The following is a 144179-nucleotide window of genomic DNA, read 5'->3' as shown; positions in this document are numbered from 1 at the left end:
GAGACCACAAATCGTGGGAGGAGGAAAGGGGATAAAAAGAAGTTCAGGAAAAAAAGTTAAAAAAAGAAAATGAAAAAAGAAAAATATTAAAAATAGTACTAGAGGAGGGGAGTCAAGACGGCGGGGAAGTAGGAGGAGGCACCATTTCAACCTGTACCCTCAAGTGAGCTGATTACCTACCAAAGAATTCCGACCACCCATGAAATCAGCCTGAGATCAGAATTATACACGCCTGGATCTCTACAGGAGCAGAAGACGCCAGTGGCAGGTAAAGCAGACTGGGAGCGTCGGACTGATATCGGAAGATAAACAAAAGGGGGAGGGAGCCACCAGAGGTGACCGATTGGAAAGTAATACCCCAACACGAGAGTGCTCTGCGACTGGGGACCAGCATTAACTTGGAGTCTGGTTGAAAGCACTCAAAAAACAAACAGCAAAGGATCGCGGGGGGTAATAATGGGAACCTGGGCAGTTAGGGTCAGGGACCTAAATCCCCGGACCCAGGACAGCCTCCCCTGGCGCTGAGCCAGAGAGAGTGCGGCAGAGAAATCAGGTCTCCGTCCCTGAGCCGCCAGTGCGCCTGAACACCAGCGCGCCCGAGAACGAGTGGGGTCTGGCTCCGTGAAGGGCTGGGAGCCTGGCCAGACGGCAATCCTGAAACACGCGTGTCCCACACCCTCCCTTGGGATACGTGCTCATAGGCGCTAACCTGGAGCTCTGGTATCCGGAAAAACCAGACATTCCCAGCCCGGGACAGCAGGAAAATCTCAGTGTGCGATCTCTGCTCTGAACCTCTCTGGCGGTCTGGAGCTGCCTAGACAGCCACCGCTGCCCTGGTTTTGGGCACAAAGAGGAGCTCCTGCATCCCCAGGGACAGTGACTCAGAACCGACTCAGCCAGCAGCTTTTCCAAAACATTCCGGGGCTTCTCTCTGAGAGGGAGGTCGGGGTGCAGTTTGCTCTCCTTTAAACCTCCAAAAACCATCAAAAGCTGTCAAGGCGAGAGAAAGCAGATGAAAGAACATAAAAACCCCCAGAGAACAAAAGGTTGAAAAAAAAAACAGTTTCCTCAGAGCTCACCCCCTTGAGGGGAGTGGGAGGACCTAACTCAGGGAACATCATTGTCTGAAAACCCACGTGGCAGGCCCCTCCCCCAGAATACCAACCAGGAAGAAAGAAAAAAAAAAAGACTACAAGAGAATAACCACCACTACTTCATAAATACAACTTTTATTTTTAACTCTTTACCAATATTCTGGTTCTTTTTTTTATACATACAGATAATTTTTTAACCTATTTACCACTACACTGAGATGTCCAGTACATCAAATTCTTTAATAACCTTCTAACCTGAACTTTTTGATACATACACCCGTGTTTTTCTTTTGCTTGTCTAATTTTTTAATACTTTTTAAATTTTAACTTAGTTTAGTCTAGTTTATTCTTTCTAATTTCTATTTTCTACTATACATATAGAGTTAAACTTCAAGGTAATCCCCTTTCCCCAATCAATGCTACCCCTATAGGCAAACCAGTTTCTAATCCCCCTGTAACTTAGGAAAGTTGAGTCCCTTAACAAAAACATCAAGATACCTTCAGGAAGAATCAAAATATCCTTCCTCACCCACACTGAGAATTTATAACCACTCTCCCAATTTTTCCTTCTGTCAGTGTTTCTGTGAATTTGTGTTTGTCCTGATAATATATAAATCTTATAATTGGGGTTCTTTCTGATGAGGTTCTTCCCTTTTTTTTGCTTATATATATATATATTTTTATCTCTTGTCATATACTTTTATCAGTCTTTTTGTTTGTCTGTTTTTGTTTGTATGCTTCATAAATCTTACCTTGTGGCCCATTTGCGCTGAGCCTTCTCTTTTATCTTCCCTTTTTTCCCTATCTCTCTCTCTCTCTCTTTTTTTTTTCCTTTTTCCCCCTTTTTTTTCTCTCTTCCTCTCTATTTCTTTTTCTTTTCTTTTTTCCTCTCATTTGGGTGGGGAATCCTGATTGCACAGAAGCGTTCCAGGGTGCACATTGACTGCACCACAATCGATAAGTCCAGCTGCATCTGTTCAGTCATCTCTTTCCAAAATGACTAGGAGGAGGAATACCCAACAGAAGAAAAATACAGAGGATGGGCCTTCTGCAACAGAGCTAATGGCTATCGACATAGACAATATGTCAGAAAAGGAATTCAGACTAACAATTATCCAGGCAATAGCTAGGTTGGAGAAAGCCATGGATGACCAAACAGAATTGATTAGGGCAGAACTGAAAGCCACCAGGGATGATGTTCACAATGTTAGGGCAGAACTGAAAGCCACCAGGATGATGTTCAAAATGCTCTCAATGAGTTACAATCTAATCTAAATTCTCTAAAAGCTAAGGTAACGGAGACAGAAGGTAGAATTAGTGATCTGGAGAACAAACAGATAGAGAGAAAGGATCAGGAGGAAGCCTGGAACAAACAGCTCAGAAGCCACGAAAACAGAATCAGGTAAATAAACGATGCCATGAAACGTTCCAATGTCAGAATTATTGGAATCCCTGAAGGGGAGGAAAAAGAAAGAAGTCTAGAAGATATAGTGGAAGAAGTTGTCTATGAAAATTTTCCCAATCTCACGAATGGAAACAACGTTCATGTACTAGAGACAGAGAGATTTCCTCCCAAGATTTTAGATTCTCGAAAGTCCTCACGACTCCTTATAGTTAGAATGAGGAATTATGTTTCAAGAGAGGCCCTCTTCAAAGCAGCTAGGACAAAAAAGCTCCTTACATACAGAGGAAAGCCCATTAGAATAACGTCAGACCTTACTACAGAGACCTGGCAAGCCAGGAAGGGCTGGCAAAATATATTCAGAGTACTAAATGAGAAGAACATGCAACCAAGAATACTCTATCCAGCAAGACTGACATTTAAAATGGATGGAGAGATAACGAGTTTCCAAGACTGGCAAGGCTGAAAAGACTAAGCAACCACCAAGCCGACACTGCAGGAAATATTAAGGGGGGGTCCTATAAAAGAGAAAAAAATCCTAAGAATATCATTGAACAGAAACATAGAAACAATCTACAGACAGAAAGACTTCAAAGGCAACACGATGTCAATAAAAACCTATCTCTCAATAATCACTCTCAATGTGAATGGCCTAAATGCGCCCATAAAACGACACAGGGTTGCAGATTGGATAAAACGACAGGACCCATCCATATGTTGTCCACAAGAGACCCATTTTGAACCTAAGGATACACCCAAACTGAAAGTGGAGGGATGGAGAAACATCTTTCATGCCAGTGGGCCTCAAAAGAAGGCCGGGGTACCGATTCTCATATCAGATAAATTAGATTTTAAACTAAAGACTGTAGTCAGAGATACAGAAGGTCACTACATAATTCTTAAAGGGACTATCCGCCAAGATGATCCAACAATTGTGAATATCTATGCCCCCAATATGGGAGCACCCAATTACATAAGAAAACTATTAATCAAGATAAAGAGTCATACTGATATGAAGACAATAATAGTAGGAGATCTTAATACGCCTCTCTCAGAAATACACAGATCATCGAAGCGAAAATTAATAAAGAAATAAGAGCATTGAATGAAACATTGGACCAGATGCACCTCATCGACGTATACAGAACATTCCACCCTAAAACAACAGAATACTCATTCTTCTCAAGTGCACATGGAACCTTCTCCAGAATAGAACACATACTGGGCCACAAAGCAGGACTCAACCGATGCCAAAAGACTGACATTATTCCCTGCATATTCTCAGATCACAATGCTTTGAAACTGGAGCTCAATCACAAGGAAAAGTTCGGAAGGAACTCAAACACCTGGAAGCTAAAGAGCACCTTGCTTAAGAATGCTTGGATCAACCAGGAGATCAAAGATGAACGTAAACAATTCATGCAAACCAATGAGAATGAAGACACTTCGGTCCAAAACCTATGGGATACAGCAAAGGCGGTTCTAAGGGGGAAATCCATAGCCATCCAAGCCACCCTCAAAAACATTGAAAAATCCAGAATACACCAGCTGTCTCTACACCTTCAAGAAATGGAGAATCAACAACAGATCAAACCAACTCCACATGCAAGAAGGGAAATAATCAAGATTAGAGCAGAGATCAATGAGGTAGAAACGAGAGATACAGTAGAACGTATCAATGAAACTAGAAGCTGGTTTTTTGAAAGAATCAATAAGATCGATAAACCATTGGCCACACTAATCCAAAAGAAAAGAGAGAAAGCCCAAATTAATAAAATTATGAATGAAAAGGGAGAGGTCACAACTAACACCAAGGAAATAGAAACAATCATCAGAAAGTATTACCAACAGTTATATGCCAATAAGCTAAGCAACCTAGATGAAATGGATGCATTCCTGGAAAACTACAAAATCCCAAAATTGAACCAGGAAGAAATTGACAATCTGAATAGACCGATATCTAGTAATGAGATTGAAGCAGTGATCAAAAACCTCCCAAAAAACAAGAGCCCAGGACCTGACGGATTCCCTGGGGAATTCTACCAAACTTTCAAAGAAGAAATAACTCCAATTCTCCTGAAGCTGTTCCAAAAAATTGAACCAGAAGGAAAACTTCCAGACACTTTTTATGAAGCCAGCATTACCCTGATCCCCAAACCAGGCAAAGACCCTACCAAAAAGGAGAATTTCAGATCAATATCACTGATGAATATGGATGCAAAGATTCTCAACAAGATCCTAGCAAACAGGATCCAGCAGCACATTAAAAAGTTTATCCACCATGACCGGGTGGGATTCATCCCTGGGTTGCAAGGTTGCTTCAACATTCGCAAATCAATCAATGTGATAGAACAAATCAATAAGAGAAGAGAGAAGAACCACATTGTCCTCTCAATTGATGCAAAAAAGCATTTGACAAAATCCAGCATCCGTTCCTGATGAAAACGCTTCAAAGTATAGGGATAGAAGGAACATTCCTGAACTTCATAAAATCTACCTATGAAAGACCCACAGCAAATATCACCCTCAATGGGAAAAAGCTTGCAGCCTTCCCGTTGAGATCAGGAACACGACAAGGATGCCCACTCTCACCACTCTTGTTCAACATAGTATTAGAAGTTCTAGCAACGGCAATCAGACAACAAAGAGGAATAAAAGGTATCCAAATTGGCAAGGAAGAAGTCAAACTCTCTCTCTTTGCAGATGACATGATTCTTTATATGGAAAACCCCAAGGACTCCACCCCCAAACTACTGGAAGTCATACAGCAATTCAGTAACGTGGCAGGATACAAAGTCAATGTACAGAAATCAGTGGCTCTCTTATACACTAACAATGAAAATACAGAAAGGGAAATTAGAGAATCCATTCCATTTACTAGAGCACCAAGAACCATAAGATACCTGGGAAGAAACGTAAGCAAAGTGATAAAGGACCTGTACTCGAGGAACTACAGAACACTCATGAAAGAAATTGAAGAAGACACAAAAAGATGGAAGACTGTTCCATGCTCTTGGATTGGAAGAATAAACATTGTCAAAATGTCTATACTGCCTAGAGCAGTCTATACTTTTAATGCCATTCTGATCAAAATTCCACCGATATTTTTCAAAGAGCTGGAGCAAATCATCCTAAAATTTGTATGGAATCAGAAGAGACCCCGAATTGCTAAGGAAATGTTGAAAAACAAAAACAAAACTGGCGGCATCACGTTACCCGATTTCAAGCTTTACTACAAAGCTGTGATCACCAAGACAGCGTGGTACTGGCATAATAACAGACGCATAGACCAGTGGAGTAGAGTGGAGACCCCAGATATGGACTCTCAACTCTATGGTGAAATAATCTTCGACAAAACAGGAAAAAATATTCAATGGAAAAAAGACAGTCTCTTCCATAATAACAGACGCATAGACCAGTGGAGTAGAGTGGAGACCCCAGATATGGACTCTCAACTCTATGGTGAAATAATCTTCGACAAAACAGGAAAAAATATTCAATGGAAAAAAGACAGTCTCTTCAATAAATGGTGCTGGGAAACCTGGATAGCGATATGTAGAAGAATGAAACTTGACCATTCTCTTACACCGTACACAAAGATAAAATCTAAATGGATAAAAGACCTCAACGTGAGACAGGAATCTAACAGAATCCTAGAGGAGAACATAGGCAGTAACCTCTTCGATATCAGCCACAGCAACTTCTTTCAAGATATGTCTCCAAAGGCAAAGGAAACAAAAGCAAAAATGAACTTTTGCGACTTCATCAAGATCAAAAGTTTCTGCACAGCAAAGGAAACATCAACAAAACAAAAAGGCAACCCACGGAATGGGAGAAGATATTTGCAAATGACAGTACAGACAAAAGGTTGATATCCAGGATCTATAAAGAACTTCTCAAAGTCAACACACACAAAACAGATAATCATATCGAAAAATGGGCAGAAGATATGAACAGACACTTTTCCAATGAAGACATACAAATGGCTATCAGACACATGAAAAAATGTTCATCATCACTAGCCATCAGGGAGATTCAAATTAAAACAACATTGAGATACCACCTGACACCAGTTAGAATGGCCAAAATTAGCAAGACCGGAAACAACGTCTGTTGGAGAGGATGTGGAGAAAGGGGAACCCTCTTACACTGTTGGTGGGAATGCAAGTTAGTGCAGCCACTTTGGAGAACAGTGTGGAGACTCCTGAAGAAATTAAGAATAGAGCTTCCCTATGGCCCTGCAATTGCACTTCTGGGTATTTACCCCAAAGATACAGATGTAGTGAAAAGAAGGGCCATCTCTACCCCAATATTTATTGCAGCAATGGCTACAGTCGCCAAACTGTGGAAAGAACCAAGATGCCCTTCAACGGATGAATGGATAAGGAAGATGTGGTCCATATACACAATGGAATATTATGCCTCCATCAGAAAGGATGAATACCCAACTTTTGTAGCAACATGGACGGGACTGGAAGAGATTATGCCACGTGAAATAAGTCAAGCAGAGAGAGTCAAGTATCAGATGGTCTCACTTATTTGTGGAGCATAACAAATAGCATGGAGGACATGGGGAGATGGAGAGGAGAGGGAGTTGAGGGAAACTGGAAGGGGAGATGAACCATGAGAGACTATGGACTCTGAAAAACAACCAGAGTGTTTTGAAGGGGCGGGGGTGGAGGGTGGGAGGTTGACCAACCAGGTGGTGGGTAATAGGGAGGGCACGTACGGCATGGAGCACTGGGTGTGATGCCAAAACAATGAACACTGTTATGCTGTAAATAAACAAATAAACGAATAAAAAAAATAGTACTAGGATCACTAGCAACAGTAGTCACACAACAAAGAGAAATAAAAGGTATCCAAATTGGCAAGGAAGAAGTCAAACTCTCTCTCTTCTCAGATGACATGATTCTTTATATGGAAAACCCCAAGGACTCCACCCCCAAACTACTAGAACTCATACAGCAATTCAGTAACGTGGCAGGATACAAAGTCAATGTACAGAAATCAGTGGCTTTCTTATACACTAACAATGAAAATACAGAAAGGGAAATTAGAGAATCCATTCCATTTACTAGAGCACCAAGAACCATAAGATACCTGGGAAGAAACGTAAGCAAAGTGATAAAGGATCTGTACTCAAGGAACTACAGAACACTCATGAAAGAAATTGAAGAAGACACAAAAAGATGGAAGACCATTCCATTCTCTTGGATCGGAAGAATAAACATTTTTAAAATGTCTATACTGCCTAGAGCAATCTATACTTTTAATGTCATTCCAATCAAAATTCCACCGGTATTTTTCAGAGAGCTGGATCAAATAATCCCAAAATTTGTATGGAATCAGAAGAGACCCCGAATTGCTAAGGAAATGTTGAAAAACAAAAATAAAGCTGGTGGCGTCATATTACCTGATTTTGAGCTTTACTACAAAGCTCTGATCACCAAGAGAGCATGGTACTAGCATAGAAACAGACACGTAGACCAGTGGAACAGAGTGGAGAGACCAAATATGAACCCTGAGCTCTATGGTCAAATACTCTTCGACAAAACAGGAAAAACTATTCAATGGATAAAAGACAGTTTCTTCAATAAATGGTGCCGGGAAAACTGGACAGCTATATGTAGAAGAACAAAACTCGACCATTCTCTTACACCATACACAAAGATAAACTTGAAATGGATAAAAGACCTCAACATGAGACAGGAATCCATCAGAATACTAGAGGAGAACATGGGCAGTAACCTCTTCGATATCAGCCACAGCAACTTCTTTCAAGATATGTCTCCAAAGGCAAAGGAAACAAAAGCGAAATGAACTTTTGGGACTTCATCAAGATCAAAAGCTTCTGCACAGCAAGGGAAACATCAACAAAACAAAAAGGCAACCCACGGAACGGGAGAAGATATTTGCAAATGACAGTACAGACAAAAGGTTGATATCCAAGAGCTATAAGGAACTTCTCAAACTCAACACACACAAAACTGATAATCATATCAAAAAATGGGCAGAAGATATGAACAGATACTTCTCCAATGAAGACATACAAATGGCTATCAGACACATAAAAAAATGTTCATCATCATTAGCCATCAGGGAGATTCAAATTAAAACCGCATTAAGATATCACCGTACACCAGTTAGAATGGCCGAAATTAGCAAGAGAGGAAACAACGTGTGTTGGAGAGGATGTGGAGAAAGGGGAACCCTCTTCCACTTTTGGTGGGAATGCAAGTTGTTGCAGCCACTTTGGAGAACAGTTTGTAGAATCCTCAAGAAATCAAAAATAGTTTCCTATGACCCTGCAATTGCCCTGCTGGGTATTTACCCCAAAGATACAGATGTAGTGAAAAGAAGAGCCATCTGTACCCCAATGTTCATAGCAGCAATGGCCACGGTCGCCAAACTGTGGAAAGAACCAAGATGCCCTTCAACGGACGAATGGATAAGGAAGATGTGGTTCATATACATGATGGAGTTTTATGCCTCCACCAGAAAGTTTGAATACCCAACATTTGTAGCAACATGGACGGGACTGGAAGAGATTATGCTGCGTGAAATAAGTCAAGCAGAGAGAGTCAAGTATCATATGGTCTCACTTATTTGTGGAGCATGACAAAGAACATCGAGGACATGGCGAGATGGAGAGGAGAGGGAGTTGAGGGAAATTGGAAGGGGAGATGAACCATGAGAGACTGTGGACTCTGAAAAACAACCTGAGGGTTTTGAAGGGGCGGGGGGTAGGAGGTTGGGGAACCAGGTGGTGGGTAATAGGAAGGGCAGGTATTGCATGGAGCATGGGTGTGGTGCAAAAACAATGAATAGTGTTACACTGAAAAGAAATTTTCAAAAATGAAAAAAAAAAAAAAAAACACTCCCAGCAGGGCATAGTGGGCAGCCCAAATCGCTGCCCAGTGCCAGCCAATTCTCCCCAGCTTTCTGCCCAAATCAATGTCCATTTGGGCAGAAAGCTCGTGAGAACTGGACGTAAGCCCCCAGCAAACTCTCTTATGGTGGCAGAGGCCTTCTGGGGAACCGCCTCAGCCAGGCCCAGGGTACCGCATGGTATCACCTGAAGCTGGCAAGAAAGCACTCTGAAAGCCATGTGCACAAGCAGCCTGGGTCTTCTCAAAATGCCAGCCAAATCCTCTCTCTCCTCAGCCCCGCAGAGAGCCCGCCTCATCACAGACAGGTAGGGCCTGACTTCCCCATGCCTGAACTCTAACCCGGGGTTGGGTTCACAAGTTTCCATTCCCAGAGGCCTGACCCTCAAAACATCCAGACTGGGGACCCCTGAACTATACGGCATGATTTTGCCTGCCACCCAGTAGGAAACCGTGCCCTTGGCAGCTGGGGCAAACACTCAGAGCGGGAGAAACCTGCATGCCCACCTCAGGCCACCCTCACCTTCAGCACCCCCTTCTGCCAAAAAGGCCGGAGACTGACGCTAATGTGCACCCCCTCCTCAAATCTGCCCCCAGGGAGCTTGATTCTGCAGGGACCCACAGGGAGCTAGGAGGGCCTGACTCACAGTCCCACACACACCCAAAATGAACCTAGTGAAAAAACACTCCCAGCAGGGTACAAGCATGTGGCCTGAGTCACTGCCCAGTGCCAGCCAATTCTCACAAGATTTCTGCCCAAATCGATGTTGATTTGGGCAGAAAGCTCATGACAATTGGCCGGAAAGCCCCTGTGAACACCTCCAGTGGCGGGGACCTTCCGGGGAGCTGCCTGGTCCAGCCCGTGGTCCCGCATGGTATTGTCTGAAGCCTGGGAGAAAACACTCTAAACGTGGTGTACACACACAGCCTAGGTCTTGGAATGCCCTCCACACCCATCCTCTACTCATCCCCCGAGATGTCCCATCTCTGGCAGGCAGGTAGGGCCTGACTTTCCCCAGGTCTGAACTGAAACCCTGGGTTGGGTTCACAAGCTTCATCCCCAGAGGCCTGGCCCTCACTCCTTCCAGTTTGGGGACCCCTGAGCCATATGGCACAGCTCTTCCTGCCACCCAGGAGGAAACCATGCCCTTGGGAGCTGCGGGCAACACTCAGAGTGGGAGAAACCTGCATGCCCATCTCAGGCCACCCTCACCTTCGGCGCCCACTTCTGCCAAAAAAAAACAAAACAAAACAAAAAAAAAACCCGGAGCCTGAAGCTAATATACACGCCCCTGCCTCACATCTACCTCAGGGAGCTTTCTTCTGCAGGTGCCCCCAAGGAGTCACGTGGGCTCAGCTCCATGTCCCTCACACCCCCAAAGTGAACTGAGGGAAAAAGCGCTCCCAGCAGGGCACAAGCGCGTGTCCTGAATCGCCACCCAGCGCTGGCCAATTCTCACGAGGTTTCTGCCCAAATCTATATGGATTTGGGCAGAACTCTTGTGAGAATTGGCCGGAAATCCCCACAAAACTGTCTTCCAATGGCGGGGTCCTTCCAGGGAGTGCCTGGGCCTGGCCTGGGGTCCCACATAGTACCACCTGAAGCCTGGGATAAAGCACTGTTGTCCCTGTCACCTCCGAATGTTGGTAAAACCCACCCTTTACTCAGCACCCAGGGAATCCACGTCAGCAACAGCTGGTAGGGCCTGCCATGCCACCAAGCAGAACCCTAACCCTGGTTAGGTTCCTCGGGCTTCTGATCCTAGAGGACTAGCCCTCAAGCTCTGAGATTAGAGACACCTGAGCCATACATCAGGACTCCACCTGCCATCCAGGAGGAAACTGGGCCCTTGGGAGCTGCAGGAAAACTCAGAACGGGAGAAACTGCATGCCTCCCTAAGGCCACCACCAATGTCGGTAGCCCTCCTGGTCACGAACCCAGATTCTGATGCCCCATCCGATCACAGCGCTCCTTTACCACCCTGGCAATCCTGCCTCAGTCCCTGAACATCTTTCCTGTACTCCCAGACTCTCATGGGACTCTTCACAGGGCATATTCTGGGAACGAGGGTCATGTCAGGGCCACAGAAACCTCAGGCACTGATTATAACAAGACTCTGTATGTCAATGGAGTCCCAAGCCATAAACCATCTCAGAATTTGTCTGCAAAGACACAGTTGGTGGGAAACCCACATGCTGACAGGGTAGAGGATGATGGAAAAAGCTAGGCTTTCTCATAGTGACAGCACAAGTGGCCTAGGCCAGGCCCATGCCAGTGCCACAGAGGGCCCAGGAAGCCAGGTGCTCCATACCATTGCTGTGGGCCCAACCAGACTCGTCCTGAAGCCCACACATGCTAGATCTTCTGCTAACTCAGGAGGCCTGAAATGTGCTCATGGTCTTAGCCTGAACAAGATGACGTCAGTGTGATATCTAACCCACAAGATATACACAGGGTAGTGGGGACTGATTCAGCTAAACAATATTTATGTTGAATTCAACCACAGACAAACGTGTTGTGGGAAGCTCAAGGTCAAAAAAGAATTGGCGGGGGGGATTCCTGAGGCCTTCACTGTTGTGCAATGTCACTATCATCTTTTTTTCCTTTGACATGCTGGGGCCGGGGCCAGGCAGGATAGACCTCAGTGTCTTCCCACTCTGCCACTGGAGAAGAAGAGCACTCTCCCCCATCACCATCATCTTGCAGATCTAGGGTATGGGAAACTACCACCCATGGGCCAAATGGACCTCCCCCCGTATTCTCACAGTCAAGTGTGTCTGGAACATTAGTTGTGGATGGTCTGTGGCTGCTTTCAAGCCACAATGCAAGAGTGGAGTCATCATCAGAGACACCACATGGACTGCAACACTGAACAGAAAATCTTTACAGAAGACTTTCCAGGAAAGTCTGAGCAGATCCCTGGTCTCAAAGATCCTAGGATCATGTCCTTTCTTTGAGTTGAACATAACACCTTCTGGGTCAATTTTAATATCTTCATGCCCAGAGGCAAGGACTTCCATCCTTTGAGCTACAACACCATCTCCATCCTCCTCTATTAACACCTTGAATAGCACATCTACAGGTCTGCAGCCTAATGGGAATTCATTGTTGTTTCCACGGTACTGATATTCAGAAACAGAGATGTAAGTGTGAACTTGTGAGGCTGAGCGTGTTTTCTTTTGGTGGCCACAGTGTGCAAGGAGAATACAGTACAGTAGCATGCTTTCTGTCCCACAGGAATGGCCACACAATGTGGTTGCATAGTGATCTCAGAAGGAAGCCACGTTCATAGAACAAACCTCATCTGGGAGGACTCCCAAGTCCCTTGTTCAAAACACAAGGTTCCACCGAGGCTGGGGGCACACAGAGGACAGAGACTCCCGCTGCCCATCAGGGTTCTGAAGGGCACCAGCTGTTCCAGGACAATAATCCCGAAACCATTCATCCACCTGTCACACAGCCAGGCATCTCTGAGAGAGATCAACTCCAAGTAAAAAATAACAGATAAAAAGACAACAAATGGCAGCCTTGTGTGACAAGTGCCAATACAGGGGACACTCAGGAGAACTGGGGGTGTGCTATGGGAACCGGGAATCCTCCAGGATTGCCTTTGAATGCCGACCAAGTCTTTCTTCTACTCAGTCTTCCATGGAGCCCATGTCAGCACTGGGAGATGAGCTATCATGCCCCTAGGCTCTAACCCTATGACCTGGTTGGGTTCTCAGGCTTCAGTCCCCAGAGGCTGGGACTCAAGGCCTTCTGATAGGGGACCCCCGAGCCACAACCCAGGATTTTGCCTGTGACCCATGAGGAAACTGTGCCGTTCGGAGCTGCAGAAAACCCTCAGAGTGGGAGAAACCTGCATGTACCCCTGAGGCCACCCCCGTATTCGGCGGCCCCCTGGGCCACAAACCCGGACTTGACAGCCCATCTGAACTACACCCTCCACTCAGCCCCCAGTGATCTAGCCTCAGCACTGGCAGATAGACTTGCCATGCACTGAGGTCTGAACCCTGACTCTAGTTTGGGTTGTCAGTGTTCCACCCCCAGAGGCCTGGCCCCCATGCCCTCCAGATTCGGGACCCCAGAGCCACATCCCAGGCATCTGCTTGCCACCCAGATGGAAACTGTGCCATTTGGAGCTGTGCAGAACCTTTCAGAGCTGGAGAAACCTGCATGCCTCCCTGAGGACACTCCCACCTTCTGCAGCCCCCTGGCTACAAACCCACAGCCTGACATGCCACCTCACTCGCCCTCAACTCAGCACCCCAAGGAACCCCCTCAGCACTGGCAGATCGGGCCTGCCATAACCTTCACTCAGCTCACCTCAGGAACCCCTGTCAGCTCTAGGCAGACCTGGAACTCCCATCTGCCACCAAGCTCTGGGATCCCCCCCTCCTTCTTCTAAAATTACACGGGCTCAAGTCTTTCATGAGAACAAGAAAAGGCTACTTCCTCCTGAATGCTTAACATCTCCTTTCCTCTTCTGTCCTATTTCTCTCCATTTACCTTTGCACCTGGGCAAACAGGAAGGAACGTATCAGTGGAACATGGACATGCTCTGACATCTGAATCTTTCATGGCAGCTTTCTGAGGACTCCTTATGCAAAAAGAAACTAGCATATCCTACCACAGTGTGTTTGAAAATGATCATCTACAGAAGAAGAGAGCAAAAATCATGCCATTTTTACCTCATTCTTCATGAGGCAGAACAGGGTCCTCTTCTTTTCTTCATTGACTTCAATTCCAATTCGTTTCCATGCAGTGTTCATTCCTTTGCTTCGGGGATAGGATTTCATGATTACTCACCTGCAGAGAACACCCAGAGCTCATCACATCAAGTGCCCTCCCTAATAGCCATCACCCATTGAACCCTTCCCCCACAAAACTGCCCACAAGATATACCTGACAAGCAATGGGGACTGACTCAACCAAGAAATACCTACATGGAAGTCAACCACAGACAAACGTGTTGGGGGAATCGTGAGACCTACAGAGAAATGAGGGGGGGGGAATTTCTGAGACCTTCATTTTTGAACAGTGTCACTGTCTTTTTTTCCTTTCACGTGCAGGGGCCAGGGCCAGGCAGAATAGACCCCAGGGTCTTCCCACTCTGCCACTGGAAAAGAAGAGCCCTCTCCCCCATCATCCATCATGTTGCAGACCTGGGATGTGGGAAACTACCGCCCATGGGCCAAATGGGACCTCCCATTCTCTCAATCCAGTGTGTCTGGAACATTAGTTGTGCATGGTCTGTGGCTGCTTTCAAGCCACAATGCAAGAGTGGAGTCATCATCAGAGACACCACATGGACTGCAACGCTGAACAGGAAATCTTTACAGAAGACTTTCCAGAAAATCTGTACTAATCCCTTGTCTCAAAGATCCTAGGATCATGTCCCTTCTTTAAGTAGAACGTAGCACCTTCTGGGTCAAATCTAATGTCCTCACCCCCAGAGGCAAGACTTCCATCCTTTGAGCCATATGCCATCTCCATCCTCCTCTACTGATACTTAGAATGGCCCGGCTACAAGTCTGCAGGCCAAAGGGAACTCACTGTCATTTCCATGGTAGTGATGCTCAGAAATGGAGGTGTAAGTGTGAACTTGTGAGGGTGAGTGTGTGTCTAAACACAAGGTTCCACCGAGGCTGGGGGCACACAGAGGGACAGAGACTCCCCTTGCCAATGAGGGTTTTGAAGGATTCCTGCTGTTCTAGGACCAAAGATCCCCAAACCATTCACCCACCTGTTACCCAGCTAAGCATCTGCGAGAGAGATCTACTCCACGCAAAAAGGAGAGACAGAGAGACGTTGAATGACAGCCTTGTGTGACAAGTGCCATGACAGGGGATGATCGGGACTGGGGGTGTGCAGTGTCGGCCAGAGCGGGTGGCAGAGGAACGAGGGATGATCCAGGAGGATGTCTCAGCTGTGCCCTTGTGTGGCTGCATGTGTCAGTGTGACTGGGCCTTGGCCAGACCAGAAATGACAGGGTGGTCGAGGGGCAGTGTCCCTAAACTGTCTTCTGCAAGGCAAAAGTTCAGTAACGAGATTTCTTTCAGTGCACTTTCATGTCACATGCATCTGTTAGTCCCTAAATCTGATTGTGTAGAACATAAAGTACATAGGTGGCCATGGCTTTCAAATCTGAGGTACCAGGGGCAGAACACTCTTGATATTTCTTTTCGCTGCTTTCAGAGTAGAATGACTTCTCCTGCCTTCATCTCCAGCCCCAGGACAGGAAACAAAGGCAACACAGATCTGCACATAGGAATATCCACAGAAATCTGCAAAGCCAAGTTCTCACAGGAGCTAAATGTTCAGGACCAGGGTGACAGGAAGGGGAGGCTGATAGCAGGGAACACATCATGTGCCTGTGAGCTGGCCCACTTCTCTACCTGTCAGAAGCAAGGCATGCCTGACAGGAGGGAGTCCCACCTGCACCTGGTCCATCTGTTTGCTGCCCTTGAGCAGAGCAGAGGATGTGCTTAGCTTGGTGTGGCTGTATAGGGGAGATGGCCAGCTGGCCGCATATGCTACCTGCCAAGTACCTATAGGACCAGCTCCTGGTCCTCAGCTAAGATGAAACGATCATTATGTTTAGTGACCTATTTCCAGGAAGAGGTCATGTGCTCGGTGCTTTGGTGACTATATCCTCTCCCCTTATATCTTTTTGTTTTTAAAAACCCCTTAGGCAGATAATATTGACCTACAAAAAGCTGTCCCTAGTTAATGTATATAACGTGACCCTGACCCTAAACCCAATATCTAGTTAAGAGATACTCGATTTAGAATACTGCTCATAAATTAGAGGATGGTTTTGGGGAGCTAAGGAATTCAGGGACCAACCTTCTTCCATCTTATTCTCCCTTGAGTCCGGTAAATCAGAACCTACTCGGCCACGTGCTGTCGGTAGATTGGCCACATGGTGGCAACAGTGAGTAAACATTGCCCCAAACCCCACTGCAAAGCCCATTCTTTCTTCATCCTGTCAAACCTTGTTCATTCAATGTTTACAGATCAAGGTAGAGGTGACGAAAAGTGTGACTTTGTTGAATTTTTTAACAATAAAACTAATCTATTAACCTGTTAAGAATAGAAGATGTTTTGTAAAATTTTGGACTTGGAGAGCATGTGAAGGCCCAGGGGCCTGGAAAAGGGCTATGATTATGGAATCCATTCAGGTCTACTTAGGAAACAAGGATGGCTTCTATTCCACTTCCTTGCATGAAGAATTTGTGTCAACTACCAGCACTGAATCCACACCAAATAGTGCCACTCAGAGGAAAACAAAGGAGAATCAACTGCTTCCAGAAGCAGAGAAAGAGCCACCCCCAGGAACAAAGAAGACATACCAGGAAGGCTCTGCCTAGGACAGTTTGCATTTCTGTAGATCCTCTGGAGCTAAAATGCCCCCAGTGCCCCTGGGGGTCATGGGTCAGGTCAAGCACACACCCTGATACTGTCCTGTTGGAACCTGTGATAACCCTCCTTGTCCCTTCATCCCCGAGACACTCCTGACCCCCTGACGACTCCAGCCTGCCTCTTGGAACTCCTGTTCCCCTTCCTGACCCCATCCTTCACTTTTCCCATCACTGCCATCATATAGAGTATGTTGAACTTCTTACTGTTCTGTCATTTAAATGTTTTTTGTCATGTTTGCTGGGAAAGGGTGCCTTACATCATCTACCCTGATATAGAATCCCTTGTTGTATTGCCTGACTTCACTGTGGACTCTGAGTGCCCTCACAGTGTCATGGGACTAGTGCCCTGGGCAAGGTCCTCACTGAGCCAGCTTAGCTGTTGCCATGAAGGCCTGACCCAGGCACTGCTATTTGGGTGCAAGTAAGGCAGCACAGCTGAAACTTTGGGTTCAGAATTGCTCATGGACCATCTGCCGCATCATATGGCATGGGGGCACACCCTGAAGACACTGACTAGTCCAGTGTTGCCCTGGGGAATCTCCATGGAAGAGCCATTGTGTCCAATGGGGGAACTCCATAGGAGCGGGGACGATGGGAGTCCGAACTCCTGAGATAGAATCCATCTTGCAGACTGCCCAGAACTTAAAAAATTTAAAAATAGAGCTACCTTACAACCCAGCAATCACACTACTATGTATTAACCCCAAAGTTACAGATCTAGTGAAAAGTAGTGGCACCTGCCCCCCCCCCCCCCCAGTGTTCATTGCAGCATTATCCACTCTAGCCAAACTATGAAAAGAGCCCAGATGTTCATGGACAGATGAATGGACAAAGTAGATGTGGTTCATATCTACAATGGAATATTATTTAGCCATCAGAGAGGATGAAGACTTACCATCACATCCACCTGGAGGTAGAGGGTGGAACTGGAGGGTATTATGCTCAGCGAAATAAACCTATCATAGAAAGACAATGAGCCTATGGGTTCACTCATATGTGAAATAGGAGAAACACCACAGAGCATCAGAGAGTAAGGGAGGGAAAACGGAATGGGAATTTGTCAGAGAGGGAGAAAAACCATGAGAGTTCCAGAAACAAACTGAGAGTTGCTGGAGGGGAGGTGGATGGGGGATGGGGTAACTGGTTAATGGGCATTAAGGAGGGCACATGATGCAATGAGAACTGGGGGTTATGCACACGTGATCTAGTACTGAACACTACCTCTGAAACTAATGATGTACTATAAGTTGGCTCACTGACATTCAGTTAAACAAAAAGAACTCAAGCAAACACACCTAAAAGTCTGTATGGAACCACCAAAGATACTGAACAGCCAACACAATGTTGAGGAAGAAAAACAAAGCTGGTGGAGTCACAATTCCAGATTTCAGTTATACTACAAAGCTGTAGTCATCCTAATAGTCTGGCACCAGCGCAAAAATACACAGTGACCTAGGGAACAGGAGAGAAGCTCAGATATAAACCCGCAATTGTGTGGCCAATTAGTCTTCCACAAAGCAGGAAAGAATATTGAAAAGGAAAAGGACAGTCTCTATAGCAAACAGTGCTGGAAAAACTGGACATCTACTCACAGAAGAATGCAATTACTCTGCTTCCTTACACCATACAGACCCATAAGCTCAAAACAGTTTCAAGACCTCAGTGGAAGACCTGAAACCATAAAAATCCTAGAAGAGGGCACAGATAGGAACTTCTTGACATGGACCAAGCAACATTTTTCTAGACTGTCTCCTGAGGCAAAGGAAATAATAGCAAAAATAAAAAACTGGGGCTATATCAAAATAAAAATTTCTGCACAACAGAAGAGCTAGGAAGAAGTAATAATAATAAGACAACCTACTAAAAGGGAGAAGATATTTGCAAATATCCTATGTAGTAAAGGGATAGTGTCTAAAATATGTGGAGTGGATACAACTCAACACCCAAAAACAAACAATCCAGTTAAAATATAGTCCAGGGTCGCCTGGGTGGCTCAGTGGGTTAAAGCCTCTGCCTTCAGCTCAGGTCATGATTCCAGGGTCCTGGGATCGAACTCCACATTGGGGTCTCTGCTTGGTGGGGAGTCTGCTTCCCTTTCTCTCTCTCTCCCTGCCTCTCTGCCTATTTGTGAGCTCTGTCTCTCAAATAAACAAGTAAAATCTTTAAAAAAAATAGTCCAAAGACATGAACAGACATTTCTCCAAAGAAGAAATACAGATAGCCAATGGTCCCATGAAAAGGTGTTCACCATCACCCAGGCTCAGGGAAATGCAAATCAAAAGTATAATGAGATATTACCACATACTGTCAGAATGGCTCCCATCAACTGCACAAGCAACAACAGGTGCTGGGAGGATGCCAGAAAAAGGGAAACCCCCGTGCCCTGTTGGTGGAAAAGCAACCTGCTGTAGCCACTCTGGAAAACAGTATGGAGGGTCCTCAAAACATTACAAAGAGAGCTACCCTAGGATCTAGCAACCGCACTACTGGGTCTTTACCCAAAGCATACGAAAACAACCCAAAAGGATACATGCACCCCTATGTTTCTTGCAGCATTATTTAAAAGATCACAATATAGAAGCAACCCAAGTGTCCATTGATAAAGTGCTAAATGAGATCAAAGATGTGTACACACACACACACACACACACACACACACACACATACACTGGAATACTACTCAACCATAAAAAGAATGATTTCTTGCCACTTGCAACCACATGGATGGATCTATAGAGGATTATCTTAAGTGGAATCAGTCAGACAGAGAAGACAATACCATATGATGTCACTCTTGTGTAGAACTGAAGAAACAACATACATAAATAAAGGAGAAAAAAGAGACTAACCAAAATACAGATTCTTTTTTTTAAAAGATTTTATTTATTTATTTATTTGAGATAGAGAGATCACAAGTAGGCAGAGAGGCAGGCAGAGAGAGAGGGGGAACAGGCTCCCCGCTGAGCAGAGAGCCCGATGCAGGGCTCGATCCCAGGACCCTGGAATCATGACCTGAGCTGAAGGCAGAGACTTAACCCACTGAGCCACCCAGGTGCCAACAAAATACAGATTCTTAACAATAGAAAACAAACTGATGGATACTAAAGGGGAGGTGAATGGAGGGATGAGTAAAATAGATGAAGAGGACTAAGAGCACACTTGTCTTGATGAGCAGTGAGTAATATAAAAAATTATGACTCACACTATTGTACACCTGAAACTAATTTAACACTGTATACTAACTCGACTGAGTAAACAATAAAAAATATTTTTCTTTCAGTAACCTATTTGAAAAAGCTTTGATACACAATGTTCATATGCCCTACTTTGGAGTATTTTCTCATCAGTATTTATCCATTCTATGCCTCGAATTCAAATTTCACTAAATTCTTATATTTAACCTGTCAAATCCTAGCCCACAGGAGCCCTGGTCCCTTTTCATACAGGATCAGCACCTATGCATTCCAGAGAGTGTAAGTAGAGAAAGATGCCATGTCATAATCCAGAAAGTTATTACTGTGTCTGTTTAAGTATGAGATGGTCACAGAGTGTGGAACAGGTTTCAGAGCTGGTTTGTTCTCTATCCTGGATCACTAATTCAGTGGTTGTTACTTGGATCCATTGGGCTACTAGATTTCCTGTGGATGAGCTTGCTTCCAAGTACATTCATGGAAGACACAAAGGTGGGTGGGCGCAGTGCGGGAAAGGAAGAGGGTCAAGTACAGACAAGCGTATGATCCCTCCCCTGATCCAGGAACTGCCATGGGTACAGGTACAGGAGACAGAAGCAACGGGAAGCCACCAAGTTCCCCAGCTGAATGCTGGAGGCACAGGTCAAGGGATCTTGTGATGTGGGGTGTGGAGGCTGCTCTGAGCTACCTCTGGCAGGGAGAAAGGGGAAGGAATAGAAAGAGAAACTGCCTGCACCTGGCCCGTGCCACCTGTCCACCGCTCTTGGCACACATCAGTCTACAGTGCTGACACAACCTGGGCTCAGAGTGGGCTGGCTTGGGTCCCTCAGCACTCAGTGGGGCAGCTGGCTCCAGGGCTCAGGGACATGCAGAGGGTGGTGGCAGGGAAGGCTGGCCCTCCAACATCATCCTGTCTTTGAGCAGACATCCCTGAAGGACTGCTGAAAACCCTCTGAGAGGTTTGAAAGACGTGCCATGGATGAACTAAGGCATGGAGAAACAGAAAACAATATTCGTTTTTAAGGTCAGAGCTGTTATCTGAGGAATGACGACAGCTTCCCTTAGGATGACGGAGGGGAGGACAGGCCAGTCTGAAAAGGAAGATGTGGCTCTCCAGATTGGGAACCTGCAGCCTCCTTCCAGGGCAGCACATCGTCCTCACCTCACAGAGGATGGATGGAAGTGTTCCATCAGGGGACTGACAGAGCTGCCTCTTGAGAAGTCTACCCTGGCATCGGCTTGCACAGAGGATGAGGGCCAGCTGGAGGGGGGATCAATACCCTGGGGGGCATGGGGGAAGAGCAGAGGCTCACGACCATGATAATGATGAAAAGTAAAAAAAAAAAAAAAAAATGATAAAAAGTAGGAGGCGGCAGCATGGGAGCTCCTGGCATGAAAGTGCCATGGGCACAGGGCCCACAGCTATAGTGACTGGGCACCTTCTGTGCCAGGCACTGTTCACTTCAGTGGACTCCAGTTTAGTGCTGACCACAACCTTAGGAAGTGTGCACCACTGCCCTCCTCTCCCCATGCTGCTGCTAGGAATCAGTCACCAGATCCCGATTGCTTTTCATGGAAATTGTGCACTGGCTCCCACCACACACTGCCCCTCTGGTGGCAGTCTAGTGTGACCCTCATGCCTGGCCAGAGACTGCTGTCTGTCTCCACACAACTCAGCAGACAGGAGTGTCCCTGAATTCCACAGGTTCTGATAAGACAGACCACAGGCTCCACTTCCCCACCCACCACCAACACCCAGTTGGTCACTCTGGACCTTGGCTATTGTCATGAAACTCACCATGCCCTGTTCCTGTCACTTCCAAAAGAAAGTCGGATTCTGATGCCCCAATTTACCATACATCCTGGTTTATGAGTTGGGGCCATGCCATGAACCCGCATGGCACCTTTCTGTTAAAGAAGGCCAACCTGCACCTCCTGGAAAATATTTCTAAGGAAGTACATGTCCATCAGGGCTACAGTGTGAACAGTGGTACACAGCTGGCATGGTAGTAATCAATCATTCTAATAAAGGTTGACCCCCCCCCCCCCAGTCTCACAAAACCTTCCTCCGTCCCCATGAAATTCATGGTCTGCCCTCAGATAATACCCCAGGAAACTAACCTTTAAACTGAATGCTCCCTTCACACTCTGGTTCAAATGTTGTCCAACTACAATAGTATGAGAGTAGAAATCAGTCGCAAGAAGAAAATGGGACAGTCACAAATATGGGGAAATTCAACAACATACTAGTAAACAACCAATAGTCAAATAAGAAATCAAAAGAAAATTTATAAGTGCCTTGAAAGAAATGAAAAATAGAACCTATGAAAAGTTATGGGATGCAGCCAAAGTAGCGCTAAGGAGGAAGTTCATAGAAATTCAGGTCCTCATCTGAAAGCTCTCCAATAATCAACCTAATATACATGGGAAAGAAGTAGAGGGGGAAAAAAGTAAACCCCCAAAACAGTAGATAGAAGGAAATAACAAAAAGGAAACTGGAAATAAATCCAATGGAGACTAAAAAGACAAAATATCAATGAAAATATGAGGGGCCTTTTTTGGAAAGATAAACCAAACTGACAAATTTTAGGCTAGACTCACCAAGAATAAGAGAGGGCTCAAATACAATGAGGCAAGAAAGATAATTGATTCCTGTCTCACATCAAAATCCTAGAGGAGAACACAGACAACAACCTCTTCAACTTTGGGCACTGCAACTTCTTGCAAGACATGTCTCTAAAGGCCAGGGAAACAAAAGCAAAAATGAACTATTGGGACTTCATCAAGGTAAAAAGCTTCTGCACAGCAAAGGAAACAATTAACAAAACTAAAAGGCAACCTGCAGAATGGGAAAAGATATTTGCAAATGGCATGACAGATAAAGGTCTGGTATCCAAGATATATAAAGAACTCCTCAAACTCAACACCCAAGAAACGATGAAACCACTCAAGAAATGGGCAGAAGACAAAAAGAGACACTTCTCCAAAGAAGACACACAAATGGCCAACAGTCCATGAAAAAATGTTCCACATCAATTCTCATCAGGGAATTCAAAACCACAATGAGATACCACCTTCCAGCAGTTAGAAGGGCTAAAATTAACAGGACAGGAAACAACTGTTGGCAAGGATATGGAGAAAGGGGAACCCTCTTACACTATTGGTGGGAATGCAAGCTCGTGCATTCACTCTGGAAAACAGCATGGAGGTTCCCCAAAAAGTTAAAAGTAGGGCTGACCTACAACTCAGCAATTGCACTCCTGGGTATTTACCCCAAAGATACAGATGCAGTGAAACAAAGGGACACATGCTCCCAATGTTCATAGCAGCAATGTCCACAAGAGCCAAACTGTGGAAGGACCTGAGATGTCCTTCAACAGAGGAATGGATAAAGAAGATGTGGTACATCATACCATAGTATATATGTACCATGAATGGTTATGCATCCCATAACTTTTCATAGGTTCTATTTTTCATTTGTTTCAAGGTACTTACAAATTTTCTTTTGCTTTCTTATTTGACTTAGTCAAATAAGAGTCAGCCATCAGAAGGGATGAATGCTCACCATTTGCATCAACATGGATAGAACTGGAGGGGATTATGCTAAATGAAATCAATCAAGCAGAGAACAACAATAGTCATATGGTATCACTCATACGTGGAACACAAGGAATAGTGTTGAGGACTACAGGGGAAGGGAGGGAAAACTGAATTTGAAGAAATAAGAGAGGGAGACAAACCATGAGAGACTCTTAATCATAGGAAACAAACTGGAGGAGAGGTAAGTTGGGGGGTGGGGTAGTTTGGTGATGGATATTAAGGAGGGGACATGTGGTGATGAGCCCTGGATGTTACATGCAACTAATGAATCATTGACCATTACATCAAAAATTATACCTCAGCTAACTGAATTTAAATTAAAAATGTGAAAAACTTTTAAAAAAGAAAGAAACTTGAGCTATTACAAGGAATATCACAAAAATACAAAGGATCATTACAGAGTACTATAAGTAAGTAGAGGCCAACACCTTGTACAACCTAGAAGAAATGGATAAGTTCCTAAAAACTAACTAGAATGAACTGTGAAGAGAGAAAGAAATATGAACAGACTGATCACTAGTAAAAAGATTGATTTGATAATCAAATCCTCCCAGAAAACAAATGCCGAAGACCAGACAGTTTCACTGAGGAGTTCAACCAGATAGTAGAAGAAGAATTAATATCAACCTTCCCAAACTGTTTTTAGAAAAGGAGAGAAAGGCATATGTCCAAATTCATTTCATGAAGGCAGTAGTACTCTGCTACCAAAAGAAGACAAGGATGCTACAAGAAAAGGAGAGGCCAATATCCCTCACGAACAGAGATACAAAAAAATCCTCAACAAATTATCAGCAACATTAATTCAACAATCCATCAAGAGACTCACACAACATGATCCAGTGGGATTTATTCTAGGGATGCAAGGATGATTCCATATCTGCAAATCCACCAATAGCATACACCACCTTAACAAAATAAAAGACAGAAATCCTAGGATTGTTACAATAGATGCAGAAAGAACACTTGACAAGATCAATATGCATTTATAATAAAGACCTTAAACCATCTGGGTACTGAGGGAACATACCTCAACCAAACAATGGCCCTATTTGAAAAACCCACAGCTGACATTATACTTGAGGGTGAAATGCTGGAGACTTTCCCTCTACCAACAAAAACAAGATAAAGATGCCCACTCTTACCACTTTCATTCATCATTGCATTGAAAGCCCTCATCAAACCATTTACACACACACACACACACACAAAAGATATGAAATCTAAATAGGAAAAGAAAATGGTCACTACTTGCAGATGACATGATACTATATGTAGAAATCCCTAAGGAGTCCACCTAATAATAATAATAATAATAATAATAACAATAACAATAGGGGGAGGAGTCAAGATGGCAGAGAAGTAGCAGGCTGAGACTACATCAGGTAGCAGGACATCAGCTCGATAGCTTATCTAAACATTGCAAACACCTACAAATCCAATGGGAGATCGAAGAGAAGAACAGCAATTCTAGAAACAGAAAATCAACCACTTTCTGAAAGGTAGGACTGGCGGAGAAGTGAATCTAAAACAACAGGAAGATAGACCGTGGGGGGAGGGGCTGGCTCCCGGCAAGCGGCGGAGCAACAGAGCACAAAATCAGGACTTTTAAAATTCTGTTCCGCTGAAGGACATTGCTCCAGAGGCTAAACCAGGGTGAAGCCCACGTGAGGTCAGCATGGCCCCAGCTCCCACAGAAGGATCGGGGATATTGGAGTGTCACAGAGCTCGCAGGTGTTAGAACAGAGAAGCCGGCTACAGAGACAGAGCCAAAGACTGAACTCTCAGCTCGGGGTTACCTTGAACTGGTCGCGGGCTGGGTGAGCTCGGAGCGCGGCTGGAGGCTGAGGATACGGGAGTGATTGGGTGCTGTCCTCTGGGGGCGCACTGAGGAGTGGGGCCCCGGGCTCTCGGCTCCTCCGGGCTGGAGACTAGGAGGCCGCCATTTTCATTCCCGTCCTCCGGAGCTCTACGGAAAGCGTTCAGGGAACAGAAGCTCCCAAAAGTGAACCCGAGCAGATTACTTAGTCTGGCCCCCGGTAAGGGCGGTGCAATTCCGCCTGGGGCAAAGACAATTGAGAGTCACTACAACAGGCCCCTCCCCCAGAAGATCAACAAAATATCCAGCCAGGACGAAGTTCATCTCTCAAGGAAAGCAGGTTCAATACCTGGGACAGCAGCGGAATTCCAGAGGAGGAGAAAGCAAAGCACAGAACTAATGGCTTTCTCCCCATGATTCTTTAGTCTTGTGGTTAATTCAATTTTTTTTCAATTTTTTTTCTTTCTTTTTTCTTCTTCTGCTAAATTTTTTAAAACTTTTACCCTTTTCTATTTTAACGTTTTTTGACTAGTTTACCTAAAATATATATATCTTTTCTTTTTTATATTTTTTCTTTATTTGTTTTATTTTTTAAAATTTTTTTTCCTGAACCTCTTTTTATCCCCTTTCTCCCCCCCACAATTTGGGGTCTCTTCCGATTTGGTTACAGCGCATTTTTCTGAGGTTTTTGCCACCCTTTTAGCATTTTATTTGATCCTTCATATCCTCTTATCTGGACAAAATGACAAGGCTGAAAAAATCACCACAAAAAAAAGAACAAGAGGCAGTACCAAAGGCTAGGGACCTAATCAACACAGACATTGGTAATATGTCAGATCAAGAGTTCAGAATGACGATTCTGAACATTCTAGCCGGGCTCGAAAAAGGCATGGAAGATATTAGAGAAACCCTCTCTGGAGATATAAAAGCCCTATCTGGAGAAATTAAAGAACTAAAATCTAACCAAGTTGAAATCAAAAAAGCTATTAATGAGGTGCAATCAAAAATGGAGGCTCTCACGGCTAGGATAAATGAGGCAGAAGAAAGAATTAGTGATATAGAAGACCAAATGACAGAGAATAAAGAAGCTGAGCAAAAGAGGGACAAACAGCTACTGGACCACGAGGGGAGAATTCGAGAGATAAGTGACACCATAAGACAAAACAACATTAGAATAATTGGGATTCCAGAAGAAGAAGAAAGAGAGAGGGGAGCAGAAGGTCTATTGAAGAAAATTATTGGAGAGAATTTCCCTAATATGGCCAAGGGAACAAGCATCAAAATCCAGGAGGTGCAGAGAACCCCCCTCAACGTCAACAAGAATAGGTCCACACCCCGTCACCTAATAGTAAAATTTACAAGTCTTAGTGACAAAGAGAAAATCCTGAAAGCAGCCCAGGAAAAGAAGTCTGTAACATACAATGGTAAAAATATTAGATTGGCAGCAGACTTATCCACAGAGACCTGGCAGGCCAGGAAGAGCTGGCATGATATATTCAGAGCACTCAACGAGAAAAACATGCAGCCAAGAATACTCTATCCAGCTAGGCTATCACTGAAAATAGAAGGAGAGATAAAAAGCTTCCAGGACAAACAAAAACTGAAAGAATTGGCAAACACCAAACCAGCTCTACAGGAAATATTGAAAGGGGTCCTCTAAGCAAAGAGAGAGCCTAAAAATAGTAGATCAGAAAGGTACAGAGACAATATACAGTAACAGTCACCTTACAGTCTAATAATGGCACTAAATTCATATCTCTCAATAGTTACCCTGAATGTTAATGGGCTAAATGCCCCAATCAAAAGACACAGGGTATCAGAATGGATAAAAAAAAAAAACCCATCTATATGTTGCCTTCAAGAAACTCATTTTAGAGAATAGAGAATAGAGAATAGAGAAGAAACTCCGCCTCCAGATTTAAAGTGAGGGGGTGGAAACAATTTACCATGCTAATGGGCATCAGAAGAAAGCTGGGGTGGCAATGCTTATATCAGATCAATTAGAGATTTTTATTCGTTTATTTGTTTATTTACAGCATAACAGTGTTCATTGTTTTGGCATCACACCCAGTGCTCCATGCAGTACGTGCCCTCCCTATTACCCACCACCTGGTTCCTCAAACTCCCCCCCGGCCCCTTCAAAACGCTCTGGTGTTTTTCAGAGTCCATAGTCTCTCATGGTTCATCTCCCTTTCCAGTTTCCCTCAACTCCCTCTCCTCTCCATCTCCCCATGTCCTCCATGTTCTTTGTTATGCTCCACAAATAGTGAGACCATATGATACTGGACTCTCTCTACTTGACTTATTTCGCTCAGCATAATTTCTTCCAGTCCCGTCCATGTTGCTACAAAAGTTGGGTATTCGTCCTTTCTGATGGAGGCATAATACTCCATTGTGTATATGGACCACATCTTCCTTATCCATTCATCCGTTGAAGGGCATCTTGGTTCTTTCCACAGTTTGGCGACTGTAGCCATTGCTGCAATAAACATTGGGGTAGAGATGGCCCTTCTTTTCACTACATCTGTATCTTTGGGGTAAATACCCAGAAGTGCAATTGCAGGGCCATAGGGAAGCTCTATTCTTAATTTCTTCAGGAGTCTCCACACTGTTCTCCAAAGTGGCTGCACTAACTTGCATTCCCACCAACAGTGTAAGAGGGTTCCCCTTTCTCCACATCCTCTCCAACAGACGTTGTTTCCTGTCTTGCTAACTTTGGCCATTCTAACTGGTGTCAGGTGGTATCTCAATGTGGTTTTAATTTGAATCTCCCTGATGGCTAGTGATGATGAACATTTTTTCATGTGTCTGATAGCCATTTGTATGTCTTCATTGGAAAAGTGTCTGTTCATATCTTCTGCCCATTTTTCGATATGATTATCTGTTTTGTGTGTGTTGACTTTGAGAAGTTCTTTATAGATCCTGGATATCAACCTTTTGTCTGTACTGTCATTTGCAAATATCTTCTCCCATTCTGTGGGTTGCCTTTTTGTTTTGTTGACTGTTTCCCTTGCTGTGCAGAAACTTTTGATCTTGATGAAGTCCCAAAAGTTCATTTTTGCTTTTGTTTCCTTTGCCTTTGGAGACATATCTTGAAAGAAGTTGCTGTGGCTGATATCGAAGAGGTTACTGCCCATGTTCTCCTCTAGGATTCTGATAGATTCCTGTCTCATGTTGAGGTCTTTTATCCATTTAGAGTTTATCTTTGTGTACGGTGTAAGAGAATGGTCAAGTTTCATTCTTCTGCATATCACTGTCCAGTTTTCCCAGCACCATTTATTGCAGAGACTGTCTTTTTTCTATTGAATATTTTTTCCTGTATTGTCGAAGATTATTTCACCATAGAGTTGAGGGTCCACATATGGGCTCTCCACTCTATTGCACTGGTCTATGTGTCCGTCTTTATGCCAGTACCACGCTGTCTTGGTGATCACAGCTTTGTAGTAAAGCTTGAAATCGGGTAACGTGATGCCGCCAGTTTTGTTTTTGTTTTTCAACATTTCCTTAGCAATTCGGGGTCTCTTCTGATTCCATACAAATTTTAGGATTATTTGCTCCAGCTCTTTGAAAAATATCGGTGGAATTTTGATCAGAATGGCATTAAAAGTATAGACTGCTCTAGGTAGTATAGACATTTTGACAATGTTTATTCTTCCAATCCAAGAGCATGGAACAGTCTTCCATCTTTTTGTGTCTTCTTCAATTTCTTTCATGAGTGTTCTGTAGTTCCTTGAGTACAGGTCCTTTACCTCTTTGGTTAGGTTTATTCCCAGGTATCTTATGGTTCTTGGTGCTCTAGTAAATGGAATCAATTCTCTAATTTCCCTTTCTGTATTTTCATTGTTAGTGTATAAGAAAGCCACTGATTTCTGTACATTGACTTTGTATCCTGCCACGTTACTGAATTGCTGTATGAGTTCTAGTAGTTTGGGGGTGGAGTCTTTGGGGTTTTCCATATAAAGAATCATGTCATCTGTGAAGAGAGAGAGTTTGACTTCTTCCTTGCCAATGTGGATACCTTTTATTTCTCTTTGTTTTCTGATTGCCATTGCTAGAACTTCTAATACTATGTTGAACAAGAGTGGTGAGAGTGGGCATCCTTGTCGTATTCCTGATCTCAACAGGAAGAGTGCAAGCTTTTTCCCATTGAGGATGATATTTGCTGTGGGTCTTTCATAGATATATTTTATGAAGTTCAGGAATGTTCCCTCTATCCCTATACATTGAAGCATTTTCCTCAGGAATGGATGCTGGATTTTGTCAAATGCTTTTTCTGCATCAATTGAGAGGACCATGGGCTTCTTCTCTCTTCTCTTATTGATTTGTTCCATCACATTGATTGATTTGCGAATGTTGAACCAACCTTGCAACCCAGGGATGAATCCCACCTGGTCATGGTGGATAATTTTTTTAATGTGCTGCTGGATCCTGTTTGCTAGGATCTTGTTGAGAATCTTTGCATCCATATTCATCAGTGATACTGGTCTGAACTTCTCCTTTTTGGTAGGGTCTTTGCCTGGTTTGGGGATCAGGGTAATGCTGGCTTCAAAAAAGAATCTGGAAGTTTTCCTTCCTCTTCAATTTTTTGGAACAGCTTCAGGAGAATTGGAGTTATTTCTTCTTTGAAAGTTTGGTAGAATTCCCCAGGGAATCCGTCAGGTCCTGGGCTCTTGTTTTTGGGGAGGTTTTTGATCACTGCTTCAATCTCGTTACTAGATATCGGTCTATTCAGGTTGTCAATTTCTTCCTGGTTCAATTTTGGGAATTTGTAGCTTTCCAGGAATGCATCCATTTCATCTAGGTTGCTTAGCTTATTGGCATATAACTGTTGGTAATACTTTCTGATGATTGTTTCTATTTCCTTGGTGTTAGTTGTGACCTCTCCCTTTTCATTCATAATTTTATTAATTTGGGCTTTCTCTCTTTTCTTTTGGATTAGTGTGGCCAATGGTTTATCGATCTTATTGATTCTTTCAAAAAACCAGCTTCTAGTTTCATTGATACGTTCTACTGTATCTCTCGTTTCTACCTCATTGATCTCTGCTCTAATCTTGATTATTTCCCTTCTTGCATGTGGAGTTGGTTTGATCTGTTGTTGATTCTCCATTTCTTGAAGGTGTAGAGAAAGCTGGTGTATTCTGGATTTTTCAATGTTTTTGAGGGTGGCTTGGATGGCTATGGATTTCCCCCTTAGAACCGCCTTTGCTGTATCCCATAGGTTTTGGACCGAAGTGTCTTCATTCTCATTGGTTTGCATGAATTGTTTAAGTTCATCTTTGATCTCCTGGTTGATCCAAGCATTCTTAAGCAAGGTGCTCTTTAGCTTCCAGGTGTTTGAGTTCCTTCCGAACTTTTCCTTGTGATTGAGCTCCAGTTTCAAAGCATTGTGATCTGAGAATATGCAGGGAATAATGTCAGTCTTTTGGCATCGGTTGAGTCCTGCTTTGTGGCCCAGTATGTGTTCTATTCTGGAGAAGGTTCCATGTGCACTTGAGAAGAATGAGTATTCTGTTGTTTTAGGGTGGAATGTTCTGTATACGTCGATGAGGTGCATCTGGTCCAATGTTTCATTCAATGCTCTTATTTCTTTATTAATTTTCGCTTCGATGATCTGTGTATTTCTGAGAGAGGCGTATTAAGATCTCCTACTATTATTGTCTTCATATCAGTATGACTCTTTATCTTGATTAATAGTTTTCTTATGTAATTGGGTGCTCCCATATTGGGGGCATAGATATTCACAATTGTTGGATCATCTTGGCGGATAGTCCCTTTAAGAATTATGTAGTGACCTTCTGTATCTCTGACTACAGTCTTTAGTTTAAAATCTAATTTATCTGATATGAGAATCGGTACCCCGGCCTTCTTTTGAGGCCCACTGGCATGAAAGATGTTTCTCCATCCCTTCACTTTCAGTTTGGGTGTATCCTTAGGTTCAAAATGGGTCTCTTGTGGACAACATATGGATGGGTCCTGTCGTTTTATCCAATCTGCAACCCTGTGTCGTTTTATGGGCGCATTTAGGCCATTCACATTGAGAGTGATTATTGAGAGATAGGTTTTTATTGACATCGTGTTGCCTTTGAAGTCTTTCTGTCTGTAGATTGTTTCTATGTTTCTGTTCAATGATATTCTTAGGATTTTTTTCTCTTTTATAGGACCCCCCCTTAATATTTCCTGCAGTGTCGGCTTGGTGGTTGCTTAGTCTTTTCAGCCTTGCCAGTCTTGGAAACTCGTTATCTCTCCATCCATTTTAAATGTCAGTCTTGCTGGATAGAGTATTCTTGGTTGCATGTTCTTCTCATTTAGTACTCTGAATATATTTTGCCAGCCCTTCCTGGCTTGCCAGGTCTCTGTAGTAAGGTCTGACGTTATTCTAATGGGCTTTCCTCTGTATGTAAGGAGCTTTTTTGTCCTAGCTGCTTTGAAGAGGGCCTCTCTTGAAACATAATTCCTCATTCTAACTATAAGGAGTCGTGAGGACTTTCGAGAATCTAAAATCTTGGGAGGAAATCTCTCTGTCTCTAGTACATGAACGTTGTTTCCATTCGAGAGATTGGGAAAATTTTCATAGACAACTTCTTCCACTATATCTTCTAGACTTCTTTCTTTTTCCTCCCCTTCAGGGATTCCAATAATTCTGACATTGGAACGTTTCATGGCATCGTTTATTTACCTGATTCTGTTTTCGTGGCTTCTGAGCTGTTTGTTCCAGGCTTCCTCCTGATCCTTTCTCTCTATCTGTTTGTTCTCCAGATCACTAATTCTACCTTCTGTCTCCGTTACCTTAGCTTTTAGAGAATTTAGATTAGATTGTAACTCATTGAGAGCATTTTGAACATCATCCTGGTGGCTTTCAGTTCTGCCCTAACATTGTGAACATCATCCCTGGTGGCTTTCAGTTCTGCCCTAATCAATTCTGTTTGGTCATCCATGGCTTTCTCCAACCTAGCTATTGCCTGGATAATTGTTAGTCTGAATTCCTTTTCTGACATATTGTCTATGTCGATAGCCATTAGCTCTGTTGCAGAAGGCCCATCCTCTGTATTTTTCTTCTGTTGGGTATTCCTCCTCCTAGTCATTTTGGAAAGAGATGACTGAACAGATGCAGCTGGACTTATCGATTGTGGTGCAGTCAATGTGCACCCTGGAACGCTTCTGTGCAATCAGGATTCCCCACCCAAATGAGAGGAAAAAAGAAAAGAAAAAGAAATAGAGAGGAAGAGAGAAAAAAAAGGGGGAAAAAGGAAAAAAAAAAGAGAGAGAGAGAGAGAGATAGGGAAAAAAGGGAAGATAAAAGAGAAGGCTCAGCGCAAATGGGCCACAAGGTAAGATTTATGAAGCATACAAACAAAAACAGACAAACAAAAAGACTGATAAAAGTATATGACAAGAGATAAAAATATATATATATATAAGCAAAAAAAAGGGAAGAACCTCATCAGAAAGAACCCCAATTATAAGATTTATATATTATCAGGACAAACACAAATTCACAGAAACACTGACAGAAGGAAAAATTGGGAGAGTGGTTATAAATTCTCAGTGTGGGTGAGGAAGGATATTTTGATTCTTCCTGAAGGTATCTTGATGTTTTTGTTAAGGGACTCAACTTTCCTAAGTTACAGGGGGATTAGAAACTGGTTTGCCTATAGGGGTAGCATTGATTGGGGAAAGGGGATTACCTTGAAGTTTAACTCTATATGTATAGTAGAAAATAGAAATTAGAAAGAATAAACTAGACTAAACTAAGTTAAAATTTAAAAAGTATTAAAAAATTAGACAAGCAAAAGAAAAACACGGGTGTATGTATCAAAAAGTTCAGGTTAGAAGGTTATTAAAGAATTTGATGTACTGGACATCTCAGTGTAGTGGTAAATAGGTTAAAAAATTATCTGTATGTATAAAAAAAAGAACCAGAATATTGGTAAAGAGTTAAAAATAAAAGTTGTATTTATGAAGTAGTGGTGGTTATTCTCTTGTAGTCTTTTTTTTTTTCTTTCTTCCTGGTTGGTATTCTGGGGGAGGGGCCTGCCACGTGGGTTTTCAGACAATGATGTTCCCTGAGTTAGGTCCTCCCACTCCCCTCAAGGGGGTGAGCTCTGAGGAAACTGTTTTTTTTTCAACCTTTTGTTCTCTGGGGGTTTTTATGTTCTTTCATCTGCTTTCTCTCGCCTTGACAGCTTTTGATGGTTTTTGGAGGTTTAAAGGAGAGCAAACTGCACCCCGACCTCCCTCTCAGAGAGAAGCCCCGGAATGTTTTGGAAAAGCTGCTGGCTGAGTCGGTTCTGAGTCACTGTCCCTGGGGATGCAGGAGCTCCTCTTTGTGCCCAAAACCAGGGCAGCGGTGGCTGTCTAGGCAGCTCCAGACCGCCAGAGAGGTTCAGAGCAGAGATCGCACACTGAGATTTTCCTGCTGTCCCGGGCTGGGAATGTCTGGTTTTTCCGGATACCAGAGCTCCAGGTTAGCGCCTATGAGCACGTATCCCAAGGGAGGGTGTGGGACATGCGTGTTTCAGGATTGCCGTCTGGCCAGGCTCCCAGCCCTTCACGGAGCCAGACCCCACTCGTTCTCGGGCGCGCTGGTGTTCAGGCGCACTGGCGGCTCAGGGACGGAGACCTGATTTCTCTGCCGCACTCTCTCTGGCTCAGCGCCAGGGGAGGCTGTCCTGGGTCCGGGGATTTAGGTCCCTGACCCTAACTGCCCAGGTTCCCATTATTACCCCCCGCGATCCTTTGCTGTTTGTTTTTTGAGTGCTTTCAACCAGACTCCAAGTTAATGCTGGTCCCCAGTCGCAGAGCACTCTCGTGTTGGGGTATTACTTTCCAATCGGTCACCTCTGGTGGCTCCCTCCCCCTTTTGTTTATCTTCCGATATCAGTCCGACGCTCCCAGTCTGCTTTACCTGCCACTGGCGTCTTCTGCTCCTGTAGAGATCCAGGCGTGTATAATTCTGATCTCAGGCTGATTTCATGGGTGGTCAGAATTCTTTGGTAGGTAATCAGCTCACTTGAGGGTACAGGTTGAAATGGTGCCTCCTCCTACTTCCCCGCCGTCTTGACTCCCCTCCTCTAGTACTATTTTTAATATTTTTCTTTTTTCATTTTCTTTTTTTAACTTTTTTTCCTGAACTTCTTTTTATCCCCTTTCCTCCTCCCACGATTTGTGGTCTCTTCTGATTTCATTAAAGCACATTTCCCTGGGGTCTCTGCCACCCTTTTAGTATTTTATTTGCTCCTGCATATATTCTTATCTGGACAAAATGACAAGGTGGAAAAAAATCACCACAAAAAAAAAAAAAAAAAGAACAAGAGGAAGTACCAAGGGCTAGGGACCTAATCAATACGGACATTGGAAATATGTCAGATAGAATTCAGAATGATGATTCTCAAGGTTCTAGCTGGGCTTGAATAAGGCATGGAAGATATTAGAGAAACCCTGCCTGGAGAGATAAAAGCCATTTCTGGAGAAATTAAAGAACTAAAATCTAACCAGGCTGAAATCAAAAAAGCTATTAATGCAGTGCAATAAAAAATGGAGGCTCTTACTGCCAGGACAAATGAGGCAGAAGAAAGAATTAGTGATATAGAAGACCAAATGACAGAGAATAAAGAAGCTGAGCAAAAGAGAGACAAACAAATACTGGAACATGAGGAGAGAATTCAAGAGATAAGTGACACCATAAGATGAAACAACATTAGAATAATTGGGATTCCAGAAGAAGAAGAAAGAGAGAGAGGAGCAGAAGATACACTGGTGAGAATTATTGTTAAGAATTTCCCTAATATGGCCAAGGGAACAAACATCAAAATCCAGGAGATGCAGAGAACCCCCCTCAAAATCAATAAGAATAGTTCCACACCCCGTCATCTAATAGTAAAATTTACAAGTCTTAGTGACAAAGAGAAAATCCTAAAAACAGCCTGGGAAAAGAAGTCTGTAACATACAATGGTAAAAACATGAGATTGGCAACGCACTGATCAACAGAGACCTGGCAGGCCAGAAAGAACTGGCATGATATATTCAGAGCACCAAACGAGAAGAACATGCAGCCAAGAATACTATATCCAGCTAGGCTATCATTGAAAATAGGAGGAGAGATAAAAAGCTTCCAGGACAAACAAAAACTGAAAGAATTGGCAAACACCAAACCAGCTCTACAGGAAATATTGAATGGGGTCCTCTAAGCAAAGAGAAACCCTAAAAGTAGTAGATCAGAAAGGAACAGAGACAATATACAGTAACAGTCACCTTACAGGCAATACAATGGCACTAAATTAATATTTCTCAATAGTTACCCTGAATGTAAATGGGCTAAATGCCCCAATCAAAAGACACAGGTATCAGAATGGATAAGAAAACAGAACCCATCAATATACTGCCTACAAGAAACTCATTTTAGACCCGAGGACACCTCCAGATTTAAAGTGGTAGAAAACAATTTACCATGCTAATGGACATCAAAAGAAAGCTGGGTGGCAATCCTTATATCAGATCCATTTGATTTTAAGCCAAAGACTATAATAAGAGTTGAGAAAGGACAGTATATCATACTCAAAGGGTCTGCCCAACAAGAAGATCTAACAATTTAAAAAATCTATGCCCCTAACATGGAAGCAGCCAACTATATAATAACAAAATCAATTATTAATCAATTATTAAAAATCAATTATTAATCAATTATAATTATATTAATTATAATTATAATTAATTATAATTAATCAATTGATTAATCAATTATTAATCAATTATTAATAACAAAATCAAAGAAACGCATTGACAATAATACACTAATAGTAGGGGACTTTAACACTCCCCTCACTGAAATGGATAGATCATCCAAGCAAAAGATCAACAAGGAAATAAAGGCCTTAAACAACACTCCGGAACAGATGGACATCACAGATATATTCAGAACATTCCATCCCAAAGCAACAGAATACACATTCTTCTCTGGTGCGCATGGAACATTCTCCAGAATAGATCACATCCTGGGTCATAAATCAGGTTTCAACCAGTATCAAAAGATTGGGATCATTCCGTGCGTATTTTCAGACCACAATGCCCTGAAGCTAGAACTCAATCACAAGAGGAAATTTGGAAAGAACCCAAATACATGGAGACTAAACAGTATCCTTCTAAAGAATGAATGGGTCAACCAGGAAATTAAAGAAGAATTGAAAAAATTCATGGGCACAAATGATAATGAAAACACAATGGTTCTAAATCTGTGGGACAGAGCAAAGGCAGTCCTGAGAGGAAAATATACAGCGATACATGCCTTTCTGAAGAAACAAGAAAGGTCTCAAATATACAGCCTAACCCTACACCTAAAGGAGCTGGAGAAAGAACAACAAAGAAAGCCTAAACCCAGCAGAGAAGAGAAATCATGAAGATCAGAGCAGAAATCAATGAAATAGAAACTAAAAAAACAATAGAACAAATCAAGGAAACTAAGAGCTGGTTCTTCGAAGGAATTAATAAGATTGATAAGCCCCTGGCCAGACTTATCAAAAAGAAAAGAGAAAGGACCCAAATAAATAAAATCAGGAATGAATGAGGAGAGATCACAACCAACACCAAAGAAATACAAACAATTATAAGAATATAGTATGAGCAACTCTATGCCAACAAATTCGACATTCTAGAAGAAATGGATACATTCCTAGAGACATATAAACTACCACAACTGAATCAGGAAGAAATAGAAAACCTGAACAGACGCATAACCAGTAAGGAGATTAAAAGAGTCATCAAGGGGCGCCTGGGTGGCTCAGTGGGTTAAAGCCTCTGCCTTCGGCTCAGGTCATGATACCAGGGTCCTGGGATCGAGCCCCGCAGGGAGCCTGCTTCCTCTTCTCTCTCTGCCTGCCTCTCTGCCTAGTTGTAATTTCTCTCTGTCAAATAAATAAAATATTTAAAAAAAAAAAACAGTCATCAAAAATCTCCAAACAAACAAAAGCCCAGGACCAGACGGCTTCCCAGGGGAATTCTACCCAACATTTAAAGAAGAATTAATTCTTATTCTCCTGAAACTGTTCCAAAAAATAGAAATGGAAGGAAAAATTCCAAACTCATTTTATGAGGCCAGCATTACTTTGATCCCAAAACCAGACAAAGATCCCATCAAAAAAAGAGAATTACAGACCAATATCCTTGATGAACACAGATGGGAAAATTCTCACCAAAATACTAGCCAATAGGATCCAATAGTATATTAAAAGGATTACTCACCATGACCACATGGGATTTGTTCTAGGGCTGCAAGGTTGCTTCAACATCTGCAAATCAATGTGATACACTACATTAATAAAAGAAAGAACAAGAACCATATGACACTCTCAATAGATGCTGAAAAAGCATTTCACAAAGTACAGCATCACTTCCTGATCAAAACTCTTCAAAGTGTAGAGATAGAGGGCACATACCTCAATATTATCAAAGCCATCTATGAAAAACCCACTGCAAATATCATTCTCAATGGAGAAAAACTGAAAGCTTTTCTGCTAAGGTCAGGAACACAGCAGGGATGTCCTTTATCACCACTGCTATTCAACACAGTACTAGAAGTCTTAGCCTCAGCAATCAGACAACAAAAGAAATTAAAGGCATCCAAATCGGCAAAGAAGAAGTCAAACTATCACTCTGTGCAGATGATATGATACTATATGTGGAAAACCCAAGAGGCTCCACTCCAGAACTGCTAGAACTTGAACAGGAATTCAATAAAGTGTCAGGATATAACATCAATGCACAGAAATCAGTTGAATTTCTATACAGCAACAGCAAGACAGAAGAAAGAGAAATTAAGGAGTCAATCTCATTTACAGTTGCACCCCAAACCATACGATACCTAGGAGTAAACCTAACCAATGAGGCAAAGTATCTATACTCAGAAAACTATAAAGTACTCATGAAAGAAATTGAGGAAGACAGAAAGAAATGGAAAAATGTTCCATGCTCCTGGATTGGAAGAACAAATATTGTGAAAATGTCTGTGCTACCTATAGCAATCTACACATTTAATGCAATCCCTATCAAAATACCATCCATTTTTTTTTCAAAGAAATGGAACAAATAATCCTAAAATTTATATGGAACCAGAAAAGACCTCAAATAGCCAGAAGAATATTGACAAAGAAAGCCAAAGTTGGTGGCATCACAATTCCGGACTTCAAGCTGTATTACAAAGCTGTCATCATCAAGACAGTATGGTACTGGCACAAAAACAGACACATAGATCAATGGAACAGAATAGAGATCCCATAAATAGACCCTCAACTCTGTGGTCAAGTAATGTTTGACAAAGCAGGGAAGAATGTCCAGTGGAAAAAAGACAGTCTCTTCAACAAATGGTGTTGGGAAAATTGGACAGCCACATACAGAAAAATGAAGTTGGACCATTTCCTTACACCACAGATGAAAATAGACTCAAAATGGATGAAGGACCTCAATGTGAGAAAAGAATCCATCAAAATCCTTTAGGAGAATGCAGGCAGCAACCTCTTCAACCTCAGCCGCAGCAACTTCTTGCTAGGAGCATCACCAAAGGCAAGGGAAACAAGGGCAAAAATGAACTATTGGGATTTCATCAAGATCAAAAGCTTTTGCACAGCCAAGTAAACAGTTAACAAAACAAAAAGGCAACTGGCAGAATGGGAAAAATATTTGCAAACATCATATCAGACAAAGGGCTAGTATCCAAAATCTATAAAGGGCTCAGCAAACGGAACACCCAAAGAACAAATAATCCAGTCAAGAAATGGGCAGAGGACATGACCAGACATTTCTGCAAAGAAGACATCCAGATGGGTAACAGACACATGAAAAATTGCTCCACATCACTCGACATCAGGGAATTACAAATCAAAACCACAATTAGATACCCCCTCACAACAGTCAGAATGGCTAAAATTAACAAGTTAGGAAATGACAGATGATGGCAAGGATGCAGAGAAAGGGGAACCCTCCTACACTGTTGGTGGGAATGCAAGCTGGTGCAGCCACTCTGGAAAACAGCATGGAGGTTCCTCAAAAAGCTGAAAATAGAGCTACCCTATGACCCAACAATTGCACTACTGATATATACCCTAAAGATACAAACATAGTGATCCAAAGGGGCACGTGCACCTGAATGTTTATAGCAGCAATGTCCACAATAGCCAAACTATGGAAAGAACATAGATGTTCATCGATAGATGAATTGATAAATAAATAAATATGTATATAAAATCTATAATGGAATACTCTGCAGCCATCAAAAGAAGTGAAATCTTGCCATTTGTGATGATGTGGATGAAACTAGAGGGTATTATGCTTAGTGAAATAAGTCAATCTGAGAAGGACAACTATCATATGATCTCCCTGATATGAGGAAGTGGAGATGCAACATGGGGGGTTTGGGGGGTAGGAAAAGAATAAATGAAACAAGATGGGATAGGGAGGGAGACAAACCATAAGAGACCCTTAATCTCACAAAACAAACTGCCGGTTGCTGGGGGGGAGGGGGGTTGGGAGAGGATGGTGGGGTTATGGACATTGGGGACGGTATGTGCTATGGTGAGTGCTGTGAAATGTATAAACCTGGCGATTTACAGACCTTAACCCCTGGGGATAAAAATAGAGTATATGGGGGTGCCTGAGTGGCTCAGTGGGTGAAAGCCTCTGCCTTTGGCTCAGGTCATGATCTCAGGGTCCTGGGATCAAGTCTCACATCAGGCTCTCTGCTCCATGCTGAGCCTGCTTCCTCCTCTCTCTCTGCCTGCGTCTCTGCCTACTTGTGATCTTTGTCAAATAAATAAATAAAATTTTTAAAAATACAGTATATGTTTATAAAAAAGTTAAAAAAATTAAAAAAGAAACTACAAAAAAATAGAAATGCAAAAAAAAATAGAAAAAAAGAAAGAAAATTTAGTTGAGGTTGCTGTTTGTTCATAGAAAAGGCAGTCATTGATTGATAAAACTTAAAAACACCCATTAGTCACTACGTTATTATCCCTGAACTCAATGTGAGGAAACCAAATTATTGGCCAGATGGAACTGAAAGGATTTATTAGTTTAGGCAAAGACAAAAACTGTAGGTTTCAAAGCATTTACCGTTCAAGTGCAGGTACCCTTCTATAGCAGTAGCTTTTGGCATGAGATCCCGCAGAGGGCTACTCCTTTCATAAATAAAACCAACCAGCCCACCAGTGAAGAAAAAAGTCCACAATTGTTCTCTCGGATGCCAGATCCAGAATTAGAGGTCAGACTGCCTCTAAAGAGATGTCCAGGTCAGTCTATAGTATTTATTTAAAAGTTAAGTACCTTAGTTGAGTTATTTTAGAACTTCAATGGTGTGTGATGCATGAACAAGGCTTATAATAGATCACTAGTGATTCCAGACCTAGGATTTGAGAATCAGTGCTCTATACCAGATTTTAGAGGGGAACATGTCTTTTTTGACACTACCAATTTGACTGCAGCAGAAACATAGTCTCTGCTGGAGGGGTAGCACTTACCAATGAGTTTTTGTCTTACCTGTTAAAGACTATAGATTATACGACAATATCAATTCTTTCTTCCTTTTTGTTGCAGAAATGGGAGCAAAATTATTTTCTTTGCTTTGCATGAATTATTCAAAATAGTTTATGTTCTTACCCTAAGATGTCCTTCCACTTAAATTTTCTTATACCTGGCTATACATTAAACCCCCAAATCTCATTCTTTCCTCTGAAGGACACCTGTTTAAGGGAAGAAGGCATTCTGGGAAGTATACCCGAAATGCTCAAAATAATACTCAAGGATATCTAAGATAATGCAGGTCCACATAAGATCTTGCAACCACTAATTGTTGAACACATATATGTGGAAAAGAAAATTACTCTTTTATCCCTGGCCAGCAAGAATCGTGTCTTCTATAAACATCTTCTAGTAATGTGGGTCCTCTGGACCCTCCTTCTCTCCTCCAACCTCCAAAGAACCCTCTCTGAAGGGCACTGCTATTCATAATGCTGGCCCTTATTGAGCGTTGTTGAATGTGATTAGGAACTAACTGTTAGCGCCTTAAAACAAGCCACCTAACTAGAGGTCAAATGACTCACCACAACTGATCTGGGCCCATATCCAGCACCTTTCTGTGGGTCACATCACTGTCACCAAAGTACAACAGACTGCCATAGGTTAAATGAAAGTATAAGTGTTATGATGCAATGTCTGGCAACTAATAAGATGTGTGAGTCATATGGAGGGAGGAACGACTGTTCTGTGCTTTATAAGCAGAGAAGAGTTCCTAATACATCAATTATACAATTCATCTTAATTTTAAGTCTGAACAAAAAGCTACCATCAGCACACTGCATGTAGCCATTGATCTTAATAAATATTTATGGAGGATTTCTGCCAGTACACGTTGTTCCAGCTTATAGCCTCCAAGTTCCTCTGAGAATGCCTCCTGGTGCTCTCACATTGTCACAGTAATGCTATGGAGTCAAATGATTGCTCTTAGGAGTCCCCTGTGTCATCGAGCCCACACAGAGAAGTCTAGCTTTGTGTCAAATATGGTCATTAAAGGCTGCTGACCTGTTGGCACTGGGGCATTTATGCCAGTTCATATACAATGAAAACAGACCTTGCAAACCAAATTCCATAGTACATCAGGAATCTTGGCATGATGTGAAAGAACAAAATATAAGGCGAATATGAATGTATTTATTTTTATTAAAAAGCAGGAATTAGAAAGGTTAGCATGCTAATGAGAGACCTTTTTTAAGATTTTTTATTTATTTCACACACAGAAAGAGATCACAAGTAGGCAGAGAGGCAGGCAGAGAGAGACAGAGGAGGAAGCAGGCTCCCCGCTGAGCAGAGAGCCTGACGGGGCTGGATCCCAGGACACCGGGACCATGACCTGAGCTGAAGGCAGAGGCTTTAACCCACTGAGCCACCCAGGCATCCCACGAGAGGCTTTTTTATTACAATGTACAATGGAGGTCATTCAGTTTTGATTCATTTTCTGGAAAAGCTAACTAGCTGTCACTCAATTCATACATCTTCAGAAATTTTCCCTAAATGGTGCCTTCCACATTTACAAGTTCGTAGTTTTACTTCTCCCCAGAGTTCTCAGTTTGCGTTTTCAACAGCATTGTTGAGTGTTACCTGGCCTGTGCTTCCCAGTCAGAGGGGCTGGAAAGTCAGGTCAAAAGAGTTGGAGAGTACAGCATCAATGAGCCTGGGCAGCTCCCCCTGGACCACACTCACTAGAGCACTCCATGGACTGTCAGACTTCCTAAGGTCCCTCAAACTGGCTGAGGCCAGTAGCACTTACCACACAGCCCTCAGACAGTCCCAGGTGAATGAAGAGAAGACCCCAGGAGCAGCAATTCAAATTGTGCAGATGTCTTTCAGTACTAGCCCCAAGTGTCTGGATGCCAGTGTAACAGAAGTCAAAAGAGGGGCAAACTGGATAATTCCAGGTCCCTGATAGACACTGTTCCCTGACCCCAACACACAAGACCCTGAGTGCTTTCACGATGATGAGGAAAATCAGTTTGTATTAAAATAGAAACAGCACATTTGACCGCAAATCTTATCTCCAAAGGAAATTTGGGCTGCAAGCATGATCGCTAGGTTTTCTAAAATTTCACAGGAGTAAAAACAAAAACAAAAACAAAAACAAAACAAACTGTAACAAAAACAAAGTTACAGTTTGGAGAGTGGCATTTTGCTTACATCTTGAAAATATAAATGATCCTTATATCGTTTTAAAAAGCCCAATACAATTACTTCTTAAATTAAATGCAAATGAACCATTGTGTTCACCTTGTGGAACAGAGGCAGGTTCAATTCAATGATGCATTGCACTCCCCAGTCTGATCTTAGAACCTCTACAGAAAAGCTGCTGTAAGAAATTGAAATGTGGGTCCTTGCAATGAAACCCTTTCTCAGTCATGAGTCAGCCCTGGAGGCTTATGGGCTCAGACAAATACCATTAGTTACTCACTCTTTCCTCTCTGATCTAAATCTGGTTCCAAGATCTCTGGAAGGAAGCTTTAAATGGATTGTGGGAAATACAGAATGCAATGCTTCTACTGAGGTGTATATGCACTGGTGGTCTACTCGCTTTTACTTTGAAAATCATGGGTAATTTTACCAATGAGAGGTATCTATACATAATGGCTTCACACGATGTTGGCAGTGTACTTATTTTGACTACCACTAACTATCCTTGTGATCTTGAGCAAATATAACCTGAGTGTCAAGGCTTCTACCTGAAAAATTAGAGGCTGACCCACATGACCTCTGGAATTTTGTACAGCTCTAATATGCCATGGTTTATGACTTGTTTTTATTTTTCTTTCTTTCCTTATTATTTATTTAAATATTTAACTTATTGATTTGAGAGAGAGAGCATGAATATGAAAGGGGTGAGGGCCAGAGGGAGAAGCAGACTCCCTGCTGAGCAGGAAGGCTGATGTGGGACTCGATTCCTGGACTCTGGGATCATGACCTGAGCTGAAGGCAGTCACTTAACCAACTGAGCCACCCAGACACCCCTGGATTGTGTTTTAGATCAATAGGAAGAACTACATTCTCCATGGCCTACTTTCTACCTGCCTATAGCAGCTGGCTCACAAATGCAGGGCTTTGGGCACTTAAACCATTTTTGTAGGACTTGGATCGTCCACAGGCATTTTTAAATTTTTACTCACAAATCCAACTACATGATATGCTGAGATCATTGGCATATAAGGCTTTTAATTTTTGTCTTGTCTAAATAGTATCTTTTATAAGGCATTAAGAAAAATCCATTCAAATCCAATTCAGAAGAGCACATTACCATACAGTCAAATGGACTGGTTTCTTCAGAGGCACACATGCAAACATAACTATAGATTGAGTTGTATCATACATGTCCATGATGACATGGTCATACAGCTTTGGGGATTGGAGGACTTCTTCCTTTATTTTATTGAAGTATAATTACATAGAGTAGTAAGTATAGACTTTGAATGCACAGATGAGTGACTTTTTTTTTTAAGATTTTATTTATTTGATATAGAGAGAGATCACAAGTAGATAGAGAGGCAAGTAGAGAGCCCGAGCAGAGGGCTGAGCAGAGAGCCCGATGCGGGGCTTGATCCCAGGACCCTGAGATCGTGACCTGAGCCGAAGGCAGAGGCTTAACCCACTGAGCCACCAGGCGCCCCCAGATGAGTGACTTTTAACCAATGCCTATGTTCATGTTATCAGTGTCCCAAGAAAGCTATGAAACAGTGCCTTTGAAATTTTCCTTACCTCTTTCCCAATTTCTCTTCTGAAAGGAACAGGTAAGCTCTTTATTTTATCCCCATAGGTTAGTTTTGCCTGTTCCTGAATGTTGTGTATTGTTTAGTATAATGTTGTTCAGATTGATCTATGTGATTGCCTGTGTTTGCAATTTGTTCCGTTTTCTTGCTGCACGGTATTCCATTGTGTGAATTTACCAATTTATCTATGTTTCTGTTAATAGACAAATTGGCTTGATTCCAATTTTTTGCTCTAATAAATAAAGTTACAGTGAATATTCCTTTCCATGGCTTCTTGGGGACTTTTGTTATCTTTGGCAGGGGAGGGGTGGGTGTATATTAGTACCTAGGAGGGAATTGCTGGGTCAAATGTTAAATAGATATTTAACTTAATGAGAAATTGCCAAACAGCTTTCCATTACTGATAGACTCTTTTACTATCCCATCAGCAATGTGTGAGTAATTCCACTGCCCTTCATTTCTCCTGACATTTGGTACTTTTACTTTTAGTCATCCTAATGGATGTATAATGATATCTTTTTGTGGTTTTAATTTGCATTTCCTTTATGTGATTCCCATATTTTCATATGCCTATTGGGAATTTATATATTCTCTTCTAGGAAGTATCTGTGCAAAACTTTTGCCCGTTTTTATTGGGTATTATCATTTTACTATAGATTTGTAGTTTTAAAAAATACTCTCCTATTTAAGTTGTCAGGTGTATGCACTGAGAAAATCGTATCCCAAGCTTGTGGCTTACTTTTTCATTTCTGTGACAGTATCTTTTGAATTTTGGTAAGTTTTTTCAATCAGTTTCTTTTCCCATTTTGCCTTGTACTTATAAATAATTTTTTATTTTTTATTTTTTTAAACATATATCACTTTTTTTTCTTTTCATCATAACAGTGTTCATTGTTTTTGCACCACACCCAGTGCTCCATGCAACACGTGCCCTCAGTAATACCCACCACCTTGTTCCCCCAACTTCCCACCCCCCACCCCTTCAAAACCCTCAGGTTGTTTTTCAGAGTCCATGGTCTCACATGGTTCACCTCCTCTTCCAATTTCCCTCAACTCCCTTCTCCTCTCCATCTCCCCATGTCCTCCATGTTCTTTGTTATGCTCCACAAATAAGTGAGACCATATGATACTTGACTCTCTCTGCTTGACTTATTTCGCTCAGCATAATCTCTTCCAGTCTCATCCATGTTGCTACAAAAGATGGGTATTCATCTTTTCTGATGGAGGCATAATACTCCATCGTGTATATGGACCACATCTTCCTTACCCATTCGTCCGTTGAAGGGCATCTTGGTTCTTTCCACAGTTTGGTGACCGTGACCATTGCTCCTATGAAAGTTGGGGTACAGATGGCCCTTCTTTTCACTACATCTGTATCTTTGGGGTAAATACCCAGGAGCGCAATTGCAGGGTCATAGGGGAGCTCTATTTTTAATTTCTTGAGGACTCTCCACACTGTTCTCCAAAGAGGCTGCACTAACTTGCATTCCCACCAACAGTGGAAGAGGGTTCCCCTTTCTTCACATCCTCTCCAACACAGGTTGTTTCCTATCTTGCTAATTTGGGCCATTCTAACTGGTGTCAGGTGGTATCTCGATGTAGTTTTAATTTGAGTCTCCCTGATGGCTAGTGATGATGAGCATTTTTTCATGTGTCTGATAGCCATTTGTATGTCTTCATTGGAGAAGTGTCTGTTCATGTCTTCTGCCCAATTTTTGATATGATTCTCTGTTTTGTGTGTGTTGAGTTTGAGAAGTTCTTTATAGCTCCTGGATATCAACCTTTTGTCTGTACTGTCATTTGCAAATATCTTCTCCCATTCCGTGGGTTGCCTCTTTGTTTTGTTAAGTGTTTCCTTTGCTGTGCAGAAGCTTTTGATCTTGATGAAGTCCCAAAAGTTCATTTTCACTTTTGTTTCCTTGGCCTTTGGAGACATATCTTGAAAGAAGTTGCTGTGGCTGATATCGAAGAGGTTACTGTCTATGTTCTCCTCTAGGATTCTGATGGATTGCTGTCTCACGTTGAGGTCTTTTATCCATTTCGCGTTTATCTTTGTGTATGGTGTAAGAGAATGGTCGAGTTTCATTCTTCTACATATAGCTGTCCAGTTTTCCCAGCACCATTTATTGAAGAGACTGTCTTTATTCCACTGTATATTTTTTCCTGTTTTGTCGAAGATTATTTGACCATAGAGCTCAGGGTCCATATCTGGGCTCTCTACTCTGTTCCACTGGTCTGTGTGTCTATTTTTATGCCAGTACCATGATGTCTTGGTGATCACAGCTGTGTAGTAAAGCTTGAAATCAGGTAACGTGATGCCGCCAGTTTTGTTTTTGTTTTTCACCATTTCCTTGGCAATTCAGGGTTTATTCAGATTCCATACAAAGTTTAGGATTATTTGCTCCAGCTCTTTGAAAAATATCGGTGGAATTTTGATCAGAATGGCATTAAAAGTATAGATTGCCCTAGGCAGTATAGACATTTTAACAATGTTTATTCTTCCGATCCAAGAGCATGGAATGGTCTTCCATCTTTTTGTGTCTTCTTCAATTTCTTTCATGAGTGTTCTGTAGTTCCTCGAGTACAGGTCCTTTACCTCTTTGGTTAGGTTTCTTCCCAGGTGTCTTATGGTTCTTGGTGCTCTAGTAAATGGAATGGATTCTCTAATTTCCCTTTCTGTATTTTCATTGTTAGTGTATAAGAAAGCCACTGATTTCTGTACATTGACTTTGTATCCTGCCACGTTACTGAATTGCTGTATGAGTTCTAGTAGTTTGGGGGTGGAGTCTTTGGGGTTTTCCATATAAAGAATCATGTCATCTGCGAAGAGAGAGAGTTTGACTTCTTCCTTGCCAATTTGGATACCTTTTATTTCTCTTTATTTTCTGATTGCCATTGCTAGGACTTCTAATACTATGTTGAACAAGAGTGGTGAGAGTGGGCATCCTTGTCTTGTTCCTGATTTCAACGGGAAGGCTGCAAGCTTTTTCCCATTGAGGATGACATTTGCTGTGGGTCTTTCATAGATAGATTTTATGAAGTTCAGGAATGTTCCCTCTATCCCTATACTTTGAACCATTTTAATCAGGAACGGATGCTGGATTTTGTCAAATGCTTTTTCTGCATCCATTGAGAGGACCATGGGCTTCTTCTCTCTTCTCTTATTGATTTGTTTTATCACATTGAATGATGTGTGAATGTTGAACCATCCTTGTAACCCAGGGATGAATCCCACCTGGTCATGGTGGATAATCTTTTTAATGTGCTGTTGGATCCTGTTTGCTAGGATCTTGTTGAGAATCTTTGCATCCATATTCATCAGTGATACTGGTCTGAAATTCTCCTTTTTGGTAGGGTCTTTGCCTGGTTTGGAGATCAGGGTAATGCTGGCTTCATAAAAAGAGTCTGGAAATTTTCCTTCTGCTTTAATTTTTTGAAACAGCATCAGGAGAATAGGTGTTATTTCTTCTTTGAAAGTTTGGTAGAATTCCCCAGGGAATCCATCAGGTCCTGGGCTCTTCTTTTTTTGGGAAGTTTTTGATTACTGCTTCAATCTTGTTACTAGATGTTGGTCTATTCACGTTGTCAGTTTCTTCCTGGTTCAATTTTGGGCGTTTATAGTTTTCCAGGAATGCATCCGTTTCATCTTTTCTACTTCCTTGGTGTTAGTTGTGATCTCTCCCTTTTCATTCATAATTTTATTAATTTGGACTTTCTCTCTTTTCTTTTGGATTAGTGTGGCCAATGGTTTATCGATCTTATTGATTCTTTCAAAAAACCAGCTTCTAGTTTCATTGATACGTTCTACTGTATCTCTCGTTTCTACCTCATTGATCTCTGCTCTAATCTTGATTATTTCCCTTCTTGCGTGTGGAGTTGGTTTGATTTGTTGTTGGTTCTCCATTTCTTGAAGGTGTAGAGACAGCTGGTGTATTCTGGATTTTTCAATGTTTTTGAGGGAGGCTTGGATGGCTATGGATTTCCCCCTTAGAACTGCCTTTGCTGTATCCCATAGGTTTTGGACCGAAGTGTCTTCATTCTCATTGGTTTCCATGAATTGCTTAAGTTCTTCTTTGATCTCCTGGTTGATCCAAGCATTCTTAAGCAAGGTGGTCTTTAGCTTCCAGGTGTTTGAGTTCCGTCCGAACTTTTCCTTGTGATTGAGCTCCAGTTTCAAAGCACTGTGATCTGAGAATATGCAGGGGATAATGTCAGTCTTTTGGTATCGGTTGAGTCCTGATTTGTGGCCCAGTATGTGGTCTATTCTGGAGAAGGTTCCATGTGCACTTGAGAAGAATGAGTATTCTGTTGTTTTAGGGTGGAATGTTTTGTATATATATATATGAGGTCCATTTGGTCCAATGTGTCATTCAATGCTTTTGTTTATTGATTTTCTGTTTGGATGATCTATTACTGAGAGAGGTGTGTTAAGATCTCCTGCTATTAATGTATTCATATCAATATGACTCTTTATTTGATTAATAGTTTTCTTATGTAATTGGCTGCTCCCATATTGGGGCCATAGATATTTACAATATTTACAATTGTTAGATTGTATCTATTGGGCCTATCTTGGTGGATAGTCCCTTTTTGCAAACGACATATCAGATAAAAGTCTAGTATCCAAAATCTATAAGGAACTTAGCAAACTCAACACCCAAAGAACAAACAATCCAATCAAGAAATGGGCAGAGGACATGAACAGACATTTCTGCAAAGAAGACATCCAGATGGCCAACAGACACATGAAAAAGTGCTCCACGTCACTCGGCATCAGGGAAATACAAATCAAAACCACAATGAGATATCACCTCACACCAGTCAGAATGGCTAAAATTAACAAGTCAGGAAATGACAGATGCTGGCGAGGATGTGGAGAAAGGGGAGCCCTCCTCCACTGTTGGTGGGAATGCAAGCTGGTGCAACCACTCTGGAGAACAGCATGGAGGTTCCTCAAAATGTTGAAAATAGAACTAGCCTATGACCCAGCAATTGCACTACTGGGTATTTACCCTAAAGAAACAAACATAGTGATCTGAAGGGGCACGTGTACCCGAATGTTTATAGCAGCAATGTCTACAATAGCCAGACTATGGAAAGAACCTAGATGTCCATCAACAGATGAATGGATAAAGAAGAGGTGGTATATATACACAATGGAATACTATGCAGCCATCAAAAGAAATGAAATCATGCCATTTGCGATGACATGGATGGAACTAGAGCGTATCATGCTTAGTGAAATAAGTCAATCAGAGAAAGACAACTATCATATGATCTCCCTGATATGAGGACATGGAGAAGCAACATGGGGGGGTAGGGGGATAGGAGAAGAGTAAATGAAACAAGATGGGATTGGGAGGGAGACAAACCATAAATGACTCTTAATCTCACAAAACAAACTGGGGGTTGCTGGGGGGAGGTGGGATTGGGAGAGGGGGAGCGGGCTATGGACATTGGGGAGGGGAGGCGAACCATAAGAGACTATGGACTCTGAAAAACAACCTGAGGGTTTTGAAGGGTCAGGGGTGGGAGGTTGGGGCAACCTGAGGGTTTTGAAGGGTCAGGGGTGGGAGGTTGGGGGAACAGGTGGTGGGAATTGGGGAGGGCACGTTTTGCATGGAGCACTGGGTGTTGTGCAAAAAGAATGAATACTGTTACACTGAAAAAATAAATAAAATGAAAAAAAAAAAGTTAAACATTAAAAAAAAAGGTGCTAAAAAAAAAAGAATTACGTAGTGTCCTTCTGTATCTCTGACTACAGTCTGTAGTTTAAAATTTATCTGATATGAGAATTGCTAACCCAGCCTTCTTTTGAGGCCCACTGGCATGAAAGATGCTTCTCCATCCCTTCACTTTCAGTCTGGGTGTATCTTTAGGTTCAAAATGGGTCTCTTGTAGACAACATGTGGATGGGTCCTGTCGTTTTATCTAGTCTGCAACCCTGTGTCATTTTATGGGCGCATTTAGGCCATTCACATTGAGAGTGATTATTGATAGATACGTTTTTATTGACATCGTGTTACCTTTGAAGCCTTTCTTTCTGTAGATTGTCTCTATATTTCTGTTAAATGATATTTTTAGGGTTTTTTCTCTTTTATAGAACCCCCCTTAAAATTTCTTGCTGTGTCAGCTTGGTGGTTGCATAGTCTTTTAAGCCTTGCCGATCTTGGAAACTCTGTATCTCTCCATCCTTTTTGAATATCAGTCTTGCTGGATAAAGTATTCTTGGCTCTATGTTCTTCTCTTTTAGTGCCCTGAATATATTTTGCCAGCCCTTTCTGTCTTTCCAGGTCTCTATGGACAGGTCTGACGTTATTCTGATGGGCTTTCCTCTGTAGGTCAGGAGCCTCTTTGTCCTAGTGGCTTTCAAGAGATTGTATCTACAATTATGATTTTTCCATTTTACTATCAGGTGCCTAGATGTTTTTTTTAGAATCTGTAATCTTGGGGGGAGACCTTTCTGCCTCTAGTACATGAACACTGGTTCCATTCGCGTGATTGGGAAAATATTCATGTAGAACTTGTTCCACTATATCTTCTAGACTTCTTTCTTTCTCCTCTCCTTCAGGGATTCCAATAATTATGATGTTGGAATGTTTCATGGCATCATTTATTTCCCTGATTCTGTTTTAGTGACTTCTAAGCTGTTTGTTCCAGGCTTCCTCCTGATCCTTTCTCTCTGTTTGTCCTTCAGATCACTAATTCTATCTTCTGTCTCAGTTACCCTAGCTTTTAGAGAATTTAGATTAGATTGGAACTCATTGAGAGCATTGTGAACATCATCACTGGTCGGGGATGGCTTTCAGTTCTGCCCTAATCAATTCTGTTTGGTCATCCCTGGCTTTCTCCAACCTAGCTATTGCCTGCCCAATTGTTAGCCTGAATTCCTTTTCTGACATATTGTCTATGTCGATAGCCATTAACTCTGTTGCAGAAGGCCATCCTCTGTATTTTTCTTCTGTTGGGCATTCCTCCTCATTGTCATTTTGGTGAGAGATGACTGAATGGATGTAGCTGGGTGTATCAACTGTGGGGCAGTCAAGGTGTACCCTGGAATGCTTCTGAGCAATCAGGATTCCCCACCGAAATGAGAGAAAAAGGGAAAGAAAAAGAAAAGAGAGAGAGACAGGAAAAAAAGGGAAGATAAAAGAGAAGGCTCAGTCCAAATCGGCTCCAAAGTAAGATTTATGAAGTATACAAAGAAAAACAGACAAACAAAAAGACTGATAAAAGTATATGAGAAGAGAAAATATATATAATATAAAAGCAAAAAAAGGAAGAACCTCCTCAAAAAGAACCCCAAGTTTAAGATTTATATACTATCAGGACAAACACAGATGCACAGAAACACTGGCGGAAGAAAAAGATGGGAGAGTGGCTGTAAATTCTCAGTGCGGGCGGGGAAGGTTATTTTGATTCTTCCTGGATGTATCTTGATATCTTTGTTAAAGGACTCAACTTTCCCAAGATAAAGAGGGATTAAAAATTAGTTTACCTATTAGCATTCATTGGGAAAGGGGGTTACCTTGAAGTTTAACTCTATGTGAATATTAGAAAATAAAAATATAAAAAAGAATAAACTAAACTAAAATTTAAAAAAATTAAAAAATAGAAAAGGAAAAGAAAAACACAGGTGTATGTATCAAAAAGTTCAGGTTAGAAGGTTATTATGGAAGTTGATGCACTGGACATCTCACTGTGATGGTAAAAAGTTTAAAAAATTTATATATAAATATATATATATATATACATATATATATATATATATATATATAAATGAACCAGAATAGTGGGAACGAATTAAAAATAAAAGTTGTCTAACAATTTTAAATATCTATGCCCCTAACGTGGGAGCAGCCAACTATATCAACCAATTAATAACAAAATCAAAGAAACACATCAATAATAATACAATAATAGTAGGGGACTTTAACACTCCCCTCACTGAAATGGACAGATCATCCAAGCAAAAGATCAACAAGGAAATAAAGGCCTTAAATGACACACTGGACCAGATAGACTCACAGATATATTCAGAACATTTCATCCCAAAACAACAGAATACACATTCTTCTCTAGTGCACATGGAACCTTCTCCAGAATAGATCACATCCTGGGTCACAAATCAGGTCTCAACCGGTATCAAAAGATTAGGATCATCCCTGCATATTTTCAGACCACAATGCTCTGAAGCTAGAACTCAATCACAAGAGGAAAGCTGGAAAGAACCCAAATACATGGAGACTAAACAGCATCCTTCTAAAGAATGAATTGGTTAACCAGGAAATTAGAGAAGAATTGAAAAATTTCATGGAAACAAATGATAATGAACACACAACAGTTCAAAATCTGTGGGACACAGCAAAGGCAGTCCTGAGAGGAAAATATATAGCAGTACAAGCCTTTCTCAAGAAACAAGAAAGGTCTCAAGTACACAACCTAACCCTAAACCTAAAGGAGCTGGAGAAAGAACAAGAAAGAAACCCTAAACCTAGCAGGAGAAGGGAAATCATAAAGATCAGAGCAGAAATCAATGAAATAGAAACCAAAAAAACAATAGAAAAAATCAATGAAACTGGGAGCTGGTTCTTTGAAAGAATCAATAAGATTGATAAGCACCTGGCCAGACTTATCAAAAAGAAAAGAGAAAGGACCCAAATCAATAAAATCAGGAATGAAAGAGGAGAGATCACAACTAACACCAAAGAAATACAGACAATTATAAGAACATACTATGAGCAACTCTACGCCAACAAATTGGACAATCTGGAAGAAATGGATGCATTCCTAGAGACATATAAACTACCACAACTGAACCAGGAAGAAATAGAAAACCTGAACAGGCCCATAACCAGTAAGGAGATTGAAACAGTCATCAAAAATCTCCAAACAAACAAAAGCCCAGGGCCAGACGGCTTCCCAGGGGAATTCTACCCAACATTTAAAGAAGAACTCATTCCTATTCTCCTGAAACTGTTCCAAAAAATAGAAATGGAAGGAAAACTTCCAAACTCATTTTATGAGGCCAGCATCACCTTGATCCCAAAACCAGACAAGGATCCCACCAAAAAGAGAACTACAGACCAAATATCCTTGATGAACACAGACGCAAAAATTCTCGCCAAAATACTAGCCAATAGGATTCAACAGTACATTACAAGGATTATTCACCACGATCAAGTGGGATTTATTCCAGGGCTGCAGGGTTGGTTCAACATCCGCAAATCAATCAATGTGATAGAACACATTAATAAAAGAAAGAACAAGAACCATATGATACTCTCAATAGATGCTGAAAAAGCATTTGACAAAGTACAGCATCCCTTCCTGATCAAAACTCTTCAAAGTGTAGGGATAGAGGGCACATACCTCAATATTATCAAAGCCATCTATGAAAAACCCACCGCAAATATCATTCTCAATGGAGAAAAACTGAAAGCTTTTACGCTAAGGTCAGGAACACGGCAGGGATGTCCATTATCACCACTGCTATTCAACATAGTACTAGAAATCCTAGCCTCAGCAATCAGACAACAAAAAGAAATTAAAGGCATCCAAATTGGTAAAGAAGAAGTCAAACTATCACTCTTCGCAGATGATATGATACCATATGTGGAAAACCCAAAAGACTCCACTCCAAAACTGCTAGAACTTGTACAGGAATTCAGTAAAGTGTCAGGATATAAAATCAATGCACAGAAATCAGTTGCATTTCTCTACACCAACAACAAGACAGAAGAAAGAGAAATTAAGGAGGCAATCCCATTTACAATTGTACCCAAGACTATAAGATACCTAGGAATAAACCTAACCAAAGAGGCTAAGAATCTATACACAGAAAATTATAAAGTACTCATGAAAGAAATTGAGGAAGACACAAAGAAATGGAAAAATATTCCATGCTCCTGGATTGGAAGAATAAATATTGTGAAAATGTCCATGCTACCTAAAGCAATCTACACATTTAATGCAATCCCTATCAAAATACCATCCATTTTTTTAAAAGAAATGGAACAAATAATCCTCAAATTTATATGGAACCAGAAAAGACCTTGAATAGCCAAAGGAATATTGAAAAAGAAAGGCAACGTTGGTGGCATCACAATTCCGGACTTCAAGCTCTATTACAAAGCCGTCATCATCAAGACAGCATGGTACTGGCACAAAAACAGACACATAGATCAGTGGAACAGAATAGAAAGCCCACAAATCGACCCTCAACTCTATGGTCAACTCATCTTTGACAAAGCAGGAAAGAATGTCCAATGGAAAAAAGACCGCCTCTTCAATAAATGGTGCTGGGAAAATTGGACAGCCACATGCAGAAAAATGAAATTGGACCACTTCCTTACACCACACGCGAAAATAGACTCAAAATGGATGAAGGACCTCAATGTGAGAAAGGAATCCATCCAAATCCTTGAGGAGAACGCAGTCAGCAACCTCTTCGACCTCAGCCGCAGCAACATCTTCCTAGGAACAACGGCAAAGGCAAGGGAAACAAGGGCAAAAATGAACTATTGGCTCAAACACCTGGAAGCTAAAGACCACCTTGCTTAAGAATGCTTGGATCAACCAGGAGATCAAAGACGAACTTAAACAATTCATGCAAACCAATGAGAATGAAGACACCTCAGTCCAAAACCTATGGGATACAGCAAAGGCAGTTCTAAGGGGGAAATACATAGCCATCCAAGCCTCCCTCAAAAACATTGAAAAATCCAGAATACACCAGCTGTCTCTACACCTTAAAGAACTGGAGAATCAACAACAAATCAAACCAACTCCACATGCAAGAAAGGAAATAATCAAGATTAGAGCAGAGATCAATGAGGTGGAAACGAGAGATACAGTAGAACGTATCAATGAAACTAGAAGCTGGTTTTTTGAAAGAATCAATAAGATCAATAAACCATTGGCCACACTAATCCAAAAGAAAGGAGAGAAAGCCCAAATTAATAAAATTATGAATGAAAAGGGAGAGATCACAACTAACACCAAGGAAATAGAAACAATCATCAGAAATTATTACCAACAGTTATATGCCAATAAGCTAAGCAACCTAGATGAAATGGATGCATTCCTGGAAAACTACAAACTCCCAAAATTGAACCAGGAAGAACTTGACAACCTGAATAGACCGATATCTAGTAACGAGATTGAAGCAGTGATCAAAAACCTCCCAAAAAACAAGAGCCCAGGACCTGACGGACTCCCTGGGGAATTCTACCAAACTTTCAAAGAAGAAATAACACCAATTCTCTTGAAGCTGTTCCAAACAATTGAAGCAGAAGGAAAACTTCCAGACTCTTTGTATGAAGCCAGCGTCACCCTGATTCCCAAACCAGGCAAAGACCCTACCAAAAAGGAGAATTTCAGACCAATATCACTGATGAATATGGATGCAAAGATCTCAACAAGATCCTAGCAAACAGGATCCAGCAGCACGCTAAAAAGATTATCCACCATGACCAGGTGGGATTCATCCCTGGGTTGCAAGTTTGGTTCAACATCTGCAAATCAATCAGTGTGATAGAACACATCAATAAGAGAAGAGAGAAGAACCACATGGTCCTCTCAATTGATGCAGAAAAAGCATTTGACAAAATCCAGCATCCGTTCCTGATGAAAACGCTTCAAAATGTAGGGATAGAGGGAACATTCCTGAACTTCATAAAGTCTATCTATGAAAGACCCACAGCAAATATCATCTTCAATGGGAAAAAGCTTTCAGCCTTCCCGTTGAGATCACAAACACGACAAGGATGCCCACTCTCACCACTCTTGTTCAACATAGTATTAGAAGTTCTAGCAACGGCAATCAGACAACAAAGAGAAATAAAAGGTATCCAAATTGGCAAGGAAGAAGTCAAACTCTCTTCGCAGATGACATGATTCTTTATATGGAAAACCCCAAAGACTCCACCCCCAAACTACTAGAACTCATACAGCAATTCAGTAACGTGGCAGGATACAAAGTGGCTTTCTTATACACTGACAATGAAAATACAGAAAGGGAAATTAGAGAATCGATTCCATTTACTAGAGCACCAAGAACCATAAGATAATAATAATCCTAAAATTTGTATGGAGCCAGAAGAGAACCCGAATTGCTAAGGAAATGTTGAAAAACAAAAACAAAACTGGCGGCATCACGTTACCCGATTTCAAACTTTACTACAAAGCTGTGATCACCAAGACAGCGTGGTACTGGCAAAAAATAGACACACAGACCAGTGGAACAGAGTGCAGAGCCCAGATATGGACCCTCAACTCTATGGTCAAATAATCTTCGACAAAACAGGAAAAAATATTCAATGGAAAAAAGACAGTCTCTTCAATAAATGGTGCTGGGAAAACTGGACAGCGATATGTAGAAGAATGAAACTCGACCATTCTCTTACACCGTACACAAAGATAAACTCGAAATGGATAAAAGACCTCAATGTGAGACAGGAATCTATCAGAATCCTAGAGGAGAACAGAGGCAGTAACCTCTTCGATATCAGCCACAGCAACTTCTTTCAAGATATGTCTCCAAAGGCCAAGGAAACAAAAGTGAAAATGAACTTTTGGGACTTCATCAAGATCAAAAGCTTCTGCACAGCAAAGGAAACAGTCAACAAAACAAAAAGGCAACCCACGGAATGGGAGAAGATATTTGCAAATGACAGTACAGACAAAAGGTTGATATCCAGGATCTATAAAGAACTTCTCAAACTCAACACACACAAAACAGATAATCATATCAAAAAATGGGCAGAAGATATGAACAGACACTTCTCCAATGAAGACATACAAATGGCTGTCAGACACATGAAAAAATGTTCATCATCACTAGCCATCAGGGAGATTCAAATTAAAACAACATTGAGATACCACCTGACACCAGTTAGAATGGCCAAAATTAGCAAGACAGGAAACAACGTCTGTTGGAGAGGATGTGGAGAAAGGGGAACCCTCTTACACTGTTGGTGGGAATGCAATTTAGTGCAGCCACTTTGCAGAACAGTGTGGAGATTCCTGAAGAAATTAAAAATAGAGCTTCCCTATGACCCTGCAATTGCACTGCTGGGTATTTACCCCAAAGATACAGATGTAGTGAAAAGAAGGGCCATCTGTACCCCAATGTTTATTGCAGCAATGGCTACGGTCGCCAAACTGTGGAAAGAACCAAGATGCCCTTCAACGGATGAATGGATAAGGAAGATGTGGTCCATATACACAATGGAGTATTATGCCTCCATCAGAAAGGACGAATACCCAACTTTTGTAGCAACATGGACGGGACTGGAAGAAATTATGCTGAGCGAAATAAGTCAAGCAGAGAGAGTCAAGTATCATATGGTCTCACTTATTTGTGGAGCATAACAAAGAACATGGAGGACATGGGGAGATGGAGAGGAGAGGGAGTTGAGGGAAACTGGAAGGGGAGATGAACCATGAGAGACTATGGACTCTGAAAAACAACCAGAGGGTTATGAAGGGGCGGCAGGGGGGTGGGGGGTGGTGGGAGGTTGAGGAACCAGGTGGTGGGTAATAGGGAGGGCACGTACGGCATGGAGCACTGGGTGTGATACCAAAACAATGAACACTGTTATGCTGTAAATAAACAAATAAAAATAAATATAAAAAATGAACTATTGGGATTTCATCAAGATCAAAAGCTTTTGCACAGCAAAGGAAAAAGTTAACAAAACCAAAAGACAACTGACAGAATGGGAGAAGATATTTGCAAACGACATATCAGATAAAGGGCTAGTATCCAAAATCTATAAGGAACTTAGCAAACTCAACACCCAAAGAACAAACAATCCAATCAAGAAATGGGCAGAGGACATGAACAGACATTTCTGCAAAGAAGACATCCAGATGGCCAACAGACACATGTAAAAGTGCTCCACGTCACTCGGCATCAGGGAAATACAAATCAAAACCACAATGAGATATCACCTCACACCAGTCAGAATGGCTAAAATTAACAAGTCAGGAAATGACAGATGCTGGCGAGGATGTGGAGAAAGGGGTGCCCTCCTCCACTGTTGGTGGGAATGCAAGCTGGTGCAACCACTCTGGAAAACAGCATGGAGGTTCCTCAAAATGTTGAAAATAGAACTACCCTATGACCCAGCAATTGCACTACTGGGTATTTACCCTAAAGATACAAACATAGTGATCCGAAGGGGCACGTGTACCCAAATGTTTCTAGCAGCAATGTCTACAATAGCCAAACTATGGAAAGAACCTAGATGTCCATCAACAGATGAATGGATAAAGAAGAGGTGGTATATATACACAATGGAATACTATGCAGCCATCAAAAGAAATGAAATCTTGCCATTTGCGACGACGTGGATGGAACTAGAGCGTATCATGCTTCGTGAAATAAGTCAATCGGAGAAAGACAACTATCATATGATCTCCCTGATATGAGGACATGGAGAAGCAACATGGGGGGTTAGGGGGATAGGAGAAGAATAAATGAAACAAGATGGGATTGGGAGGGAGACAAACCATAAATGACTCTTAATCTCACAAAACAAACTGGGGGTTGCTGGGGGGAGGTGGGATCGGGAGAGGGGGAGGGGGCTATGGACATTGGGGAGGGTATGTGCTATCGTGAGTGCTGTGAAGTGTGTAAACCTGGCGATTCACAGACCTGTACCCCTGGGGATAAAAATACATTATATGTTTATTTAAAAAAAAAAAATTTGGAAGGGGAGGCGAACCATAAGAGACAATGGACTCTGAAAAACAACCTGAGGGTTTTGAAGGGTCAGGGGTGGGAGGTTGGGGGAACAGGTGGTGGGTAATGGGGAGTGCACGTTTTGCATGGAGCACTGGGTGTTGTGCAAAAACAATGAATACTGTTACGCTGAAAAAATAAATAAAATGGAAAAAAAAGAAAGAAATAGACACACACACAAAAAAAGTTGTATCTATGAGGTAGTGGTAGTTGTTCTCTTGTTGTCTTTTGTTTTTTTCTTCCTTCCTGTTTGGTTTTCTGGGGTAGGGGCCTGCCACGTGGGTTTTCAGTCAATGATGTTCCATGAGTTAAGTCCTCCCTCCCCCCTCAAGGGGGTGGGCTCTGAGGAAACTGGTTTTTTAGGCTTTTGTTCTCTGGATGTTTTTATGTTTTTTTGTTCGTGTTTTTTTTTTCTCTCACCTTGACAGTTTTTGATGGTTTTTGGAGGTTTAGAGGAGAGCAAACTGCACCCAGACCTCCCTCTCAGAGAGAAGCCTCAGAATGCTCTGCAGAGGTTCAGACAGAATAGGTTCCGAGTCACGGTCCCTGGGGATGCAGGATCTCCTCCTTGTACCCAAAACCACAGCAGTGGTAGCTGTCTGGGCAGCTCCAGACCACCAGAGAGGTTCCAAGCAGTGATCGCACACAGAGATTTTCCCACTGGTCCGGCTGGGAGTGCCTGGTCTTTTCGGTCTGAGAGTGCCACGCTGGACCTGGTCCTTCCGGGTCCAAGAGCGCTGGGTGGCATGCACTGGGTCTAAGAGCTCCGGGCTGGCACGCACCTCTCTTGGGGGTGGGTGTGGGGCACGCGTCTCAAGTTCTGCCATCTGGCTAGGCTCTCAGCCCCTCACAGGAGCTGGACCCCATGCATTCTCAGGTGCGCTGGCAGCTCAGGGACCAAGACCTTGTTTCTCCACCGCACTCTCTCTGGCTCAGTGTCAGGGGAGGCTCTCCTGGGTCCAGGGACTAAGCCCCATCCCTAACCGCCCCGATTCCCACAATTTCCCTCCACGATCCTTTGCTCTTTTTTTTTTTTTTTTTTGAGTGCTTTCAACCAGACTCCAAGTTAATGCTGGTCCCCAGACACAGGGCACTCTCATATTGGGGAATTACTTTCCAATTGGTTGCCACTGGTGGCTCCCTCCCCCTTTTGTTTATCTTCCGGTATCAGTCCGAAGTTCCCACTCTGCTTTACCTGCCCACTGGTGTCTTCTGCTCCTGTAGAGATCCAGACGTGTGTAATTCTGATCTCAGGCTGATTTCATGGGTGATCAGAGTTCTTTGGTAGGTTATCAGCTTACTTTAGGGTACAGCTTGAAAAGGCGCCTCCTCCTACTTCCCTGCCATATTTTTCTAGAAGAGCACATCTTCACAGCTTTGAACAGGATATTTATATCCCTTCAAAAAGGGCAAAATGTCTCCCTTGTCTCTGCTCCAGCAGGAAAATGCCGCCACCGAGTCAGGCGGCCCCTCTAGTGCTTATAAATGTTTTTGTTCCCTAAGTTCACAAAGATATTCTCCAGCTGTTTCTTTTATAGGCTTTGATTTTAGCCTCTTCCTTAGGTCTGTAATCCTTTTCCAGTTAATTTTGTGTATAGTTTTATATATATATGTGTGTGTGTACACACACACACACACACACACACACACACACACACACACATATGTGAGTATCTAATGTATCTAGCATCTTCCATTGGGGAAAATTATTTTTCTATTAAATTTCATTGACATCTTTGAAAAAAAATATTGACCATAAATGTACAATCTATTTCTGTACTCTCTGTATCATTCCATAATCTGTTATCTATCCTTACATGGAAACCACATTTTCTCAAGTATAACTTTATATGAACTCTTGACCATATAGTGAAAATCCTCCAATTTTATTCTTTCGGAATGTTGTTTTCGTTATTGAAGGCCATTTACATTTTCAATATCAATTTTAGTTTCACCTTGTCCAAAAAACCTCCCAAAAAAATCAAAACAAAAGCTGCCTTGCTGGGTATGTGGTTGGAACTGCATTGAATCTATAGATGAATATGGAAGAATTGGGATCTTAGCAATATTCAGTCTTTGGACACAGGAATCTGGTTCATATCTCATTCTTCTTCTTTTTTTTTCTTTATTGGTATTTGTCTTTCTCATTAGTATTTTGTATTTTTCACAGTACGGGTCTTGCAGATATTATATTAAATGTATTCCTAAGTATATCACATATTTTTGCCATCATTTTGAAATGTTTATTTCTGGCTATTTATCACTAGTATATAGAAACAGAATTGATTTTTTTCTTTTTTTGTATATTGATCTTACATCTTGTGACCTTGTTGAATTCACATAATTATTTATTACATTTAGTAGATATTTGGTTTGGGTTTGGGGGGTTGTTTCTGCTTTTTTTCTCCCCTAAATTCCTTAGGATTCTCCTCATACAAAATCCTGTTGTCTGAAATAAGGACAGTTTAAATTTTTCTTAGAATCAATACAATATTGGCTAGGATTGGTGAAAAAAAACATCCTTGGCTTGATGTTTTCCTTGGTGGAAGTATTCCATATTTCTCCATTAAGTGTGATGTTAGCTACAGGTTTTTCATAAATGTCCTTTATCATATTAAGGAGTTTCCTACTGTTTCTGGTTTGCTGAGTTTGTTGGGTTTTGTCAAGTGCTTTTTCTATACTTCTTGAAATTATTGGGTGAGTTTCTCATTTAGTTTAATACAGTGATTTCAGTTGATAGATGTGTAAGTATTAAACCAATATTACATTCTTCAGGTGAATGCTATTTGCTTATAATGTATTATCTTTTGAATATATTGCTGGATTTTGTTAAGGTTTTGTGTGGGTATGTGTGTTCATGAGGAATATTGATCTATAATTTCTTTTCTTATAGTGTCATTTTCAAATTTCAGTTAGAAGATTATTCTGGCCTTAATTAAAAATAGAGCTTCCCTATGACCCTGAAATTGCACTACTGGGTATTTACCACAAAGATACAGATGTAGTGAAAAGAAGGGCCATCTGTACCCCAATGTTCATAGCAGCAATGGTTATGGTCGTCAAACTGTAGAAGGAACCAAGATGCCCTTCAATGGATGAATGGATAAGGAAGATGTGGTCCATATACACAACGGAGTATTATGCCTCCATCAGAAAAGATGAATACCCAACTTTTGTAGCAACATGGACAGGACTGGAAGAGATTATGGTGAGTGAAATAAGTCAAGCAGAGGGAGTCAAGTATCATATGGTTTCACTTATTTGTGGAGCATAACAAATAACATGGAGGACATGGAGAGATGGAGAAGAGAAGGGAGTTGAGGGAAATTGGAAGGTGAACCATGAGAGACTATGGACTCTGAAGAACAACCTGAGGGTCTTGAAGGGGTGGGAGGGGGGAGGTTGGGAGAACAAGGTGGTGGGTATTAGTGAGGGCACATGTTGCATGGAGCACTGGGTGTGGTGCAAAAACAATGAACACTGTTATGCTGAAAAGAAATAAAAAAAAGATTATTCTGGCCATATAAAACACATTGATATGCATCCCTTCCCCCTTATTTTCCAAAAAGTTTTGTGTGATATATATTTTTTTGTTTTAAATGTTGGATAGAATTTACCCTGAGCCAGGTGTCTGAGTAAGGAATTTTCTTTGAGAAAATTTTGAATTACAAATTCAATTTCTTTAACCTAGATACTTTTCTTCAGATTATATATCTTCTTGTATCCACTTCGGAAACAATATTTCTCAAAGAATTTTTCCACTTCATCTATGTTATCAAAATTGTTGGCATAGAGCTTTTGATAGCTTATTTTCTTATTTTCTTTCTAAGGATCTGTGGTGATAGTCCTGCTTTCATTCTTGATTTTGGCATTTACAAAAATTATTAGTTTTTTTTTTTTTTTGGAGGCACAGAGGCTTTAATGATACTGTGAAAACTAAATGATAAGTGATAAAACAAGGCAACAGTAATAACAGGCTTTTTTTCTTTTTATTTTTTTGCTTGATTGTAATTTTTTTTTCGATTTTATTTATTTTTTTCAGCATAACAGTATTCATTGTTTTTGCACAACACCCAGTGCTCCATGCAAAACGTGCCCTCCCTATTACCCACCACCTGTTTCCCCAAGCTCCCACCCCTGACCCTTCAAAACCCTCAGGCTGTTTTTCAGAGTCCATAGTCTCTTATGGTTCGCCTCCCCTCCCCAATGTCCATAGCCCCCTCCCCCTCTCCCAATCCCACCTCCCCCCAGTTTTGTGGGATTAAGAGTCATTTATGGTTTGTCTCCCTCCCAATCCCATCTTGTTTCATTTATTCTTCTCCTATCCCCCTAACCCCCCATGTTGCTTCTCCATGTCCTCATATCAGGGAGATCATATGATAGTTGTCTTTCTCCGATTGACTTATTTCACGAAGCATGATACGCTCTAGTTCCATCCACGTTGCCGCAAATGGCAAGATTTCATAAAAATTATTAGTTTTGATAGAAGTTTATCAATCTTGTTAATATTTTAGAAAAACCAACTTTTGATTCTTTCAAAGTTGTTAATTTTCTTATTATAAGTGTGTAATATTGGTAACATACATTTTGGTCTTATATTATTATTCATTCTGATAATCTTTGTTTTTTATTGTCAATTTTAATCCGATCATATTTAGTATAGTAATTAATATAGTTCAATTAGGTGCATTTCTGGTTTTTTTTCCTTTATCCTTCCATGCTAAGTTTTCTTTTGTCATATATAGTCTAAATAGGTTCCTAGGTGTCACCTTCTTGGCTTAGGCTGCTTCTCTATCTCTCAAGAATAGTAGATCAATACAACATGTATGTCTTAAATATAATCAAATAAGTAGGTAAATGAAAAATAAGTCTATTGGGAACGTAGTCTAGGGTGGATCACGTAACTCATGGTCATTTTGCGGAGAGGACTTATCAGAGGATCAGTGTCAACATTGGTGGTACTACTCTGAGGCCAACACCAGCCCTGACACTGCTAAATATGTTCCTTGTTGATTTGTGAGAATAATAATTATGGCAGTAAATGACTGCTGCCAGGTGGAAAGGTTTGTTAGTCTATGGCTGCCCAGACTATCAAAATAAAATAGTATGTTTGGGAAATAATATGTAGCAAACAAAATGAATGTTAATTAGATATGTCTTTAGCTGATACACATAAAAACAAAGTTGAAAAAATTTAAAGTTAGTAAGGCTGAGGGAGATTTGTTGGAAAAGCCCCACATGGATATTAATAATTCTTTCACCCCTTACATCCAATAATTTAAAATATTATGAGGCCAGGATTCAGAGATAGTAATACAGCATGCCACAGTGATGAACTAATTTCTGTACTCAGCACCAGCGTGCTGTGTCCAGTTGTAGCTTCCCTAACTAAAAGGGACGAACTAGACAGATTTCAGGGAGACATCAGAAATTTGGTTTTATAGATGGATGAATAGTTAGAGATAATTGTGTCCAAACTCCACATTTCATTAATGACAAAGCTCAGAAAGTGGAAGTATATTATCCAAGGGCATACAGTTAATTTGTGGAGAACCATGACTACAGCCTTACCCTTCAATTCCTTATCTGTTGTTCCTTCCAATTCTCAGAGTGAACTAAGGGATTCTGAAACAAGAGTAGATGAGGAAAGATGCAGGGAAGTGAGATTATTCATTGTGGAGAATAAAATGTTTAGATTATATACAATACCTATCATCAAGCCTATGAAAATTTCTTATTTAAAGGTTGGTGACTAACACTCTTCATCTCCTCTAATGAGGAACTTCATTTGTTACTGAGGACTAAATGGGAGGAAATGCACAATAAAGTGCAACTGCAGGAATTTAGAAAACACATAAGGGAACTATTTCATGCAGCAAGAATCATTACTTATTAGTGTGGTAACTTAGAAAATCTGTTACAGTCCAACATCATTCCCAGAGTGAACGGACTCCCTTTTGAGCCTTTATTTTATGATTTCAGCTTTCATCTTCTACTATGAACTACAGGGCTGTGGTGTTAGGTGAGACAATTTACCTAAGTGCTCCCTTGGCTGCCCAAGATTTGTTGGAGAATATGATACTCCCTGTGAGCAGCCAGTGGAATTATTGATGGATTCTGTAGCAAAATTTTAAATTGCCAAGATGTGAATTGTTCAAAATAACCATTTGTTGCCAGTTTACTGAGGAAATGGAAAAACAAACAAAAAAACCTAGATACTACAAACTACATGAAAAAGTACAATTAGAAAGTCATTACCTGTGGTGGATTTTGCTTCGAGACAAAGAGTTTTTAAATGGAAAGCAGGTTCAATTAACATTAAAATCTGTATTATTAAATTCAGACTATAAATTTGGAGCAATCTTAAGTATCTTAGAAATTCAGAGAATGATTTATTTATTTAGTAATTTATTTTAAGGTAACAGTGTTCATTGTTTTTGCACCACACCCAGTGCTCCATGCAATACATGCCCTCTCTATTACCCACCACCTAGTTCCCCAACTTCCCACCCCCCCCGCCCCTTCAAAACCCTCAGGTTGTTTTTCAGAGTCCATAGTCTCTCATGGTTTATCTCCTCTTCCACTTTCCCTCAACTCCCTTCTCCTCTCCATCTCCCCATGTCCTCCATGTTCTTTGTTATGCTCCACAAATAAGTGAAACCATATGATACTTGACCAGAGAATGTTTTTTGTTGTTATTTATTTTCTTCCCCAAAGATCCTATGCTACAAATAAAATAAATTTCCCTCTTTTCCCCTTTCTTTTCTTTTTATTGTATTTATAGGAGATGATGGACATTAGCTGAACCTATTGTGGTTATCATTTCATGGTACGTGTAAGTCAAACCATCATATTGTAGGTCTTAAACTTATACAGTAATGTATGTCAATTATTTCTCAATAAAACTGAAAAAATATAGCATCCTTAATAGTTGAAAGTGAATTGAAATTCTTTTTTAGGCACATATTTTCAGTCAAGAAAAATAACTGTGTTTTAGTTTATTTCAAGGTTGCTTCTTTTCCATTATGGAAGAGTGTTTACAAATGATTTTAATAAAGATCGCACAACCAAATCATTCTATTTCCTTCAAGAATGTACCTCTATTAAGAGATAACAAAATAAGAACCAGCCAAGGAAAGTAAATACGTTTGTTGACTTCTCCTGAATATACATGAGGACCATTCGACTGGTCCACCTCCCAGATAATTTATAAAGGAAGGAAAACAGTTCCACTCTAATATGCAGCTGTTTGAAATGGCTTCAGTGTTAAAAATTATCTCATATTTCAGGTTGTTTTCCATTGAGTAACACGCACACATTATATGATATCACAAAGCATTTTGTTAGGCCATGTAATCTGTGACATACATTTTTGTATGATCAGTCATAGTCTTCATGTAGGGAGAGGAGTTATGTGCAGTGGATGGGTAAGAGCATGGATGATGGAAGTCAAGAGACTTGGTTTCAGATTTTGAATATTTCCGGGGGCGTAGCTCAGTGGCAGAGCATTTGACTGCAGATTTTGACTATTTCCTGTGAATGAGCACTGTGGGCAAGTCACTTAAGCTTTAGCTTCTCTGTGCTTGTGGATGATGACTCAGTTACATTATTTTTTTTTTCTTTTCAGTGTAACAGTATTCATTGTTTTTGCACCACACCCAGTGCTCCATGCAATACATTCTTTTGTTTCTAGTAATCATCTCTGACTTCTGTAAATGTTTTCTGTTTGTCTCTATGCTTACTTGTGTGGAAGAAGGCAGAACAACTTCTGCAAATCCAGGAAAGTTGGTCCTGACAATGTTACAGCTGCACAGTTCTCCTACAGTGTTCTCCAGGCTCTCTCCAGGGAGCAGCTCTCTCCACCTTGGGCAAAATGAATCCTAAGGAATCCTCTTTCATTGGTGGTGAATAGACAGACTCGGCCATTGTTTAGTTTAAAATAATGCATTTGGTTTACATTCCTGGAATATTAATCTCACAATGTTTTATGCTAATTAGAGCTATACCATGGTTAGAACTTCCTTCTGACCACCCAATAAAGTGATTTTTTAGAGCTCCACGTCATGATTTGCCAACAACCAAGCATTCTAGACAGAACCACATGACAGCTATTCTGAAGGCTTGGGCCGCCATATCAAAATGCCACAGACTATATAACTTAAAGAGTAGAAATTTATTTTCCTGTAGCTCTGCAGACTGGAAAGTCTAAGCTCAAGGTCTGACAGGGTTCTGTTTCTTTGTTTCTGTTTTTTTTTTTTTTTTTTTAGAGATTTTTATTTATTTATTTGACAGAGTGAGAGATCACAGGTAGGCAGATCAGCAGGCAGAGAGAGAGGGGGAAGCAGGCTCCCTGCTGAGCAGAGAGCACGATGTGGGGCTCAATCCCAGGACTTTGGGATCATGACCTGGGCCGAAGGCAGTGGCTTAACCCACTGAGCCACCCAGGCGCCCCTGGGGTTCTGTTTCTGATGAAGCCTCTCTTCCTCATTTTTAGGTGGCCATCTTCTTACTGGATCCTCACATGACCTTTCCTCTGTTTGCACAGAAAGACAGAGAGAAAGAGGCCTCCTTCTCTTCTTCCAAGACTATCAGTCCCATCTGATTAAGTCTCCACCATTATGATGCCATTACGTCCTTAAAATCCAATGTCCAAATACAGTCACATGGGCCATTAGGGCTTTGATATATTACTTTGGGGGGCAAAATCCATAGCCAACAATAAATATGGAGATTTACTGGCATTGTCTCAATTTCTTAATGCATTTTTATAAAGAAAAGCAATTATTTAAATGTATGACTAGATATGATTTGACTTTTTTTATTTTCCTGGATTTTTTAAATGATAAAATACTTCTGAATCTTTGCTTGACACTGCTAGTCTTATACTTATAAAGTATATTTAGATACATTATAAATCCGAAAGTCAGCTTTGTTACATTACCAGCTGTTGAGGTCAAAAGATCACCATAGTTTTCTAAAGTGCCATTAAAAACTGTATGGGGAGCAAGAAACAGGAGACCATCTTGTAAGGCCAGACAAATTGAGTTCGGTACCTCCTGAAAACTGTAAAGCTTTTGAATCCGAGGTCCAAGGAAAATCACAGACTAATAAGTAACTTCTGCAGACTTGATCAGCTTTCAGACTCTCATTGAACTTTGCCTTCCTCATTAATTCACCCACAATCCTTTCTCATACCCATGTTCTTTCAAGGTCAAGAATGAAATGTAAAACCCTTCCATGGAAGCTTTGCGCAGTGGCAGTATCGTACCCAATGAGGTTTATCCGAGGCGCGATTATTGCTAATTAAAACCCTTCCATGGAATGCATCCAAGGCATAACCCGAACCTCTAGGAGGAGAAATTCTTGTGCTGGGAAGTAGTGGAACAACTTTAACCTTATATATTGATCCAATAAATCTGAACTTTTAGGTGAGTAGAGATTCTTGGGCACAAAATGGATCACAAGATGACCTTATTTAGAAGAATAAATAATGTAATCATATACAGCCCTGAAGAGAAAGACATCAACTCTGGACTGAAGCAAGTTATTTAATACTTGAATTGCTGGCATGTTTAACACTCATCAGATGGACCAGAATACTGAGAAAGTATTATATGGGTTATTTTGTAAAGTGCATTTCTAGCAGTTATCTGATGAACAGTTGTTGTTGATGGAGTACCTACTAGGAAACAGTATCAAATAGAAAAAAACATAGTTGCTCTGCTTTCCACATTGAGACAATCTTCTAAGGTCACTTAAAGTATTTTAAACTAATATGAAACATAAATGCATTGTCTTATAAACAAAGGATTTCATAAGAAGGGCAAAATAATTAAAATGTTACTTATTTTTTTTAAAATGTTTTACTTACTTGAGAGAGAGGGAGGATGAGAGGGAGAGAGAGCATGAGCATGCAGGGAGAGGCAGGGGGAGAAGCAGAGGGAGAGAGAGAAGCAGACTGCCCACTGAGCAGGGAGCCTGACATGGAATTTCATCCCAGGACCCTGAGGTCATGACCTGAGCCAAAGGCAGCTGCCTAGCCAACTGAGCCACCAAGGCACCCCTAAAATTTTAAAATGAAAATCATAGACAGTGATATTTTATTCCATCCTAAATTATTGAGTTCCATTGTAGTGAAAGGTGTCAATTCACTATTCAAAACAGGTCAAACATGGGGGTGAAGAGGTACCAAGGGAAAAGAAAGAGCTCTAAATAAATGCTTGCCCTTGTTAAAGAGTCAGGTCTCTCTTTGGGGTGCTGAAGTCCACCTGCCCCACCATACTCTTTCCCTTAACTACCATTTGTCTCTTGCCTCAGTTTGAGTGCCTTGGTGATATAGTGGAGAGAAGTAACTCTAGGGATTGGCTGTGTGTTGTAAAATACTTTTGCTAATAGTGTAGATAAGCACCTGGTTCAGAGGGGGTTAAATCAAGGGCATGGAACATTCTTGCTTTGCATGGAAGAAATCTGAAGGTTGTTACTGAGCTTAAATGTAATGTAAACTGCTAAAAATCAATAATTAAATGTATTTGTGTTAAATGACTGATTTAAAAGCTCCACCCCTCTCTCTGAAAACACATAAATTAAATAGCAGAAGTCTGCTGTTGGCAACTGCAGTGAGTATATGGGACATGCAGTCTGGGAGTATTTGGGTTAGGAATAAATTGTATGTATGGAATGTTCAACCACTGAGAAAATATTATGAGTCTTCTAGGAAATGTTCACTATTAAATGATATGAATGTATATCAGATAAAGCCAAAATCTCCCCAGAAAGGAAACAATTCACAATTCACAAGACTGTACATCCAAAACAGTGAGAAAAAATTAAATGTGCTTTCGTTTGGGTCTTAAAATAATAAAATTCTCTTTTATAAAATTTCCTTTAATGCCACTTGGAAGGAAAATAGTATCATAAAGGCCAAGTGGAGGAAAAGTCAAGATTTATATCCAAACTATATTGAACTGTATTCAAACTATACTAAACTATATTAAAAAGTGTTAAGTTTTTCATCATACGAAGGCAACAAACCTCACTAGAACACCTCAAGAAACCAAAGAAGCAGAGACCTCATTTAATCCAAGAGAGAGACTGATGGCTAAAAACAGTCAGGTGTTCCAGTCAGCACTTTCTGTTGAGGGTATGGAGTTGGTAAAGAAGAATCTATGGCTCTGTGTTTTCCCTTCAAATTCTGGCTAAATTGTATGTGTATGTTTATACACAATGAAGAATTTCATTGGGCCTCAGATTCAGCTCCTGCCTCCTTCCTTTATATGGATTTGTCTTCTAATGTAGATTATAAAATTCTCTCTGGCAGACACCCTAGAACTTTGTCTGCTGTGGTACACACTTCCATTGAGCACTCAGTACACCAGACCTGGCTATCCATGAGTACCTTCTCTCTGGAAGCCAGAGTGCCCTCTACTACTTGATCTTTCCTAGAGCACTAAGGAGTAATCTTCCTGGGAGAAGGGATTCTGCTCAACTAGGAGAGATGATTTGACTGGGGAAGAGTTTGCCCTCCGTGCTTCTCTGCCAGCATGGTATTAACAGAATTCTTTGAAGGCCATGTCCTCACCAGTGCTCAGTCACCCCACATTCTTTAGATAATACCACACAGTCATCTAGAGGCATCTCAACTAAGTGAGCATGACTATCCCAAGTAGGCAAGTGTCCTCCCTTTTAAATATTATGAGATGTGATTTGGTGCCCTGGGAAAGTCTTGAGGAAGCCCACCCCACTAAGGACAGGGCATTGTAAAGGCACAACAACACGCTCAGAATACACCTCGACAGTCATGCTGAATAAGTTGCAAACAAGATCCTTTGGTGACATGGTCACTAGGTGTATAGAAACATCAACCGTGACAGCCAGAAGGAACGTTGGCAATGTCATCACGTCCGACCCAATGCCAGTTTACAGATGAGGAAATAAAAGTCCATGGTAGTGTGGTGGACTAGTTAGGAGAAATAAGGCTCGATCTTCGGCTTCCTGACTCTTCCCGCCCTGGGCTTTTTACACAACACCAGCACGCATCCTAAAACACACCAGTGATTGAGAGCACATCTCTAAAGCTGTGACCTCTGAATGTTGTTGTTGGCAGTGGAATTACAGTCCTTAGTTTTGCATTTCTAACCAGTGTTTTAACCTTGAGGAATTCAATCAGACTGCATCTCATTTTTAATTTTAAATTAGAGAGAATTCTGTCTATCTCAAGGAGTTGTGGTAAAAACATAACACATATTGCATGACAAGGTGCATTCTGTAAATATAATGTTAAAATGGAAATGAAAATTTTTCTTTGGAAGCTTATCTGTGACTTTTGTTTCCAAAAGGTGGGTTGAATACATGTTTTGTTTTATGCAATGGGCAAGCCTGATAGCTCACTACTGCCTTAAGTATTAGTGGAATTTATCTTCTGTTCATGTGCTTATTAACCATTTATATTTTTTATTCATATCTTTCAATTAAAACTATTTTCCTATTTAGGGTAGGTCAAGATGGCAGGGAAGTAGGAGGAGGCACCGTGTCAACCTGTACCCTAAAGTGAGCTGATTACCTACCAAAGAACTCCGATCACCCATGAAATCAGGCTGAGATCAGAATTATACACGTCTGGATCTCTACAGGAGCAGAAGACGCCAGTGGGCAGGTAAAGTGGAGTGGGAACATTGGACTGATATCGGAAGATAAACAAAAGGGGGAGGGAGCCACCAGAGGCGACGGATTGGAAAGTAATACCCCAGTATGAGAGTGCCCTGCGTCTGGGGACCAGCATTAACTTGGAGTCTGGTTGAAAGCACTCAAAAAAAAGAGCAAAGGATCACATGGGGAAATTGTGGGAATCGGGGCGGTTAGGGACAGGGGCTTAAGTCTCCGGACCCAGGACAGCCTCCCCTGGTGCTGAGCCAGAGAGAGTGAGGCAGAGAAACCAGGTCTTGGTCCCTGAGCCGCCAGCCAGCCTGAGCTGCCAGCATGCCTGAGAATGTGTGGGGTACGGCTCCCGTGAGGGGCTGGCAGCCTTGCCAGATGGCGTTCCTGGGCTGCGCATGCACCACACCCTTGAGAGAGGTGCGGGCAGGCATTAGCCTGGCGCTCTTAGACCCACGCAGAGGGATCAGAGCCTGAGATGTGCGTGCCCCACACCTTCCCCTGGGAGAGGTGCTCACAGGTGCTAGCCGGGAGCTCTCGGACCGGGAAAAACCAGGCACTCCCAGCCCAGGCCAGCGGGAAAATCTCAGTGTGTGATCGCTGTTTGGAACCTCTCTGGCGGTCTGGAGCTGCCACGACAGCCGCCGCTGCCGTGGTTTTGGGTACAACGAGGAGCTCCTGCATCCCCAGGGACCGTGACACGGAACCTACTCTGCCAGCAGCTCTGCAGAGCATTCTGAGGCTTCTCTCTGAGAGGGAGGTCTGGGTGCAGTTTGCTCTGCTCTAAACCTCCAAAAACCATCAAAAGCTGTCAAGGCGAGAGAAAACAGATGAACAAACATAAAAACCTCCAGAGAACAAAAGCCTGAAAAAAACGGTTTCTTCAGAACCCACCCCCATGAGGGGGGCAGGAGGACTTAACTCAGGGAACATCATTGTCTGAAAACCCACGTGGCAGGCCCCTACCCCAGAAAACCAACCAGGAAGGAAGGAAAAAAAAAAAAAGAAGACGACAAGAGAACACCACCACTACTTCATAAATACAACTTTTATTTTTAACACTTTACCACTATTCTGGTTCATTTTTTAATACATATAGATAATTTTTTAACCTATTTACCATCACAGTGAAATGTCCAGTACATCAAATTCCTTAATAACCTACTGACCTGAACTTTTTGATACATACAACCGTGTTTTTCTTTTGCTTTTCTATTTTTTAAATTTTTTTAAAATTTAATTTAGTTTAGTCTAGTTTATTCTTTTTTAGTTCTTATTTTCTAATATACATATAAACTTCAAGGTAATCCCCTTTCCCCAATCAATGCTACCCCTATAGGCAAACCAATTTTTAATCCCCTTTTATCTTAGGATAGTTGAGTCCCTTAACAAAAACATCAAGATACATCCAGGAAGAATCAAAATAACCTTCCTCACCCACACTGAGAATTTACAACCACTCTCCCATCTTTTCCTTCCGCCAGTGTTTCTGTGTATTTGTGTTTGTCTTGACAGTACATAAATCTTATACTTGGGGTTCTTTCTGATCAGGTTCTTCCTTTTTTTTTTTTTTTTTTTGCTTTTATAGATATATATATATTTTTTTCCTCTTGTCATATACTTTTATCAGTCCTTTTGTTTGTCTGCTTTTGTTTGTATATTTCATAAATCTTAACTTGGGGCCCATTTGGGCTGAGCCTTCTCTTTTATCTTCCCTTTTTTTCCTGTCTCTCTCTCCTCTTTTTTTTTTTTTACTGTTTTCATTTCTTTTCTTTTTTTTTTCTTTCTTCTCTATTTCTTTTTCTTTTCATTTTACTCTCATTTGGGTGGGGAATCCTGATTGCACAGAAGCGTTCCAGGGTGCACCTTGACTGCACCACAATCGATTCATCCAGCTGCATCTGTTTAGTCATCTCTTACCAAAATGACTAGGAGGATGAATGCCCAACAGAAGAAAAATACAGAGGATGGGCCTTCTGCAACAGAGCTAACGGTTATTGACATAGACAATATGTCAGAAAAGGAATTCAGGCTAACAATTATCCAGGCAATAGCTAGGTTGGAGAAAGTCATGGATGACCAAATGGAATTGATTAGGGCAGAACTGAAAGCCACCAGGGATGATGTTCACAATGTTAGGGCAGAACTGAAAGCCATCCCCACCAGGGATGATGTTCACAATGTTAGGGCAGAACTGAAAGCCACCAGGGATGATGTTCAAAATGCTCTCAATGAATTCCAATCTAATCTAAATTCTCTAAAAGCTAGGGTAACTGAGACAGAAGACAGAATTAGTGATCTGGAGGACAAACAGATAGAGAGAAAGGATCAGGAGGAAGCCTGGAACAAACAGCTCAGAAGCCATGAAAACAGAATCAGGGAAATAAATGATGCCATGTAACGTTCCAATGTCAGAATTATTGGAATCCCTGAAGGGAAGGAGAAAGCAAGAAGTCTAGAAGATATAGTGGAACAAGTTGTCTATGAAAATTTTCCTAATCTCACGAATGGAAACAACATTCATGTACTAGAGGCAGAATGTTTTCCCCCCAAGATTATAGATTCTCGAAAGTCCTAATGACACCTGATAGTAAGAATGGAAAATTATGATTCTAGACAGACCCTCTTAAAAGCAGCTAGACAAAGAGGCTCCTTACATACAGAGGAAAGCCAATTAAAATAACGTCAGACCTGTCCACAGAGACCTGGCAATCCAGAAAGGGCTGGCAAAATATATTCAGAGTACTAAATGAGAGGAACATGCAGCCAAGAATACTTTATCCAGCAAGACAGACATTCAAAATGGATGGAGAGGTAAACAGATTCCATGACCGGCAAGGCTTAAAAGACTATGCAACCACCAAGCCGACACTGCAGGAAGTATTAAGGGGGCTCCTATAAAAGAGAAAAAAACCCTAAGAATATCATTGAACAGAAATATAGAGACAATCTACAGACAGAAAGACTTCGAAGGTAACACGATGTCAATAAAAACGTATCTATCAATAATCACTCTCAATGTGAATGGCCTAAATGCACCCCTAAAATGACACAGGGTTGCAGACTGGATAAAACGACAGGACCCATCCATATGTTGTCTACAAGAGACCCATTTTGAACCTAAGGATACACCCAGACTGAAAGTGAAGGGATGGAGAAACATCTTTCATGCCAATGGGCCTCAAACGAAGGTCGGGGTAGCGATTCTCATATCAGATAAAATAGATTTTAAACTAAAGATTGTAGTCAGATACAGAAGGACACTACATAATTCTTAAAGGGACTATCCACCAAGATGATCCAACAATTGTGAATATCTATGCCCCCAATATGGGAGCACCCAATTACATAAGAAAACTAGTAATCAAGATAGTCATATTGATATGAATACAATAATAGTAGGAGATCTTAATACGCCTCTCTCAGAAATAGTCAGATTATTGAAGCAGAAAATTAATAAAGAAATAAGAGCATTGAATGAAACTTTCTACCAGATTAGACATATACAGAACATTCCACCTGAAAACAACAGAATACTCATTCTTCTCAAGTGCACATGGAACCTTCTCCAGAATAGACCGCATACTGGGTCACAAAGCAGGACTCAACCGATACCAAAAGACTGACATTATTCCCTGCATATTCTCAGATCACAATGCTTTGAAACTGGAACTCAATCACAAGGAAACGTTCAGAATGAACTCAAACACCTGGAAGCTAAAGACCACCTTGCTTAAGAATGCTTGGATCAACCAGGAGATCAAAGATGAACTTAAACAATTCATGCAAACGAATGAGAATGAAGACACTTCGGTCCAAAACCTATGGGATACAGCAAAGGCGGTTCTAAGGGGGAAATCCATAGCCATCCAAGCCACCCTCAAAAACATTGAAAAATCCAGAATACACCAGCTGTCTCTACACCTTCAAGAAATGGAGAATCAACAACAGATCAAACCAACTCCACATGCAAGAAGGGAAATAATCAAGATTAGAGCAGAGATCAATGAGGTAGAAACGAGAGATACAGTAGAACGTATCAATGAAACTAGAAGCTGGTTTTTTGAAAGAATCAATAAGATCGATAAACCATTGGCCACACTAATCCAAAAGAAAAGAAAGCCCAAATTCATAAAATTATGAATGAAAAGGGAGAGATCACAACTAACACCAAGGAATTAGAAACAAACATCAGAAATTATTACCAACAGTTATATGCCAATAAGCTAAGCAACCTAGATGAAATGGATGCATTCCTGGAAAGCTACAAACTCCCAAAATTGAACCAGGAAGAAATTGACAACCTGAATAGACCGATATCTAGTAACGAGATTGAAGCAGTGATCAAAAACCTCCCAAAAGACAAGAGCCCGGGACCTGACGGATTCCCTGGGGAATTCTACCAAACTTTCAAAGAAGAAATAACACCAATTCTCTTGAAGCTGTTCCAAAAAATTGAAGCAGAAGGAAAACTTCCAGACTCTTTTTATGAAGCCAGCATTACTCTGATCCCCAAACCAGGCAAAGACCCTACCAAAAAGGAGAATTTCAGACCAATATCACTGATGAATATGGATGCAAAGATTCTCAACAAGATCCTAGCAAACAGGATCCAGCAGCACATTAAAAAGATTATCCACCATGACCAGGTGGTTTTCATCCCTGGGTTGCAAGGTTGGTTCAACATTCGCAAATCAATCAATGTGATAGAACAAATCAATAAGAGAAGAGAGAAGAACCACATGGTCCTCTCAATGGATGCAGAAAAAGCATTTGACAAAATCCAGCATCCGTTCCTGATGAAAACGCTTCAAAGTATAGGGATAGAGGGAACATTCCTGAACTTCATAAAACATATCTATGAAAGACCCACAGCAAAAAACACCTCAATGGGAAAAAGCTTGCAGCCTTCCCGTTGAGATCAGGAACACGACAAGGATGCCCACTCTCACCACTCTTGTTCAACATAGTATTAGAAGTTCTAGCAATGGCAATCAGACAACAAAGAGGAATAAAAGGTATCCAAATTGGCAAGGAAGAAGTCAAACTCTCTCTCTTTGCAGATGACATGATTCTTTATATGGAAAACCCCAAAGACTCCACCCCCAAACTACTAGAACTCATACAGCAATTCAGTAACGTGGCAGGATACAAAGTCAATGTACAGAAATCAGTGGCTTTCTTATACACTAACAATGAAAATACAGAAAGGGAAATTAGAGAATCGATTCCATTTACTAGAGCACCAAGAACCATAAGATACCTGGGAATAAACCTAACCAAAGAGGTAAAGGACCTGTACTCGAGGAACTACAGAACACTCATGAAAGAAATTGAAGAAGACACAAAAAGATGGAAGACTGTTCCATGCTCTTGGATTGGAAGAATAAACATTGTTAAAATGTCTATACTGCCTAGAGCAATCTATACTTTCAATGCCATTCTGATCAAAATTCCACCGGTATTTTTCAAAGATCTGGAGCAGATAATCCTAAAATTTGTATGGAAACAGAAGAGACCCCGAATTGCTAAGGAAATGTTGAAAAACAAAAACAAAACTGGCGGCATCACGTTACCCGATTTCAAGCTTTACTACAAAGCTGTGATCACCAAGACAGCATGGTACTGGCATAAAAACAGACACATAGACCAGTGGAACAGAGTGGAGAGCCCAGATATGGACCCTCAACTCTATGGTGAAATAATCTTGGACAAAACAGGAAAAAATATTCAATGGAAAAAAGACAGTCTCTTCAATAAATGGTGCTGGGAAAACTGGACAGCGATATGTAGAAGAATGAAACTCGACCATTCTCTTACACCGTACACAAAGATAAACTCGAAATGGATCAAAGACCTCAACGTGAGACAGGAATCTATCAGAATCCTAGAGGAGAACATAGGCAGTAACCTCTTCGATATCAGCCACAGCAACTTCTTTCAAGATATGTCTCCAAAGGCCAAGGAAACAAAAGTGAAAATGAACTTTTGGGACTTCATCAAGATCAAAAGCTTCTGCACAGAAAGGAAACAGTCAACAAAACAAAAAGGCAACCCACGGAATGGGAGAAGATATTTGCAAATGACAGTACAGACAAAAGGTTGATATCCAGGATCTATAAAGAACTTCTCAAACTCAACACACACAAAACAGATAATCATATCAAAAAATGGGCAGAAGATATGAACAGACACTTCTCCAAAGAAGACATACAAATGGCTATCAGACACATGAAACAATGTTCATCATCACTAGCCATCAGGGAGTTTCAAATTAAAACCACATTGAGATACCACCTGACACCAGTTAGAGTGGCCAATATTACCAAGACAGGAAACAACGTGTGTTGGAGAGGATGTGGAGAAAGGGGAACCCTCTTCCACTGTTGGTGGGAATGTAAGTTAGTGCAGCCACTTTGGAGAACAGTGTGGAGACTCCTGAAGAAATTAAGAATAGAGCTTCCGTATGACCCTGCAATTGCCCTGCTGGGTACTTACCCCAAAGATACAGATGTAGTGAAAAGAAGGGCCATCTGTTGGGGCGCCTGGGTGGCTCAGTGGATTAAGCCGCTGCCTTCGGCTCAGGTCATGATTTCAGGGTCCTGGGATCGAGTCCCGCATCGGGCTCTCTGCTCCGCAGGGAGCCTGCTTCCTCCTCTCTCTCTGCCTACTTGTGATCTCTCTCTCTGTGTCAAATAAATAAATAAAATCTTTAAAAAAAAAAAAAGAAGGGCCATCTGTACCCCAATGTTTATTGCAGCAATGGCTACGGTCGCCAAACTGTGGAAAGAACCAAGATGCCCTTCAACGGACGAATGGATAAGGAAGATATGGTCCATATACACAATGGAGTATTATGCCTCCATCAGAAAGGATGAATACCCAACTTTTGTAGCAACATGGACGGGACTGGAAGAAATTATGCTGAGCGAAATAAGTCAAGCAGAGAGAGTCAAGTATCATATGGTCTCACTTATTTGTGGAGCATAACAAAGAACATGGAGGACATGGGGAGATGGAGAGGAGAAGGAGTTGAGGGAAACTGGAAGGCGAGATGAACCATGAGAGACTATGGACTCTGAAAAACAACCAGAGGGTTTTGAAGGGGCGCGGGGGTGGGAGGTTGAGGAACCAGGTGGTGGGTAATAGGGAGGGCACGTACTGCATGGAGCACTGGGTGTGATGCCAAAACAATGAACACTGTTATGCTGTAAATAAACAAACAAACAAAAAAAAAAGTTTGAGAATACTATCTAAAAATGCAAAAAAAAAAAAAAAAAAAAGAAATATGGTACAAAGTCCCATGAAGCCACCTCTCCCTCTAAACCATTCTTCTCTCTGCCAAATTCTGCTTTGGTCAGCCTAAGGATCAAGGTCCTGTCATTGGGCAATAAAGTGATATGCATTAATCAATCAATGGCCCTAACTGGCAAGTTCCTTAAAAACTCATGGGACACAGATGGCTGCCATGACTATTCCCAAGAAGCAGCTACTGTCTTTCCATGAATGCAGCATGAAAATACACAGCTGGGTGAGCAGATGAATGTCCACTCATGAAACAAGCATGATGAGGACAATAAACAGTAGTTTTGGATGGCAGATTTAAATCTCATTCACAGCCAAGAAAACACTCCAGATCCATGATGTGTCTCTATTTCCTGCTGTTCCCAACATCTGATTCCTGCCTTCCATTCCTGTTTCCACCACTTCAGTAGATGTCTCCTGTCCTCATTTCATATAAAAAAGGCTCTGATTCTTTCTATTCTAATGTCTATAAGACATTACTGTGAACATCAGCAGGGGATAATTCCTCCTCTGAACCTATCTATGAAATAAAGATTTCTACTCAGGATCATGACAAGCTGAGGAATCCCTCAAGAGAACTTTCAGAGCCATTTCAACCTGTAAGGCTGGCTAAAATGTTCCTCACCATCCGCCACACCAGGGCTAGGACTGATGAGTGTCTCCCCCGTACAGGTCCCTCTGGACGACATGTTCACTGGGAAACCAGGCACGAGGCAAGCAAAAATCAGCATCTGCTCTTCTGCAGTTTGTCTGAAGTGCTTGAAGCCACAGAAGAAACACCTTGACTCCTTCAGATCTTATCTAAAAACAAAATTAAAGGTGACAAAATTAAACACATGTTTATGCAGAGATGCACTGCAATGCAGATTCAGTTCTAGAAAGAAAAACTAGAAGTTAAAGGTACTGCTAAATTCCTGCACCAGGTTCTTAGTGACAAGGAAGCAGGCATGCTGCAAGAAGCCCAAGGGTGAAGAGTTGGAGTCTGGGGCCACAGTGCCTGGTTCCAATGCAGGCTCTGCTTTTTGCAGCTTAGCTGTGGCCAGTGGAGAACTACTGAACTTCTCCCTTTACATCAGCCTCTGAAAAATGAGGATGATAAAAGAATCTACCACAAAGTGCTGGCACAGGGTTAAGTGACTTACAACAGTGCCTGTATCATCAACTGTCAGTTAATCACAAAAACAATGCAAAGACAACCTTCCTCCAAATTTACAGTGTGCTTTGACTAGGGTTTTTGTTATGTCACTATAATATGCACATGTATCATGTAAAGTTCTTGAAAAATCTCAGAGCTAAATAAGACCTTAGAGACCTGGCTCAGTTATTTGGCCTTGAAGCCCATTCATCAGGCATTTCTACACCAGCCCTCCTTTTTGCCTGTGCAGGGAGCTACCTTGAGGGCTGCCACCAAAGCATCACTTCCACAAAGAGCCATTCAGAATTTTCTGGAACTCATGTCATTGCTGGACTTCTGGCGTAAGTCCACTGTTCCTGGTAGATGCTTCCAGTAGTAGGAAATGGAACATGCTCAATGAGGGCAGGGGGCTGTGTCTGACTTGCCCACCGCCATATCTCCAGCACCTAAAAAGGTGCCTGAAACACGTAGCTGGCACCAGTAAATGTGTGTAATAAGTGAGTGAACTAGACAAGAATAGATACGTACTGGTAGACGTGGCCTGTGGAGTACAGCTTCAAAAGCAGGAGAGTATTGAGACTCCTACATGGTAGGGTGCATGGCACTGAGTCAAAGAAAATGGGTCCTACAAGCAGACCAAAGTTAAACCTTGAAAGCTGTGTGATCTTGGACAAGTCACCTACAACAACAAAGACCCCGTCTTCCATTGATAATAGCTGGGAAGAGAGAATCCATTTCAGAAGCAAAGGGGGACACAGGATGGCTTTGTACAACACATATGTTTTGGTAAGATGGCAGTGTAAATTCATTTTACGGGGTCCCACACCATCATCCCCCACTACCATTTGAAATACACGGCAATGACTGATGAAATATATATATATATATATGTATGTATATATATTTTTAAGATTTACTGATTGATTTGACAGAGAGAGATCACAAATAAGCAGAGAGGTAGACAGAGAGAGAGAGAGAGGATGAAGCAGGCCCCTGCCGAGCAGAGAGCCTGATGTGGGACTCAATCCCAGGACCCTGAGATCATGACCTGAGCTGAAGACAGAGGCTTAACACACTTAGCCACCCAGGTGCCCCTAGATGAAATATATTTTTAAAAGAAGAGTAAAGTTAGCAAGTGAACCTCGGTAAAAAACAAAACAAAACAAACAAACAAAACCCAAAACTGACAAACATTCCCATAAAGCAGCAGCCACAGAAATTCTCAGTGATGCACAGATGTGTAGCCACAGGAAAAGGTGTCTGGAGGCCAACTTCAAGGAGGACAAGTTGCTCCCACTGGAGATAAAGGCAGACCGAAAGGCCTGCTCGCTTGCTGCCTGAAGCCACAACTTCAACTGGGCTGACAGCCTTGATTGCACACCACTTGCTTCACCAGAGCACTGTGAGATTTCCAGTAGCTCATTACATTGAAACACTACTGCCTCCTTTAACAAGGCTTCCCTTCCAGATCGCCCCTGACTTACAGGGATACGCAGCAGGTATCCCTACACATGCTCCTTCCAAACTCTCTCCTCTCTCTGCTTTCTTCTGATCCATTTTTTATTTATGGGCTATCTTTACAGGATATCCCTTCTGTGATTAAACAGGTCTTAATAATTCTACCTTTTGTAAAGGAAGCCTTCCCCAATTATTTATACATTGATAAGTATTTACCTCTGAATCTCTATAAACATCGCTTTATATGGCACCAACATGTAGAAAATAAGAATGAAGTTACCCAATTTTCAGAATGAACCATACAAATTACAACCTACCTGCTAAAGCCAGAAACAGAAAGAGAACATCTGCATAAACAAAAGTAATGCGGGTTCCTTATTCATTCATATTTATTGTGCAAAATGGAAGTTTTAGGAAGAGTAGAATAATGCATACTTGTTCTATTATATAGGCAACTAATCCTCTGTAGATGGTAATGTATCCATAACTCCATCCCTAACCTAGAATTTCTGGACACAAGGAGAGGGTATTAAAATCTCCTCTATGGGAGGTAGAGGATTACAGTGTCTGGCTCTGGCCTTCCTTCCTACATCACTTGTAATTAGTGACGGCAATTGGAATTCACAAAACACTTCTGGGCTTTAGAAGACATTGGACAACTAGCAAAGGACTCAGAAGATGGATGGTAGGAAAGGAAGCAGGAAGAAGGAAGGTGGCAGAAACAAGTGAACCAAAACCTGATCTGTAAGCAACAAGCTCAAGAGAAACAAATCAGGGTGCCAGAGAACAAATGCCAATTTCACTGCAGGATCTCTACAGGTCTGTGCCCTCCAGACCCCAGTTCCCACCACATGGTAAGTTGGGGGAACTGAACCTGAGCTTTCCTTAATAAATCAGGACCCTCAAATGGAACCAAAGTGATCCCAACCAAGAACACTCCCAGACTCCTGGCAAAGGAAAGACAAATCCTCCAGAAAAAACACAGAATTAAAAGAGATTACATCTATGTTCCAATAAATCTGGTCTCAAAATCCCATTACAGAGCATGCAAGAAATGAGGCCACTGTGAGAGACAGCAGACTGAGGGAAAATGAAGACTTTAGATACTGGAATGACAAGATACAGAAGAGGAAATATTACATGTTACTTGCTTAAGAACACAAAAGAGGTCTAAAAATGAAGAAGGATCAAGAGCCTATCAAAAGCAATGGGCCAAGTGTGAACACGGAACTGGAGGAAGTTAAACAGGGACCAAAAATCACGGAGATGTAAAAGACAACAGAATGGTGGAGCAGTAGATGAGCCCCAAATGCAGGACTTCACGCACTGCAAACAAGAATTAAAGACATTCCCCAGAATGCAACACAAGGAGGAAGAAGAGGATGGATGCCAGCTCGAGAGACATGGACAACAGATGGGAGGTTTAGATAAGAATCCTGGGAAGTACAGCAGAAGGACAGAGTCAACATTTCAGAAGACAACAGCTGAGCATTTTACAGAAATGATAAATCCAGAAATACAGGAAATGCACAATTACCAAGCAAGACAAGAAATCTTCAACTAGACATTTTGTGGTTAAGCTACAGAACACCAAAGACTAAGAAAAAGGTTTTAAGGAAAGCCAGAGAGAAAAGGCATTTAAAGGAATGAACAGGTGGGAAATAGGGTTTAAAGCTGCTACAGTGGTAAGGAGATACTAGTAAAATGGTAGCTGTAAAGGGTGACAGGAGTATTTTTACTGCCAGTACTGCTAATACTGTGTCTAACGCACATAACAACTGAAGACTGTGAAGATTACTCTGGAGCAGAAAAAACTAAACAAATTATGACCCTCAAAAAAAGGATCATGCCAATGAATTTCAAAACTCTGGTGATCACTTTCAAAGCATCTCCTCTCTTATCACAGCATTTGTATCATGCTCGGGATGAGATATTACAGCATACATGATAGACTATTTTAAAACAATAGTCCATTTTGCTCAAACTCCATGTTGAAAGCAAATGACTCTGTCAAACACTTTGAAGAAGGAAAAAGTAGTGGAACCATGTTTTGTCAGGAAAGCCCAGGGAGAAAAGCAGGTAGTAAAACCAAGTAGCAGTATGGAGAAAGGGCAGCCTCAGGGAGAAAATGAACATCATTTTCTTCTGCTTTGTTCTCTTTTTTGTTTTCTTGTTGTTGGTATCTTTTTTTTTTTTTTTTTTGGTTTTTTGTTTTTTTGTTTTTCCCAGAAATCACTTCATATATGCACATTTGTCTGTCCAACTTCAGTGAAAGTTGGGAGGAAAAGGTGCCAGAACTTTTGAATGGTTGTCTTCAGCTGAGTGCTTATTTTCTTCTTTCACTTTTTCTGGGGTTTCCAACTATTTTTCAATAAACATGTGTTGCTTTCTGGCAGGGTAAAGCCAAATGCATTTTTAAAAGAAGTAATGACAGGTCACGTGTCCATCCAGGCCAGGAGACAGCCCATACCAGGGCAGGCAGAGAGGGTAGTAGACTCCCCTCTGTGAGTTCCTGCCCTCTTAGTCTTTCCTCAGCCCTTGCTCTCTCTTCTGTCTCTCCAGTTGCACCCCAAACCCAGAGCAACAAAAGGACTGTTCAAAACTTAAACCCTGTGAGAAGGGCCACGCAGAGGCAAGGAGAGCCCTGTAAGACTCAGAGCCACGTGGTCTGTGTCTGAGACTGCACATCTCCTTGAGTCACGTTCCATTCCCTCCATGACTAATGTCGGCCTCGGGTTCTACAGAAGCAGTCAGGGCATCCATACACTCCTCTCTGCATGCTTTTCTGTATATCTGATCCCATCTCAACCCACATCCCCCAGAACCATGCACCATCCATCATCTCCCTTCAGTCAACCTGCAAATAGGTAAACACAGCCTGTAAAACCCGCCCTCGGCCAAGCTATGCCTGGAGTTATGATCATCTGTCTTTACCATCAAACTTTCTAAAAGGCTATTCTTGTGTGTGGCCTCCATGGTCTCACCCCCAGTCACTCTATCTCTCTGTCTGGCTTAGGACCCCACTACTCACCTTGCCTTTTCTTTCAGTACTCAGTGACAACCTCCTCAATCTACCACTACCCCCTAATCAAGCTGCTCTGCAACTTTTTGCATCATTGAACATTGCTGACATTTCATTCCTTGAAATCTCTCTTCTCTAGACATCTTTATTTTATTTTATTTATTTCACAGAGAGAAATCACAACTAGGCAGAGAGGCAGGCAGACAGAGAGGAGGAAGCAGGCTCCCTACAGAGCAGAGAGCTTGATGTGGGGCTCGATCCCAGGACCCTGGGACCATGACCCAAGCCGAAGGCAGAGGCTTTAACCCACTGAGCCACCCAGGCAACCCTCTTCTCTAGACGTCTGTGCAAAAATTCATTCCTGACATCAAAGCCACGTCCCTCCCCTTCTATCCACTACTCCTTTATCCTTCCTCTTTATCTGCCCAAGAAAAGAAGGAATTACCCTAAATCCTTAACTGTCACTCTCTCTACAAGGAATATGTCCCTTGGCAACAGCATGATTACATCTCTCTTCCCCCAAGCGCCCAACCCTACATTTTGACTGTCCAACCAGAACCTACACCTGCGAATCCCATAGACACCTCAACTCAGACCGCCTAAAGCTGCACTCCTCCTCTTACTTCCTGGACCTGGCTCCCTTCCTGAGTTCCCATGACTGTTGTGGCAGTTGACACAACAGACTCAACATTCTGAAAGCACAAATGCACCCCTAAGCCTACTGCAGCATTTTTTTCTATAGCCGTGATACAGAAGCAGCCCAAGTGTCCAGCAATAGAAGACGAAGTGGTACATACACACAATGGTATATTAGTCAGCCATCAAAAAGGATGAGATCCTCATATTTACAACAGTATGGATGTACCTAGAGGGTATTGTGCTAAGCAAAATAAGTCAGACAGAGAAAAACAAATACTGTATTTCCAGGGATGAATCCTTGAAAAATGCCCTATATATCCAAGTTTTAATGCAGGACCAGAACCTACAGTGTTAGCATATATCACCACAATATAAAATAAAATATTAAAAAAAAATAAAGTGAAGTAATAGTGCAACAACAGCTAGGGTAAAAAGACTTAACGACTCTCTTGCTCATCATCACCAGCACCACACCAATTACATGTGGGACCCCCAGGCCAGCACAGCAGGTGAGGACAGGTCCAGGCAGAGAAAGTGTTACTTGTTTCTCACATTTTTTGAAAAATGATAAACAGAAGGGATGTCTGGGTGGCTAGGCTGGTTGAGCGGCCAACTCTTGACCTCAGCTCGGGTCTTGATCTCATGGTGGTTTGAGTCCCACACTGGGCTCTGCACTGGGCGTGGAGCCTGCTTAAAACTAAACTAAACTAAACTAAACTAAAATAACACCTCTGTCAAAAGTACATGAATTCACAACCTACATGTAAGTCAAGTTCTACTTGTTCTAAGACAGCATGAAAACCAAGATGTCATTATCAAGACAGGAAGTAAGATAAATTGTGTATGCCATGTGCCATGAGATGACCCCAACCACATCCAAGTCAGCCATGGCCCTCCACACATTTACGAGAGAGCATATTATCCCCATTACCACAGAGGACACCAAGGCTCAGAGAGGTTAAAAAAAAAAAAAAGTCCAAGATCATAGAATCATTTAGCAGCACAGCCAGAATGTATAGGAATGACCCCAAAACAGGCCACACCTAGTGGATGAATAGCTTAGTGTGGAGTTATAAAATCCCAGGTAGAAGGCTGCCTCAGAAAGGCAGGTAATCAATAAAGGAAGAATAAAGAGGCGCCTGGGTGGCTCAGTTGGTTAAGCATCTGCCTTGGGCTCAGGTCATAATCCCGGGGTCCTGGGATCTTGCCCTATGTCAGGCTCCCTGCTGGGAGGGAGTCTGCTTCTCCCTCTGCCTCTGCTCCCCACTCATTCTCATAAACAAAAATAAATAAAATCTTACCCAAAAAAAAGGAAAAATAAAGATCATAAGCTTACAATAAAGATATGAATGATGAGTCAAAGCTTTCAGTGACACACACACACCTGCCTACAGTTCTCTGGCTAAAACATGGGTGGAACTGATGGGGTAGGAGGCACACAGGCCTGGACAGCACAGCCCCAGCAGATGGAGAACCCTAGTGTAGGTTTAGCTACCTTCCATTGTCCTTTAAAATGTCAAAACTAAAGAAATCTGGTAGGGTTATTGAAGTCTGATCCCGAGGGATGCCTGGTTGACTCAGTCTGTTAGGCAGCAGCCTAACATGACTCAGGTCATGATCACAGGGTCCTGGGATCAAGTCCTGCATCAGACTCCTTGCCCAAGCAGGAGCCTGTTTCTCCCTCTGCCTGTTGCTCCCCCTGCTTGTGCTCTCTCACTGACATATAAATAATCTTTAAAAAGAAAGAAAAAAGGAAAAATGAAAAATAAAATCTGATCCACAGTATAGAACAACACAAAGGATGGTACTTTCTTGGGCTGATTTTTGTTTGTTTGAGTTTAAGTAGGCTCCACAGCCAGCATGGACACTAGTGCAGGGCCTGACCTCAGGACCCTAAGACCATAAACTGAGCTGAAGCAGACAATCGATGAAGCCACCCAGGCGCCCCAGTTTCTTGGGTTCTAATGGGACTTTTCCTAGGTTCTAATCCTAGCTGTACTGGCTACCCAGGGGGAATGAAGTCCAGCACCATGAGAAAAGGATCCCAAGGCAGCAGTCCTGTGCAGGAGCTTTGCTGGTGGCTGCCATCATCCAAGAGTCAGTGGGTGAAGGTTTTGAAGCACAGTGGGAACAATGATAGCCACCGCCTTTTGGGTGTCACTGAACCGTCGTCCTATTCACCTTCAGGAAGCCTGGCACTTCTCCAGTCAACACAGCAAAAGCAAACTTGTTAGAAGAACAGGGGAGGGGGTCCTCTCCCTCCCTCCCAGAAATCGAAGCAACCAGCCAAACAGTGCAGCACTGGAGGAAAAATAAAAATATGAAGGAATGTAGGGGCACCTGGGTAGCTCAGTCTGTTCAGCGTCTGCCTTTGAGTCAGGTCCTGATCTCAGGGACCTGGGATCTGAGCCCCACATCAGGCTTCCTGCTCAGTAAGGAGTCTCCCTCTCCTTCTCCTTCTGCCTCTGCCCCTAGCTCATTCTCTCTCTCTCTCTCAAATAAATAAAATCTTTAAAATAAGAAATTTAAAAATGAAGGAATGAATCAAAAAGCAGAATTCAGAAACAGATGGAACTGTATGTAAAAACCTGAAATATGACCCGGTGAGTGAGGAAGGATTATTAGATCGTGATATTGTACGAATTGATTACCAATTTTTTCTTAGAACATAGAGGATACTGTACTACACCAAAACAAAAACACAAAATTAGGACTGAATAAAAAGCAAAATTATCAGTGTTATTCCATCAAGTGTTTCTCTAACCTACTGAGCAAAACCTCAGTTCATCCTCTGAAAGAATCTGGGCACCGCCTCAGCACAGAGGAACACATTTTCAGGCCACAGTTCACACTGCTCCTGTCCCCACTCTGAGACCTGAGCCCTGGGCTCCTCCGGGCAAAGCCACCACCAACTATGTCACCCCTGCCCTAGAAATCCCCAAACCCAACCACTTCACAACAGGGAGACTCAGGAGATTCAAATGGGCAGAAACTTGGGACTTTGACTTTTTTTTTTTTCTAATTAAAAGGAAAATACAGCAAGAAACATTTCTAGCACAAAGTGGAGAGCTAATCCCTCACGATGTGGAGAGTATTAGAATTATCAAAACACCATCAAAAGTCTGACAGGTCAAACAGGCCAAAAGCTGGAAACACCAGAGGAAATGCTCACAGCAAACAGACCTGAAAGCCACGGCCTGGACTGGCTGACATGGCTCTGCCACTTACCACAGCGAGAAAGTGTAACTTTCCTGGGCCTCAACTTCCCTCCTGGCTGGCAGGAAAGTGGCAACACCACAAAACTCATGTCTGGTCGGGGATTATGTAAAAGGAGAATGCTTGGCGAGAGCCCCGGCACACCGCCCGTCCAACCACAGTCTGTGCCCAGTGAATGGGAACTTCCTCTACCGCAGCCAGACGAAGAGCAGAAGGATCTGCACAAGATGCCTCTTTATTTATTTACCAGTCACAAAACCACGTTCTGCCACAAGCAGAGAGGGTAAGAGACCCCAAGAGATGGGAATATCCCTCACCCTGCCTGGACCAGGCTTTCAAGACAAGTTGGAAAGCCCACAGCAGCTCTGCCACTGACTCTGAATGAGCCTTTGGAAGACAATGCCATCCCAAACAACAGTTTAATTTACTTCTCTTTAAAAAGCAGTGGGACAAGGTCTTGACCACGTCTTCATAAATTAACAGCTTAGGAGGCTAAACCCCAATGATTTAGTTATGTCCCCACAGGCTCACCTCCACTCATGGGCAGCTTCAGGGAGAAAGGGTGCTCCCCACCCATGAGGACACCCTCTGACACTCATCTGCCTGAAGATGCTTCCTGCCCATGGGCATTTACTCCCTGGAGCCCTCCCCATCTAAGCTCCTCTCTGGATGCTGCACAAGGCAACTTCCTCACAGCCCCATCACCTGATTTCTCACCTCCATCACTGACTTCTGTACCCATAATTAACTAACTTATGTATTTATTTATTATCTATTTATTTTTACAAATTCATTTATTTTAGAGAGAGAGACAGAGACAGAGATACAGAGAGAGCGCACACACACAAATGCAGGGAGATAGAAACTCCAGCAGATTCCACACTGAGTGCAGAGCACACCTCAGGGCTCAATCCCACCACCTGGAGATCATGACCTTAGCTGAAACCAAGAGTTGGATGCTTCAATGACTGAGCCACCAGGTGCCCCTCTGTACCCTTAATCTTAAGAAAAGACAGACACCGCTTCTTTCTGTTAGCCACGGTCTCAGAAGCCACCTGTCACACAGCCAAAGCTTCCAGAGGGTAGGACCAGGTCTGTAACACCAGTGATGCCAGAGTATCACCATAAAACTACAATCTAGTGAGTACCAGGCTCTGCTCTAAGCTCCTAATATGGCCTTCTGCTTTGTATCCATCCCTTACAGCCCTGCATCTAGGTATTATCCCCAGTGCACAGAGGACACTGAGGTCCATGGCTTACCCAAGGGATCTACTTTTATGTGGCAGCAGCGGGGGCCTGAACCCAAGTTTGTGACTCCAAGGCCCTTTGGTCAACTCTGCTACTCACGCAGCCCCAACACAGTCATCAAATACCTCCCTAAACCCTCATCCCTCCTGTGAAAAAGCACGGCCTTCTGCCATTTCCCAGATGGGAAGAAAGCCAGTTTGAGCCCATGATGGTACAGGCGATGTCCCACCTGTTCTCTCTCCAACACCCATGTCATTCTACACGAGGCCCCATGGGGTCCTTCATGCCTCCTGCGGAAAATTCTGGTGAGACCACCAGTCTCCTGGCAGGCCTTCATCTTGACCCTGGAGGACAGGACCAGTGAGGAGAAACTGGCTAGTTAAGCCTCTGAAATGGGGTCCTACCACCCAGGAAAACCCCCTAATCTCCAGGGCATCGCCCACATGAATTAGCTGGCTTTGTAGAGGGCTCCACAAGCACCAGCCTTGCTGAGTCACTTTCTCTAAAGTGGTGGCTGAGACAAAAAGGACCCAGGAAAGAAAGGCATAGGCTGTTGTGGAACTCCTGTGCCTCGGCATCAACAATTAACATGAGCAGCTGCCTCTGCTCACCGGGTCTGCATTGTGTGTCAGGCACGCTGTTCAAAGTTCACAACCCCCATCTCTGTAACCTTCACGACAACCCCCGGAGCTCCCTGCACCATCATTACCACCTCACAGACAAGGAGACAGGCATGAGGGGTGTGTAGAATGATGCAGCTCTGTGCTGGGGCCAACCTGGGGAGGACTCCCACAGGCTTGCTCTTCCCACTGCTGCAGAAGCAGCTGAAAACAACGGGTCAGTTTGCATTATGTAGAGTGGAAAAGCCAACCATAAAAGTCATTTGATTTTTAAATGGGTTATTCCTCAGGATAAAAACAGTTCCAGGGGCGCCTGGGTGGCTCAGTGGGTTAAAGCCTCTGCCTTTGGCTCAGGTCATGATCCCAGGGTCCTGGGATAGAGTCCTGAATCAGGTTCTCTGCTCAGCGGGGAGCCTGCTTCCCCGCCCCCCCCCCCCCACCGCCTGCCTCTCTGCCTACTTGTGATCTCTCTCTGTGTCAAATAAATAAAATCTTAAAAAAAAAAAACAAAAACAGTTCCAAAAAATAATTTCCTAGAAGTTCAACATATTCCTCCTTCCAGGTGCCTGGAATGTGATGGAATGTTGTTAAAATAAGTTTCGGCCCATCAGCATGCCAGACAGAAACTGGAAGTAAGCTGTTCCGGGGCCCCAAAGGCTCCGTCACAACCCTAAGGAGAAGACATGTAACTCTCACTGTCCCAAAGTGGTTATTAAAAAAAAAAAAAAAAAAAAAAAGGCACAGGTGGGACATTTTAAATTACAGACTTTCAATGCAGGGGCCGTGGGGGCAGCGGGGGTGTCCCCCGACTACTCCCAAGTGTTTCAGCTACATATAATGACTTAACAAAGTGACTCATCACAAGTACCTACAAGGTGACTGACAGGCAACTGACCAATGAGGAAGGTATTCGAACCACTTAACAAAATCAGCACAACTTAGAATCTTCATTATTAAGAAGAGAAAACCATTTATTGGCACCAAACCTGCAAGGCTCTTGGACACGCTCTACTCATCACAAGGCTGCCAAACTCAGTGCAGAAACTGAGGCTGAGTAAGTCACCTAAAGTCGTGCAGCACCAGAAACTGGATTCCAACCAGGTCTGACATCAAAGCCCACCCCAGCTTGCTGCAATGCTTCAGAACCTAAGCTTTGTAATGATCGATAAACTACATGCTTAACAATGTTTACACGTCTCTGTATGTTAGAATTCAGGGGAAAGGTTTTTAAAAATCACATACACAAGGGGGAAAAATAATGCTCTGGAGGCAAAAATATTCTGGATGCAGGCTGCCCAGCGTTCAAATCTTGGCTCCTCCACTTACAAACTATGTGACCTTGGACTCCTTTAACTCCCCTGTGCCCACATTGCCATGCATTCAAATGGTAGCCATAATAGACCCTATCTCTTCAGGTAAATAAAGTATTTTGGTGGTGTTGTTGTTTTAAGATTTTATTTATCTGGCAGAGAGAGACAGGGAGAGAGGGAACACAGGCAGGGCGAGTGTGAAAGGGAGAAGCAGGCTTCCCACTGAGCAGGAAGCTTGGTGAGGATTAGATCCCAGCACCCTGGGAGCATAACCTCAGCTGAACAACTGAGCCACCCAGGTGCCCACAAATAAAACATTGAGAAACAGTCCTGGCATGAGTTAACCCTCAGAAGGTGTGGGCTGGTGTTACCTCTTGCTGGGCACTAGATAGGGTGAGCAGCCTCAAGCCCACTGTTTTAGCAACTCATTTGCATAAACAAAGCCCAGGCTCAGCCACTTTGTGCTCACCCTATGGTTTCTTCCTGTCACTAACATCTCTCCTCACTCCTGCTCAGTGGCACAAAGCTCTGGGCCTCAACTTGACAGATGACAATTTCATCTGTCAAATGGGGTGAGAAGCCCAGCTGATCTACCTGAGGTCCTTCCGGCTGGGCAATCTAGGATTTTTGACAACTCAGGGCCCAGAAATTTCAGAACCATCCTAACACAAACATTACCAGATGACACCCACTCATTTTCCTCAAATCTTCTCTTCCATATTATGTATAAATGCCCATTTTCACGGCAAATCTTCTCCAAGATCCCAGAGCTCCACGAGCACCCACAATAGGCTGGGCAGGCATCCCCAGTGTTGAGGCTGGGGACATGATGGTCAGAAGCTCTGACCCCCAGGGGAGACAGATTCCAAAACAAGCTGCTCTGATAATCAGGTCCTCCCTGTTAGAGAGGATTTCAACAGAGCAAGTTGAGAGAAGTGCAGGCATGAAACTCAGAACTTGGCCCACTGAACAGAGGGCAGTAGGACAGTGGGCCGGAGGGGTGACAGAGGGATGGAGAGGAACGGCACGATCAACAGAGGCCAGCCAAGGCAGCACTGATGCTGAATGTGAGAGGGTGGGCTGGGGACACACTGTGAACATGGCTTCACAAGCAGGAAGCAAGCCCAGCTCAGCACAAAGCAAAGTGCTGAGCAGGAACTGCTGGGACCAGGTTGGACACTAAGATGAGCTGAAAATGGCTGTGCGACCCAGAGCAGTCTGAATCTCACCCATGCCTCTCACAGGCTGGGTGACCCTGGACCAGTTATGCTACGTCCTTTAATGTTTCCTAAAGGGTATCTTCACTTCATAAACCTGAGCCATGTTCTCATTTGGGTGAGATGGAGCCCACAATCTACAGGCATCCAATATATACAACTAGGACAGCCCGGAGGGGGGTGGGCAATGCAGGCTGGACAGGGGGTTAAGAAGGAGTCAGGAAGAAGTCATTCCCATACTTGAGGCATGGGTTGGTACTGAACAGACACACTGGGCAAGAGACAGTGTCCTAAGACTGCTGTAAGACTAGCCAGGTCCAGGCAAAGCACCTAACAGTACGTAGATGTAACCCATCTGTAAAAGGGGGTGGGGAGTGATGTCTTCAGCTGGTTGAGCATCTGACTCTTCATTTTGGCACAGGTCATGATCTCAGGGTCCTGGGATCAAGCCTCACCTGACTCCACACTCAGTGGGGAGTATGCTTGAGATTCTCTGTCCCTCTGCCTGGCCCATTTACCTGTGCCTGCATGTGTTCTGTGGTGCGCTCTTTATCTCTCTCTCAAATAAATAAATCTTAAAAAAAAAAAAAAAAAAGGAAGTCAGGAAGGACCAGGGGACCTGCTCTTAAGGTCCCAAAGATGCCACCCTCCTCAACTAGCCTCAGGAACAGAGGTGAGAGGGGCCAGGGGTCAGGCCTGGAGGTGGACAAGGACCTGTGGGGTAGGGGACTGGAGATGGAAGTGATCCCAGGGTGGTCGCAGCCCCAAAGTGGAGGGGTGGGTGTGGGGGGAAGGGATCTATGGGCCAGAAAGGAATGGTATCCTGGGGCTCCTGGGTAAAAGGCTCTGGAGGTGGAGGGGGCCCAGCCTGCGCGGGCAGATCCAGCTCCCCTAGGGCTGGGGAGCCCGGCGAGTCTGAGGGACAAAATTTTCCATCAAGTTCTGGAAAAGAAGCCTGTCAGCAGAGGCGTCTCTCCGGGGGGCAGACGAGCTCACTGGTGCTGGGCCCCTCGATGTCAGTAGGGCCCCACGCGCTCCCCGGGTACCGAGAGGTGGAGCGAGGGCTGTGGGGCCTGGGAGCACCCAGGCCGCCAGGAACCTGCCCCCCGGGCCCGCCTCCCGCTCCCGCGGACGCAGCAGCAGGTGGCAGCGGGCAGGGGCGCCCCAGCCTCCCTCCCTCCCTACCGCCCCTACTCCCGCCTGAGCCCCTCAGTACCGGAGTCAGCCGGGCTCCGACGCCATCCCCCGGGCCCTCCGCCGGCAGCCCGGAACCCCTGCCTCCCAGGGAGGTGCTACTTGCGCGGCGAGTTCGCGGGGCCCGCGGAAAGCGGTGGGCGGAGCAGCCAGGTGTGCGCGCACTGCGGGGGGCAAACAGCCGCGCGCGCCCTCGCCCCGCCTCCTGTTCAGTCCCGTCCTGCGAGGGGGCTGGCTGCGCCCCCTGCCGGCTACCGCCGCTCTTCTGCCAGGCTGACTCCCGGAACCCCGTCCCCCGCCCAGCCCCCCGCCTAGCCGCCTCTGCTTGAGCTCCAAGCTCGCCCCGCTGCCGCTCCTGGGCGGCTCGCCCGCCGGCCGCGGCCCCGGTGCAGTGTGGCCGGCCCTTTTCTCTCCCCAGGGCACAGTGGAGCCGCGAGGGCAGGCCCGAGGGGATCTTCCGGTCCGCCCAGCCCCCGTGGACACCCGCCAGGGGCCTCTGTACCTGGTGGGCTCCACCCGTGGCCATCTTGGAACCACGGATCCCCCTTCAGAGACCAGGCGAAGCCCTCCTTGGGGAATCCAGGCTCCTGGGGCCAAAGCGAGTTTATCTTGTGTACTGCTGTGTTTGTTCCCTTGCCTGGCATGGATTGACAGTCGCTGAATTGTTCTATTCTGGGGTCATCAAGGGCAGAGGAAAGCGTTCAGGGCTGGGACCCCCAGGCCTCGGTTCCACACAAGGCTTGGAGCCCTCTTGGCTGTCCCTGGCAGAATGACCAAAGAGGAACCGTCAGAAACATGGATCTGCTGTGAACTGGCAGAGCAGTCAGGGACAGGAAGGGGAATGTCTCCTTCACAGAGTATCTGGAAGCCTGCAGTGGAAGATGGATTTGTCTGAGCCGTGGTCATTAGTGTTGGGCCAAGGAACCCCTGGCTTGCTTCTCCTACCTGCATCCTAGGTCTAAAAACTCTCACAAGGTGCCTGGGTGGCTCCCTCATTACAGCATCTGTCCAGGGTCCTGGGATCCAGCCCTGCATCTGGCTCCCTGCTCAGTGGGGAGCCTGCTTCTCCTTCATCCTCTCCCTCTACTTGTGCTGTCAAATAAAATTTTTAAAAAATAAAATGTTAAAAAAAAAAAGAAAAGAAAACTCTCTACACCTGTTAGTTATGATGGCAGGAGGGGTGAAAAATACTAAAAAAAGCAATCTCTTAAGAGAATATATTAACACCTCTTACAGCGCTTGGTGCATAATACATAATATATAATACATAAACATTTTACAAATGCTTACGTTTCTGGGTGGTTTTAAAGAAAAATGCTGAGTTTCCTTCAAACCCCAATATGCCTTCCCCTGCTTATTTTAGGACAACACCTACAGAAGAGTACACACTGCCTCAGGCCTGACGTAATTAGCTATGTAATAAATAGAATTAATAAATCCACCTTTATGGTGTTCCTGGCAACTCTCCCAAGTCCTCTCCAGCCTTCATTCTGAGTCTTAGAGTTTTAAAACACCACAATGACTAGCGACCATTGTTCTGAATCCAGAAGCAAAGCAAAACAAAAGATAAAAACATTATGGCCCACAGATTTACATGTGACACCCTCTGTCTGCCTTTTCCTCACCCTCTCCCCTGCCCTGCCACCCACCCGCAGCTCCCTGCCCCAGCCCAGAGCCCTTCCCAAGGGCCCATCAGTCACTTACACCCTCAGTGAGCCTAAGAATTAAAAATACAAGGAGTGAGATAAGCCATGTGTGCTCTTGCATTCCCCTCATCTGTGAGTACCTCAGTGCCTCCCAGCACCCCTCCGTAATAATGAGACAACTAATGTTAGGGTGGCCCGGGCCAAGTCCCAGCTCTGTTGCTCACGGCTGACTGCCTTGGCAAAGCCGTCCAGCCTCCCTCATGCAGACTGAACCCCGAGACCCCCAGAATGATGCTCAACCCAGTTTTTCCTTTGAGGGCTGCAAAGCTGTTGCTGAAGGAAGACCAGCATGTGCTGTCAGCTCCCTTGGCTCAGTTCCAGGCCCAGGACTGGCTGACCCATCCTTGATGGTGTCCAGAAGCCTTTCCCCATCTATCAGGCACATAGTACCTCCACCTCCCAGGTTGTGTGAGGACTGGAGACTGAGTAAGTGGCAGTGATGGCTAGTTGCAAAGAATTGTCTGGTTTTGCCCGTTCTGGGCCTGTTGGGGAGTTCTTGATACCTCCCCAGTAATACGGTGTAGAGAAAGTGTGTTGGCCAGCCTGCCAATGTGAGGGGAGATGTGGGCCTCCTCTGAGAGCCCACAGAGGGACTTCACGTCTGACCCCTGAGCCTCCCAGGCCTTACTAAGCAGTAGCAGGTGCCTGATACCTGTGGAAACCACTCCTGTGCCAGCCCCATGCTGGGCCCTGGCCACACCAGAGTGACTGTCAGTGCACAATCCCTGCCCTTATAGATCCCCAGTCTTGAGGGGCAGATAGGCATGTCACCTCACCAAACCAGCCCCATCTCCTTGCAAGGAAAATGATTCAATGACCAGATGAAGACCTCAGGAGGGTCATAAGTACAGCGTCAGGATTCTTACAGATCCTCCAGCCTGTCCCTGGGCAGCGGGGTTGGGGGGGGGGGGGGGGACTGAGGTCCAAAGGGCAGGGGGATAGGAGGTGGGCACAGGATGAGGCCAGAGGCCTCTTTGCTCTGAAAAACCCTTTTGCATCTCTTCTTATGGGATATGGGGATCTAGTCTTCCAAATACACATTTTGACCCTGGCTTCCCCACCCAGCCTCTGAGTGGGAGCTTCATAAGTATCTGTTGAATGGATGAGTGAATGTTGTTCATCGCTGCTCCTGTACTGGAGCCATCCCAGGTGCCCTTTGCCATCCTGGCTGTTTCGCCCCATTAGCACAGCTAAGCCCCACAACCTGCCGAGCTCGCACAGTGACTTGAATTTTGCAGGTAAGGAGACAGGTGCTGGGTGGTGAGGCTCCCTGGTCCAGGGCTCACAGCATGTTTTCCACTGTCTGGAAGCCCATGCCCAATTGCCACCCTCCCTCCCATCCTCCTTGTCTCCAGCCTCTGTTTGAGCCACCAGAGCCAGACTATCCCCCTGGGGCAGAGGCAGATTGCACAGCCTCCATTTATTTCCAAAGAGCTTCCCCTCAGCCCAAATGTTTTCTGAAATCCACCAGAAACCTCATTATTTCTGCCGTTAGTCCTTGGAGGGCTACCTCCTTCACCACAGACATGGGAGTTCTTACTTTTTGGAAACAATGCCTGGAATTTGGGGTGCTCTTGTTGCTTCTGGAAATTGAGCAATAACCTAAAAGTAACAAATAAAAAAGTAAAAACAGAGGCAGGGGTAGCCTGGGAGAGCTGGAGGTCAGGCTTCCCATAACTTCAGCCCAGAGAAGACAGCCAGAGACACAGAGATGGAAGAGTATCAGAACCAGCAGAAAAGCCATCACACTTGGCTTGCCTCTGCACTTGGCTGCAAGAAGTGGCCCTCAGACCCTCACACCAGAGCCATCAACTGACATTTTCCTCCCAGGTTTAGCAGGTGCACTTACTGGTTTCCTACCTGCACTAGATTAAACTCGACGAATGCAGGGAGGCAGGTGTTCTAGTAGCAACAATTTCATCCACAAGAGAAGGTGTGGCTCCAGCAGAGAAGGAAGGGAAAGAAAAAAGTGTGACATGCAGGATCTCTTTGGTCTGTTCATACATTTGAAAGGAGCTATCCTTAGACAGTTACCCCCACATTCAGGCAAAGACTAGTGTAAAAAAGACGCTCACCACTGTTATTTGCAATAGTGAAATGGACATCATGTAGATATCTGATCACAGGGGGAGATTAAACAGAGAGACTCATACACAGCCATTAAAAATGTTTATTGAAGCACAGAAGAAATGCTTAAATCATAAGAGTGATACTGAATTTTAAATAAAGCATAAGCAAAGGACACAGAATATGCATCATTCACAGGCATGAAGAGGAAGAAACAGTGAAATGAGTCTTGGAGCACACTCAGTGGTCTTCTGTCCCTAACTGTTTTGAAACTTAGAGTTTCCCAGGACAAGTATATGCTCTGTTTTTAAACATAAGCTAGGATGCTCGCTGGTGGGTAATCAGAAGACTTCGAGAAGCACACTAAAGCATTGGATGAGGGCTCCATACCCAGAGCCCTCCTTACCAAAGCCTTTAAGCAAAGCAAGCCCCATTCCATGCTCATGCTCTGAGAGATTAGGAATCCCTGCACAGCCAGGCAACACAACAGAGCCCTGGGACTGTGGTCTGTGTGGCCCACCCTCTGCCACAGCATCTCTAGCAACCCTAGTGACCCTGTGATGCTCTATCATTGTCCCATTTCACAGGGAACACTTGAACCCAGGTGATCTGGCCCAGAATCAAAGCACTCATTCCCAGAGCATCCCAAGTAACTGGCTGGGGAAAAAATGAGTTACAATGAAACCAACAGACCCTCGGAATTAGGGAATGCATGGCCTTGCTGGGGCAGGGGGAAAACCAGGGGGATCCTCTGTGGCCTCTGGCTTCCTAAATCTTCAGAGGGGCCAGAGGCCTGGAAGGCTCTAGGTATGAAGGAAACAGAGTGCCTGGGGGCGGGGCTCCACTGTACACCCCAGTGGAAATTTCTGAATAGCTTCGTTTTTTAAAGGCTTCATCCCGTTGGCTCCTGCTATCACCCTCAGAAAGCAAACCTGGCTTAGAAGCTGTGAGTCAGGTCCCACATGGGAGATGCACAAGGAGGGTGCAGAGGGTGGAGGGGAACGGGGGGCCAGCTCCTTCCCACACATAATGATCCTCTGCGGGGCACCCCTCCTGGCCACACGTGAGGCTCTGTCACTGGGCCTGAGGTCTCTGCAGGTTTACAGAACTACCTGAGGTTTTCCTCACCAATGAGCCTTGGCCCCTGCCCTGCCCTCTAACTGGAACTCCCAGACTCCCTTCTTGCTCGAGTCCCTGGTCCCTCCAGCCAGTCGCTCCCAACATTACTCCAGGGGCTGCTAGACCCACACCATCGCCACCCCATTTATGCTCCCAATTATGACCCTGGGCCACCCTCCCAGATACCCTTTTGCCTTGTAGGGTTTCCATACAGTCTTTGGGTTCCTAGCAGGCAGCCCGGGACCCACACTGAGACGTGCACCATGGATGTGTTCAAGTCCTTCATCCTGGCACCTACTGCAGAGAGGAAACTGAGGCTCCAACAGAGGAACCTTCCAGCAAAAGGTCCCACAGCAGGTAAGCACAGAGGCATAATTTGAACCCAGGCCCTTCAGGTCCAGAGCCCTGTTCTGGGCCACTGTACGGTATGGTGGATTCACCTTCTGTCCCTTGTGGTGGGGTTGCAGGGGGAAGAAGGCCCTGCACACAAGACTCACCACCCCCCCAAGCTTTAATTTGTTCACCTGTAAAATGGAGATGCCAATGGATCAAGCAACCCATCCTTGGGCTCATGGGAGGACTTGGGGTAATGCAGGCCCTGGAGAGAGGGGGAATGGAGTGGGATCTGGGAAGAGCAGGCGGGGGTGCGCATGTAGGAGGGATTATCCTCAGCATCATTCAGAGGACACGTGGACTCAGGTCCATATTCTGGGGGATGCAGAGGCCACCCGGCCTGCCTCAGCTCTGACAGGACCCAAAGTGGATGTCTGAGCTGAAAACATAGAAGAAGCACAAGCGACCTCCTTCAGCCCCTCCCGGGGCTTCCATAGGCAGACCATGTAGAGTGAGGAAAGATGCCCAAAACACCTGAGTGATGATGAGGGTGGTGTATTGACACTCTTGGTGGGAGGCCTCAGATCTGAGGGGGTTGGGAAGGCCCCTCTGTCTCCCCCCACATCCACCTGGCCCCGGGGAGTGAAGCTCAGCAAGGTTCAGCTGATTCTAGAATTTCTATGCAACCTTGGAGACCACCGCTGGTGTTGGACACAGACGGTGCCCCTGTTCACCCCCCTCCACGCTGTTCCTAGCTACCTCCAGGATGAACCTTTCCCAAGAGACATTCAAGGGTCCTCACAAACTCAACCCTCTCACCTCCCTACTTCCATCTCTTCCCAAATGAGGGTGCCCACCCCAGCAATACCCACCTGGATGCTGCCGTTCAGACTCTGACAAACTAACCAGAGATTCTGGGGTGGTCTGACCAGGTGGCTTGGGTGGCCACTACAGAGGGAATAAGCACCAACCCACCATGCTATTCATGTAGTCCCACTGTTCCTGCTCAGCCTGGTGGTCGGCCTCTCTTTGCGGGTTTTACAGAGGAGGAGACTGAGGCTCGAGAGGGTGAGTGGCTTGCAGAAGGCCACATGGCAGAAGCCATGACTACTGAAGAGCCAGGCAGTCTGGATCCCACCCTTGGCTCCTCCAACTGCCCCAACAGCCTCCCTCCATAGGCCTGGGAGGTGGAGGCTCCCCACTGTACACTCCATCCTGCCTTCCAGGCCCCCGGAGGCTGTGACTGGGCAGCGGCTTGCCCCAGTTTTCTGGGATCTGTAGCCAGGCTGGAAAGCCAGACACTGCTTTGGAGAACACCACACTGTTGCCAGCAGCCATCTGCAGTGATGGGTGGAGATGGAGGCTTGGAGGTCTCTCTGGGATGAAATGCTTATTCGTTTTGCAGAAAGGGCCATGCCCCTCGAGTGTGTGGAATGGATGGTGGGTGGTCATGCCTCTCTCCTCCCCTTGCCCTGCCGCAAGACGCCACATGACCTTGGCAAGGCTGCCAGCTTGTCAGGGCCGAGCAGGGCCTTACCTATTGCACTCTAGCCCCCCAGCCTACGGTTTTCCCATGGCCTCCCGAGTTGGGTGGGACTGAGGAGCTGCCAGGCAGGGAAATTCTGGGGTTTAGACAAGGAAGAGCCTTTGGATGAAGAGGGCTGCCTGGACTTGGAGGCGTCCACACACCTTCCTTCAGACCCCTAGATAATGGTCATGGCATAGGCAGGCTGGAGAGATGAAAGAGAAAATCACGAGAGGTTTCTGACCAGAGGACCGGGGCTGCGGGAGGTTTACTGTATACAGAAAAATAAAACTTATTGCCAGCATCAGGGTTCGGGCCTAGCACATAGTAGGATCTGGATACTAAGTGTTGAATGAATGAATGTGTCCTTCAGCCTTGCTTATGACCACTTTTCTTCCTAATTATCAGCTTCATGCCAACAGGAAGACACCCCAGCCCCCAAAAGACCTCAATGTGAGTCAACATTTCCACTGTGAGGACTCAGTGAGGTCAAGGCATATCAGATGGATAGGCATTGAGGCTCCCCTGCTCACCAGCCTTGTGCAGATGAAGCCTGGGGGAAGCATGTGTGAGTTAGGGACCCAGGTTCAGCATGAGGAAGTCACCCAGAGGTCCAGGTCTCTAACTTCCTTCCCTGCTCAGGAAGGGCAAGTGCAGGTGGGGGGTGGGAGAGATGAGGAGGGAGGAGCCCAAGACCACCCAACTCCATGGAAAGAGGCTCGCAATGCATCCTGGCTGGGCCCTTATATGGTGGGGGAGCTGCCAGGCAAATGCAGGCTCCCAAGGGGAGGGCATCGAGGCAGGTGCAGGTGTTGGGGAGGGACCAGAAGCAGGAGTGTGGTGCAGCGTGAAGCTAAGGGCCAGGTCTGCCCCTGTTGAGATCTGCCATCTGGGTGTCATATATATATCTCTGAACAATTCCCAGTCTGTGGTCACTGGGCTACAGTAAGACCTGAGAGTTTAGGCATGGCAGGCACCCTAGCAGAAGAGCCACTGGCTGGGCTGTCCATTACCACTGCCTTGCAGCTTGTGGTCTGTGGGAGGATGCCATGGGCATGTTTGACATTTGTGACCAAAAGGAACTGGGGCCCCAGACCAGTGAGAAGAGCTAGAGTCAAGCCCAGTGGGGGGCCAGGGCTTGCTCAAGGCCATCAGCGATCCCTGGGAGCCCTGGGGTCACTGGAACCTGAGGTTTAGGGTACTCAGGCTGGGGTTCCTTGAAGGCTCCATCCTCCTCAGCAAAAGGAGAAGGTGCCAAGAAGCCATCCCCAGATTGGAGGAGGTCTGTCCCAGAAGGCCAGACCCACAGTTGGGGAGAGTTCCTGTGGGAGCTCTTCCCTCTGCCCTGGGGTCTGTAGAAGGGAGTAGAAGCCACAGGGGTGGGAAGATGGGGCCCAGACCCAGGAGTGTGGACCGAGAGATGATAAGGGGAAGGCCGGAACTCAGGCTAGACACAACTGGCTGCCCTGCAGCCTGCAAGGAAGGTGGTTTTCCCCTGAAATCAACAGGCCAAGCCTCATCAGCATAGGTGAAAGGCCATGCCGCCCATACTTTGAACAGTTCTCAAGTCCAGAGCTGATGATCTTGAGCAGTGTTGGAGATTCTCAGTCTCTCTCTTCTCCTCTCTACAGTAGGGCTCTTTCCTCATGGCTCCAAGGCACATAGCTCTTCACACAGGCTATGAAGAGACAGATATGCTATCGCTGTCCAGCTAACAGAATGTGTTGAAGTCACCAGTCCATTTAAGCCTAGATGGTCGTTTGGAAGCCTAAAACCTTTTGGTTTTAGGTTTTCAGCATAGAACCTTTTTCTGGGTGGACTCTCAAGTCCCTTGTCTAGCACAACTCCCCAAAGAGATGGGAGGATGCAGTCTGAGCTCCAGACCCTGCTCTTCCTGGTGGTTCACGGCATTGAAGCTGACTACATTGACCCCGAAACCTGCCCTTGTCTGCCTGCTGGAAAAGGAATCATCCCTGTCCTTGGATGAGGCAGGCACAATGCCGGCGCTCAGAAGAGGCACAGTGCAAAATTGTGTACGTTCCCTGCTCCTATCCTTCTGGGATAGAAGCTTCTCAAACATCGCAACGATGTGATCCATCTACCAGATGGTCACGTAGGCCCAGCAGGTCCTGGATCAGCAGTTCAATAGGTGAGTGCTCACTCCATACACAGTACAAGGGGGAGCCTTCCATCTACTAGTTGTATGTCTTAGGAACGTTAAAGCACCTCTCTTAACTTCTCTTCCCTCTTCTGAAAAGTGGGGGTGCTAAGAAGATGAACCTCATAGGGCGACTGTAGGAAGTCATGGGAGAAAACATGGCATGTGCTTCTCTGGGGCTCTCTCCGGCTCTGTAAAAAGAGCTGCTGGATGTGCTGGGCATCTTCATGGTTAACATTTCTCTCTCCAGGGAAGATGTGTTCAGGATCAACCCTCACAAGCCTGTGGCCCTTCTGGGTGTATGAAAAGGAAATGGAAATCTGGCAGGTTTTCTATTTGCAAAGGACTTCTGGATTCCATCTAGTTGGTCCTGGTTGTGGTCCTTTAAGTGCCCAGTTCAGAGGAGACTGGGAACAGGCAGAGCAGCCCAAGGGCCACTCAGGATTTGCAAAATCTTGTTTGGGATGATTTCATTCAATCATGGGTCTTAAACACCTAGGAATGCAGGCACTCTCGAGTCACCAAGAGCAGTGATTGGGTAAAGTAGAGAAAATGTCTGGGTCTAAATTATGTCCGAGGGTCAGACAGGCACTCTCCACATCCAAAGAATGCAGGTCTGGAGTTAATCAGATGGGCCATCTCTGTGGCCTACTCTAGGGATAAATGGATCCACCTCTATTGGAACCATGAGGATGCACTCTAAGAACAAGAACACAATAGGTCTTTGGATCCTGAAGTAGGGCCTGCTGCCTCCACAGAGCAGGGTGGGATATGACAATCGTTGTTGCTGGGGAGGGACTTTCAGAACCATGGATCTCCCAGAAGTCTTGATTTCCATGGAAGAGCTTAATGGGAAGGCTTCCTGTGAAGAAGGCAATGAGTCCAAGAGAGCTGTGGATGGACTGCCAAGCTCCCTGGGAAGCAGAGCCCACTGTGGGCTGAGTTGGTGCCTTAAACACCTATCCCTTGGGTAGTTCATTCTTGCTCTGCCTGCCCCTTTGAATGTCTACCTCCGATGACCACCACAAGTAGGGCCTAGGAGAAACGATGTGGGGACCAGACCACTTACCAATTGGACTCTAATATATCCCTGATACTGGTCTGCATGGAGGATGCATGACTGAGGAGGAAAAAGACCTGCCTATGGGAGGTCATTCATCCATCCTGGTCAGCTATAAGCAAGGACAGCTCCAGAGGGGTGGGAAGTGGGCTGGGGTCATTCTGTGGGGCCCACTCAGAAAGATTGGCTCTGTGGGTGGAGCGTGGGGAAGGAAAAGCCAGGTCTCTGACTCTGTTCCACATATGACTCTGCCTAGCAATCTGTGTCCCATTGTGGGAGCCTGGCCTGAGAAGACACTGCAGGGTATTGGGCAGTCCTGGCACAGTGCCCATGTCCAGGTCAAGGGGCCTAAGTGCACATCAAGTGGCATGACTGGGACCTGAACAACCATGCCCCCATTCTGTTGAGGCAGCAGGAACTTCTGCAGCGCAAGGAGGCTGAGGTGGAGGGTAAGGGGCATTGCAAGTGGAGAAGGCCATATGGGATGGGGCTCATGGGCTGGGGCATTCCTTGAAAGGCCATGGGATCTGTACTGTTTAGGGAAAGGCACATGCAATGTCAGTGATGTCGCTGAAACTTTTCCTTTCTCCAGCCCCAGTGTCAGCTCTGTGACTCATTCAAACAGCTGAACCAGCCAGAGGGCATCCCATGGAACAAGAGGAAATCTTGGCTCTGCATCTTACCTCACCTTCAGGGTCATTGCAAGCCTCCCATTCCTCAGCTGTTCCACAACTCGGACAAGGGCTCCCATGTCCTGTATGGGTGACAGGTCCTAAGCCCCAGCAGCAAGGCCATCAGCTTGTATGGAAGTTTTCACTCCAGCTATCCCAACTGCCACTGAGAACATCGCAACGCCAGAGGCTTCTAGCCAACACAAGAATGAGCTGAAAGAGAAGAAGCCTGACTTCCTGGACTTCCCTCCCAAAAAGGTGGCAGAGCAACTCACCTACATGGATGCGGTGAGCAGCTGGGCCCCCAGGGTAGGAGGGCAAGGCCGGCTTTGCTACTGCTCTCAGCAGGTCTATACCTGCTTTTCCCTGATGTGGACTCCTAGGAAATAGGGCCATTTCTCAGCTACAACCCTCACCAACCGTGGAAACCCATCAGGGTTTTGAGACCTGAGCTTTCACTGTCCAGCTGCGGACTGTGGAGACTTTCCCCAGCACTCTGTGTCCCATCTTGGGAACCTGGCCTGAGCAGACACGGCAGGATATCGGGCAGTCCCTGCACGGTGCCCACGTGGAGGTCAAGAGGGCCTACGTGCACCTCACGTGGCATGACTGGGACCTGAACACCCATGCCCCCGTTCTGCTGAGGCAGCGGGAACTTCTGCAGCTCACAGAGGCTGAGGCGGAGGGTAAGGGGCATTGCAAGCTGGGAAGGCCATCTGGGATGGGGCTCATGGGCTGGGTATTCCTTGTAAAGGCCATGGGATCTGTCCCGTGGAGGGAAAGGCACATGGAATGTCAGTGATGTGGCCGAACCCTTCCCTTTCTCCCACCCCCGTGTCGGCCATGCGACCCGTTCCGGCAGCTGAGCCAGCCCAAGAGACACCCACGGAGCGAGAGGCAAGCCTGGCTCTGCACCAGCCATCACCTTCAGGGTCCGAGCCAGCCTCCCCTCCACCGGCTGCTCCAGAACTGGAACAGGGGCTCCTGTGTTATGAATGGTCGCCGGGTCCTGAGGCACAGACAGCTGGGCCTTCGGCTTGCCTGGGAGTTTTCGGTCCAGCTGTCCCACTTGCCACTGAGCCCACTCCAGCCGCAGAGGCGTCCTGCCAAGCCAAGAACCAGCTCAGGGAGAAGGAGCCTGACCTCCTGGACTTCCCTCCCAAGCTGGTGGCAGGGCAACTCACGTACATGGATGCGGTGAGCAGCTGGGCCCCCAGGGTAGGAGGGCAAGGCCGGCTTTGCTACTGCTCTCAGCTGCCCTATACCTGCTTTTCCCTGATGTGGACTCCTAGGATATAGGGCCATTTCTCAGCTGCAACCCTCACCAACCGTGGAAACCCATCAGGGTTTTGAGACCTGAGCTTTCACTGTCCAGCTGGGGACTGTGGAGACAGACACTGAGAAGGACTGAGGCAGAGGAACCACGTAGATGCAAGGAGTCAGAACCGAGAGACCAAACATGGGGAGGCTCTGGTCCTTCGGGGGGAGGAGGGCAGCTCCCTGGGGGCAGTCACGACCATGGGTCGCCCACCCATCTGCCAGGGAACCTGAGCACCCTCCACCTGGAGGAGGCATCTCATGGGCCCTGAAGGACAGGCTAGACACGGAAAGCCGTGCTTTCAGCCACCACGTGAGAACGGGCACCTGAAAGGAGACAGGGACTGCAGGGATGAGCATTTGGAGGAGAAGATGCCCCCTTGGGAGCACCACCTGGAGCGGTCCCCTGGACGTGGAAGGATCGGGGTGCACATGCCTTCCTCCCTTCCCGTGCCTCTCTTGGCTCCTGGGGCATCCTGCACTGGCTTCCCTCAGAGAAACAGAGTGGCCTGAAACCCAGGCTCTCTAAGCAGGCTCAGGCCACACGGGCAGCCTCCTGAGCTCCAGCTCTGACCTGGGACCCCTCGCCAGGACATGAGTCTTGCATGTGGGAACATGTGTGTGGCTCAACAAACCTCCCCCTGTCCCCTAGGAGCTGTTCAAGCAGGTGGTGCCCCATCAGTGCCTGGGCTCCGTCTGGTCCCGGAGGAACAGGCCTGGCAACGAGCACCTGGCACCCACAGTCCGGGCCACCATCGCCCAGTTCCATGCTGTGGCCAGCTGCGTCATCACCACGTGCCTCGGCAACCCAAGCATGACAGCCCGGGACAGGGCCGCGGTGGTGGGCCACTGGATCCGGGTGGCCAAGGTATGCTATGGGAGGCCCAGCTCCCTGAGGCTCTCCTGAGCCTCGGGAACTGCTCTTCTGTCTTTCTGCCTTCTCAGGGCTGAAGGCCCTGCTCCAAGACCTGTGGTCCCTAGGCTCTTCCTCCCGGGGCCATGCTGACCTTCACTCGCATGGCCCAACGTTGGGACCCTCGGTGCCTACGTGACTCCTTCTTGGCAGGGAGGGAAATATCCTCCCTCTCGCCAGCAGTGTTCCTCTTTAGGGCTGACCCGTGCCCTTCTGCAGCTCCCTGGACATCAGCTTCATCCCGCGGGGCGGGGGAGCCATAAACTGAGGGGGGCACTGAAGCTCTCGAGCATCTAGGGCTCCTGCTCTCCCACGGACAGCTCCTTCTCCTCCCACCCCAGGCCTGTCAGATGCTGGGGAACTACTCCTCCCTGCATGCCATCCTCGTGGCTCTGCAGAGTGTCTCCGTCCACCGCCTGAAGAGGACATGGGACAACGTTTCCAGGTGAGTAGGCTTCTCTCCAGGGAGGGTCCAGGATGGAGGCGGGGTCTCCCACAGGCCTGTCCTTTTCCCCCCCTCAGTCAGCTTGGACCTCCTGGGAGGCAGCAGACCCTGACCAAAGGACCTGGGCCTGGGGCTGCTTCTCTCAGCCTGCCTGGGGAACAGGCCACCATGCCTCCTGCTTGACAAATCCCATTTCCTCCATGCCCCACCCTGGGCTGAGCTGAATTCCCTATTTCCACGGGGTGACTGGGCAGCCACTGAACGCTCTGCCCATGGTTCCACCAAAACCCCACCCAAACCCAGCTGTTCCATTCAGCTGGGAAGGGACGCCCAGGAGGAAGCCCAGGAGAACTCCCTCCCACGTCCTCCAAAGACCTCAGTGCTCAGAGGAGCCCAGAGAAAACCCTCAGCCAGCCCGTTGGACATGTGGGGCTTCTCCAAGAAAAGGGCCTCGCACTCTACCCTGCCACCTTATGCCTGCCCTGAGCCTCCCTTCTTTCCCTCTCTTCAGGAAGAGCTGTCACACACTCTCGGAGCTCTGCAGAGAAGACAACCCCCAGGCCAGGAAACTACTCATCAAGGTAGCGCGGGAGGTGCAGGGCTACAAGGACAGGAGGGGTGTGAGGAGGCATGATCATGTGTGGATGAAGTAGGGAAGGGCCTGAGGCATTCCTCGGGGAGCGAGCGGAGGCCTTTGGCATGAATGTGCTCACAGCCTGGGCTGAAGACTCCCCCCTGGGGCTGGGACAAGCTGGTGCTGCCCATCCAGACTCCCTAGGCTAGATTTCAGGTCTCTCTGTGTCCATCGAGATGGTCCACATGGGGGCCCATAGGAACGCAGACAGCCCAGAGGACAGGCCTCTGCTCACAGATGGAGTGGGGATGGGTTGTGGGCCACAAAAATGATGATCCTAATAGGATCCTGAAGCCTCAGGAGACCCTAGGAGCTAGGTGGAGTTCTCCCTTCTGCCCATGAGAAAAGAGGCTCAGGGAGGTCAGGCTCCAAGCACCAGGTCCCACATGGACTGGACGGGGGAGCTGAGATTGTTCTCGAAGGACTCGTGGCACGCTTCAGGAGAATGGAGCGTCGGGATCAGCAGACGTAGGTCGGATGTCTAGGGTCTGAAGTCAAAGACGGTGGGTGCAAGGGGACTGAGGCTATTCGGCTCTCAAGGATCATGTCCTTGGCCCTCCAGGAGCGGCCCTCCAATAAACTTGCCACCCTGGTGAGGCGGCTGCAGAGAGCGCGGAAGGGGCTGCCAAGGAAGGTGAGTGTGCCTGGGGGACAGGGCCTCCAAGGTCAGGGGAGAGGGGATCTGGAGGGGAGAGGACGCTGGATGCCTCCAAATCAGGACAGGTGGGACAGGAGACTCCAGCTCCACCTCCTGTTGCCACAGTCCCTCCCTGTCTCCTTTCCAGGTGACCAGGAGGAAGTAGTCTAGCAGGCTGGGTAGAGAATGGATTTGTGGCTGGGGAGGGGCCCAGGGCTCCACACCCTGAGATTCTTGAATTTCAAAAAGCAGGCCCTGGAGGGGATTAGGAGGAGTCTGCTGTTCTGGGAGGGGGTGGGGAAAGGGACTCCAGGGGAAGCAACTAAGGGTCCTAGGCCCTTCCAGGTGGGAAAGTGGGCTGGGCCAGGACACTGAAGCCTTTTCAGGGGAGGGCCCCTGTGGGCACCACAGAGCAGGGACTCACCCCAAACCTACCCCTCATGACACAGGGTGTGGTCCCGTACCTCGGCACTTTCCTCACTGACCTGGGGATGTTGGATACTGCAATGGAGGACTACCTGGAGGTGGGTGAGCCTGAGGCTTGGGGAGGAGGGACCAGAGTCCTGAGGATTGGGAGCAGAGAGTCCCTGGACTGGGCCCTGAGCTCTGTGTCCTTAGGAATCCTCCCCTCCCGACAGCCTCACAGCTGCCCCTGGGAGCTGGGGTCTCTTGCCCATCTGCGTGCTGAGGGAAGGGCTTCTGCACCTAGACACGGGTGCCCACGACTGGTGAAGCCCCAGCGCATCCTGAAGGTGAAGCTGCGTGCGCTCTGTGTGAAGGGGCCGCAGCTTGTTCCCTCAGAGCTTGCCTGTCCGGGAGAGTGAAGTCAGGACCCTGCACCTCAGCCACACTTCAGCAGCCCAGCAGGCCCTGCCTGCCTGAGGCTTCGGCCGCTCCCTTCTATGCCCACAGAGTGCTGTGTGGCACCCTGGAGCCCTTTGACCAGCCCCACGTCTTCCTTTCTCTGCACCCCAGGGCTTGCCCTAGACCCCAGTCTCATTGTGTGTGTCTCAGCGGCCCCCTCCTGTGTCCTGGCCTAGGCGCAGCCTCTGAAGGGGTGGGTGTAAGGTGCTAGGACTGACCCGGGGGGGGCTCCTTCTGAAGGACAATGCTTGTCTGCTTTCCAGGGCAATGAGATCAACCACTGCAAAAAGAATAAGGTGAGCAGACGCGGCACTTGCCCTACGGAAGGGGAGGCAGCCCCTATCAGAGACGCCCCTGACAGGAAGGAAGAACTTTCCTTGCTCCATCCCCTGCCCTCCCCTCCATCTCCCATTTCCTGGCACAGGTTGCTAGGAAAGAAGTGGAAGACCCATCTAGTTAGTCAGCAGGGATCCAGAAAGGCCTCAAGGAGAACTTCGCCGAGGAGGGGCTAATTCTACTTGCCTCTGAGAATAGTTTGGGACCAGATGAAGCTGCATGCAGGAGGGTGGCCATGTGTGCCAAGACCCAGGACCGGTCCCCTGTCCCGCTGCTCAGCCCTCACCTGGCCCTGTAGCTTCCCCACCCAGGCTCGGTGTGCATCCTGTGCCTCTCTCCCCGCCCAGGAATACCGAGTCCTCACGGACATCATGCTGCTCCAGGCGGCGGCAGAGAATTACTGCCTAGAGCCCCAGCATCCATTCATGGCCTGGTTCTGGTCTGTGGAGCGGCTCAGCGAGGATGAGAGGTGAGGCCCATTCAGGAGCTGGCTGAGGGTCAGGGTGGACTCTTTGTGCTGGCCTCGCCTGGGATCCTCCTCCTAGGGCCCCCTTCCTTGCTGGGAAGCCAGACACCAGCTGTGGGAAAACCCTGGGAGGGACTCCTGAATGCAGGCTGCTGCTCAACCCACACGTGTCTCTCTGTCCTTAGCTACATCCTGTCCTGCCGGCTGGAGCCCCGGTCCTAGTTACCCAGCAGAACACAAGCACCAGGACAACTGGCTTCATGACACCATCAGAGCTGAACCCGTGGCCACTGGCCGAACAAGGATTGCACCTCGGCCCCTGGGCTACTTGTGGTGCGTGAGCCCCATCTGCTGCACAACACCCCTTCCTCTCACCTATAGACTTAGATTTTGGGGGGGGGGTTTGCAATATTTAATATAATTAAAAGGTTTTGATTTTACCAAAAAAAAAAACAAAAACAAAAACAAAAGTGATATGTTTGTGAGAACCCTAGGGATTAAAGTTTGTGTTACCAATAAAAAAAGAACAAGGGTTTTATTTTCTCCTCGTCCAGCCTACATGGGTGTTTGGTGCTTTTACAACATGTACAACATGTACAGACTCTCTTATTCATTCCTGAACTCGGAAATCTTACAGAGTCATCAGCTATTCAAAGTGGCAGGAAGGAGAAGAGCCAGCCCTCCTCACTACCTACTGGTGGCACCTCCAAATCCCGTTTCCCCAGAGGACAGGTTCATTTCAGTGTCAGGCATCTGGGCAAACAGCAGAGACAGCCCTCAGGACCCCCGAGATGGAGAGGTTGCAGGTCCTTCCCCAGGAAGGCAACAGACTCTGAACAGGAGAGTCCTTGAGAGTTCTTTCCCCTCCCCAGAACTAGGTGCTGCCCAGGAGAGGGGCTGCTTCTCTCCATTCTAAAGCAAGGAGGAGGATGTCTTGCTTCCTTTGGGATATGGTGTTTGTGTTGGTGCTTGTGTTGGTGTTGGTTTGGACCCAGTATTTGGGACTGACAGTTGTCGAGTTCAGTCTCTGGAATTGCATCAGCACTCAGTAGAGAACAACAACAACAACAAAATAAACAAACATGTAAAGAGATCCAATCCTGCCTGTGGAAGCTACAAAACCCGAGGAAGATATTCTGTAAATGGAAGAAGGGCAGGCAGGACATTCCGTCCTCAGCTTCCCTGTAGGCTCTCCAGGTTCACCCTTTCCCGAGAACGGAATCCTCCCAGCATCCTCTTCCATGATGTCTGGATTCCTTTTCCCTGCTTCTTTTGGGTGTGGCTGGGGAATAAAACAAAAAGAAACTGGGGGGTGTCCTTTTAAGGCCATAGCTGAGCCTGGCTCTATTCACATCTATGCTGACCTAGGAGCTAGGATGTGCAGCCATCCTGCATTTCCGGATGCAGGTCTTGGAAAGGCAGTGGTGCCCTTCAGGCCCCACCCTCCTGGTCAGGTCCATGGTAGCCACTGCTCCCTGGCTGGGGTCTGATGGAGCAGAGATTGGTTCTCCCTTGCCAGGATAAAGGTTCATACCCTTGACCAGACGATCCCCACACTCTCCTTGCTGGCCTAGGGCACTGTCAGGTCCAGGTGGTTTTGAAGTCCCTGGTCTCCAACATCCACCAGGTGACACACCCAGGTTCCACTCACTTGTCTGGAATGGGGAACTCACCTGACCCGGTAGACCCAGACACAGATGGAATGTGAGCAGGGGAGAAGCATCTATCATGCAAATGGACGCGAAATGAAGCAAGGGTAGGAAGGCTTCTCTCCAGACACAACAGACTCTTCCAAAAGGGGGGGGAGGTAGGAAGACACAAAGAAGGACACGACTTCATCATAATGGAGACCGTGGAATAAGAGAGAACATCTGGAAATATTTAGGCACCCAACACAGGAGCACCCAAAGGCATCCAACACCTCACAACAGGCCTAAAGGAACCTTTGACAGCAATACCATACAGTGGGGGACTCTAACACCCCACATCTATTAATGGAGACATGATCCACACTGACAATCAACAAGGAATCAATGGCTTTGAGGGATGCAGTCGTTTGAACACATCGATGCAGAACCTTCCACCCTGAAACAGCAGAATCCGCAGTGCTTTCAAGTGTACCTGGAACATGCTCCAGAACAGACCACACGTTAGGGCACAACCCAAGTCTCAACAAACTCCAAAAGATGGATGTCATCCCACGCATCTTCTCTGAGCACGATGCTATGGAACTCCAAATGAACCCCAAGAGCACACCCGGAGAGACCATGAATCCATGGAGGTTAGATTACAGGCTACCCGACAAGGACTGGGTCAACCCAGAATCCAAAGAGGAAATCCACAATTACATGGAAGCAAAAGGACAAGCCAAGGGTCCCCAAACATGCGGATACAGCGCAAGGGAATCTCAGAAGACAGGATCCAGCACCACAAGGAAAATCCCCAATACCATAAGCTGACACAAAAGGACCTAGCTAAAGCACCACACAGAGGTCCTGAGCAGTCAGTCGCTCAGCCTGGGCGAGTTGGAGCTCCTGCTGTTGGGTGCATGCTTAGCTTCCAGCTCCCCTCTAAGTCCCAGCCTGGGGGGGGTGTTCTTCCCTTTCTTCCAGAACCATCCCCACCAGGGCCACTGGGGAATCAACCCTTCAGGGGACTCTCGGCAGAGAGATATGGCCAAAAAGGCCCAGGAAACAACCACCCCTTCCCCGCCGGTGGATCAAGGTGGCCAATTAGCTTTCCCTCTGTAGAACATTCCACAGTGCTTGTGGGGGGACGATCCTCTCAGGCTCTGACGCCCAGGGTTTCTCGGCAAAGGGCAGAGTCCGACTGAGTAACCCTGGGAGGGACCTGACACGCGCGCACTTCCAGCATGCTCGCAGCTAATGCCAGGGCCACCTGTGCCCGGAGCACACGGAGAAACAACCTGTGCCCGGAGCAACGGAGAAACAACTTGCCGGCGGGCCAGCGGACAAAATGTCCTCTCTTTCACCGCCGAGAAGAGATTGATCAGCAACAGTCTGGCAGCCACGGAGTGGTGCTTGACTGTCAGGAAGATCAACAGCCAGGCAGGGCTTTGTCCACCCCCACAGGCCTCTCGTCCTCTTCTGCTCCAGAGTATAGGGAGGCAGGATGGGAGGAAAGACAGTTTGTTCAGCTTTGGAAGCTATACGCTGAGCTTGAGTTCTTTTCTACCTAGTAGCCTGGGCACTCCTAGGCTGCTTCCTCTGTGGCCGCTATGGAAGGCCATTCTCAACAACAGTGCTTGCTTCCCATGTTCCGGGATACTGGGCAGAAAGCGATGGAACACAAGCGAGTCACAGGGAAGTGACCACGTTTGGCCATGGAAGCTTGAAGGTGTGAAAGACCATCTCTTGCCCTAGGTTCCCTTGGTCAGAAACCTTTCAGCAACCACTCAGAGGACAGACAGGCAGGTCCATAGCAGGGATGGGGATCCCTGAGAGCCACTGTGGACCGAACCTGGTGGGCTCTTCACCACAATTCGCACAGACCAAGATACTGAGGTAAGACTTAGCATCCGTGGGTGTTTTGTGAACATAGGTTTGGATTCAGGTGTGACTTTTCAGACAAAGAAAAGAAGAAGAAAGGGAATAAGGCAAGAGAGGCTCAATCAAAAAAAAAGAGGCTCAAATCTAGAGAACATCCTGGAGGGAACCGGGTTGGGGGGATGGGTGGAAGAGGGGGTGGGGATTAAGAGGACACTTGCTGTGCTGAGCACTGAGTCATATACAGAACTCCAGAGTCCCTACTGTTCACCTGAAACGACGATAACACTGTACGTCAATTAGACTGTATTTTCAACAATTTCTTTGAAAGGTGGGCATTAGGAGATCAAAGATGAGATTTTGCTCTGAGAGTTTCACACTCAGGTCTCCTCAGGCTGAACGTAAATGTACATTAAAGATCAATGAGAAAGTCCAAAGACAGAAAGTGAAGTCTCTTGATATGGAAAGGCAAGTGCCGACCTCTGGGTTCGCAGGAAAGATACCTTCCTACGCTGTTGGCTGTTGTCAAAGCATTTCACTCACGTCCCCTTGGAGCTACGCTCCTCTGGTGTTTCCGTTCTCCTTGGTTGTGTGTCTTCGTGAAGTAGTTGGAGGAATTATTCCTATCCCGTGTTTCGTGGACTAAACCCCAGTTGGCTCTTTCTAGCCCCTGGAAGATGGGAGCTGGAGGGCCTTCTGGAAAACACTGCCCAACTGGATCTCTCATCGTTTTCCAGAGAAGGAAAGGGAGGCCCCACAAGGGCACCAAGGGCACAGTAACACAGAGGAGGTTCTCCTGACACCCGCTTCAGGATCCCAACTCACTGAGCAAGAGCGAAGAACCCCCACCCCCCCCCCCGTTCCCTGCAGACACAATGGACGCAACACTGGAATGGGTCATTTCTCAGGAAAGGTGAAATGCGGTCAAACACGGAAAGATGCAAAATAACATCACTGAAAGAAAGCCCACTGTGATCCCCTGCCCTGCGTCTTAAGTCCCACCCATGCGTGAAGCCATCTGAGAATCACAGGGGAAGGGAGGGAAAACTGAATGGGAAGCCACCAGAGGGGGAGAAAACGGATGAGAGGCTCTTACCTAAGAAACAAGCAGAGGGTGGCAGGAGGGGAGGTGGGTGCGGGTATGGGGCCATTTGGGCAGGAGCATAAAGGAGGGCATGCGATGGGATGAGCACTGGGGGTGATACGCAACTCATGAATAATCGGGCACTACCTCAGAAGCTAATGAGGTACTGTAGGGTGGCTAACCGACTCTCAACCACCACCACCACAACAAAAACAACACAATGCAATCCAAGGTTCTGTGTTTTCTTGATGTGCAATGTGGAAAATACTGGATGATTTCTTTTCTTCCCTCAGGCAAGGAAAAGAGAGAGCCTACTACTCCTGAGGAGGCAACACTCTACCTGTTTCAGCCCTAAAGAGGTTTTCAAACATGCTTTCGCCAGTTGCAGTCCTCATGCCCTTCTAGTCAATTCGGAGCACTCTGGACAGGGGGTCAAACACTTTTGTTCTTCAAGGTGACTCACCCCAAGCAGGGAATATCCCTACTTGCCACAGGAGTTACCACAGGTGTGCCCCCTCCATCCCTGACAAGGGCCTCCCTACAACTTTTCCAGAGAGGTGGCATGAACACTAGTGGCTGGAAGCTGGATCCTGGATGACGCCCATCCCTTTGTTCACTTGTGGGATGACTAGGGGCAGGGTCTCCATCTCAGTCGTGGAGCTGCCAGAGCTCTCCAGCTCACCTTCAGACACGGCCCTCCCCTCTCTCCCATGGAAGAACCTGCAGAACTACGTGACCATGAACTGGGAACACACAACAAGGGTACAAAGGTCTTACCTGAATTCAGCTCAGCATGGCAATGACAGGCTGGTCCCTCTTGGAGGTTGCTCTCATTCGAGCCTTCTTGGCGACGGACTCCAGACAGTGGCTCACCACGAGACAGGGAGGAGAAGTTCCTCGGAGACAAGTGTCACCACACCACTGTCCTCACCCTCGGTCGTGGAAGAAGTCTGTGTCCCTCGTCGGGTTAAGAGACTCTTCCAACAGGACTGGAGCAGAGTGCAACAAAAGGCTCCCTTGAAGAAGGGCTGAGCATGGGGACACGTCCAGTCATATGTCTCACCGCTCCCATCACCACACAGGTGGTGCCCAATGTGGGCAGGGTACCATTTCCAGTGCACGGCTCCTGCTCGCCCACCGTACCTATTCCTATCATCACGCCATCGCGTCTGGTCAGGACCCCAGCATCAGGCCTGTGCTTCTCCAGTTCATGCTGCTGCCTGCCTCCACCCGTGAATGATCCTGTTTCACCTCTGAATTTGGAGCTCCACAGCATTCATCTTCATCTGCTTCACAAAACACGATTGGGCAAGGATTTCATGGAGACGACCTGCAAGGCACAGGATGGAAAAGAAAAACAAACTCACACACTGGACATTCAGAATACTTCAAGCCTTTGTGACTTGAACGACACGATCAACCAAGGGAAAGCACAGTCCAGAAGTCGGGAGAGCATGTTTGCAAACCATGTATCTGACAGGTTCTCAATATCCACTATACGGAGAGATCCCAGAAACTCAACAACAACAGAGAAACAAATCCAATGTGACGTGTGAATGTACAAATGGGGAAGAGACCTAACCTCAAAGCTATACGCATGGAAGGAAACTGGAAAAGATAGTTCCCATCACTCCGTTTTCGGGAAATCCTAATTAGAACAAGCAATGAGATACCATTACGCATCCATGAGGTTGACTCCGCACAGAAGAAGAAAAAGAGAACAAGACGAAACAAAAACAAAGTCTCAGGAGAAAGGGAAAGATCAAGTGTTGGCAAAGACAGAGAGAAGTGGTAACCTTGCTGATTGTGCGTGGCAGGAACGCTTAAGGGCTTGGTTGTGAAATCAGTATGGCGGTTCTTCGCAGAAATCAACTTTAGTGGGACGCCTGGGTGTCTCAGTCTGTTGAGTGTCTGCCTTCGCCTCCAGTCCTGGTCCCAGGATCCTGGGATGGAGTCCCGCATCCAGCTCCTTGCTCAGCCGGGAGCCTGCTTCTCCCCTGCCTGCTCTGCCTGCCACTTCTCCTGCTTCTGCATGCCGCTTTCTCACGCTGACAAATGAATCAATAAAATGGTTTTTTAAAAATCGACTTCAGAATTGCCATGTGTTTTAGCACTTGCCCTTCTGCACTAGATACCCAAACCGATGAACAGTATGGTCTTGAAGACTTATCTGAGCACACCTTTTCATGGCAGCATTGTTCCTAAAAGCTAGCCCAGGAACGCAATCCAAGCATCTGTCCAGGGAGGGACAGATGTTGTATAAACAGATGTTGGGATAGCATTCATTCTGTAAAGAGGACGGAAACATTGACGTGCACCACCCCATGGGCGCACGAACCTTGAGGATAGTAAGCTCAGTGAGAGGAGTATGCATGAAGATACCAACTTTGACTCCACTCTTGGGACCTACCTACAGTAGATTCCAAAGGAGGGAAAGGAGAATGGTGTTTGCCAAGGGCTGGAAGGAGGCGCTCATGGGCAAGGGTCTGGCTCCTGCTAAAGCGCTTTAGGTTGACAAGATGCAATGAGATGGGAAGGTGGGTTCCAGGGAGGTTGGACAAAGACATTCATGCTTTTAAGACATTTCGAATGTACTCCGTGAACTACGTGGACTTCGTGACCTAACAGTAAATGACACTGAGAAGCTGCACAGATGGAGAAATGAACACAGGACCGGTTCATCTGGCCCTTTACACCCTTTCCAGGTAGGTCCTATCTCAGCCATTCGACTTCAGCCATTTTCCTTGAGACAACATGGAACAAACAGAGTGTTGTCCTTCTGTGCCTACCTGCAGGTTTAAAAACAGAATTGCCCCGCCCGGGACCACTTTATGCGAGAAGAAGGTATTTTTCCGAGTTAATTTCTTGAGACCCTTCACTCCTTGATCATGTTTTGAAACAGAACCCAAATTGAACATTCTACTTCATCTGCTTGATTTTTCCTTCACTTGATTTTTCTTTCCACTCAGAATCCATTGTTGAGGCAAGGGGCTTGGATGTTCCTACGCCTATCAAAGTCTACCGACTGTAGCTTCTGCTGTTTCCAGTTTTGCTTACGTGTCATTCCTTGACCAAGTCAACTTTCCTGAGGCTCATTATGAATAGTAAAATATTTTGGGCCCCAGTTGTGTTGAAAGGATTGACACTGAGCACTGTGCACGTTTCAGCTACACAACAGAAGGATTTCATTTTCCCAGGCCCTAAAAGTCTGGATGACCAGACTAAGTTGAGTTCACTGCCATCCTCTCTTAGAGATAGAAAGAGAAAGGCAAGAGCAAAGAAAGGAAAGGTTCTTCTTTTGTGAGATGAGATCTCTCCAAATGGGCTCTCTTAACAACACCTCTCTAACACGCCACAGAGCAGTATGCACTGTAGTCATAAGGTTGGTACCTTACATCCCCCTTACAGCTTTCTCTGAAAAGGGGAAGTGGGTACCTTTGCACGATTCACTCCATCCCGGCCCCACCCTCTGCCCTCTGCTTCTGGTTCCTTCCATCTGAAGGCTTTTGCTGAGTTCGCGTCTCTCCTTTTCTCTTCTTGGTTTCAGAGGCCACCTAGAAGGGGAAAATATCCATCTGTCATCTATCGATAATACCCATCTATCCATCTATCTTTCTACGTATCTACCAATCTCTCCAACTATCTAAACTAGTATCTCTCTATCTATAGCTCCCTACCTACCTCCAGATAGTACTTGCCTTCCACGGTCTCACTTGTCTCCCTTGGCATAATGCTCGACAAGTCCATTCCTGGACACCTGAGGGACTCAGTGGGTTAAGCCTCTGCCTTCAGCTCAGGTCAGGATGTCAGGGTCCTGGGATGGAGACCTACTTGAGAATGCGCTCAGCAGGGAGAAGGTTCCCACCCTCTCTCTACCTGTCTCTCTGCCCACTTGTGATCTCTCTCTTGGACAGATAAATAAATAAAAACCTTTAAAAACAGAAAAAGCCCGTTAGTATTTTCACACTTAGCAGCATTTCCTCTCCTCATGGCTGATTTCCTCTCTTGATGGCTCCCGTTATTCAGGCGAACACTTCTTTATCCAGTCAGCACTAAAGGGCCCTGATGTTTTCGTTGTCTTGACTGTTGAAAACAATGTTTCTTGAACATGGGGGTGGGTGAAGGGCGTTCTTGGACATATTCCTTGGCTGTCTGTGGGCATGTTCCCAGACGGGGAACTCTGGGATCCTACGGTAGACTGTCTGTTTCTTTCTTTGCTTGTTTGTGTTTGCCAGGACCCTCCATACTGTTTTGCATAGTGACTCGTCCCAATGTGCATTCCCACTTTGGGTGTCCAAGGGTTCCCTGTTCTCCATATCCTCACCGGCATTTGTTGCCCTGATGTTCCCTGGGATCGCTAATCCAACTGATGCAAAGGGCTATCCCGGTATGCACCTGGTTGCATTTTTCTGATGCTTAGTCATGTTGAGCACCTTTTTCCCCTGCCCGTTCCTCATGTGTTTATGTCCTCTGGGAAAATGCGAGAGCACTGGACACTGTGTCCGGGGCCCAGCGACAAGACTCGTCTCCATGAGACCTTCAGGGTTGTCCCAGGCACATCCAGGGGTGGGTGCAGAAGCACTCTTCTGGCTGAGGTGAGGGTGCTGGACTAGGAAAGAGGACACTGCGGGAGTGGACAGAAAAGGAGGAAAGAGGGGTTTCTGTCATCCATTCTTTTGCCCTTAGAGCCTGGAGATTGTGCTCCTTTGCTCCTGTGACTCTGGAAGGCCCATGCTTGTGGGACTCCTTAACCACCCCCCCAACTCAAGAAAAACAAGCAAACAAAGAAACAAAGGCAAAAACACACCAAAAAATCAGCATCTCTTTCCTAGACTTTCTGGGGGCCTCAGGCTGTCCCAAGACAGCTGGAGAACAGGATGCAGAGCATACCCCATCCTCGGTACCTAGGCAGTACTGCTGGAGGACATGGAGCAGGAAGAGTCAGGTTGAGGCCCTTGTGGTGGTTCTCCTGTGCAGAAACAGCTTGGAACGTGGAGTGGCACGTCTCAATGCAATTGAGGCGCTTTCACGGGGAGGTGGGCTCCAAGACCATCTCAATGATTCATTCGCAAACTCTGCACTACAGCACTCCCCTATGCCAGGGACCTTGGTAGACTCAGGCACGGCACTGGAGATACCTAGGGCTCCTTCCCTTAGGGAGCCCACAGTGTAGAGATGGGCCAACGCATGAAACAGTGCCATGCGAAAGCAAAGAGCAAGCGTTCCATGTGACAAACGAAGTGTGCTCTGAAAGAAGGCTGCAGAGTCACTGGATAGAAAGGCCTGAGAGGCCTCGCTGGAGGTGTCAGTGCGGAGGACAGAATGAAAACAAGGGAGCTAGTCCCGCACAAGTCTGGCTGCCCTGTGTCATGCAGAAGGAAGGCACCTCTGCCTTAGAGCCTCACTACCAGAAGCTGGATTGGCCAGAAGAGAGGAAAGGGGCACCCAGTGTGGCTGGAGGGCAACTGGGAGCAGAGCAGAGGGGCGTGAGGAAGGCAGGGAGAGGGCCTGAGGCCTGGGAGACAGGTAGCGATCTCTTGTCCCTCGGGAACGGCACTGCCCCAATACCCTGCATCTTCAAACGCAAGGACCGAATGCCCCGCAGTTGTCGCAGAAGAGGAATGGAGGCACAATTTCGCATGCTTCCTCAACGTCACCATACTTCTGAGCCCGTGTTTGTGGCTGAGGCTGGACTAGCAGAGGCTTTTCCCCCAAGTTAGCACCCATCATTCGGGGAGCCATTCGACTCAGAGTCTGAGTTTCTGGGCGCATGTTGGCCTTGCCACTGCCACCGTTCCTGGCACTGTGAGCCTCGATGGATGGCAGCCCCAACCACCGCTGGGCTTCATTTTTGCTTCAGGGTGAGAGAAGAAAAAGGGAACCAGGGAGAAGGGGAACATGAGAAAAGTAACTAGGAAGTGCGAAACTCTTTGCATGACATCGAGAGAAGCACGAGGCATGCTATGTCATCACGTTGAGGACATCCCGTGGCTCAGAAGCCACTCGCTAGCCACCTAGAGCTTGCAGAGTGATGCCTCCACCACAGGTCAGGATCCTGGGAGCCACGGTGAAGGCTGCTCCCCTCATAGACCAGAACGAGGGAAAGAGATCTCATTCGAAATCTATGTGGGAAACAACTGAACCCTTTCACTACCGAGGATGACAAATTCTGCATCTTCGTGCATTTCCACCCCATCATGGTGCCCCAGCGTCATGACGCCAGGAGGGAAAGGGACCGTTCCAAAACGACACAAAGCCGGGACCCAGGCCTCCTGGGAGCGTTCCTCCAGGCCACGTCCCACCCCTTCCTGCAATTCTTCTGGCCTTCCGTGTGTGCCTCTGATTCCCGTGGTACCATCACACACATACCACAAATACGATCTCCATACACCCCCAAGATGTCCCAAGGAAGTGGATTCTCCCTGGTCCCCACTATGCACGTTGGGAATGTGGGCACTAGGTGAGACACAGAATGACTGAGGACACACAAGTGGGAAAGGAAAGGAAAGAGCACAAAGGTCTGACTTCAGCTCTGTCTCCTGAAAGGGAAGACCCAAGTGCCATTTCCAGAGAATGGTGCCCCTGGCATTTTGGGCTCATTGTGTACAGTCCCGGGGAAGAGAGGTCAAGAGTCAACTGAAGGGGTTATGGGGAGGTGTGACTGAACCAAAGGCCCCAGGTCTTAGAATCTTGAAAGGGTGACCTCACATCCTTCATGATAGGCCCCAACTGAAATTAGAACTCTGGTAACCAGGCACCCACTTTCAAAGGGCAACCTGCTCTCCAGCGCACTTGAGTGGAGACCTTCGACAGAACTCGATGTTCAGTTGTTGTCTTCCTACTTCCCGGGGCGCTGGGCCCAGGGGAGCCCAGAGCCAGAGACACGACTGCAGTTGCAGACAGCGCTTCAGACCTCTTCTCCGAAGCTTCTGGTCATGGGGCAGGAGACACCAACAGGTAACACAAGGCAGCTCTGGGCAGCCCACTGGAGAGCCGGCAACAACTGTGGTCTCATCTCAGCAGGCCCACACCACTTGCCCCCTACCGAGTGGGCGTGTGTGTGTACGCGTGCGCGTGCGTGCGTGCGTGCGTGTGTGTGTTGTGTGTGTGTGTTTGTAGAAGTGGGGGCAGGGGATGAGGGACATGCCCTTCCTGGGCAGAGGCAAGCTGCCTGGTGTTGGAGGTTGGACCCATCTGTCATGTTCATACCCCAGGTCATAGCAGGCAGGATGAGAAGGTGAGGGCTGACACAATGATAAGGCTCACGGTAGTCATGAGCCTTAGAGTGTCCTCTGGCTACCTCCTTGCTCGATGTCTTTTCAGCCATCCCTCTTAGCCTGAACTGGAGAACACGGTGTCTAATGGGGGTGTCCCCTTGAGGCCATGTCCCGGGAGGCTGCTAATGGCTCTTGGCCCTGTGTCGATGGGGCCCTGCCTTTTCAGAGCTGCACCCCAGAGATTGCCAATGAGCTGACTGGGGACTTCAACGACTCCAACTCGCTGGACAAGGGTCAGGTGTCCCAGGCCACCCGGGATCAGTGCTGCTCTGAGGTGAGAATGGGAAGAGGGATCTCCACACCCAGGGCCCCCACGCAACTATGGGGACAAACCTGGGGCCTTCCCATAGTGTTTCCACGTGAGGATCCCACAGGCCCCGCCCCGAAGGAACCCAAACCTCCGCACATCTGCCACCAGCTATGGGTCAGGGAGGAAGACACTCTTCACCTACGCGGGACTGGGAGAGAATGGAGTGAATGTTTTCCGTGGTTTGGAGGGCGCTTGTTTGCTTTCCTTTGGCCTCGGGTTGCTTTTCACGAAGCCATGAGTATCTTTGCCTTTTCCCACTGGTTTTACGATTTTCCGGACTCAGGCCGGCTAACCTGTGGAGAACTGGCCACGCCCTTCTAAATCTTCATACCACACAGGGTGACTGAACCTACAAAAGGGACGGTGGGATCAAGCCATTCTATAGGTCTTTCTGGAATGTATCATCTCTCACAACACGTCGAATCCTAGGAGGTCCACCAGCTCACAAGCTGTTTCCCTCTAGGTCTTCACAGTCCCCCAGAAATCAGGTGGTCTGCCACAGGGACTCAGTCTTTCAAGGAACTTGAAAGTGGAACTTTCAAGGAACTGGGACTTGATTTGGTTGCCATTCCAGCCATGCTGCTAGGAACGGGCACCGTAAGTGTCCTTCAGATGATCTGGGTCGCTCCATCTGCCAGAACTTGGACCCAAAGATTGGGTGGAAGGCCTCTGGTGCCTCCTGGCCCAGGTAGCTGGCTCTGTCTTTTCAGAGCTCCACCCAGGACACCTGGCATGAGCTGCTGCAAGGCTTCAGCTACTGCATCTCCCTTGACAGGCAGCAGGGACCTCAGGCCGCCAACAACATCCAGGGCTGGTCTGGGGTGAGAACGGGTCCAGGTTCACGGCCAGTCTCAGGACCCGGAGATGATCAGGGCAAGGCCAGAACCCAGACGAGACACAACTGGCTGCCCTGCGGCCTGCCAAGGAAGGTGGTTTTCCCCTGAACCTCTCTGCCCCTGACAGCAACAGGCCAAGCCTCATCAGCACAGGCGAAATGCCATGCAGACCATGCTTTGGACAGTTCTCAGGCCCAACCCTGATGATCTTGAGCAGCCTTGGAGGTTCTCAGCCTCTCTTTTCTCCTCTCGACAGTAGGGCTCCTTCCTCATGACTCCAAGGCATTACATACAGCTCTTCATACAGGCAAGGAAGAGACAGACATGCTATTGTTGTCCAGCTAACAGCACGTGTTGAAGCCACCAGTCCATTTAAGCCTACATGGTCCTTTGGAAGCCTACACTCGCTTGGTTTAAGGTTTTCAGCCTAGAACCTTTTTTCTGGGTGGGCACTCAAGTCCCTCGTCTTGCACAAGTTCCCAAAGGGATGGGAGGATGCAGTCTGAACTCCAGAGCCTGCTCTTCCTGGTGTTTCACGGCACTGAAGGTGACTACGGTGCCCCCCCCCCACAACCCCCCCACCCATTTGTCTGCCTGCTGGAGAAGGAATCATCCCTGTCCCTGGATGAGGTCTGCACGATGCTGGCGCTCAGAGAAGGCACGGTACGGAATTACGGACACTCCCTGCTCCCGTCCTTCCTGGATAGAAGCCTCTCCAACCGCACCACAATGTGCTCCATCTATCAGATGTTCATGTCAGCCCAGGAGGTCCTGCATCAGCAGTCCAACAGGTGAGTGCCCACCCCATAGTGAGCACAAGGGGGAGCCTTCCGTCTACGAGTTGTGTCTTGGGAATGTCACTGCACGTCTCTGACCATCCCTTTCCTCTCCTAAAAAGTGGGGGTATCGAGAGGATGAACCTCGTAGGGCGACTGGAGAAGTCATGGGATGAAACATGGCACGCGCTTCTCTGGGGCCCGGCTCTGTAGAAAGGGCTGCTGGATGTGCTGGGCATCTTCCCACTTTACACTTCTCTGTCCGGGGAAGACGCCTTCAGGCTCAACCCATCACAGGCCTGTGGTCCTTCAGGGTCTGTGGAAAGGAAATGGAAAGCTGGCAGCTTTCCTACCGGCAAACGACCTCTGAGATGCCATCTAGCTGGTCCTGACTGGGGTCCTTTATGTGCCGAGATCAAGGGGACACTGGGAGCAGACAGAGCAGCTCGAGGGCCACTCAGGATTTGCAAAGCCTTCTTGGGGGTGATTTCGTCCAATCCTGGATCTTAAGCACCTAGGAATGCAGGCACTCTCTAGTCACCGAGAGCAGTGAGTGGGTAAAGTGGAGACAAGGTCTGGGTCTCAATTCTCGTCCGGGGGTCAGATAGGCACTCTCCACATCCTAAGCACGCATGTCTAGCGTTCATCAGATGGGGCATCTCTGTGATCTACTCTAGGGATGAATGGATCCACCTCTCCTGGGACCATGAGGATGCACTCTACCATCAAGGAAGAACGGGATAGGTCTTTGGGTGCCAAAGGAGGGCCCGCTGCCTCCACACAGCAGGGTGGGAGACGACAGGGGTTTTTGCTGGCGACGGAAGTTCAGAACCATGGATCTCCCGGAACTCTTGATTTCCACGGGAGAGCTTAGTGGGGCGGCTTCCTCTGAAGAAGCCAGTGAGCCCAAGAGAGCTGTGGACGGGATGCCAAGCGCTGTGGGAAGCAGAGCCCACTGTGGGCTGAGTTGGTGCCTACAACAGCCATCCCTTGGATGGTCCGTTCTTGCTCCGTCTGCCCCTATCCATGTCCACCTCCGCTGGCCACCACAAACAAGTGGGGCCAAGGACAGAAAGTGTGGGGACCAGACCACTCACCCGTTGGCCTCCAACCCAAGCCCAGATACCGGTCTGCACGGACGATGCATGACTGAGGGGCCAAAGGACAGACCTATGGGAGGTCCCTCGACCCACCTGGTCAGCAGTCAGCAAGGACAGCTCCAGAGGGGTTGGAAGTGGGCTGGGGCCATTCTGTGGGGCCCACACCGAAAGAATGGTGCTGTGGGAGGAGCATGGGGAGGGAAAGGCCAGGTCTCTGACTCTGCTCCACATATGACTTCCCCCAGCACTCTGTGTCCCATCTTGGGAACCTGGCCTGAGCAGACACGGCAGGATATCGGGCAGTCCCTGCACGGTGCCCACGTGGAGGTCAAGAGGGCCTACGTGCACCTCACGTGGCATGACTGGGACCTGAACACCCATGCCCCCGTTCTGCTGAGGCAGCGGGAACTTCTGCAGCTCACAGAGGCTGAGGCGGAGGGTAAGGGGCATTGCAAGCTGGGAAGGCCATCTGGGATGGGGCTCATGGGCTGGGTATTCCTTGTAAAGGCCATGGGATCTGTCCCGTGGAGGGAAAGGCACATGGAATGTCAGTGACGTGGCCGAACCCTTCCCTTTCTCCCACCCCCGTGTCGGCCATGCGACCCGTTCCGGCAGCTGAGCCAGCCCAAGAGACACCCACGGAGCGAGAGGCAAGCCTGGCTCTGCACCAGCCATCACCTTCAGGGTCCGAGCCAGCCTCCCCTCCACCGGCTGCTCCAGAACTGGAACAGGGGCTCCTGTGTTATGAATGGTCGCCGGGTCCTGAGGCACAGACAGCTGGGCCTTCGGCTTGCCTGGGAGTTTTCGGTCCAGCTGTCCCACTTGCCACTGAGCCCACTCCAGCCGCAGAGGCGTCCTGCCAAGCCAAGAACCAGCTCAGGGAGAAGGAGCCTGACCTCCTGGACTTCCCTCCCAAGCTGGTGGCAGGGCAACTCACGTACATGGATGCGGTGAGCAGCTGGGCCCCCAGGGTAGGAGGGCAAGGCCGGCTTTGCTACTGCTCTCAGCTGCCCTATACCTGCTTTTCCCTGATGTGGACTCCTAGGATATAGGGCCATTTCTCAGCTGCAACCCTCACCAACCGTGGAAACCCATCAGGGTTTTGAGACCTGAGCTTTCACTGTCCAGCTGGGGACTGTGGAGACAGACACTGAGAAGGACTGAGGCAGAGGAACCACGTAGATGCAAGGAGTCAGAACCGAGAGACCAAACATGGGGAGGCTCTGGTCCTTCGGGGGGAGGAGGGCAGCTCCCTGGGGGCAGTCACGACCATGGGTCGCCCACCCATCTGCCAGGGAACCTGAGCACCCTCCACCTGGAGGAGGCATCTCATGGGCCCTGAAGGACAGGCTAGACACGGAAAGCCGTGCTTTCAGCCACCACGTGAGAACAGGCACCTGAAAGGAGACAGGGACTGCAGGGATGAGCATTTGGAGGAGAAGATGCCCCCTTGGGAGCACCACCTGGAGCGGTCCCCTGGACGTGGAAGGATCGGGGTGCACATGCCTTCCTCCCTTCCCGTGCCTCTCTTGGCTCCTGGGGCATCCTGCACTGGCTTCCCTCAGAGAAACAGAGTGGCCTGAAACCCAGGCTCTCTAAGCAGGCTCAGGCCACACGGGCAGCCTCCTGAGCTCCAGCTCTGACCTGGGACCCCTCGCCAGGACATGAGTCTTGCATGTGCGAACATGTGTGTGGCTCAACAAACCTCCCCCTGTCCCCTAGGAGCTGTTCAAGCAGGTGGTGCCCCATCAGTGCCTGGGCTCCGTCTGGTCCCGGAGGAACAGGCCTGGCAACGAGCACCTGGCACCCACAGTCCGGGCCACCATCGCCCAGTTCCATGCTGTGGCCAGCTGCGTCATCACCACGTGCCTCGGCAACCCAAGCATGACAGCCCGGGACAGGGCCGCGGTGGTGGGCCACTGGATCCGGGTGGCCAAGGTATGCTATGGGAGGCCCAGCTCCCTGAGGCTCTCCTGAGCCTCGGGAACTGCTCTTCTGTCTTTCTGCCTTCTCAGGGCTGAAGGCCCTGCTCCAAGACCTGTGGTCCCTAGGCTCTTCCTCCCGGGGCCATGCTGACCTTCACTCGCATGGCCCAACGTTGGGACCCTCGGTGCCTACGTGACTCCTTCTTGGCAGGGAGGGAAATATCCTCCCTCTCGCCAGCAGTGTTCCTCTTTAGGGCTGACCCGTGCCCTTCTGCAGCTCCCTGGACATCAGCTTCATCCCGCGGGGCGGGGGAGCCATAAACTGAGGGGGGCACTGAAGCTCTCGAGCATCTAGGGCTCCTGCTCTCCCACGGACAGCTCCTTCTCCTCCCACCCCAGGCCTGTCAGATGCTGGGGAACTACTCCTCCCTGCATGCCATCCTCGTGGCTCTGCAGAGTGTCTCCGTCCACCGCCTGAAGAGGACATGGGACAACGTTTCCAGGTGAGTAGGCTTCTCTCCAGGGAGGGTCCAGGATGGAGGCGGGGTCTCCCACAGGCCTGTCCTTTTCCCCCCCTCAGTCAGCTTGGACCTCCTGGGAGGCAGCAGACCCTGACCAAAGGACCTGGGCCTGGGGCTGCTTCTCTCAGCCTGCCTGGGGAACAGGCCACCATGCCTCCTGCTTGACAAATCCCATTTCCTCCATGCCCCACCCTGGGCTGAGCTGAATTCCCTATTTCCACGGGGTGACTGGGCAGCCACTGAACGCTCTGCCCATGGTTCCACCAAAACCCCACCCAAACCCAGCTGTTCCATTCAGCTGGGAAGGGACGCCCAGGAGGAAGCCCAGGAGAACTCCCTCCCACGTCCTCCAAAGACCTCAGTGCTCAGAGGAGCCCAGAGAAAACCCTCAGCCAGCCCGTTGGACATGTGGGGCTTCTCCAAGAAAAGGGCCTCGCACTCTACCCTGCCACCTTATGCCTGCCCTGAGCCTCCCTTCTTTCCCTCTCTTCAGGAAGAGCTGTCACACACTCTCGGAGCTCTGCAGAGAAGACAACCCCCAGGCCAGGAAACTACTCATCAAGGTAGCGCGGGAGGTGCAGGGCTACAAGGACAGGAGGGGTGTGAGGAGGCATGATCATGTGTGGATGAAGTAGGGAAGGGCCTGAGGCATTCCTCGGGGAGCGAGCGGAGGCCTTTGGCATGAATGTGCTCACAGCCTGGGCTGAAGACTCCCCCCTGGGGCTGGGACAAGCTGGTGCTGCCCATCCAGACTCCCTAGGCTAGATTTCAGGTCTCTCTGTGTCCATCGAGATGGTCCACATGGGGGCCCATAGGAACGCAGACAGCCCAGAGGACAGGCCTCTGCTCACAGATGGAGTGGGGATGGGTTGTGGGCCACAAAAATGATGATCCTAATAGGATCCTGAAGCCTCAGGAGACCCTAGGAGCTAGGTGGAGTTCTCCCTTCTGCCCATGAGAAAAGAGGCTCAGGGAGGTCAGGCTCCAAGCACCAGGTCCCACATGGACTGGACGGGGGAGCTGAGATTGTTCTCGAAGGGCTCGTGGCACGCTTCAGGAGAATGGAGCGTCGGGATCAGCAGACGTAGGTCGGATGTCTAGGGTCTGAAGTCAAAGACGGTGGGTGCAAGGGGACTGAGGCTATTCGGCTCTCAAGGATCATGTCCTTGGCCCTCCAGGAGCGGCCCTCCAATAAACTTGCCACCCTGGTGAGGCGGCTGCAGAGAGCGCGGAAGGGGCTGCCAAGGAAGGTGAGTGTGCCTGGGGGACAGGGCCTCCAAGGTCAGGGGAGAGGGGATCTGGAGGGGAGAGGACGCTGGATGCCTCCAAATCAGGACAGGTGGGACAGGAGACTCCAGCTCCACCTCCTGTTGCCACAGTCCCTCCCTGTCTCCTTTCCAGGTGACCAGGAGGAAGTAGTCTAGCAGGCTGGGTAGAGAATGGATTTGTGGCTGGGGAGGGGCCCAGGGCTCCACACCCTGAGATTCTTGAATTTCAAAAAGTAGGCCCTGGAGGGGATTAGGAGGAGTCTGCTGTTCTGGGAGGGGGTGGGGAAAGGGACTCCAGGGGAAGCAACTAAGGGTCCTAGGCCCTTCCAGGTGGGAAAGTGGGCTGGGCCAGGACACTGAAGCCTTTTCAGGGGAGGGCCCCTGTGGGCACCACAGAGCAGGGACTCACCCCAAACCTACCCCTCATGACACAGGGTGTGGTCCCGTACCTCGGCACTTTCCTCACTGACCTGGGGATGTTGGATACTGCAATGGAGGACTACCTGGAGGTGGGTGAGCCTGAGGCTTGGGGAGGAGGGACCAGAGTCCTGAGGATTGGGAGCAGAGAGTCCCTGGACTGGGCCCTGAGCTCTGTGTCCTTAGGAATCCTCCCCTCCCGACAGCCTCACAGCTGCCCCTGGGAGCTGGGGTCTCTTGCCCATCTGCGTGCTGAGGGAAGGGCTTCTGCACCTAGACACGGGTGCCCACGACTGGTGAAGCCCCAGCGCATCCTGAAGGTGAAGCTGCGTGCGCTCTGTGTGAAGGGGCCGCAGCTTGTTCCCTCAGAGCTTGTTCCCTCAGAGCTTGCCTGTCCGGGAGAGTGAAGTCAGGACCCTGCACCTCAGCCACACTTCAGCAGCCCAGCAGGCCCTGCCTGCCTGAGGCTTCGGCCGCTCCCTTCTATGCCCACAGAGTGCTGTGTGGCACCCTGGAGCCCTTTGACCAGCCCCACGTCTTCCTTTCTCTGCACCCCAGGGCTTGCCCTAGACCCCAGTCTCATTGTGTGTGTCTCAGCGGCCCCCTCCTGTGTCCTGGCCTAGGCGCAGCCTCTGAAGGGGTGGGTGTAAGGTGCTAGGACTGACCCGGGGGGGGGCTCCTTCTGAAGGACAATGCTTGTCTGCTTTCCAGGGCAATGAGATCAACCACTGCAAAAAGAATAAGGTGAGCAGACGCGGCACTTGCCCTACGGAAGGGGAGGCAGCCCCTATCAGAGACGCCCCTGACAGGAAGGAAGAACTTTCCTTGCTCCATCCCCTGCCCTCCCCTCCATCTCCCATTTCCTGGCACAGGTTGCTAGGAAAGAAGTGGAAGACCCATCTAGTTAGTCAGCAGGGATCCAGAAAGGCCTCAAGGAGAACTTCGCCGAGGAGGGGCTAATTCTACTTGCCTCTGAGAATAGTTTGGGACCAGATGAAGCTGCATGCAGGAGGGTGGCCATGTGTGCCAAGACCCAGGACCGGTCCCCTGTCCCGCTGCTCAGCCCTCACCTGGCCCTGTAGCTTCCCCACCCAGGCTCGGTGTGCATCCTGTGCCTCTCTCCCCGCCCAGGAATACCGAGTCCTCACGGACATCATGCTGCTCCAGGCGGCGGCAGAGAATTACTGCCTAGAGCCCCAGCATCCATTCATGGCCTGGTTCTGGTCTGTGGAGCGGCTCAGCGAGGATGAGAGGTGAGGCCCATTCAGGAGCTGGCTGAGGGTCGGGGTGGACTCTTTGTGCTGGCCTCGCCTGGGATCCTCCTCCTAGGGCCCCCTTCCTTGCTGGGAAGCCAGACACCAGCTGTGGGAAAACCCTGGGAGGGACTCCTGAATGCAGGCTGCTGCTCAACCCACACGTGTCTCTCTGTCCTTAGCTACATCCTGTCCTGCCGGCTGGAGCCCCGGTCCTAGTTACCCAGCAGAACACAAGCACCAGGACAACTGGCTTCATGACACCATCAGAGCTGAACCCGTGGCCACTGGCCGAACAAGGATTGCACCTCGGCCCCTGGGCTACTTGTGGTGCGTGAGCCCCATCTGCTGCACAACACCCCTTCCTCTCACCTATAGACTTAGATTTTGGGGGGGGGGGTTTGCAATATTTAATATAATTAAAAGGTTTTGATTTTACCAAAAAAAAAACAAAAACAAAAACAAAAGTGATATGTTTGTGAGAACCCTAGGGATTAAAGTTTGTGTTACCAATAAAAAAAGAACAAGGGTTTTATTTTCTCCTCGTCCAGCCTACATGGGTGTTTGGTGCTTTTACAACATGTACAACATGTACAGACTCTCTTATTCATTCCTGAACTCAGAAATCTTACAGAGTCATCAGCTATTCAAAGTGGCAGGAAGGAGAAGAGCCAGCCCTCCTCACTACCTACTGGTGGCACCTCCAAATCCCGTTTCCCCAGAGGACAGGTTCATTTCAGTGTCAGGCATCTGGGCAAACAGCAGAGACAGCCCTCAGGACCCCCGAGATGGAGAGGTTGCAGGTCCTTCCCCAGGAAGGCAACAGACTCTGAACAGGAGAGTCCTTGAGAGTTCTTTCCCCTCCCCAGAACTAGGTGCTGCCCAGGAGAGGGGCTGCTTCTCTCCATTCTAAAGCAAGGAGGACGATGTCTTGCTTCCTTTGGGATATGGTGTTTGTGTTGGTGCTTGTGTTGGTGTTGGTTTGGACCTAGTATTTGGGACTGACAGTTGTCGAGTTCAGTCTCTGGAATTGCATCAGCACTCAGTAGAGAACAACAACAACAACAAAATAAACAAACATGTAAAGAGATCCAATCCTGCCTGTGGAAGCTACAAAACCCGAGGAAGATATTCTGTAAATGGAAGAAGGGCAGGCAGGACATTCCGTCCTCAGCTTCCCTGTAGGCTCTCCGGGTTCACCCTTTCCCGAGAACGGAATCCTCCCAGCATCCTCATCCATGATGTCTGGATTCCTTTTCCCTGCTTCTTTTGGGTGTGGCTGGGGAATAAAACAAAAAGAAACTGGGGGGTGTCCTTTTAAGGCCATAGCTGAGCCTGGCTCTATTCACATCTATGCTGACCTAGGAGCTAGGATGTGCAGCCATCCTGCATTTCCAGATGCAGGTCTTGGAAAGGCAGTGGTGCCCTTCAGGCCCCACCCTCCTGGTCAGGTCCATGGTAGCCACTGCTCCCTGGCTGGGGTCTGATGGAGCAGAGATTGGTTCTCCCTTGCCAGGATAAAGGTTCATACCCTTGACCAGACGATCCCCACACTCTCCTTGCTGGCCTAGGGCACTGTCAGGTCCAGGTGGTTTTGAAGTCCCTGGTCTCCAACATCCACCAGGTGACACACCCAGGTTCCACTCACTTGTCTGGAATGGGGAACTCACCTGACCCGGTAGACCCAGACACAGATGGAATGTGAGCAGGGGAGAAGCATCTATCATGCAAATGGACGCGAAATGAAGCAAGGGTAGGAAGGCTTCTCTCCAGACACAACAGACTCTTCCAAAAGGCGGGGGAGGTAGGAAGACACAAAGAAGGACACGACTTCATCATAATGGAGACCGTGGAATAAGAGAGAACATCTGGAAATATTTAGGCACCCAACACAGGAGCACCCAAAGGCATCCAACACCTCACAACAGGCCTAAAGGAACCTTTGACAGCAATACCATACAGTGGGGGACTCTAACACCCCACATCTATTAATGGAGACATGATCCACACTGACAATCAACAAGGAATCAATGGCTTTGAGGGATGCAGTCGTTTGAACACATCGATGCAGAACCTTCCACCCTGAAACAGCAGAATCCGCAGTGCTTTCAAGTGCACCTGGAACATGCTCCAGAACAGACCACACGTTAGGGCACAACCCAAGTCTCAACAAACTCCAAAAGATGGATGTCATCCCACGCATCTTCTCTGAGCACGATGCTATGGAACTCCAAATGAACCCCAAGAGCACACCCGGAGAGACCATGAATCCATGGAGGTTAGATTACAGGCTACCCGACAAGGACTGGGTCAACCCAGAATCCAAAGAGGAAATCCACAATTACATGGAAGCAAAAGGACAAGCCAAGGGTCCCCAAACATGCGGATACAGCGCAAGGGAATCTCAGAAGACAGGATCCAGCACCACAAGGAAAATCCCCAATACCATAAGCTGACACAAAAGGACCTAGCTAAAGCACCACACAGAGGTCCTGAGCAGTCAGTCGCTCAGCCTGGGCGAGTTGGAGCTCCTGCTGTTGGGTGCATGCTTAGCTTCCAGCTCCCCTCTAAGTCCCAGCCTGGGGGGGGGGGTGTTCTTCCCTTTCTTCCAGAACCATCCCCACCAGGGCCACTGGGGAATCAACCCTTCAGGGGACTCTCGGCAGAGAGATATGGCCAAAAAGGCCCAGGAAACAACCACCCCTTCCCCGCCGGTGGATCAAGGTGGCCAATTAGCTTTCCCTCTGTAGAACATTCCACAGTGCTTGTGGGGGGACGATCCTCTCAGGCTCTGACGCCCAGGGTTTCTCGGCAAAGGGCAGAGTCCGACTGAGTAACCCTGGGAGGGACCTGACACGCGCGCACTTCCAGCATGCTCGCAGCTAATGCCAGGGCCACCTGTGCCCGGAGCACACGGAGAAACAACCTGTGCCCGGAGCAACGGAGAAACAACTTGCCGGCGGGCCAGCGGACAAAATGTCCTCTCTTTCACCGCCGAGAAGAGATTGATCAGCAACAGTCTGGCAGCCACAGAGTGGTGCTTGATTGTCAGGAAGATCAACAGCCAGGCAGGGCTTTGTCCACCCCCACAGGCCTCTCGTCCTCTTCTGCTCCAGAGTATAGGGAGGCAGGATGGGAGGAAAGACAGTTTGTTCAGCTTTGGAAGCTATACGCTGAGCTTGAGTTCCTTTCTACCTAGTAGCCTGGGCACTCCTAGGCTGCTTCCTCTGTGGCCGCTATGGAAGGCCATTCTCAACAACAGTGCTTGCTTCCCATGTTCCGGGATACTGGGCAGAAAGCGATGGAACACAAGCGAGTTACAGGGAAGTGACCACGTTTGGCCATGGAAGCTTGAAGGTGTGAAAGACCATCTCTTGCCCTAGGTTCCCTTGGTCAGAAACCTTTCAGCAACCACTCAGAGGACAGACAGGCAGGTCCATAGCAGGGATGGGGATCCCTGAGAGCCACTGTGGACCGAAGCTGGTGGGCTCTTCACCACAATTCGCACAGACCAAGATACTGAGGTAAGACTTAGCATCCGTGGGTGTTTTGTGAACATAGGTTTGGATTCAGGTGTGACTTTTCAGACAAAGAAAAGAAGAAGAAAGGGAATAAGGCAAGAGAGGCTCAATCAAAAAAAAAGAGGCTCAAATCTAGAGAACATCCTGGAGGGAACCGGGTTGGGGGGATGGGTGGAAGAGGGGGTGGGGATTAAGAGGACACTTGCTGTGCTGAGCACTGAGTCATATACAGAACTCCAGAGTCCCTACTGTTCACCTGAAACGACGATAACACTGTACGTCAATTAGACTGTATTTTCAACAATTTCTTTGAAAGGTGGGCATTAGGAGATCAAAGATGAGATTTTGCTCTGAGAGTTTCACACTCAGGTCTCCTCAGGCTGAACGTAAATGTACATTAAAGATCAATGAGAAAGTCCAAAGACAGAAAGTGAAGTCTCTTGATATGGAAAGGCAAGTGCCGACCTCTGGGTTCGCAGGAAAGATACCTTCCTACGCTGTTGGCTGTTGTCAAAGCATTTCACTCACGTCCCCTTGGAGCTACGCTCCTCTGGTGTTTCCGTTCTCCTTGGTTGTGTGTCTTCGTGAAGTAGTTGGAGGAATTATTCCTATCCCGTGTTTCGTGGACTAAACCCCAGTTGGCTCTTTCTAGCCCCTGGAAGATGGGAGCTGGAGGGCCTTCTGGAAAACACTGCCCAACTGGATCTCTCATCGTTTTCCAGAGAAGGAAAGGGAGGCCCCACAAGGGCACCAAGGGCACAGTAACACAGAGGAGGTTCTCCTGACACCCGCTTCAGGATCCCAACTCACTGAGCAAGAGCGAAGAACCCCCCCCCCCACCCCCGTTCCCTCCAGACACAATGGACGCAACACTGGAATGGGTCATTTCTCAGGAAAGGTGAAATGCGGTCAAACACGGAAAGATGCAAAATAACATCACTGAAAGAAAGCCCACTGTGATCCCCTGCCCTGCGTCTTAAGTCCCACCCATGCGTGAAGCCATCTGAGAATCACAGGGGAAGGGAGGGAAAACTGAATGGGAAGCCACCAGAGGGGGAGAAAACGGATGAGAGGCTCTTACCTAAGAAACAAGCAGAGGGTGGCAGGAGGGGAGGTGGGTGCGGGTATGGGGCCATTTGGGCAGGAGCATAAAGGAGGGCATGCGATGGGATGAGCACTGGGGGTGATACGCAACTCATGAATAATCGGGCACTACCTCAGAAGCTAATGAGGTACTGTAGGGTGGCTAACCGACTCTCAACCACCACCACCACAACAAAAACAACACAATGCAATCCAAGGTTCTGTGTTTTCTTGATGTGCAATGTGGAAAATACTGGATGATTTCTTTTCTTCCCTCAGGCAAGGAAAAGAGAGAGCCTACTACTCCTGAGGAGGCAACACTCTACCTGTTTCAGCCCTAAAGAGGTTTTCAAACATGCTTTCGCCAGTTGCAGTCCTCATGCCCTTCTAGTCAATTCGGAGCACTCTGGACAGGGGGTCAAACACTTTTGTTCTTCAAGGTGACTCACCCCAAGCAGGGAATATCCCTACTTGCCACAGGAGTTACCACAGGTGTGCCCCCTCCATCCCTGACAAGGGCCTCCCTACAACTTTTTCCAGAGAGGTGGCATGAACACTAGTGGCTGGAAGCTGGATCCTGGATGACGTCCATCCCTTTGTTCACTTGTGGGATGACTAGGGGCAGGGTCTCCATCTCAGTCGTGGAGCTGCCAGAGCTCTCCAGCTCACCTTCAGACACGGCCCTCCCCTCTCTCCCATGGAAGAACCTGCAGAACTACGTGACCATGAACTGGGAACACACAACAAGGGTACAAAGGTCTTACCTGAATTCAGCTCAGCATGGCAATGACAGGCTGGTCCCTCTTGGAGGTTGCTCTCATTCGAGCCTTCTTGGCGACGGACTCCAGACAGTGGCTCACCACGAGACAGGGAGGAGAAGTTCCTCGGAGACAAGTGTCACCACACCACTGTCCTCACCCTCGGTCGTGGAAGAAGTCTGTGTCCCTCGTCGGGTTAAGAGACTCTTCCAACAGGACTGGAGCAGAGTGCAACAAAAGGCTCCCTTGAAGAAGGGCTGAGCATGGGGACACGTCCAGTCATATGTCTCACCGCTCCCATCACCACACAGGTGGTGCCCAATGTGGGCAGGGTACCATTTCCAGTGCACGGCTCCTGCTCGCCCACCGTACCTATTCCTATCATCACGCCATCGCGTCTGGTCAGGACCCCAGCATCAGGCCTGTGCTTCTCCAGTTCATGCTGCTGCCTGCCTCCACCCGTGAATGATCCTGTTTCACCTCTGAATTTGGAGCTCCACAGCATTCATCTTCATCTGCTTCACAAAACACGATTGGGCAAGGATTTCATGGAGACGACCTGCAAGGCACAGGATGGAAAAGAAAAACAAACTCACACACTGGACATTCAGAATACTTCAAGCCTTTGTGACTTGAACGACACGATCAACCAAGGGAAAGCACAGTCCAGAAGTCGGGAGAGCATGTTTGCAAACCATGTATCTGACAGGTTCTCAATATCCACTATACGGAGAGATCCCAGAAACTCAACAACAACAGAGAAACAAATCCAATGTGACGTGTGAATGTACAAATGGGGAAGAGACCTAACCTCAAAGCTATACGCATGGAAGGAAACTGGAAAAGATAGTTCCCATCACTCCGTTTTCGGGAAATCCTAATTAGAACAAGCAATGAGATACCATCACGCATCCATGAGGTTGACTCCGCACAGAAGAAGAAAAAGAGAACAAGACGAAACAAAAACAAAGTCTCAGGAGAAGGGGAAAGATCAAGTGTTGGCAAAGACAGAGAGAAGTGGGAACCTTGCTGATTGTGCGTGGCAGGAACGCTTAAGGGCATGGTTGTGAAATCAGTATGGCGGTTCTTCGCAGAAATCAACTTTAGTGGGACGCCTGGGTGTCTCAGTCTGTTGAGTGTCTGCCTTCGCCTCCAGTCCTGGTCCCAGGATCCTGGGATGGAGTCCCGCATCCAGCTCCTTGCTCAGCCGGGAGCCTGCTTCTCCCCTGCCTGCTCTGCCTGCCACTTCTCCTGCTTCTGCATGCCGCTTTCTCACGCTGACAAATGAATCAATAAAATGGTTTTTTAAAAAATCGACTTCAGAATTGCCATGTGTTTTAGCACTTGCCCTTCTGCACTAGATACCCAAACCGATGAACAGTATGGTCTTGAAGACTTATCTGAGCACACCTTTTCATGGCAGCATTGTTCCTAAAAGCTAGCCCAGGAACGCAATCCAAGCATCTGTCCAGGGAGGGACAGATGTTGTATAAACAGATGTTGGGATAGCATTCATTCTGTAAAGAGGACGGAAACATTGACGTGCACCACCCCATGGGCGCACGAACCTTGAGGATAGTAAGCTCAGTGAGAGGAGTATGCATGAAGATACCAACTTTGACTCCACTCTTGGGACCTACCTACAGTAGATTCCAAAGGAGGGAAAGGAGAATGGTGTTTGCCAAGGGCTGGAAGGAGGCGCTCATGGGCAAGGGTCTGGCTCCTGCTAAAGCGCTTTAGGTTGACAAGATGCAATGAGATGGGAAGGTGGGTTCCAGGGAGGTTGGACAAAGACATTCATGCTTTTAAGACATTTCGAATGTACTCCGTGAACTACGTGGACTTCGTGACCTAACAGTAAATGACACTGAGAAGCTGCACAGATGGAGAAATGAACACAGGACCGGTTCATCTGGCCCTTTACACCCTTTCCAGGTAGGTCCTATCTCAGCCATTCGACTTCAGCCATTTTCCTTGAGACAACATGGAACAAACAGAGTGTTGTCCTTCTGTGCCTACCTGCAGGTTTAAAAACAGAATTGCCCCGCCCGGGACCACTTTATGCGAGAAGAAGGTATTTTTCCGAGTTAATTTCTTGAGACCCTTCACTCCTTGATCATGTTTTGAAACAGAACCCAAATTGAACATTCTACTTCATCTGCTTGATTTTTCCTTCACTGATTTTCCACTCAGAATCCATTGTTGAGGCAAGGGGCTTGGATGTTCCTACGCCTATCAAAGTCTACCGACTGTAGCTTCTGCTGTTTCCAGTTTTGCTTACGTGTCATTCCTTGACCAAGTCAACTTTCCTGAGGCTCATTATGAATAGTAAAATATTTTGGGCCCCAGTTGTGTTGAAAGGATTGACACTGAGCACTGTGCACGTTTCAGCTACACAACAGAAGGATTTCATTTTCCCAGGCCCTAAAAGTCTGGATGACCAGACTAAGTTGAGTTCACTGCCATCCTCTCTTAGAGATAGAAAGAGAAAGGCAAGAGCAAAGAAAGGAAAGGTTCTTCTTTTGTGAGATGAGATCTCTCCAAATGGGCTCTCTTAACAACACCTCTCTAACACGCCACAGAGCAGTATGCACTGTAGTCATAAGGTTGGTACCTTACATCCCCCTTACAGCTTTCTCTGAAAAGGGGAAGTGGGTACCTTTGCACGATTCACTCCATCCCGGCCCCACCCTCTGCCCTCTGCTTCTGGTTCCTTCCATCTGAAGGCTTTTGCTGAGTTCGCGTCTCTCCTTTTCTCTTCTTGGTTTCAGAGGCCACCTAGAAGGGGAAAATATCCATCTGTCATCTATCGATAATACCCATCTATCCATCTATCTTTCTACGTATCTACCAATCTCTCCACCTATCTAAACTAGTATCTCTCTATCTATAGCTCCCTACCTACCTCCAGATAGTACTTGCCTTCCACGGTCTCACTTGTCTCCCTTGGCATAATGCTCGACAAGTCCATTCCTGGACACCTGAGGGACTCAGTGGGTTAAGCCTCTGCCTTCAGCTCAGGTCAGGATGTCAGGGTCCTGGGATGGAGACCTACTTGAGAATGCGCTCAGCAGGGAGAAGGTTCCCACCCTCTCTCTACCTGTCTCTCTGCCCACTTGTGATCTCTCTCTCGGACAGATAAATAAATAAAAACCTTTAAAAACAGAAAAAGCCCGTTAGTATTTTCACACTTAGCAGCATTTCCTCTCCTCATGGCTGATTTCCTCTCTTGATGGCTCCCGTTATTCAGGCGAACACTTCTTTATCCAGTCAGCACTAAAGGGCCCTGATGTTTTCGTTGTCTTGACTGTTGAAAACAATGTTTCTTGAACATGGGGGTGGGTGAAGGGCGTTCTTGGACATATTCCTTGGCTGTCTGTGGGTATGTTCCCAGACGGGGAACTCTGGGATCCTACGGTAGACTGTCTGTTTCTTTCTTTGCTTGTTTGTGTTTGCCAGGACCCTCCATACTGTTTTGCATAGTGACTCGTCCCAATGTGCATTCCCACTTTGGGTGTCCAAGGGTTCCCTGTTCTCCATATCCTCACCGGCATTTGTTGCCCTGATGTTCCCTGGGATCGCTAATCCAACTGATGCAAAGGGCTATCCCGGTATGCACCTGGTTGCATTTTTCTGATGCTTAGTCATGTTGAGCACCTTTTTTCCCTGCCCGTTCCTCATGTGTTTATGTCCTCTGGGAAAATGCGAGAGCACTGGACACTGTGTCCGGGGCCCAGCGACAAGACTCGTCTCCATGAGACCTTCAGGGTTGTCCCAGGCACATCCAGGGGTGGGTGCAGAAGCACTCTTCTGGCTGAGGTGAGGGTGCTGGACTAGGAAAGAGGACACTGCGGGAGTGGACAGAAAAGGAGGAAAGAGGGGTTTCTGTCATCCATTCTTTTGCCCTTAGAGCCTGGAGATTGTGCTCCTTTGCTCCTGTGACTCTGGAAGGCCCACGCTTGTGGGACCCCTTAACCACCCCCCCCAACTCAAGAAAAACAAGCAAACAAAGAAACAAAGGCAAAAACACACCAAAAAATCAGCATCTCTTTCCTAGACTTTCTGGGGGCCTCAGGCTGTCCCAAGACAGCTGGAGAACAGGATGCAGAGCATACCCCATCCTCGGTACCTAGGCAGTACTGCTGGAGGACATGGAGCAGGAAGAGTCAGGTTGAGGCCCTTGTGGTGGTTCTCCTGTGCAGAAACAGCTTGGAACGTGGAGTGGCACGTCTCAATGCAATTGAGGCGCTTTCACGGGGAGGTGGGCTCCAAGACCATCTCAATGATTCATTCGCAAACTCTGCACTACAGCACTCCCCTATGCCAGGGACCTTGGTAGACTCAGGCACGGCACTGGAGATACCTAGGGCTCCTTCCCTTAGGGAGCCCACAGTGTAGAGATGGGCCAACGCATGAAACAGTGCCATGCGAAAGCAAAGAGCAAGCGTTCCATGTGACAAACGAAGTGTGCTCTGAAAGAAGGCTGCAGAGTCACTGGATAGAAAGGCCTGAGAGGCCTCGCTGGAGGTGTCAGTGCGGAGGACAGAATGAAAACAAGGGAGCTAGTCCCGCACAAGTCTGGCTGCCCTGTGTCATGCAGAAGGAAGGCACCTCTGCCTTAGAGCCTCACTACCAGAAGCTGGATTGGCCAGAAGAGAGGAAAGGGGCACCCAGTGTGGCTGGAGGGCAACTGGGAGCAGAGCAGAGGGGCGTGAGGAAGGCAGGGAGAGGGCCTGAGGCCTGGGAGACAGGTAGCGATCTCTTGTCCCTCGGGAACGGCACTGCCCCAATACCCTGCATCTTCAAACGCAAGGACCGAATGCCCCGCAGTTGTCGCAGAAGAGGAATGGAGGCACAATTTCGCATGCTTCCTCAACGTCACCATACTTCTGAGCCCGTGTTTGTGGCTGAGGCTGGACTAGCAGAGGCTTTTCCCCCAAGTTAGCACCCATCATTCGGGGAGCCATTCGACTCAGAGTCTGAGTTTCTGGGCGCATGTTGGCCTTGCCACTGCCACCGTTCCTGGCACTGTGAGCCTCGATGGATGGCAGCCCCAACCACCCCTGGGCTTCATTTTTGCTTCAGGGTGAGAGAAGAAAAAGGGAACCAGGGAGAAGGGGAACATGAGAAAAGTAACTAGGAAGTGCGAAACTCTTTGCATGACATCGAGAGAAGCACGAGGCATGCTATGTCATCACGTTGAGGACATCCCGTGGCTCAGAAGCCACTCGCTAGCCACCTAGAGCTTGCAGAGTGATGCCTCCACCACAGGTCAGGATCCTGGGAGCCACGGTGAAGGCTGCTCCCCTCATAGACCAGAACGAGGGAAAGAGATCTCATTCGAAATCTATGTGGGAAACAACTGAACCCTTTCACTACCGAGGATGACAAATTCTGCATCTTCGTGCATTTCCACCCCATCATGGTGCCCCAGCGTCATGACGCCAGGAGGGAAAGGGACCGTTCCAAAACGACACAAAGCCGGGACCCAGGCCTCCTGGGAGCGTTCCTCCAGGCCACGTCCCACCCCTTCCTGCAATTCTTCTGGCCTTCCGTGTGTGCCTCTGATTCCCGTGGTACCATCACACACATACCACAAATACGATCTCCATACACCCCCAAGATGTCCCAAGGAAGTGGATTCTCCCTGGTCCCCACTATGCACGTTGGGAATGTGGGCACTAGGTGAGACACAGAATGACTGAGGACACACAAGTGGGAAAGGAAAGGAAAGAGCACAAAGGTCTGACTTCAGCTCTGTCTCCTGAAAGGGAAGACCCAAGTGCCATTTCCAGAGAATGGTGCCCCTGGCATTTTGGGCTCATTGTGTACAGTCCCGGGGAAGAGAGGTCAAGAGTCAACTGAAGGGGTTATGGGGAGGTGTGACTGAACCAAAGGCCCCAGGTCTTAGAATCTTGAAAGGGTGACCTCACATCCTTCATGATAGGCCCCAACTGAAATTAGAACTCTGGTAACCAGGCACCCACTTTCAAAGGGCAACCTGCTCTCCAGCGCACTTGAGTGGAGACCTTCGACAGAACTCGATGTTCAGTTGTTGTCTTCCTACTTCCCGGGGCGCTGGGCCCAGGGGAGCCCAGAGCCAGAGACACGACTGCAGTTGCAGACAGCGCTTCAGACCTCTTCTCCGAAGCTTCTGGTCATGGGGCAGGAGACACCAACAGGTAACACAAGGCAGCTCTGGGCAGCCCACTGGAGAGCCGGCAACAACTGTGGTCTCATCTCAGCAGGCCCACACCACTTGCCCCCTACCGAGTGGGCGTGTGTGTGTACGCGTGCGCGTGCGTGCGTGCGTGTGTGTGTGTGTTGTGTGTGTGTGTTTGTAGAAGTGGGGGCAGGGGATGAGGGACATGCCCTTCCTGGGCAGAGGCAAGCTGCCTGGTGTTGGAGGTTGGACCCATCTGTCATGTTCATACCCCAGGTCATAGCAGGCAGGATGAGAAGGTGAGGGCTGACACAATGATAAGGCTCACGGTAGTCATGAGCCTTAGAGTGTCCTCTGGCTACCTCCTTGCTCGATGTCTTTTCAGCCATCCCTCTTAGCCTGAACTGGAGAACACGGTGTCTAATGGGGGTGTCCCCTTGAGGCCATGTCCCGGGAGGCTGCTAATGGCTCTTGGCCCTGTGTCGATGGGGCCCCCTGCCTTTTCAGAGCTGCACCCCAGAGATTGCCAATGAGCTGACTGGGGACTTCAACGACTCCAACTCGCTGGACAAGGGTCAGGTGTCCCAGGCCACCCGGGATCAGTGCTGCTCTGAGGTGAGAATGGGAAGAGGGATCTCCACACCCAGGGCCCCCACGCAACTATGGGGACAAACCTGGGGCCTTCCCATAGTGTTTCCACGTGAGGATCCCACAGGCCCCGCCCCGAAGGAACCCAAACCTCCGCACATCTGCCACCAGCTATGGGTCAGGGAGGAAGACACTCTTCACCTACGCGGGACTGGGAGAGAATGGAGTGAATGTTTTCCGTGGTTTGGAGGGCGCTTGTTTGCTTTCCTTTGGCCTCGGGTTGCTTTTCACGAAGCCATGAGTATCTTTGCCTTTTCCCACTGGTTTTACGATTTTCCGGACTCAGGCCGGCTAACCTGTGGAGAACTGGACACGCCCTTCTAAATCTTCATACCACACAGGGTGACTGAACCTACAAAAGGGATGGTGGGATCAAGCCATTCTATAGGTCTTTCTGGAATGTATCATCTCTCACAACACGTCGAATCCTAGGAGGTCCACCAGCTCACAAGCTGTTTCCCTCTAGGTCTTCACAGTCCCCCAGAAATCAGGTGGTCTGCCACAGGGACTCAGTCTTTCAAGGAACTTGAAAGTGGAACTTTCAAGGAACTGGGACTTGATTTGGTTGCCATTCCAGCCATGCTGCTAGGAACGGGCACCGTAAGTGTCCTTCAGATGATCTGGGTCGCTCCATCTGCCAGAAATTGGACCCAAAGATTGGGTGGAAGGCCTCTGGTGCCTCCTGGCCCAGGTAGCTGGCTCTGTCTTTTCAGAGCTCCACCCAGGACACCTGGCATGAGCTGCTGCAAGGCTTCAGCTACTGCATCTCCCTTGACAGGCAGCAGGGACCTCAGGCCGCCAACAACATCCAGGGCTGGTCTGGGGTGAGAACGGGTCCAGGTTCACGGCCAGTCTCAGGACCCAGAGATGATCAGGGCAAGGCCAGAACCCAGACGAGACACAACTGGCTGCCCTGCGGCCTGCCAAGGAAGGTGGTTTTCCCCTGAACCTCTCTGCCCCTGACAGCAACAGGCCAAGCCTCATCAGCACAGGCGAAATGCCATGCAGACCAT

General features: G+C 46.4%; 1 pseudogene; it reads left to right on the top strand.

Moving 5' to 3' along the window:
• Positions 1 to 68696: 68696 nt before the first annotated feature.
• On the top strand, positions 68697 to 68851 carry LOC123926222 (annotated as a pseudogene).
• Positions 68852 to 144179: the final 75328 nt, after the last annotated feature.

Source organism: Meles meles, chromosome 15 (genome assembly GCF_922984935.1).
Source record: "Meles meles chromosome 15, mMelMel3.1 paternal haplotype, whole genome shotgun sequence".
Taxonomy (NCBI): Eukaryota; Metazoa; Chordata; class Mammalia; order Carnivora; family Mustelidae; genus Meles; species Meles meles.
Note: the sequence above shows the minus strand (reverse complement) of the source record. Positions and strands in the feature narration are given on the sequence as shown.